Source organism: Rattus rattus, chromosome 2 (genome assembly GCF_011064425.1).
Source record: "Rattus rattus isolate New Zealand chromosome 2, Rrattus_CSIRO_v1, whole genome shotgun sequence".
NCBI lineage: Eukaryota > Metazoa > Chordata > Mammalia > Rodentia > Muridae > Rattus > Rattus rattus.
Genome location: NC_046155.1, coordinates 115,206,268 through 115,350,446, shown reverse-complemented (window position 1 = coordinate 115,350,446; position 144,179 = coordinate 115,206,268). Strand labels below are relative to the sequence as shown.

Below are 144,179 nucleotides of genomic sequence, written 5' to 3'. Positions count from 1 at the left end.
TTGTGTAGGTGTACCACATTTTCTGTATCCATTCCTCAGTTGAAGGGCATCTGGGTTCTTTCCAACTTCTGGCTATTAAAAATAAGGCTGGTATGAACATAGTGGAGCACGTGTCTTTGTTATATGTTGGGGCATCTTTTGGGTATATGCCCAAGAGAGGTATAGCGGGTCCTCAGGTAATTCAATGTCCAATTTTCTGAGGAACCTCCAGACTGATTTCCAGAATGGTTGTACCAGTCTGCAATCCCACCAACAATGGAAGACTGTTCCTCTTTCTCCACATCCTCGCCAGCACATGCTGTCGCCGGAGTTTTTGATCTTACCTATTCTGACCAGTGTGAGGTGGAATCTCAGGGTTGTTTTAATTTGCATTTCCCTTATGACTAAAGATGTTGAACATTTCTTTAGGTGCTTCTCAGCCATTCAGCATTTCTTAGCTGTGAATTCTTTGTTTAGCTCTGAACCCAATTTTTAATAGGGTTATTTGTCTTCCTGCAGTCTACTATCATGAGTTCTGTGTATATTATGGATATAAGCCCTCTATCAGTTGTAGGATTAGTAAAGTACTTTTCCAAATCTATTGGTTGCCATTTTGTCCTAACAACAGTGTCCTTTGCCTTACAAAAGCTTTGCAGTTTTATGAGATCCCATTTGTGGATTCTTGATCTTAGAGCACAAGTCATTGGTGTTCTGAAATTTTTTTGCAGTGCACATGTGTTTGATATTCTTCCCAACTTTTTCTTCTATTAGTTTGAGTGTATCTGGTTTCATGTGGATGTCCTTAATCCACTTTGACTTTAGCTATGTACAGTGTGATAAGAATGAATTGATCTGCATTCTTCTAAATGCTGACCTCCAGTTGAACCAGACGATTTTGCAAATTATTCTGTCTAACTCTATGAAGAATTGGGTTGGAATTTTGATGGGGATTGCATTGAATCTATAGATAGCTTTTGGTAAAATGGCCATTTTTACTATATTAATCTTGCCAATCCATGAGCATGGGAGATCTTTCCATCTTCTGAGGTCTTCTTCAATTTCATTCATCATAGGCTTGAAGTTTTTATCATACAGACATTTCACTTGCTTTGTTAAAGTCACACCGAGATATTTTATATTATTTGGGACTGTCATGAAGGGTGTCATTTCCCTAATTTCTTTCTCAGCTTGTTTCTCTTTTGTGTAGAGGAAGGCTACTGATTTATTTGAGTTAATTTTATACCCAGCCACCTTGCTGAAGTTGTTTATCAGGTTTAGTATTTCTCTGGTGGAACTTTTGGGATTACTTAAATATGCAATCATATCATCTGCAAATAGTGATATTTTGATCTCTTCCTTTCCAATATGTATCTCTTTGATCTCCTTTTGTTGTCTAATTGCTCTGACTAGGATTTTGAGAACTATACTGACTAAGTAGGGAGAGAGTGGGCAGCCTGGTATAATCCCTAATTTTAGTAGGATTGCTTCAAGTTTCTCTCCATTTAGTTTAATGTTAGCTACTGGTTTGCTGTATATGGCTTTTGCTATGTTTAGGTATGGGGCTTGAATTACTGTTCTTTCCAGGACTTTTATCAGGAAGGGGTGTTGAATTTTGTCAAACGCTTTCTCATCATCTACTAAAATAATTGTGTTGTTTTTATCTTTCAGTTTGTTTATATAGTGGATTACATTGATGGTTTTCCATATATTAAACGATCCCTGCATCCCTGGGATGAAGCCTCCTGTATCATGATGGATGATTATTTTGTTATACACTTAGATTTGTTTTGCAAGAATTTTATTGAGTACCTTTGCATTGATATTCATAAGGGAAATTGGTCTGAAGTTCTCTTTTTTTGTTTGGTCTTTTTGTGGTTAAGGTAGAAGTGTAATTGTGGCTTTATAGAAAGAATTCGGGTAGCGCTCCATATGTTTCAATTTTGTGGAATCGTTTGGATAGTATTGGTATGAGGTCTTCTACGAAGGGCTGATAGAATTCTGCACTGAACCCATCTGGACCTGGGCTTTTTTTGGTTGGGAGACCTTTAGTGACAGCTTCTTTTCCTTTACAATTATGGTGTTGTTTAAATGGTTTATTTGTTCCATATTTAACTTCGGTACCTGGTATCTGTCTAGGAAATTGTCCTTTTCTTCCACATTTTCAAGTTTTGTTAAATGTAGGCTGTTGTAGTAGGATCTGATGATTTTTTTTTAATTTCCTCTGACTCTGTTGTTATGTCTCCCTTTTCATTTCTGATTTTGTTAATGTGGACACACTCTCTGTTTCCTCTGGTTAGTCTGGCTAAGGGTTTATCTATCTTGTTGATTTACTCAAAGAGCCAATTTTTGGTTCTGTTGATTCTCTGTATAGCTCTTTTTGTTTCTACGTGGTTAATTTCAGCTCTGAGTTTAATATTTCCTGCCTTCTACTCCTCCTGCGTGTGTTTGCTTCTTTTTGTTCTAGAGCTTTTAGGTGTGCTGTCAAGCTGCTGATATATGCTCTCTCTTATTTCTTTTCTTTCTTATTTTTTTTTTTGGTTCTTTTTTTTGGACCTGGGGACCGAACCCAGGGCCTTGCGCTTCCTAGGCAAGGGCTCTACCACTGAGCTAAATCCCCAACCCAACTCTCTCTTATTTCTTTCTGCGGGCACTCAGAGCTATGAGTTTTCCTCTTAGCACAGCTTTCATTTTGTAACATAAGTTTGGGTATGCTGTACCTTCATTTTCATTAAATTCTAAGAAGTCTTTAATTTCTTTCTTTATTTCTTCCTTGATCAGGATATCATTGAGTAGAGCATTGTTCAACTTCCATGTACATGGAAGCATTCTTTCCTTACTGTTATTGAAGACCAGCTTTAGCCTGTAATGGTCTGATAGGCCTCATGGTATTAATTGTTTCATTCTGTATCTGTTGAGGCCTGTTTTATGACTTATTATATCGTCAATTTTGGAGACAATAAAATGAGGTGGAGAGAAGAATGTATTTCCTTTTGTTTTAGGATAGAATATTCCATAAATATCTGTTAAATTCATTTGGTTAGTGACTTCTCTTAGTTTGTTTATGTCTCTATTTAATTTCTGTTTCCATGATCTGATCTTTGATGAGAATGGGGTGTTGAAATCTCGTACTATTATCGCGTGAGGAGCAATGTGTGCTTTAAGCTTTAGTAAGGTTTCTTTTACGTATGTAGGTGCCCTTGTATTTGGGGCATATATATTTAGAATTGAGAGTTCATCTTGGTGGATTTTTCCTTTGATGAATATGAAGTGTCCTTCCTTATCTTTTTTGATGACTTTTAGTTGAAAATTGATTTTATTTGATATTAGAATGGATACTCCAGCTTTCTTCTTCAGACCATTTGCTTGGAAATTTGTTTTCCAGCCTTTACTATGAGGTAGTGTCTGTCTCTGTCTCTGAGGTGTGTTTCCTGTAGGCAGCAAAGTGTTGGGTCCTCATTGCATAGTCAGTTTGTTAATTTGTGTCTCTTTATTGGGATATTGAGTCCATTTAGGTTGAGAGATATTAAGCAATAGTGATTGTTGCTTCAGGTTATATTTGTGTTTGGATGTGAGATTATGTTTGTGAGTTTGTCTTCTCGGTGTTTTTTTGTTTTTTTTTTTTTGCAAAATGATTAGTTTATTGCTTTTTCTAGGGTGTAGCTTGCCTCCGTGTTGGGATTTAGCATTTTTTATCCTTTGTTTGTGTTGGATTTGTAGAATGATATTGTGGAAATTTGGTTTTGTCATAAAATATCTTGGTTTCTCCACCTATGTTAATTGAGAGTTTTGCTGGATACAGTTACCTGGGCTGACATTTGTTTTCTCTTAGGGTCTGTATGACATCTGTCCAGGAACTTCTGGCTTTCATAGTCTCTGGTGAGAAGTCTGGTGTGATTCTGATAGGTCTGCCTTTATATGTTACTTGACCTATTTCCCTTACTGCTTTTAAAATTCTTTCTTTGTATTGTGCATTTGGAATTTTGACTATTATGTGACGAGAGGAGTTTCTTTTCTGGTCCAATCTTTTGGAGTTCTGTAGGCTTCTTGTATGTTTATGGGCATCTCTTTTTTAGGTTAGGGAAGCTTTCGTCTATGATTTTGTTGAAGATATTTACTGGTCCTTTGAGTTAGGAGTCTTCACTCTCTTCTATACCTATTATCCTTAGGACTGATCTCATTGTGTCCTAGGTTTCCTGTATGTTTTAGGCCAGTATCTTTTTCCATCTTACATTATCTTTGACAGTTGTGTTAATGATTTCTATGGAATCTTCTGCTCCTGAGATTCTCTCTTCTATCTCTTGTATTCTGTTGGTGATGCTTGTATCTACTGCTCCTTGTCTCTTCCATTGGTTTATTATATCCAGGATTGTCTCCCTTTGTGCTTTCTTTATTGCTTCTATTTCCATTTTTTATTCCTTCACCTGTTTTGCTGTGTTTTCCTGGAATTCTTTCAGGGATTTTTGCATTTCCTCTTTATAGACTTCTGTAAATGTTTAGCGCCATCTGGGACCCCTGTGCACATGGTCCTGAGCAAAGGTGGGTCAGGCCCTTCTGATTGCTGCCCTCATGGAGAGCTGAAACCCAGCTCTGAGGAGCGACTCCAGGCCCGAGACCAGACTTTTCTTCTCCAAGTGACCTGCCTGGTGGACTCAGGACACACGCGCACAAGAACACCTGAAGACCAGTAGACAGGAGCGACTACACGGCTGAAAGCAGAACACTCTGTTCCCATAAGTGGCTGAAAGAGAACAGGAAAATAGGACTACAGCACTTCTGACACACAAGCCTATAGGTCAATCTAACCACTGTCAGAAATATCAGAACAAGGTAACACCAGAGACAATGTGATGGCAAGAGGCAAGCACAGGAACCCAAGAAACAGACACTAAGATTACATGGCATAATCGTAGCCCAATTCTCCCACCAAAGCAAACACTGAATATCCAAACACACCAGAAAAGCAAGATCTAGATCTAAAATCACATTTGATCATGATGATGGAGGACTTCAAGAAAGACATAAACAACACCCTTAGAGAAATGCAGGAAAACACAGATAAATAAGCAGAAGCCTATAGATAGGAAATGTATTTCTGAAGTACTGAAAGCTATGAGCTTTCCTCTTAGCACTTTTCTTTCATTTTGTCTCATAAATTTGGTTATGTTGTACCTTCATTTTCATTAAATTCAGGAAGTATTTAATTTATTTCTTTATTTCTTCCTTGTCCAATTTTTCTTTGAGTACATCAATGTCTATTGTCCATGTGTATGTGGGATTAATGCCACTTTTTGTTATTGAAATCAGCCTTTATTCATGGTGATCTGATAGCAAGCACAGGATTATTTCAATCTTCCTGTGTCTGTTCAGTCCTGTTTTGTGACTGATTATATTTTCAGTTTTGAAGACGATACCATGAGGTGCTGAGAAGTAGGTATATTCTTTTGTTGTGTGATGAAATGCTCTATAAATATCTGTTAAACCCATTTGATTTATGACTTCTGTTATTCTGACTGTGTCTCTGTTTAGTTTCTGTTTCCATGATCTGTCCGTTGCTGAGAGTTGGGGGTTGAAGTCTCCCACTCTCATTTTGTGAGGTGCAACATGTGCTTTAAGCTTTATTAAGGTTTCTTTTATGAATGTAGGTGCCCTTACATTTGGAGAATAGATATTCAGGACTATGAGTTGATCTTATCAGATTTTTCCTTTGATGAATATGAGGTTTCCATCCTTATCTTTTTTGATAAGTTTTGGTTGAAAGTTGATTTTATTGAATAGTCTAATGGCTACTCCTTCCTATTTCTTGGAAGCATTTTCTTGTAAATTTATTTTTCAGACTTTTAAACTGAGGTAGTGTCTGTCTTAGCCCAATGAAGAGTTTTTCCTGTATGCAGACAAACATGGTGCCTGCTTTATATATCCAGTACATTAGTCTATGTCTGTTTATTGTGGAACTGAGTCCATTGATGTTAAGAATATTAAGGAATAGTTATAGGTTTCTCCTGTTATTTTTGTTGTTAGAGGTGGAATTATGTGGGACTCCTCTTTTTGGGTTTGATGCAAAGAAGACTATTTCTTGCCTCTCCTTGTATGTGGTTTTCCTCCTTGTATAGGAGTTTTACATCTAATATCCTTTGTAGGGCTGGAATAGTAAAAAGATGTATAAATTTGGTTTTCCCATACAATATCTTAGTTTCTCCATCTAAGTTAATTGAACGTTTTGTTGTATATAGTAGCCTAAGTGGACATTTTTTTCTCTTAGGGTCTTCATGACATCTGCCCAGGATCTTCTGGCTTTCATAGTCTCTGTTGAAAAATCTGATGTAATTCTGATAGGTCTTCCTTTATATGTTACTTCGCGTTTTTCTCTTGCTGCTTTTAGTAGTCTTTCTTTGTTTTGTGCATTTGGTATTTTGACTATTATTTGAAGGAGAAATTTCCTTCCTGGTTCAATGTATTTGGAGTTCTGTGGCTTCTTTTTTATGTTTCTGGGCATCTCTAACATTATGTTAGGGAAATTTTCTTCTATAATTTTGTTGAAAATATTTACTGACCCTTTAAGTTAGGAATTTTTGCTCTCTTCTACATGTATTACCATTAGATTTAATCTACTCATTATGTCCTGGATTTCCTGAAGGTTTTGTGTTAGGAGTTTTTTTTTTTTTTTGCATTTTACATTTTCTTGGACAGTTCTGTCAAGGTTTTCTATGGAATCTTCTGCCGTGAGTTGGCTCTTTTATTTCTTGTATTCTGTTGGTGATACTTGTGTCTATGACTACTGATCTCTTTTCTGTTTTCTAACTCCAAAGTTATTTCCCTTTGTAATTTCTTTATTGCATCTTATTCCACTTTTAGACTATGCATGGTTTTGTTCAATTCTTTCACCTGTTTGACTGTGTTAATCTGTAATTCTTTAAGGGATTTTTGTGTTTCCATTTTAAGATCTTCTATTTTTTTTACATGTTTTTCCCTGTATTTCTTTAAGGGAGTTCTTTATGCCCTACTTAAAGTGCTCTATCATCATCATGAGATGTGATAAAATCTGCTGTGATTAAATCCAAATTCTGCATTTCCAGTGTGTTGGGATATGTAGCATATGATTTAGTTTAATGGGAGAACTGGGCTCTGATTATGCCAAGTAGTCTTGGTTTTTGTTGTCTAGTTTCTTATGCTTGCCTTTTGCCATCTTGTTGTCTGTGGTGTTAGCTGGTCTTCTGTCTCTGACAGTAGCTTGATTTCCAATAACCCTGTGTGCTAGTATTTCTGGAGGTTGTCTTTGTTCCTTTGGGATCTGGGTACAAAAGCTGTGGGACTGGCTCAGGTCAGTGCGCCCAAGCAGAAAACAGAAGGATAATGCCCAGATGTTTCCTTGGTTCTTGTGTCCTGAGAACTTCAGACTGGTCCCTCAGAGCAGAAGTATTGATCTTACCTCTGCTCTCAGGTGTGTCAGAAGCTCCTGGAAACTTGATTTCATCTGTAGGCACAGGCAGAGACCATAAGGATCCTGCCATGACTGTTCCTAAGTTTCTCTGTCAGAATAATCTAGGGGGTTCCTATTGGGCCAAGAATATGAGCAGAGTGGTGGTCTCCCTGAGGTCTCAGGATTGTCTGCATTTCTGAAAGTTGAGCTCACTACCCCATGGGATTGGGGTCAGGGCTCTGTGGAACTGGGTCAACTCCAGGCACAGGCACAGTCTATATCAAGTTTCCTTTATCCATTCTTCAGTTTAGGGTAATACAGGTTGTTTCCAGTTTCTGACAGTTACAAATAAAGCTTCTATTATCAGAGTTGAGCAAATATTCTTGTGATATAGCTGGGTTTCTTATGGGTACATGCCAATGAGTAGTATAGCTGTGTCTCGTGCTAACTTCATTTTTCAACCCAATTGATTTCAAAAGTGGTTGTACAAGTTTGATCTACCACCAACAATGGAGGAATGTTTCCCTTTCTCTGTATCTTACCCAGTATGTGCCATCATTTGAGTAATTGATTTTAGTTTTGATCTGCCCTTCTGAGAGATGTAAGATGGTAACTCACAGTTGTTTTGATTTTCTTTTTTCTGATAACTGAGGACATTGAACATTTCTTTAAGTGCTTCTAGTCATTTGTGATTCCACTCTTGAAAATTATTTTTCATTCTGTTCCCATTATTTCACTAGGTTATTGGAGTGTTGTTTCTACTTTCATGAATTCTTTATGAAGTGGATATTAGCCCTTTGTCAGATGTAGGGCTGGCAAAGAATCTTTACCAAAAAAGTAGGCTGACATTTTGCCCTATTGTTAGTGTCTTTTTTTGCTTTACAAAACTTTATAGTTTCAGGAGGTCCCATCCATCAATTATTGATCTTATAGGATGAGACATTGTTCTGTTCAGGAAGTTGTCTCCTGTGCCAATGAATTAAAGGCTACTCCCCAATTTCTGCTCTATTAGATTTAGTGTGTCTTTAATTTGAGGTCTTTGGTCTACTTTACGTTAAGTTTTCTACAGGGTGAGATATACATATATTACATAATATACTACTGGTATGAACAGACATTATGCCCAAGGAAACTCTTTTAAGGACAAAATTTAATTGGGGCTTGCTTACATGTTCAGAGATGCAGTTCATTATCATCAAAGTAAGATCATAGCAGCATTCAGAAATTCTATCAGACCTTCATAGAAGAACACATACAAATACTGTTCAAATTATTCCACAAAATAGAATCAGACAGATCACTACCCAATTCCTTCCATGAAGCCACAATTACTTTTATACCTAAACCACACAAAGAACCAACAAAAAAAAGAATACTTCATATCAAATTCCCTTATGAATATCGATGTAAAAATACTCAATAAAATTCTCACAAACCAAATCAAGGAACACATCAAAATGATCATCCAGCATGATCAAATAGGCTTCATCCCAGGGATGCAGGGATGGTTCAATATACAGAAAACCAGCAACTTAATCAACTCTGTAAACAAAAAAAAAAAAAAAACAAAAAAAAAACAACCGCCCACATGATCGTGCTGAGAGAATGCATTTGATAAAATTCAATATCCCTTTATAATAAAAAGTCCTGGAGAGATCAGAATTCAAGGCCCATACCTAAACATAGTAAAAAGGAATGTATTGAAAACCAGTAGCTTATATTAAACTAAATGGAGAGAAATTAAAGTCTATCCCACTAAATTCAGAGATGAGACAAGGCTGCCCTCTATTCCTACTTATTCAATATAGTACTGTAATTCCTAACCAGAGCCATTGTACAACCAAAGGAGGTCAAAGGGATACAAATTTGAAAGGTAGAAGTCAAATATCACTATTTGCAGATGATATGGAAGTATACATAAGTGAGACCAAAATTTCTACCAGAGAACTACTAAGCCTGATAAACAACTTTATCAAAGTGGCTGGTATAAAATCAAAACAAACAAATCAGTAACCCTTTTCTACTCCAGAAGGATAAACAGGCTGAGAAAAGAAATTAGGGAAATGACATCCTTCACAATAGTTCCAAATAATATAAAATACCTCAGTGTGACTTTAACCAAGGAAATGTAATATCTGTATAACAAGAACTTCAAGTGTCTGAAGAAAGAAATTTGTCAACGAGGGTGCTGAGCGTACCTGGAAGAGAATGCACAAGAGGCGTGAAGAAGGGCGTCAAGACAAGAATAGGATCAAGCGACAATTTTATTTTTTTCCCAAGGCTGAATTTAGACCATAACAGAGGTAACAGAGAGTGGGGGGAAGTGGGAAACATTTATGCAGGTCAAGGACACAGTACTCGTGTGGTCAGCTGATGGCAATAGGATGGTGGTTTTTCAGAAAGCTTACAGGTCATCACATTGTACAACTTGACATCAGATGTATTTCTCAGCAAGATCAGAACTTTATCATATCATTATTCATCCTGACCACCAGATTGTATTAGTCTTCTGCAGCTGACTGGGGATTTTTTCATGAACCCAGTCATACTTAATTCTAACCATAATATTAACATCAATAATGAAGAGTTTCAAAGGGCATTGCTCCCAACAGAAATTGAAGATCTCAGAAGTTGGAAATACCTCCCATGATCATGGTTGGCAGGATTACTATAGTAAAAATGGTAATTTCCGAAATCAATCTAGAAATTCAATGCAAACTCTATCAACCTACCAACCCAATTCTTCATAGAACTATAAAGAGCAATCTGCAATACCCAGGACAGTGAAAATTATACTCAACAATAAAAGAAATTCTGAGGGAATCACAAACCTTGACCTCTATCAGTATTACAGAAAACTGGATGGTATTGGCACAGAGACAGGCAGGTAGATTAGTGGAATAGGATTGAGGAACTAGAAATTAAACCATAAACCTATGGTCACTTGATTTTTGACAAAGAAGCTAAAACCAACCAATGGAAAAAAAGATAGCATTTTCAACAAATTGTGTCAGTTCAACTGGAGGTCAGAATGTACAAGAATTCAAATCTATCCATTTTTATCACACTGTACAAAGTTTAAATTCAATTGGATCAAGGACCTCCACATCAACCACATACAATCAAACTAGTAGAAGAAATAGTGGGGCAGTGTCACCGATCACATGGGCACTCTGGAAATTTTGTTAATGAAACAATAGCTTACGCTCTAAGATCAAGAATCGACAAATGGGATCTCATAAAACTGCAAAGCTTCTGTAATTAAGACAAAATGGCAACCATCAGATTGGGAAATGATCTTTATCAATCCTACATCTGATAGAAGGCTAATATCTAAAATATACAACAAACTCAATAATTTATATTCCAGAGAGCCAAATGACTCTATTAAAAATGGGGCATAGAGCTAAACAAAGAATTCTCAGCTGATGCATATCAAATGGCCAAGAAGCACCTAAATAAATGCTCAACATCTTTGGATCTTTAGTCATCAGGGAAATGCAAATCAAAACATCCCTGAGATGAGGTGTAAATCTCAAACCAGTCAGAATGAGTACAAAAAAAAAGAAAAAAGAAAGAAAAAAAAAAAAACCTCAGATGATATCAAATGCTGAGGAGCATGTGGAGAAAGAGGGACACTCTTCCATTGTTGGTGGGATTGCAAACTGGTAAAACCATTCTGTAATTCAGCCTGGAGGTTCCTCAGAAAATTGGACATTGAACTACCTGAGGACAAAGCTATACCTCTCTTGGGCATATACCCAAAAAAATGATCCAATATACAACATAGTGGCACATGCTCTACTACGTTCAGTGTAGCCTTATTTGTAATATACAGAAACTGGAAAGAACCCAGATGCCCTTCAGTAGACAAATAGATCCAAAAAAATGTGGTACATCTACACAATGGACTATGACCCAGCTATCAAAATGATGATTTCATGAAATTCATAGGCAACCGGAATAAACTAGAAAATATCATCCTGGTGAGATAACTCAATCCCAGAAGAACACACATGGTGTGCACTCACTGATAAGTGGGTATTAGCCCAAAAGCTTGAATTACCCAAGATACAGTACACCAAACACATGGAGCTCAAGAAGAAGGATGACCAAAGTGCAGATGCTTCACTCCTTCTTAAAAGGGAACACAAATATTCATAGTAGGGGATATGGAAGCAGGCGTTGGAGCACAGACTGAATAAATGGCTATTCAGAGCTTGCCTACATGTGCTCATATTTATACAGCCACCAAGACTAGATAAATTCATGAAGTTAAGAAAGGCATGCTGACAGGAATTGGATATAGATGTCTCTTGGGGAGACACAGCCAGAGCATGCGAATACAGAGGTGAATGCCAGCAGCAAATCACGGAACTGAGAACAGGACCACTGTTGGAGAAAATAGAGTTAGGATTGAAAGAGCATAAGGGACTTACAACCCCATAAGAACAACAATGCCAACCCAGAGTTTCATGGGACTAAACCACTACCTAAAAACTGTATATGAACTGACTCATGGCTCCAACTTCATATGTAGGAAAGGATGACCTTGTTGGGCAGCAATGGAAGGAGAAGCCCTTGGTTCTGCCAAGCTTGTACCCCCAGTGTAGTGTAATATTTTGAATCAGGCATAGATGGGGAGTGAAACACCTTATAGTAGAAGGGGATAGAGATGGGAAAGGGGTTTGGGAAACCAGAAAAGGTAATAACATTTGAAATGTAAATAAAAATATCCAAAAAAATGACATCCTAAGTTTTGCAGGCAAATGGATGCATCTAGAAAATGTCGTCCTGAGTGAGGTGCTCATAGCCAAAAACAAAAACAAAAACAAAAACAAAAACATGCATGGTATGTTCTCATTAATAAGTGGTTATTAGCAAAAAATAAAAAAAAAAATAGAAATATCCAAGATAGAGTCCACAGAATTCAAAAAGGTCCACAAAGCTGAAGGGCACAAATGAATATGTCTCAGTTCCACTTGGGGGTTGGTGAAGAATGAAGAAATCACAAGCAGCGGGGAGGAATGGACAGGGAATGAAAAGGGATAGGTGTTGGGGGCAAGGAGAACATGATCTTTTATTGGGTGGGGAAAAATACTTAATCCCTGAGGGTCTACAGAAAGAATGGAAACAAGAGTCCTCTGGAGGAAGGGCATTGATAAAGACCCTCTAGAATGTACCAGAAACCTGTGAAGAGAGAAACTCTTAGGACTCAAAGGTGGGGACCTAGATAAATGGTCCTACTGTGGGAGAGGAAACTTATCGAATCCATCTCAGCAGAAAGTCATGGCATCAAATGAAGGATGGGGTTGCCATCCTACAGTCAAAGCTCTAACCCATAATTCTTCCTGTCTGAAATAAATGCAAGGATGGATTGGAGAAGAGCCACATGAAAAGAAGGTCCAGTGACAGACCCAAAGTGGGATCCAGCTCAAAAGGAGGCCCCAGGACCTGACACCATTACTAAAAAGGACCAAACATGACAGTTCTCCAAAAGACCCAACAAGCAGCTGAAAGAGTCAGATGAAGATATAGACCCAACCAATGAACAGAAGCTGCTACCACTCTTGATGAATTAGGGAAAAGCTGGAGGAAGCTAAGAAGGATGGAAATCCTGTAGGAGGACCAGCCATCTCAATTAACCTGGAACCCTGAGATCTCTTTGACATTGGATCACCAACCAGGCAATACAGCAGCTGAGATGAGGTCTCAACACATATACAACAGAGGACACCTGGGTCTGGATTCAGTCAGAGAAGTTGCAGCTAAACCTCAAAGACTGGAGGCCCCAGGAGTTTAGAGGTCTGCTGGGGTGGGTCAGGTGGAGACATCCTAGTGGAGATGAGGGAGGGAGTTCAGGGGACAGGGAGGAAGTATGGGATTTGCAAACTCTGTGGTGGATTGTTGGATAAGGAGGAGAAGAAAATTCCAATAAAATCAAGAATAAGACAATTTTGTCTACTCTCTCATACCTGTTCAATATAGTATTTGACCTCTTAGCTAGAGCAATAAGACAAAAGAGATGTAAGGGATACAGGCTGAAAGTTAGGATGGTTTGAATAAATGTAGTATCAGAAGATCAAGCCAAGCCAAGGTCTCTCTCTTCCTAGTGCCACAACAGTCATGTTGTGTTTTTGAATCAATAGAACTCTAAGAGAAAATTGGTACCAGGGACTATGCTATTACTGTGATAAGCTAGACTGTGCTTTTGTTTTGAGAAATGTGAACTTTGGGACTTTTGTAGAGAAAAGCAATTGAATTTTCAAGCTGACCATAAGGGGCCATAGTAATATGAACATGGAAGACAATTGTGCTGAAAGTGACATGAACTATGACACGCTGACACATGAGGTTCAGAGAAGAATATTAAAATACAGCTTAGAAACATTTCTTGATATATTTTGATGAAGAATGTGACTGTTTCTGGCCCTTGGCTAAAATAAATCTTCCTGAAGCTAAATTGAAGAATTTTGGATTAAAAGCATTAGTAATATAACATAATCCTAGTATTGACTGTGTTGTGTTCTTATTAGTGGACAGTCTGATAAATATGTATAATGAAAAAGAACAATCTAATAAAATATACACAGTTTGTGAAGAAAATGAATACTAGGAAAATGTTTGAAGAAAAGCCTGATCCTGAATGGAAAAAATAAATGAATGGTGATTTCATGATAAGACTCCACTCAACCAAGCTTACAAATTATGGAAAGAAAATAAAAGCTTGGGGCTAAGTATAATGATGCACACTATTAATACCAGCACTTGGGGGGAACAGATGTAAGCATATATCTCACTTCAAAAACAGTCTGGATTCTAGAGAAATTTCCAGGACCACCAAATATAGGCAGTTAACAAAGCCATTGTTAGTTGACTTATATTTTATTAATTTTTTTATTAACTTGAATATTTCTTATTTACATTTCGATTGTTATTCCCTTTCCCGGTTTCTGGGCCAACATCCCCATAACCCTCCCCCTCCCCTTCTTTATGCGTGTTCCCCTCCCCACCCTCCCCCCATTGCTGCCCTCCCCTCAACAATCACATTCACTGGCGGTTCAGTCTTAGCAGGACCAAGGGTTTCCCCTTCCACTGGTGCTCTTACTAGGATATTCATTGCTACCTATGAGGTCAGAGTCCAGGTTCAGTCCATGTATAGTCTTTAGGTAGTGGCTTAGTCCCTGGAAGCTCTGGTTGCTTGGCATTGTTGTGCATATGGGGTCTCGAGCCCTTCAAGCTCTCCCCAGTTCTTTCTCTGATTCCTTCAACGGGGTCCTGTTCTCAGGTAAGTGGTTTGCTGCTGTCATTCGCCTCTGTATTTGCTATATTCTGGCTGTGTCTCTCAGGAGCGATCTACATCCGGCTCCTGTTGGCCTGCACTTCTTTGCTTCATCCATCTTGTCTAATTGGGTGGCTGTATATGTATGGGCCACATGTGGGGCAGGCTCTGAATGGGTGTTCCTTCTGTCTCTGTTTTAATCTTTGCCTCTCTATTCGCTGCCAAGGGTAGTCTTGTTCCCCTTTTAAAGAAAGAGTGAAGCATTCACATTTGATCATCTGTCTTGAGTTTCATGTGTTCTATGCATCTAGGGTAATTCAAGCATTTGGGCTAATAGCCACTTATCAATGAGTGCATACCATGTGTGTTTTTCTGTGATTGTGTTACCTCATTCAGGATGATATTTTCCCGTTCCCTCCATTTGCCTATGAATTTCATAAAGTCAGTGTTTTTGATAGCTGAGAAATATTCCATTGTGTAGATGTACCACATTTTCTGTATCCATTCCTCTGTTGAAGGGCATCTGAGTTCTTTCCAGCTTCTGGCTATTGTAAATAAGGCTGCGATGAACATAGTGGAGCACATGTCTTTTTTATATGTTGGGGCATCTTTTGGGTATATGCCCAAGAGAGGTATAGCTGGGTCCTCGGGTAGTTCAATGTCCAGTTTTCTGAGGAAACTCCAGACTGATTTCCAGAATGTTTATACCAGTCTGCAATCCCACAAACAATGGAAGAGTGTTCCTCTTTCTCCACATCCTCGCCAGCATTCGCTGTCACCTGAGTTTTTGATCTTAGCCATTCTCACTGGTGTGAGGTGAAATCTCAGGGTTGTTTTGACTTGCATTTCCCTGATGACTAAAGATGTTGAACATTTCTTTAGGTGTTTCTCAACCATTCGGCATTCCTCAGCTGTGAATTTTTTGTTTAGCTCTGAACCCCATTTTTTAATAGGGTTATTTGTCTCCTTGTAGTCTAACTTCTTGAGTTCTTTGTATATTTAGGATATAAGCCCTCTATCCATTGTAGGATTGGTAAAGATCTTTTCCCAATCTGTTGGATGCCATTTTGTCCTAACCACAATGTCCTTTGCCTTACAGAAGCTTTGCAGTTTTATGAGATCCCATTTGTCAATTCTTGATCTTAGAGCATAAGCATTTGGTGTTTTGTTCAGGAAATTTTCTCCAGTGCTCATGTGTTCGAGATACTTCCCCACTTTTTCTTCTATTAGTTTAAGTGTATCCGGTTTAATGTGGAGGTCTTTGATCCACTTGGACTTAAGCTTTGTAGGGATGATAAGCATGGATCGATCTGCATTCTTCTACATGTTGTCCTCCAGTTGAACTAGCACCATTTGCTGAAAATGCTGTCTTTTTTCCATTGGATAGTTTTGGCTCCTTTGTCAAAAATCAAGTGACCATAAGTGTGTGGGTTCATTTCTGGGTCTTCAATTCTATTCCATTGGTCTATCTGTCTGTCTCTATACCAATACCATACAGTTTTTATCACTATTGCTCTGTAATACTGCTTGAGTTCAGGGATAGTGATTCCCCCTGAAGTCCTTTTATTGTTGAGGATAGTTTTAGCTATTATCCTGTGTTTTTTGTTATTCCAGATGAATTTGCAAATTTTTCTGTCTAACTCTTTGAAGAAATGGATTGGTATTTTGATGGGGATTGCATTGAATCTGTAGATCACTTTTGGTAAAATGGCCATTTTTACTATAATAATCCTGCCAATCCATGAGCATGGGAGATCTTTCCATCTTCTGAGGTCTTCTTCAATTTCTTTCTTCAGAGTCTTGAAGTTCTTATTGTGCAGATCTTTTACTTGCTTGGTTAAAGTCACACCAAGGTACTTTGTATTATTTGGGACTATTATGAATGGTGTCGTTTCCCTAATTTCTTTCTCGGCTTGTTTCTCTGTTGTGTAGAGGAAGGCTACTGATTTATTTGAGTAAATTTTATACCAACCACTTTGCTGATGTTGTTTATCAGCTTCAGTAGTTCTCTGGTAGAACTTTTGTGATAACTTAAATATACTTTCATATCATCTGCAAATACTGATATTTTGACTTCTTCTTTTCCAATCTGTATCCCTTTGATCTCCTTTTGTTGTCTGATTGCTCTGGCTAGAAATTCAAGAACTATATTGAATAAGTAGGGAGAGAGTGGGCACCCTTGTCTAGTCCCTGATTTTAGTGGGATTGCTTTAAGTTTCTCTCCATTTAGTTTAATGTTAGCAACTGGTTTGCTACATATGGCTTTTACTATGTTTAGGTATGGGCCTTGAATTCCTATTCTTTCCAGGACTTTTACCATGAAGGGGTCTTGAATTTTGTCAAATGCTATCTCATCATCTAATGAAATGATCATGTGGTTTTGTTCTTTCAGTTTGTTTATATACTGGATCACGTTGATGGTTTTCCATATATTAAACCATCCCTGTGTGCCTGGGATGAAGCCTACTTGATCATGGTGGATTATTGTTTTGATGTGCTCTTGGATTCGGTTTGCCAGAATTTTATTGAGTATTTTTGCGTTGATATTCATAAGGGAAATTGGTCTGAAGTTCTCTTTCTTTGTTGGGTCTTTGTGTGGTTTAGGTATAAGTGTAATTGTGGCTTCGTAGAAGGTATTCGGTAGTGATCCATCTGTTTCAATTTTTTGGAATAGTTTGGATATTAGGTCTTCTATGAAGGTCTGATAGAATTCTGCACTAAACCCTTCTGTATCTGGGCTCTTTTTGGTTGGGAGACCTTTAATGACTGCTTCTATTTCATTAGGAGTTATGCGGTTGTTTAAATGGTTTATTTGTTCCTGATTTAACTTTGGTACCTAGTATCTGTCTAGGAAATTGTCCATTTCGTGCAGATTTACAAGTTTTGTTGAATATAGAATTTGTAGTAAGATTTGATGATTTTTTGAATTTCCTCTGATTCTGTAGTTATGTCTCCCTTTTCATTTCTGATTTTGTTAATTTGGACACAGTCTCTGTGTCCTCTCGTTAGTCAGGCTAAGGGTTTATAGATCTTGTTGATTTTCTCAAAGAACCAACTTTTGGTTGTCTTCATTCTTTCTATGGTCCTTTTTGTTTCTACTTGGTTGATTTCAGCTCTGAGTTTGATTATTTCCTGCCTTCTACTCCTCCTGGGTGTAATTGCTTCTTTTTGTTCTAGAGCTTTTAGGTGTGCTGTCAAGCTGGTGACATATGCTCTCTACTGTTTCTTTCTGTAGGCACTCAGAGCTATGAGTTTTCCTCTTAGCACAGCTTTCATTTTGTCCCATAAGTTTGGGTATGTTGTACCTTCATTTTCATTAAATTCTAAGAAGTCTTTAATTTCTTTATTTATTTCTTCCTTGACCAGGTTATCGTTGAGTAGAGCATTGTTCAACTTCCACGTATATGTGGGTGTTCTTCCCTTATTGTTATTGAAGACCAGCTTTAGGCCGTGGTGTTCTGATAGCACGCATGGGATTATTTCTATCTTTCTGTATCTCTTGAGGCCCATTTTTTGACCAATTATATTGTCAATTTTGGAGAAAGTACCATGAGGAGCAGAGAAGAATGTATATACTTTTGCATTAGGATAGAATGTTCTATAGATATCTGTTAAGTCCATTTGGTCCATGACTTCTCTTAGTCTGTCTATGTCTCTGTTTAATTTCTCTTTCCATGATCTGTCCATTGATGAGAGTGGGGTCTTGAAATCTCCTACTATTCTTGTGTGAGGTGCAATGTGTGTTTTAAGCTTTAGTAAGGTTTCTTTTACATATGTAGGTGCCCTTGTATTTGGGGCATAGATATTTAGGATTGAGAGTTCATCTTGGTGGATTTTTCCTTTGATGAATATGAAGTGTTCTTCCTTATCTTTTTTGAAGACTTTTAGTTGAAAATTGATTTTATTTGATATTAGAATGGCTACTCCAGCTTGCTTCTACCGACCATTTGCTTGGAAAGTTGTTTTCCAGCAAATGAGGTAGTGTCTGTCTTTCACTCTGAGGTAGTGTCTGTCTTTGTCTCTGAGGTGTGTTTCCTGTAGGCAGCAGAGTGCAGGGTCCTCATTGCATATCCAGTTTGTTAATCTATGTCTTTTTATTGGGGAGTTGAGACAATTGATGTTGAGAGATATTAAAGAATAGTGATTATTGTTTCCTGTTATATTCATATTTGGATTGCTCAGAACTCCAAATGGATTGGACCAGAAAAGAAACTCCTCCTGTCACATAATAGTCAAAACACCAAATGCACAAAATAAAGAAAGAATATTAAAAGCAGTAAGGAAAAAAGGTCAAGTAACATATAAAGGCACACCTATCATGATCACACCAGACTTTTCGCCAGAGACTATGAAGGCCAGAAGATCCTGGACAGATGTCATACATACCATAAGGTTATGTATGGAGGTTATGTTTGTGTTCTTCTCTTCTCTTTTTTTTGTTGCCAAGACAATTAGTTTCTTTCTTATTCTAGGGTGTAGCTTGCCTCCTTATGTTGGGCTTTACCATTTATTATCCTTTGTCGGGCTAGATTTGTAGAAAGATATTGGGTAAATTTGGTTTTGTCATGGAATATTTTGGTTTCTCCATCTATGTTAATTGAGAGTTTTGCAGGATACAGTAACCTGGGCTGGCATTTGTGTTCTCTTAGGGTCTGTATGACATCTGTCCAGGATCTTCTGGCTTTCATAGTCTCTGGCGAAAAGTCTGGTGTGATTCTGATAGGTCTGCCTTTATATGTTACTTGACCTTTTTCCCTTACTGCTTTTAATATTCTTTCTTTATTTTGTGCATTTGGTGTTTTTGACTATTATGTGACAGGAGGAGTTTCTTTTCTGGTCCAATCCATTTGGAGTTCTGTAGGCTTCTTGTATGCTTATGTGTATCTCTTTCTTTAGGTTAGGGAAGTTTTCTTCTATGATTTTGTTGAAGATATTTACTGGTCCTTTGAGCTGGGAGTCTTCACTCTCTTCTATACCTATTATCCTTAGGTTTGATCTTGTCATTGAGTCCTGGATTTCCTGTATGTTTTGGACCAGTAGCTTTTTCTGCTTTACATTATCTTTGACAGTTGAGTCGATGATTTCTATGGAATCTTCTGCTCCTGAGATTCTCTCTTCTATCTCTTGTATTCTGTTGGTGATGTTTGTCTATGGCTCCTTGTCTCTTCCTTTGGTTTTCTATATCCAGGGTTGTTTCCATGTGTTCTTTCTTGATTGCTTCTACTTCCATTTTTAATTCCTTCAACTGTTTGTGTTTTTCTGGAATTCTCTCAGGGATTTTTGTGATTCCTCCCTATAGGCTTCTCCTTTTTTATTTATGTTTTCCTGCGTTTTTGTAAGGGAGTTCTTCATGTCTTTTTTGAAGTCCTCCAGCATCATGATCAAATATGATTTTGAAACTAGATCTTGCTTTTCTGGTGTGTTTGGATATTCTGTGTTTGCTTTGGTGGGAGAATTGGGGTCCGATGATGCCATGTAGTCTTGGTTTCTGTTGCTTGGTTTCCTGCGCTTGCCCCTCACCATCAGATTATCTCTAGTGTTACTTTGTTCTGATATTTCTGACAGTGGCTAGACCGTCCTATAAGCCTGTGTGTCAGGAGTGCTGTAGACCTGTTTTCCTTTTTTCCTTCAGCCAGTTATTGCGAAAGAGTGTTCTGCTTTGGGGTGTGTAGTTTTTCCTATCTACAGGTCTTCAGCTGTTCCTGTGGGCCTGTGTCCTGAGTTCACCAGGCAGTTCACTTGGAGCAGAAAATTTGGTCTTACCTGTAGTCCCGAGGCTCAAATTTGCTCGTGGGGTGTTGCTTATGAGCTCTCTTCATGGGCCGCAACCAGGAGGACCTGCGCCGCCCTTTCCGGGAGCCCCCATGCACCAGGGTGTAGTCTCTTCTGGTTTCCCAGGTGCGTCTGCCTCTCTGAAGGTTTAGCTCTCCCTCCCATGGGATTTGGGTGCAGAGAACTGTTTATCCAGTCGGTCCCTTCAGGTTCCAGTGGTGTCTCAGGGGACCTGCTGCTCCTGTGGGCTTATTTCCAGGAACCCAGAGGCTGTATACAGTTTCCTTTTGTGCCAGGGTTGTGGGCAGGGGTGGGCAGTGTTGGTGGTCTCTTGCGCTCTGCAGTCTCAGGAGTGCCCACCTGTCCGGGCGGTGAGCTCTCTCTCTCACGGGGTTTGGGAGCAGTGAGCTGCGGGCAGGGATCCGTGAGGTTGTTAGTTAACTTATAAATGAATCGAGAAGGACAGGTTCAAGCCCCAGAACGTAGCAGATATTGATAGCTTTGGGAATGTAGTCCTGGTTTAAGATTTAAGGATACAAGAAAGTAGATTTGGAATATCCCATTGTGAGTAAGGAACACTGTTGAAACCAGGTGTTCAACAATGGTGTCCTGGAATGGATAGGTCTGCTGCCTACAAATTATGCTAATTCTATGGCATCAGAGGACAGAGAGAAAAAGAAGGAGAGAGAGAGAGAGTGAAAGAGAGAGAGACAGGGAGAGAGACAGACAAGGGAAAATGAGGGAGGGAGGAAGGGAGGGATGGAGGGATGGAGGGAGAGAGAGATGACAGAGACCAACACAGAGAAACAGAGAGACAGACAGAGACAGAGACAGCCAGAGAGAAAGATAGAAAAATGCAGAGAGTGACAGAGCAAAGCAAAGAATCAATAAACTGACTCCTTCACTATATTCAGGATTAGTACCTTGTTTAGAAAATGTCAGAGTTTTCTCGTGCAGCAGATGGGTATAAATACAGCATAGCAAGACATTATGCAGAATGAGAGACCTTATAATAATCCTTGGCCTTAAATTGAATATCACTATCAAATTCTTCTACTCAGGGCTCAGAGAAATCTGAAGAAGAGTAGGCAGAGTATAAGAGCCAAATAAGATGGAAGATCCTCTAAATCAACCTGATATATGTCCATATGGACATAGAGAAACTGCGCACCACGTACAAGACTTTCATTGGTCTTCATCAGATAGGTGCCCAAAGCTAAAAAAAAAAAAAAAAAAAAGTGAACATACATTCCTATTCCTATGACAAAAGCAATCACCAATTGATAAGTACTTTTAAATGATAATTTGGCTTATTCAAAATGAGACATACCAGGTTTGATATGAGGGAACAATTATACTGAGGATAGACTTCATGCCAGTATTAGATTGTAAATAGAAAGTAAACTCAAGTGTATTTTTTGGAGTATCTTATTTCATAATGTAATGTACAATGTTTTCTTTATATTTGGTAATGTTTTCATTATGGACTAATTTTATTTATTTTAGTATATTTTCCATTCTCTCTTCTACCGTGCAAATCCTTTACATATACAATATGGCTTACAAGTTACTATTTTTTATGGGGTTTCTGAGTCTCAAAACAAGTAACTCTGTGATTCCCGTGTGCTCCTGTGGATTCTCTTCCTAATGTTTATAAGTTTCTCCCAATTACCAGGGATTAGTTATTGATTATGTAATGTTTTATTTTGTTTTATCTTAATTATCCCTAAGACCTTAGATATCTGTTTATTTTCTGAGAAACTGAAAGTTGATGAATAACAATAGGAGGTTTTGTAGGGAGGAAAGGAGAAAAGTAATAAAGGGAAAATGTGATCAAAATATATGATTTGAGAAAACATGCTATTTCCAACAAGAGAAAACCATAAACTCAGAAATAATATTTCCTAAAAAGAAAAGGGAAAGAAACTCAGATGTATTCTTTTATGACCAGAAAGAACTTATTCTAAAACTACTGATTCCATTCTAGGTAGTACTCTGTTCATATAAAAAAGAATAAATAATTAGTAAAGGTACTATTTCAGTTAGGGAAATGTCAGATCTTAAGATATCAATTCATGGGAAATGAGACCCATATTATGCACAGAAGTCAAACTGCATTTTAGATTCTGGCTTGATATTGAAAACCTGCTAGATATTTCTGATTTCAGGAGGATGATTGGTTCTCTAATATCTCCCATTTTGTGAGATTTAGTTCAGTATAATGACAATCAAGTATGAGTGAATGTGTGTGTATGCATATGCATGTACATGCTGTGCATATGTGTGTGTGTGTGTGTGTGTGTATACTGTGGGTGTATAAATGTATGAACACAAACTATATGACAACACATTCCATATCACAGGTATTCTAGGGCATGGTACCTCTTTGTCTATAGTACAGTCTGTCTAGGAATGGTGGTTTCTTAAGTTCCATCTCAAACTTCCTTAGTATGTCTAATATAATCTGCATTGAGTACTTAAAATTGTGATTTTATAATTTACCCAGGAGGATACTTGCCTGGAGACTTCAAGTTGACTGATAGGTACAGAATCATAAATAATATTGAAGAATGATCCTTAAACAAAATTACTGAATGTTGCTTGCTCCTGGGCATAAGAACACAGATGCAGAGGCCAAGGCCTGAGAATGCTGATGAGTTCTCCAGAGAGCAAGCTAAGAAGAAAGAATTCAAATAAATGCAGTGACTAGTCACTACAATAGTAAAAATAGGCAGACATATGTATTTGCTTATCTGGCAGGTGCTTTTCTGTGTAACTTGCTTTGCTGCATGTTTACAAATTATTTTTTCTTGGTGAAATTACAAAGATGTTCACTTTTCTGTTTGCATTTCTTGTCCTGGAGCTTTCCTTTCTTTTGTGCAGTCCAATTGACAACCGTTGTTTTTGGAGATTAAAAACCAAGAAATTTTGGGATGGAGACAAAGATATTGATTGCTTTTTTTTTATTTATACAAAGTTTGGACATGTAAAGAACGAACAGTTCAGTGGGGATCTAGACAAGCGGTAAGAGTGTTTAATATATTTGTCTTTAGCTGTATAGCAATGCAAATAATACATAGTATGGTAATACTTTGCCAGATCTTAATACACCATACTCCATGTTTTCTCTCTTATTTGCTCTCCCTCACTATCTAAGACATAACTAAGATTTATTTTGTTTTATTCCTGATGATCTCCCTATTTATCATGCTTTTAGTGAATCTGTTCCATCATTTCAGAGGCATATTTTTAATGCAAGGGCCTAGCTGACATATACTGCCTACTATTTTGTATATTCATACACTTAATAGGGGCAATGCCATTGCATAGTGTAAAGTGATGTCCCTGATCAAAAATCATCAGCGTCGAATGGCAATTCATGGGAAGTGAAGTATTAATATTTCCTTTTGGCTTTATGTGCACATTTCTTTTTCTTAATTGGATATTTTTTATTTATGTTTTCTTTTCCATAACCCCCCTAACTCAACACCCTACCCCTTCTTCTGGGATGTGTTCTCCCACCCAACCTTGCATCCCTTCCTGCCTCCTCACCCTGACGGTCCCCTACATTGGGGTGTCCAGCTTTGGCAGGGCCAAGGGTTTCTCCTCCTATTGGTGCCCAACAAGGCCATCATCACCTACGTATACAACTGGAGGCATAGGTCTGTCCATGTATATTCTTTGGGTAGTGGATTAGTCCCTGGGAGCTCTGGTAGTTGGTATTGTTAATCTTTTGGGGTTTCAAGCTCCTTCAGCTCCTTCAATCCTTTCTCCAACTTCTCCAATGAGGACCCCTTTCTCAGTTCAACCGTTGGCTGGTAGCATTCTCCCCTGCATTTGTTACATTCTGGCTCAGCTTCTCAGGAGACAGCTATATCAGGCTACTGTCAGCATGTACTTACTGGCATCAGCAATATTGTCTGGGTTTAGTGGCTGTATGTATATGGACTGGATCCAGACAGGGTAAGCTCTGATTGGCCATTCCTTCAGTCTCTGCTCCAATTTTTTTCCTTATCTTCTTCTATGAATATTTTTGTTCCCCCTTTTAAGAAGGAGTGAAACATCTGCACTTTGGTTGTCATTCTTGAGCTTCATGTGGTCTGTGGATTTTATTTTGGGTAATCTGAGCTTTTAGGCTAATATCCACTTATCAGTGAGTGCATACTATGTGAGATTTTTTTTGCGGGGCGGGGATTGAGTTATCTCACTCAGGATAATATTTTCTAGTTCCATCCATTTGCCTATAAACTTATTAATATTGCATTTTTATTTAAAAAATGGTGTTGTACATCACACTTACCAGCACTTGAAAGAGAATTAATAAGTAATAACATCACAAATATGGTATATTTACTACGATTAATTTTAAATTTCCAAGTATTGACTCTATCCTGATTCCCTCTTCCTTGTTTCTCATTTATCAAAAATGTTTTTGCTTATTGTGAGTATATATACACAATGCATTCTATATCTGCATATATATGGTATATTTTACCATAATTTTTCTTTATTAATGAAGTATACTGGCTTTGAGATCTATGTTTTGCAGCCATAGCAATGCCTCCCATAGCATGGTAGGGACATTGCATGTACATCATAAAGGATATTGCACAAAAATCACTATAAATATTTGGCAGTGAACTCTGCAAATGTGAAACAGTGCTTCATCTCTGAGGAAAATCACAGTAAGGTTTTAAATTTTTGGACAAATTCACATTAATATTTATAGCATATGGATAAATAAAAATTAACAGCAAAGAGGATGTTTGGGACTGTGGAGTAGATGCAAGAAAGTTTCATTAAAGAAGTGAAAACAAGAAAAAAAACTGCAGTGATCTAGTCTAGAGATATAAAACATATTCACAGAGATAATGAAAAATGAGAAGTGATACTAAATGTCATCAGACATTAATTAAACAGGCAAAATAATGATCACGAATAAATGGAAAAGCAAAGAAATATTTCAGAAAAACAAAATATCAGAGAAATATTAGAAATATTTGAGGTAACAATCAAAAACTATCTTAAGAATTCTGGAAGGATATTTGCAGTTCCTCACAGCTGATGGATTAGCATACATCAGTGATGTGATCTTCCCTGTGTTCAAGCATTGCTAGAATACTTTTCTATCCAATAGTGAATTATATAGGCATAGATTTCACGAACTACAAAAGTTGCTGTAATAGTATTGATCATTTCCTAAACTTTGCAAAGAAAAGCACAAATTTATTCAAAATTGAGGTTATTATATATAATCCTCTGTCAAATATCCACTTGTAATATAAATTATCATAGAAGCATATTTCTATACCTGAAATTCGTCTCTGTTCATATATTTTCCAACACATTTGAATGATGCTTTATAACTATTCAGATTCTTCTATTATGGTTAATAACATGAAAAAAAAGTTAACAAGACTGACACTGTACAAAAAATATTGAAGCACATATTACCTATATGTTCTTTTGTCAAATTTTGTAAGATATAATTTATGGAGTCAGTGGAGTAAATTATGATTTTGTAAACACAGCTACATTACAAATTATTTAGCTGAAATATACATATATATATGTATATATTCATTATTTCAGATGTATGCTTGTACTCCTAATATTTTGAATTCTGAATAGCTATTCTGCCCAATTATTTAATTTTAACATTTTTATGGTATTTCATTTTATTTATATAGACTATGAATGTATAATATATACATGATTATATACATAAATTAGCAATCCAATTATTTTTAAACATGTCTCCCTAAATAAAAATAAGTAGTTAAAATATTAATCTATAATATTTCATATATTTATACATATATAACAGTTTTCTGAAATCACAATTAAAAATAATAAAACAAATAAACAAATTTTAAAATAATATTTTCTACTAATATTTAAAAACACATATATGCAGTAGATTTTAATTATATGGATATGCTACTTCCTACTTCTCTCTTACAACAACTACTACCTACCAGAACATCTCCTTCTCAAATTTATGTTTTCCTTTTTGTTTTAAAATCAGTAACTCCTAAGTCCAGTTAATCTTACTCATATGGACAAGTATATAAAACCATCCACTTGTGAATGGGCTACCTACCAGTGGCCACAAGGTAGTGACTCTCCCTCCCTCTACAGTTACCAATGGCCATTAGCAACTCTGCGAAAGATGAGGCCTGAGAGGTCCCTTCCCATTGAACAATGGAACTTTCCTCTGCTTGACCTTGTATAAGTTTCATGCAGGAGACTGTTGTGAGTGGATGAAATGTAACAGTCACATCATTTGTGTAAGCTAGTATTTATTTTACAGATTTACTTTCTGTTCCGTAGGTATTGCATTTTTCTGTCTCCTTATACTCCATTTTCTGAACTTCACATAGGGATAAGTTAATACAGATGACTCACCTGCAACTCAGCACTCAGTGTTATTTATTTTCGATACATTGAATAGCCATAAGTTTCTACAGTAGTTACTACTCACTGAAATAAGAAGCATCTCTGACGAAAGCAGTAAGCAATACAAACTGCTGTAGAAGCATCAATGCTTAAAAAGCAATTTGACAGTATGACCACTTGGCAAAATAGCTACCTCCCCAGTCAAGAACATTTGGCCATATTTACAGTGTCTTTCAGGAACAAGAAATTGCAAGGTGCTTGGAAAGTCCCACGTGTATACCACCACTATGTGACCAAAAGACACATAACAGACGGGTCAATATTTTGATATGCTGAGCACAGTGTTGGGTAAGAACTTTGTTGTCTTTCTTTCTAGATGCCTACAGACAACCTTCTCGAACTGTTTAAGCTAGTTATTAGGGAAATCTTTCCTGAATCATCAAGGTTGATTTATCTACATCCTACACTCAAAGTGAGTAGGTGAAATTAGCAATAGGTACACATCTAGTTATGGTGAAGAGCAAAGAGTAAAAGCAATGGTCTATGTTTTAAGAAAAGAGTTTTGTTTTATTCACAATTCAGGAGAAATGATCTAGAACTATCAGAGTCTTGATGTTACTGTGGATATCATGGCATATAGTATCACAGTGATGAGAGCAAATGTAGAGATATTGAAATGAAAAACAAGTATCCAGAGACAAAACAGAAGATCTCAAAAGAAATATGTTAATCTTTTATGAACACAAACCAATATCCTCACATCTTAATGTGTCCATTACTACTCCCTTTCATCAACTTGTAGAATACTCCATCATTTGATGGGTCTCTTGAATAAATTCAAGACTAAACTATAAGATAATGAACATAAGAATTGTACAGTATTGATATTAAAGCAACTTTATATATAGTTTTCAACTATTTTTCTCCATTAATTAATTAATTCATTCATTCATTCATTCATCTATTCATTCATTTGACATCCCAGTCACTGCAGTTTTCTGGTCCTCCATCATAGATTCTTCTCTCCATCTCCCCTTTCTCTTCTCTTCAGAGAGGGTTGGGACCACCTGGCCATTCCACCCATCCTGGCACATCAAGTTTCTGCAAAATCAGATTCATCACCTCACACTGAAGCTAGAGAAGTTAGCCCTGTTAGGGAACAAATTTCAGAGAGGCATCAGTTCTGGGATATTTTTTCTTCAGTTGTTGGTGTATTCAAATGAACACCATGCTGAACATCTCCTGTCTATGTGCCAAGGACCTTGGTCCAACTTGTAAATGCTCTTTGGTTGGTGGCTAACCTTCAGAGAGTCCCCAAGGGTCCATGTGGATTAACTCTGTTGGTCATCCTGGGAGTTCATATCCAATATAGGGCCTGTAATTCTTCCCTGAAATGTTCCAAGAAAGTCTCAAATTTAGGGTGTGGGTATGTGCATCTGTTTCAGTCAGCTGTTGAGGGAAGCCTCTCAGAGGACACACATAGTAGGGTCCTGTCTTCAAGCTTAACAGAGTTTCATATAGACACAGATATTGGTGCTTGCCCATGGGATGGGTCTCATGTTGAACCTGTTATTGCTTGGCAATTCCTTCTGTCACTGTTCGGCCTTTGTCCATGCATTTCCTGTAAACAGGATAAATTTTAAGTCAAAAGTTTTTTGAGTGGGTTGGTATCCTTATCCCTCCACTAGAGTTTTTGCCTGGCTACAGGAGGTGACCTCTTTGGGTTCCATTTCCCCACTGATTTGCATATAGTCTCAGGTCACCTGCATTGAATCCTGGGAGCTTCCCACACCCCAGGTCTCTGGCACTTCCTAGAGATTCCCCCAGTCTCCACCACTGCCAGCAGAAGATTTCCATTTTTTCTCCTGGCACTCTGGCCCTGTGTCTCTCCACACACTTGATCCTGAATGCCCTCCCCTCTCCCCATCTCCTCTTTCAACCGTTGTCTCTAGTCTTCTGCATTACATGACGATTTTGTTCATTGATCTAAGTGAGATTCAAACATTCTTTCATAACACTTCCATCCAGTTTACCTTCTTTGGATCAGTAGAGTGTATGGTGGATATCTTGCACTTTATGGCTAATATCCATTTATCAGTGAGTTCATAACATGCACATAATTTAGGGTTTGGGTTTTCTTGTTCTGGTTGATATTTTCTAGTTCAGTCCATTTCCTGGCAAAATTTATGTACTTCTTGTTTCTAATAGCTCGTATTCCATTTTGAATGTGAACTTCATTCTTGATATCCATTCTTCAGCAGAGGGACATCTGGGTAGTTTCCAATTTTTAGATATTACAAATAAAACTGCTATGAATATAGTGATACATGCGTCCCTGTGCAAAGGTGGAGCATTTTGGGACGTATATGCCCTGGAGCATTATAGATAGATAGTATATAAAACTATTTCCTTTTTTATGATAAATTTCTAGATTGCTGTGCAAGTGTGCAAACCCACCAACAATGGAGGAGTGTTCGCCATTCTTTGAATCTTTGCTAGCATAGGATGAGATTTGAGTTTTTGCTCTTAGGTATTCCAACTGGTATAAGATGGAATCTCAGGGTTCTTTTGATTTGCAATAACCTGAGGACTAAGGACTTGAACATTTCTCTAAGTGTTTATCAGCAATTTGATATTCCTCTGTTGAGTATTCTATTTAGCTCTGTTCCACATTTTTAATTGAGTTATTCAGTTTGTTGCAGACTACCTTTTTGAGTTCCTTATATATTTTGAGTATTAACCCTCTGTCAATTATAGGATTAGTGAAGATTTTTTTCCCACTCTGTAGACTGCTATTTTTACCTATAGACTGTGTCCCTTGTCCTACAGAAGCTTTTCCGTTTCATGAGGTTCTATTTATCAACTGTTGATCTTCAAGTATGAACCATTAGCATTCTTTGCAAGAAATTGAGCCCTGTTCCAATGTGTTCACAACTATTTACAAATTTCTCTTCTATTACACACAGTGTATCTGATTTTAAGTTGGTGTCCTTGATCCACTTGAACTTGAGCTTTGTGCTGGATGATAAATATTGCTCTATTTGTATTGTCTACATTTTGACCAAGAGTTAGACCAGCAATATTTGCTTTTAAAAAACTATTAAGTTTTTTTTTCTTTTTATACTTTTGATTTCTTTGTCAAAAAATGAAGTGTTCATAGGTGTGAGGGTTTATTCCAAGGTCTTCAATTATATTCCATTGATAAACATGTCTGTGTCTATACCAATACCATCCAGTTTTTATTACTATTGTTGTGTAGTGTAGCTTGAGATCAGGGATGTTGATTCCTCCAGAATTTTTTTCTGTTCAGTGTTATTTTTTCTAGTCTAGGTTTTTTTCATTTTCCATATGAAGTTGCTTTCTCAAATTCTTTAAGACTGTCTTGGAGTTTTGGTAAGAATTGCATGAAATCTGTCCATTGCTTTTGGTATGATGGTCATTTTCCTTATGTTAGTTCTAATATATTAACATGGAAGATTTTTTTCCACGTTCTAATATCTTCTTCAATTTATTTCTCCAGAGACTTGACAATTCTTTTCAAACAGGTGTTTCATTTTCTTGGTTACAGTTAAACCTTGATACTTTATAAAATTTGTTCCTACTGTGAAGGGTGTCACTTCCCTAATATCTTTCTCATTGCATTTATCATTTGTATAAAGGAGGGATATCACTTTGTTTGAATTAATTTTGTATTCTGCCACTTTGGTGAATGTGTTTATCCACAGGTAGGAGGTCTTTGGTAGAATTTGAGGGTTGCTTATGTATATTTTCATATCGTCTCCAAATAGGAATGCTTTGGCTTCTTTTCCAATTTCTACCCATTTGATCTGTTTTAGGTGTTTTATTGCTCAGGCTTGAATTTCAATTACTAAAATGAATAGATAGGGAGACAATGGGCAGCATTATCTTGTCCCTGATTTTAGTGAGATTGCTTTAAGTTTGTTGGCCATTGTCTTGCTTTCTGTTGATTTTTTAGGTTTAGGAATTTGCCTTGTGTCCATGGTCTCCCAGAGACTTTTTTTAATGAATGACTTATTTTTTAACAAAAATGAGATATCAAAAATTAGATGCATTTAATGAGATAATCATCTGATTTCTTTTATCTTTCAGTTTATTTATGTGGTGGATTATATTGAACTGTCCCATATCCCTATAATGAAACCTATTTGATCATACTGAATGATGTTTTTGATGTGTCCTTAGAATTAGTATGTGAGAATTTTATTGTTTGTTTTTTCATAGTTGTTCATAGGAGATAAATGTCTGAGATTCTCTTTCTCTGTTGAGTCCTTTTGTGGTTTAGGTATCAGGATGACTGTGGCCTTATAGAATATATTTATATGGCAGTGTTCCTTCTGGTTCTATTTTGTAGAAGAATAACTTGATGTGTATTATTATTAAACCTTCATTTAAAGTCCAGTAGAATTCTGTGCTAAAACCATCTGTCTGACACTGTGATTCTTTTCATTGGGAGACTTGTAATTACTGCTTGAATTTTTTTGCGGACTATAGGATTGTTTAAGTTGTTTGTTTGATCTTGATTTAATTTTGGTGTTATCTGTCTAGAATATCATTCACTTTGTTTACATTTTCCAATTTTGTTAAGTATAAGCTTTGGAAGTAAGACCTAATTTTTTTTTTAATTTCCCTTGTATCTCTCCCTTTTCACTTCTGAGTTTGTTACTTTGGATGCTTTCTCTCTGGCTTTTGGGTAGTTTTGCTCATGGTTTGTTGATTTCTTAATGTTTTCAAAGAACCAGTTCTTGCTATTGTTAATTATTTGTATTGTTTTCTTGTTTATAATTGATTGATTTTTATCCCAGAGTTTGACTAGTTCCGGTACATTGACTATGACATATCCATTAGTGAGAGTGGGATACTGAAGTACTCAGTATTGTGTAATGTACACTGTGTGGTAGGACCTATAGTAGTTTTTCTTCTATGAATGTTGGTTTTGTTGCATTTGGGATATAGATGTTCAGAATTGAGATGTTGTCTTGGTATATTTTTCTTTGATGTAAATGAATTGCCTTTCCCCAAGTGTTTGGATTAATTTTGGTTTAAAGTCTATTTTATCAGATACTAGACTAGATACCACAGCTTGCTTCTTTCATCCATTTTCTCAGAATACCGTTTTACAACCTTTATTCTGAGGTAGTGTCTGTCTTTTTTCTGAGGTATGTTTTATCATATGCAGCAGGATAATGGGTCCTATTTATGTATTCAGTCTGATAATCTGCATTGTTTTATTGGTGATTTGAGTCCAATGATATTGAGGGATATTAATATCCAATGACTGTAAGTTCCTGTTATTTTGATGTTGGTGATGGCTCTCTCTCTCTCTCTCTCTCTCTCTCTCTCTCTCTCTCTCTCTCTCTCTCTCTGTGTGTGTGTGTGTGTGTGTGTGTGTGTATCTCCTCTTTTGGCTTTTTTGTGAAATGATTAATTTCCTTTGTTTTCTTCAGTGTGGTTATCCTCATTGCCATGTCGTTTTCCTCCTAGTATTCTCGGTAAGGATGGATTAGGAGAAATATATTATTCAAATTTGGTTTTGTCATGTAATATCTTGGTTTCTCCTTTTATGGTGATTGGAAGTTTTACTGAGTATAGGAGTCTGAGCTAGAACACCTGGCTTTTATGGTCTCTGTTGAAAAACCAGGTGCATTTATCATGGTTCTGTATTTTTAGGTTACTTGACCATTTTCCCTTGCAGCTTCTAATATGTTTCTTTGTTCTGTACATCTCATGTTTTGATTATTATGAAGTAGGAGGATTTTATTTTCAGGTCCAATATATTTGGTGTTCTATAAGCTTCTTATACTTTTGTAACCATCTGTTTTCTTTATTTTCAATCTTTGTCAGATAACCATATTACCATCACATTTAATTTAAAACATTTTGATCATTTGTACAAAGTTAAGAACTTGTTAGTATTATAAATGCCATCTTTTATATTATTTAGAATTTGCTAAATATTGTGTGGAAGTTTTGTGTTTGTCGACTCATTTTAAGAGTTAACAGCATATAAAATACATTTTAATATTCTCTTTGTTTTATTATATACCTGCCAAGTCGCTTATCAGTGGATTTCTTACACAGGCAAGTAGAGCACCACTATCATCTCAAACTCAGTTAAGAGAGTGCATTTACCTACCCCTCAATACCATCCCACTCAGTAAGTTTTATATAATTCATGACCCTATGTAATAAAGGCCATAAGCTAATTCAACAAGAATTGTCTTACACTGACTGTTTTTAACTGAACTGTACTTAATAGAAGGCTTTCCTTCCTCAAGCACTCATCATTGTCCCTTTGGACTTACCTGCTTAGCCAGTATTACATCACATTACAGAGCTCACACATCATAATGTGTGCCCTTTGACATTGCCAACACTGCAATGGAAGCCAAGACCCTAGCACTATCTGTCTGTATTACTCTACTCCTCTTCTAAGAGTGGTAACAATCGTTTGGTCTTGCTAGCTGGACCTGAGTTCTGAGAATGCTATTCATCTTCCATTGTGCCTCATATCACCGGCCTGCTATACATTGGTATTTCACACTTTGGAAGAAAAGCAGACTACAGAACTCACTATTTCATACTTCCCCCAGTTCTATGCAAGGCATTTGTAACTGCAACACCTAGACATCCTGAATGTTGAGGCAAAAATCAGAAGCACATATGTCTTTTATTTTCAAAGACTATTTACTAACTGGTAAAATGTCATTTGAGATTGAAGACTTCATAATATTCTTTGACAATTATTTGTGATACACATTTGAGTATATCATTTTATGGCAATAGTAATATGAAATTTTAGGAAGCACAAAGTATCACGTTTTGTCAGACAATTCATATGAACATCCTGTGCTATTATAGTGTACCTGAAAAAGTAGTCATAAAATTCATTGCTTGCTATTAAGAGACCAAGTAGAACATCAGGATTTTACCCTGAGACAAACTAGAGTATTTGGAAGAAAAGTCACTAGACTTTCCTTTCCTCAGGCTATTCTCAATTTCCATCCCTGCAGGGCAACCCCATCCCAAATTTAATGCCCTGTCTTTCTGCTGGAGATGGGATTTACAATTCTCTCTCCCCACTGTAGGCCATATCATCTAGAGTCCTTCTCTTTGATTCCTGAGAATCTCTCAACTCCTGGGTTTCTGGTACATTCTGAAGGGTCCACTCAAACTCCTACCTCCTGAAGTTGCCTGTTTCCATTCTTAATGCTGGCCTGGGCTTCTGTGCTTCCCCCCACCCAATACAAGATGATGTTCTTTTCTCTACCAACACTCATCCCCTTTCCTTCCTCTGTACCTTGCTCCCCGCAACACACTTGTGATTGCTTTCTTCTCCTCCCAAGTGCGACTGAGGTGTCCTAACTTTAGCCCTTCAGCTTGTTGACGTTTTTGAGTTCTGTGGACTATATTTCGGGTATTGCAATTTTTTTGCCAATATCCACATATTAGTGAGTACATATCGTGTATGCCATTTTGTGTCTGAGTTACCTCACTCACAAAGACATTTTCTAGTTCTATCCATTTGTCTACAAAACTCAGGATGTCCTAATTCTTAATAGCTGAGTGATATTCCACTCTGTAAATGAACATCAGTTTCTGTTCCCATTCTTCTGTCATAAGAAATCTGGGTTGTTTCCAGCTTCTGGCTATCACAAATAAGACTGCTGTGAACACAGTGAAACATGTACCCCCATGGCATGGTTGGGTATCTTTTGGGTATAATCCCAAGAGTGGTATTGCTGGGTCTTTTCTGAGGAAACTCCAAATTGATTTCCAATGTGGTTGTACAAGTTTGCAATCCCACCAGCAATGGGGGTGGGGGTGTATCTTGTTCTCCACATCCTTTCCAACTTGTGTTGTCACCTGAGGTTTTGAACATAGCTATTTTAGTTGGTGAAAGTTGGAATTTCAAGGTACTTTTGATTCACATTTCTCTGATCACTAAAGACTGTGAACCTTTGTTGTGGTGCTTCTCAGCCATTCAAGATTCCTCTGTTATGAATTTCAGTTTTGTTCTATATCCCATTTTTTTTTGTTTTGTTTTGTTTTATCTTTATTAACTTGAGTATTTCTTATTTACATTTCTTTTTTTTTTAATCTTTTTTTTTATTAACTTGAGTATTTCTTATGTACATTTGGCAAACATCCCCTTCCCCCCCTTCCTTATGGGTGTTCCCTCCCCACCCTCCCCCATTGCCGCCCTCCCCCGACAGTCTAGTTCACTGGGGGTTCAGTCTTAGCAGGACCAGGGCTTCTCCTTCCACTGGTGCTCTTACTAGGATATTCATTGCTACCTATGAGGTCAGAGTCCAGGGTCAGTCCATGTATAGTCTTTAGGTAGTGGCTTAGTCCTGGAAGCTCTGGTTGCTTGGCATTGTTGTACATATGGAGTCTCAAGCCCTTCAAGCTCTTCCAGTTCATTCTCTGATTCCTTCAACGGGGGTCCCGTTCTCAGTTCAGTGGTTTGCTGCTGGCATTCGCCTCTGTATTTGCTGTATTCTGCTGTGTCTCAGGTTGATCTACATCCTGCCCTGTCGGTCTGCACTTCTTTGCTTCATCCATCTTGTCTAATTGGGTGGCTCTATATGTATGGGGCCACATGTGGGGCAGGCTCTGAATGGGTGTTCCTTCAGTCTCTGTTTTAATCTTTTGCCTCTCTCTCTTCCCTGCCAAGGGTATTCTTGTTCCCCTTTTTAAAGAAGGAGTGAAGCCTTCACATTTTGATCATCCGTCTTGAGTTTTCATTTGTTCTAGGCCACTAGGGTAATTCAAGCATTTGGGCTAATAGCCACTTATCAGTGAGTGCATACCATGTATGTCTTTCTGTGATTGGGTTAGCTCACTCAGAATGATATTTTCCAGTTCCAACCATTTTGCCTACGAATTTCATAAAAAGTCGTTGTTTTTGATAGCTGAGTAATATTCCATTGTGTAGATGTACCACATTTTCTGTATCCATTCCTCTGTTGAAGGGCATCTGGGTTCTTTCCAGCTTCTGGCTATTATAAATAAGGCTGCGATGAACATAGTGGAGCACGTGTCTTTTTATATGTTGGGGCATCTTTTGGGTATATGCCCAAGAGAGGTATAGCTGATCCTCAGGCAGTTCAATGTCCAATTTTCTGAAAACCTCCAGACTGATTTCCAGAATGGTTGTACCAGTCTGCAACCCCACCAACAATGGAGGAGTGTTCCTTTTCTCGCATCCTAGCCAGCATTTGCTGTCACCTGAGTTTTTTGATCTTAGCCATTCTCACTGGTGTGAGGTGAAATCTCAGGGTTGTTTTGATTTGCATTTCCCTGATGACTAAAGATGTTGAACATTTCTTTAGGTGTTTCTCAGCCATTCAGCATTCCTCAGCTGTGAATTCTTTGTTTAGCTCTGAACCCCATTTTTTAATAGGGTTATTTGTCTCCCTGAGGTCTAACTTTTTGAGTTCTTTGTATATTTTGGATATAAGGCCTCTATCTGTTGTAGGATTGGTAAAGATCTTTTCCCAATCTGTTGGTTGCCGTTTTGTCCTGACCACAGTGTCCTTTGCCTTACAGAAGCTTTGTAGTTTTATGAGATCCCATTTGTCGATTCTTGATCTTAGAGCATAAGCCATTGGTGTTTTGTTCAGGAAATTTTTTCCAGTGCCCATATGTTCCAGATGCTTCCCTAGTTTTTCTTCTATTAGTTTGAGTGTGTCTGGTTTGATGTGGAGGTCCTTGATCCACTTGGACTTAAGCTTTGTACAGGGTGATAAGCATGGATCGATCTGCATTCTTCTACATGTTGACCTCCAGTTGAACCAGCACCATTTGCTGAAAATGCTATCTTTTTCCATTGGATGGATTTGGCTCCTTTGTCAAAAATCAAGTGACCATAGGTGTGTGGGTTCATTTCTGGGTCTTCAATTCTATTCCATTGGTCTATCTGTCTGTCTCTGTACCAATACCATGCAGTTTTTATCACAATTGCTCTGTAATACTGCTTGAGTTCAGGGATAGCGATTCCCCAGAAGTCCTTTTATTGTTGAGCATAGTTTTAGCTATCCTGGGTTTTTTGTTATTCCAGATGAATTTGCAAATTGTTCTGTCTAACTCTTTGAAGAATTGGATTGGTATTTTGATGGGATTGCATTGAATCTGTAGATCGCTTTTTGGCAGAATGGCCATTTTACTATATTAATCCTGCCAATCCATGAGCATGGGAGATCTTTCCATCTTCTGAGGTCTTCTTCAATTTCTTTCTTCAGAGTCTTGAAGTTCTTGTTGTACAAATCTTTTTACTTGCTTGGTTAAAGTCACACCGAGGTACTTTATATTATTTGGGTCTATTATGAAGGGAATCGTTTCCTAATTTCTTTCTCGCTTGTTTCTCTTTTGTGTAGAGGAAGGCTACTGATTTATTTGAGTTAATTTTATACCAGCCACTTTGCTGAAGTTGTTTATCAGCTTTAGTAGTTCTCTGGTGGAACTTTTTGGGATCATAAATATACTATCATATCATCTGCAAATAGTGATATTTTGACTTCTTCTTTTCCGATCTGTATACCCTTGACCTCCTTTTGTTGTCTGATTGCTCTGGCTAGAACTTCAAGAACTATATTGAATAAGTAGGGAGAGAGTGGGCAGCCTTGTCTAGTCCCTGATTTTAGTGGGATTGCTTCAAGTTTCTCTCCATTTAGTTTAATGTTAGCCACTGGTTTGCTGTATATGGCTTTTACTATGTTTAGGTATGGGCCTTGGATTCCTATTCTTTCCAGGACTTTTATCATGAAGGGGTGTTGAATTTTGTCAAATGCTTTCTCAGCATCTAATGAAATGATCATGTGGTTTTGTTCTTTCAGTTTGTTTATATAATGGATCACGTTGATGGTTTTCCATATATTAAACCATCCCTGCATGCCTGGGATGAAGCCTACTTGATCATGGTGGATGATTGTTTTGATGTGCTCTTGGATTCGGTTTGCCAGAATTTTATTGAGTATTTTTGCATCGATATTCATAAGGGAAATTGGTCTGAAGTTGTCTTTCTTTGTTGGGTCTTTGTGTGGTTTAGGTATAAGAGTAATTGTGGCTTCATAGAAGGAGTTCGGTAGTGCTCCATCTGTTTCAATTTTGTGGAATAGTTTGTATATCCCATTTTTTAATTGGGTTGTTTTGCTTTTTGGTGATTAGCTTCTTGAGTTCTTTATATAGATTAGATATTAGCCCTCTATCAGATGTGAGGTTAGTGAAGGTTTTTTTCCCCAATTGGTAGTTTGCTAATTTGTCGAATTGACTGTGTCCTTTGCCTTACAGAAGTTTTCCAGTTTCATGAGGTCTCATTTATCAATTCTTGATCTTAGAGCATGAGACATTGGATTTCTCTTTAGAAAATTTCTACCTATGTCAAAGAGATCAAGGCTTTTCCCCCCTTTCTCTTCTTTTAGATTGAGAGTATCTGGCTTTATTTTGGGCCGTTGATCTACCTGGACTTGAGATTTGTGCAAGCTGACAATTATGGGTCTATTTTCTTTTTTCTACACACAGACAGAAAGTTAGACAAGCGCCCTTCATTGAAGACACTCTTCTTTCCATTGTATATTTTTGGATTCTTTATGAAAGATCAAGTGAATGTGTCTGGTGTTATATCTGGATCTTCAATTCTATTTAGTTGATTAACCTTTCATGATTCTGTACCAATACTATGCAACTTTATCACTATTGCTCTGTAGTAGAGTTTGAGGTCAGAGATAGTGTTTTCCTTAGCCATTCACCCTTTCTTCCTGGTCTTTTCTACTGGGACAGACTGCCAACTAGTCTGCTCACCCAGAAGACACCACATCCTTAGGCATTCTAGAAATTCCCTTGAGCTCAGAGCATTTGGTAAGAAAATTCCCTAAGTCCCAAAGGTGCAGCTGAGAGCCCAATGGACTAAGGAACATACCATCCCCCAGAATCCGACCCAATAAATACTGCCCCCATTTTCCCTGGTCTTTTCTGCTGGGACAGACTGTTAGCTACTCTGCTCCCTGGAAGAGGCTATATCTTCAAACATACTGAAGGATTAGCTGCACTCAGCATTTGGTAAGAACAACCCCCCACCAAGTCCCAAAGCAGCTGCTGGAGTCCAGTGGAGTCAGGGACATCTTCCCAAACCCCCAACCTGCCAAATACTAATCTCCTACTGACTGGTCCTTTATGCTGGGACAGAATGCAAACTTGACTGCTCCCTGGAAGAGTCTATATCCTCAGACATACCAGAAGACCCACTGTATTCAGAACATTTTGACATCATATCCTGAAGTATACCAGAAGAACCACTGTACTCAAAACATTCTATATCACATCCTGAGGCATTCCAGAAGATGTGCTGCACCCGGGGCATCTGATACAATTACTGGAGACATCCCAGGAGATCTACTGCACTTGGATACCACACCTTGAAAGCATTCCTAGGAAAACTCAAATGTTTGCCCAGATTACTATATCCACCAAAACTCTCAATCAGCATGGATAGGGAAACTAAAATATTCCAGGACAAAGCCAAATTCAAACAGTATCTATCTGCAAATCCAGACCTGCAGAGGATCTTAGAATAAAAACTGCAGCACAAGGAAGGTATCTACAACATAGATAAGACAAAATATTAAGCATCTCACAACAAAGCCGATAGGAGAGAACCAGAAGCACATACAGCCTCTTACAAAAATAAAATATAACAGGAATCAACAGTCATCTGTCTTTAAAATCTGTCAATATTAATGGAATCAACTCACCTATAAAGAGAAATAAGGTAATAGACTGGATATGCAAACAAGATCCTGTATTTTGCTGCATAAAAGAAGCATACTTCATGGGGGCTGGGGATATAGCTCAGGGGTAGAGCACTTGCCTAGCAAGTGCAAGGCCCTGGGTTCAGTCCTCAGTCCTGGGGAATAAAACAAGGTAAGAAGCTACTTCAATAACAAAGACAGACACTATCTCAAAGTAGTTATCAAGTGTGATGAGGAAGGACACTTCATATTATTCAAAAGGAAAAGCAATAATAGAATGTCTGAATTCTGAATATTATGCTCCAAATGCAAGGGCATCCATATTTATAAAAGAAACTTTACTAAAGCTCAAAACCTGTATTGAACCCTACACAATAATAGCGGAAACTTTCAACACCCCACTCTCACCAATAGCCAGGTTAATGAAACATAAACTATCTAAACAGGTGCATATCCCATAAGGAAATAGAAGAGGCCATTTAAAAAATTCCACCCAACAAAAGCACAGGATAAGATTGCTTCCCTGTAGAATTCTACCAGACCTCCAAAGAAGACCTGATACCAATATTCTTCAAAATATTTCATAAAATAAAAACAGAAGGAAAAATACCTAATTCTTTCTATGAAGTCAAATTTCTCAGATACCTAGACCACACAAAGACCCAACCCCCCCAAAAAAGAGAATTTCAGATCAATCTTGCTTTATTACTGTTGATGCAAAAATACCCAAAAATTCTTGCAACCAAATAGAAAAAATATCAAAACCATTAATCACTGTGATCTTGTAGGCTTCATCCCATGGCTTCATGATTAGTTCAATATATTAAAATCCATTAATGTAATCCATCATATAATCAAATTCAAAGAAAAAAATTACATGATCATCTCCTTAGATGTAGAAAACGCATTTGACCAAATACAGCACCCCTCATGTTAAAGATATTAGAGAGATCAGGAAATCAAGGCCCAAAATTCAAAATAATAAAAGCAATTTACTGCAAACCAACAGCCAATAACAAATTAAATGAAGAGATACTTGAAGCAATCCCACTAATATCGTAGACAGGACACAGATGCCTACAGTTCCATATCTATTCAGTATAGTACTCAAAGTGCTAGAACAATAAGACAACAACAACAAGAACAAAAAGACCAAGCGGATACAAATTGGCAAAGATGAGATAAAGGTATGATTATTTACAGATGATAGTATAGTATACATAAGCGGCTCCAAAATTTCAAGCTGAGAACTTTTCCAACTGATAAACAACTTCAGTAAAGTGGACAGACACAAAATTAACTCAAATCAATAGTCTTTTATACAAATGATAAACAGGCTGAGAAAGAAAGTAGGGAAACAACTCTCTTCATAATAGCCATAGATAATATGAAATATTTTGGGATAACTCTAACCAAGCAAGTAAAAGATCTGTATGACAATAACTTCAAGTCTCTCAAGAAAGAAATCCAAGATCTCAAAAAATGGAGAGATCACCTAGGCTCACAGACTGGCAGACTTAACATAGTAAAAATGGCCATCCTATCAAAGGCAATCTACAGATTCATTGCAATCATGGTCAAAATCCCAATACAATTATTGAAAGATGTAAGAAAATCAATTCTCAAATTCTCCTGGAAGACAAAAATACCAAAATAGCAAAAACATGTAATTTGTTGATAAATGGAAGCAGGAGAGATTTCTTTCACTATATATAGTTTTATTTAATGATCTCAGAGTCTCAGAATGCTTGTAAATTGAATGATAGAATTTCGTTTCACTTTGGCAATATCTGTATCTTATATGAATATTAAATAATTCATAGTGTGCATCCTATATTGTGATTGAAGATACTTTTGTTTTATATATAAAAGATTATATGAATGCTTTTGAAAATCACTCTCTCCCATATAGTACAAAGTGTTATCAGGGACAAATTTTTTTATATTCTGTTTTCACAGTACTTACTTTCCTCCTGAAAATACCCATTTAGTGTAATTCATGCTGCTGACATTCTTTTGCCTATGGGACCTCAAAGTTGTAATTTTTCCACTAGAAACCATGTCCTTCTAGAAAACTGACTCCTAGCACTTATCATTTACAAATATTCATCAATTTTTATTTATTTACTAAGATAGAGAGGGATATATGAGTCTACATATTTCTGCTATTAACACATACTGTATTTTCAGAGCAGAGCAAATTTGTTAAATAAAATAAAGCCAAAAAAATCTAAAAGAAATGCAGATAATGCAAGAAAATAAGAAATTAGGATTGTCACTATTAGTAATGAGCTATATTTATCCTAAAAACTTAGGATTTTCATAAGATTATAAACAAATGATGACCCCAAAATTTGGGACTAAAAATTAACAGTGAATGCAAGATTTAAAATACCATGCCATTTTCATGTTTGGGAGCAGAAAAAATATGTGATATGTTAAAGAGATATTCTCCAGCTAAACACCATTAGCCATAGTTCAAACACCAGAACTAGTGAGTAAATGGTCCTCAAACAAATAAGGAAGTGTGAAAAGATTAGTTACATCACCAAATTTTTTTTTAATTTTCAATTAGATATTTTTATTTACATTTCAAATGCTATTCACTTTCCCATCCATAAAAACCTTATCCCAACTCCCAGACCCCTTATTCTATGGGGAGGTTCCTCTTTCCAACCACTCACTCCTTCTTTACTCCCAGCTCTGGCATTCCCCTACACTGGGGCATCAAGCCTTAGGAGGACCAAGGGATTCTCTTCCCAATAGTGACCAGCAAGGGCAACATCTGCTACATATGCAGCTGTAGCCATGAGTCTTTCCATTTGTACTCTTTGGGTAGTGGTTTAGTCCCTGGGAGCTCTGGTTGGTTTGTATTGTTGTTCTTATGGGGTTGGAAGCCCTTTAGCCCCTTCAGTCCTTTCTTTAACTCCTCCAATGGGGACTCCATTCACAGTTCAAAGGTTTGCTGCTAGTGTTTCGCTCTGAATTCATCATATTCCGGCTAAGCCTCTCAGGAGACAGCTATATCAGGGTCCTGTCAATATGCATTTCATGACTTCATCAATATTGTCTAGGTTTGGTGGATATATATATATATATATATATATATATATATATATATATATATATATATATATATATATATATATATCTCAGTGTCTCCAAGTGAGACAGGTTCTGAATGGGCATTCCTTCTGTCTTTGCTCTGAAATTTGTCTCCATAGCTTCTTCTATGAATATTTTTGTTCTGTCTTTTAAGAAGGACTGAAGTATCTGGACTTAGTCATCCTTCTTGATCTTCATTTGGTCTGTGGATTGTATCTTGGGAAATCCAAGCTTTAGGGTTAATATCCACTTATCAGTGAGTGCGTACTCTCTCTCTCTCTCTCTCTCTCTCTCTCTCTCTCTCTCTCTCTCTCTCTGTGTGTGTGTGTGTGTGTGTGTGTGTGTTTTTTTGTTTTGTGATTGGTTTACCTCACTCAGAAAAATGTTTTCTAGTTCAATCCATTTCCCAATGAATTTCATAAAGTCATTGCTTTCAAAATCCGAGTCATATTCCATTGTGTAAATGTACCACATTTTCTGTATCCATTCTTCTTTGGAAGGACATCTGGGTTCTTTCCACCTTAGGGCTATTATGAATAAGACTGCTATGAAAATAGTGGAGCAGATCTTGGTATATGTTTGAGCATTTTTGGGTATATATCTAGAGTGGTACAGCTGGGTCCTCAGGTAGTACTATGATCAATTTTCTGAAGAACCTGCAGAATGATTTCCAAAGTGGTTTTACAAGTGTGCAGTCACACCAAAAATTGAGTAGTGTTCCTCTACCTCCACATCATCACCAGCATCTGTTGTCACCTGCGGTTTTGATCATAGCCATTCTGACTACTGCATGTTAGAAACTCAGTCTCATTTTGATTTGCATTTCTCTCATGAGTAAGGATATTGAATATTCCTTTAAATACTTCTTAGTCATTCAAAATTCCTCAGCTGAGAAATCTTTGTTTAGCTCTGTACCCAATTGTTTTTTTTTTTTTTTTCAGGGCTAAGGACCGAATCCAGGACTTTATGCTTACTAGGCAAGCGCTCCACTGAGCTAAAACCGCAACCTCACTGTACCCAATTTAATAGGTTTATTTTTTCCTCTGGTATTTAAATTCTTGAAATCTTTGTATATATAAAATATTAGCCCTCTCTCTGATGTAGAATTGTTAAAGAAGTTTTCCTAATCTGTTAGTTGCCTTTTTGTCCTAATAACAGTATATTTGGCCTTGCAGAATTTTACATTATTATGAGGTCCTATTTGTCAATTCTTGATCTTAGAGCATAAGCCATTGATGTTCTGTTCAGGAATTTTTCCACAGTGTCCATGTGTTCGAGGTTCTTCGCAATTCTTTCTTCTATTAGTTTAGTTGTATCTGGTTTTATGTGGAGGTCCTTGATCCACTTGGACTTGAGATTTTCACTAGGTGAGAAGAATAGAACCAGTGGAACAATTTGCATTCTTCTACATGCTGACCTCCAGTTGAACCAGCATCATTGGTTGAAAATGCTATCTTTTTTTCCACTGGATGGTTTTAGCTCCATTGTCAAAGATCAACTGACCATAATTTTGTGGGTTCATTTCTTTGTCAATTCTATTCCACTGATCTACCTGTCTGTCTCTGTACCAACACCATACAGTATTTATCACTATTGCTTTGTAATACAGTTTGAGGTCAGAGACAGTGATTTCTCCAGAAGTTATTTTATTGTTGACGATAGTTTTTACTATCCTGGGTTTTTTTGTTATTCCAAATAGATTAGCAAATTGCTCTTTCTAAGTCTATGAAAAATTGAGTCGAAATTTTGATGGGGATTGCATGGAATCTGTAAATTGCTTTTGGCAAAATGGCCATTTTTTACAATATTAATCCTGCCAATGCATGAACATGGGAGATCTTTTCTTCTTCTGAGGTCTTCAATTTCTTTCTTCAGATATTTGAAGTTCTTGTCATACAGTTCTCTCACTTGCTTGGTTAGAGCCCTACCAAGGTATTTTATGTTATTTGTGACTATTGTGATGGGTGTCGTTTCCCTACTTTCTTTCTCAGCCTATTTAGAGGAAGTAGAGGAAGACTACTGATCTATTTGAGTTTGTTTTATATCCAACCACTTTGCTGAAGTTGTTTTTTCAGGCTTAGTAGTTCAATGGTTGAACTTTTGTGGTTACTTAAGCATATCATCACATCATCTGCAAATAGTGATGTTTTGACTTCTTTTTCTTTCCAATTTGTATTCCTTGGACCTCCTTTTGTTGTCTGATTGCACTGGTTAGGTCTTCAAGTACTATATTGAATACATAGGGAGAGAGTTGTCAGCCTGTCTAGCCCCTGATTTTAGTGGGATTGCTTTAAGTTTCTCTCCATTTAGTTTGATGTTAGCTACTGGTTTGCTGTATATTGCTTTTGCTATGTTTTGATATGGGCCTTGAGTTCCTGATTTTTCCAAGTCTTTTAATATGAAGCAGTGTTGAATTTTGTCAAATGACTTCTCACCATCTTCCCATCTAATGAGATGTTTATGTGTTTTTTTCCCTTTGAGTGTGTTTATATAGTAGATTACATTTATAGATGTATATATTTTGAAACCATCCTTGCGTCCCTAGGATGAAGCATACTTTATCATGATGGATGATTGTTTTACTGTGTTCTTGGACTCAGTTTGCAAGAATTTTATTGAGTATTTTTACATTGATATTCATAAGGGAAATTGCTCTGAATTTCTTTTTTTTTCTTGAGCATTTTTTGATTGAGGTATAAGTGTATTTGTGGCTTCATAGAAGGAATTGGGTAAGGTACCTTCTGTTTCTATTTTGTGGAATAGTTTGGACAGTATTAGTATAACGTCTTCCTAAAATCTGATAGACTTCTCCACTAAACCCGTATGGTCCTGGGCTTTTATTGAATGGGAGACTTTTAATAACTGTTTATATTTCTTTAGGAGTTATGGGACTGCTTAGATGACTTATCTGATTCTGATTTTACTATGGTACCTGGTAGCTGTCTAGAAAATTGTCCATTTCATCCAGATTTTCTAGTTTGGTTGAATATGTAAAGTACTTTGAAAAGATTTGATATCAAAACTTTAAGCACTAAAGAAATAAATATGAGTTCACAGAAGCTGATGGTTTGACTTCATAAGTAAAACAAGTTCAAATTCTAAAACTATACTTGGAAGACAAAGATCTATGCAATTTAAGATGTTAATATCATGAAAAAGTAATATCACTGGGTAAATTAAAGAATTCAAATATAATATTGAAGACAACATACATCAATAACATCCAATATAATATGGAAAGGCACTAGAAAACATTTCGTGTTTGAGTATTTATTACTAAGACAGAAATGTTTAAGAAATAAAACACTCCAAAAATCCTTTTAGTCAAACATGAGGATCACAAAATTATAAAGCACATGTATTTTCTTTTCATTTTGATATTAGCCATCCATCTACAAAGTGGGGTAATATATTTTATTGTATAACATTCTTACAAAGCAATAAAAATATTACACAAGATAAAGGAAAAACTGGAACATTACAAAAATCAATAAAGTGATACACATTATTAGACATGACTATGAAAATGAATAAGAAATTTATATCAAATTATGTATATCATATTATAATGTATAGGATTAAAATGTACACATTAGAGCTGAGTGACTAAAGAAGAAACATACCTTTACTTATCAAAAGAAAGCAACAATAACCACAGCCAAATCTGTGTTCATACGATTGAATAAAGGCAAAATACATCATTATAAATGTAGAGATCCATGGGAAGATATAAAAGCTCACTACTTATAAGAAAATGTTATTGTTATTATCAACAGTATACCACCAGACAGTGAAAATATCAACTAGAATAAGAAGAGGAAAAATCTACATATAATAGAAAGACTAAAAAGCTATTTGCCTAAACCCAAAAGAATTTTCTTAGCTAGTGACAAAGGTAGACATATTTGTCTATCTATTTAATTTACCCATAAATAAACCATGTTTTGGTCGGTCCTGCTTCTGAGTAAAAGAAATATCATAGTTTAGGTAGCAGATTTATAGCCCTGCATTTTTTACATATGGTAAGCGTTACAGTTCCAAAGTAAAGAAATGAGCAGATTCACTGTCTTTGGGGACATGCTTCCTACCATGCTAACAGATATGGTAATAAAATTGTATAAAAGTACAAAATTACAGAATCTCACTTGAATAATAATCTACTAAAACAGGTTTTTAAAATCCTTACATAATTACAGAGAAATAATATTCTAATACATCACAGTAACAATGCTTGTATCACCATAGCATTAGTTCAAGCAAGCAAGCATTGAATACATAAACAATATTAATGTTATTTAATATTATGCTGAGTCTAATCTATAATCATCCATCCTTTCCTTCTGCTTTCAGGTTGACAACTAAGAATATCCATTTGATTTTGACTCTTTATTTTGCCCTTGAAGAAATAAACATGAACCCCCATATTCTACCTAACATTTCACTGCTAGTTAAAATTGAATGTAGTCTGCTGGATGATTGGAGAATAAACAGCTTATCTTCTAAACGAGAAGAATATCTTCCTAACTACTACTGTAAAAATCAGAGAAGATATTTAATTGTACTTACAGGACCAATGTGGTTACCATCTGTCATAGTTGGGCCACTCCTATACATTTCTAAGAGGCCAGAGGTAAGTTTGAAGAAGATGATGTTAATGAAGCATTGATTATTTTCTTTTTGTAAAAATAATATTTATTTGCCTGATCTAATTGTATTCTTGTAAGCTTACCACTAAATAGGCTCACATTTTCAAGTTCATTCTGACCATGCCTAGGTGGATCAATTCAACTATTCTGACTCAAACTCTTACCTAAAGTCACTGATTGTATATGGCTTTTCTCAGCTTCTCACTGATTTCCTTTGCTTGAACTATCACTGTCAATTTGTTTTAATCTTCTGTCTCCATAATAGTTTGTCTGCAGTTCCCTCTACTGACACACATAGAACTGCATAAACTCACAAAATAACTCCATTGCACTGCATTCTTTGCATTGAGTCTCAAAAGACTGGCTTAACTCTACTGAATTGAATGCAATTGACTTACTAGAACTCAGAAATATGCATTCCTCTGTCTCCTGAGTTCTGGGATTAAAGGTGTGTATTATCACACCTGCACCTAAACTTTCCTATACTAGAAAATTTCTTTATACTAGACTGACCTTGAACTAAGTGATCTGCTTACCTCTGTCTCCTGCCTTTAAAGGAATGGATATATCCCAGCAGGATATTATAGGACTACAAGTCTTCAGATGTCATCCCTTAAGTGTAAACATGTTGCTGGATTAAAATTCCTCTACACTTTTAACTTTCTGATCCTGAGGCTAGTTGAGAGTAAGCAAATGAATTTTTCTATTTTGATGCATAGAATTAAAACCATAAATACACAGACATTTAGAGGCACATGCCATTTCTTTAGCATGAATTGGACTTAAGTGCAATAGAAATTTGATGTGCTTCACTATCAGACTTAGCCTTTTCTGTACTCTATAAAACTTAAGAAATTATGTACAATTATCATAATGGTACAGTTCCTAACATTCCCAAGTTCTGTTTATCACACTTTTTTTAGACTAGCACTTTGTTATTTTTATTGATAGTTTTATTTACATTTCAAATGTTACTGTTCTTTGAGAAAATCTACAAAATCTGTAAACCCTTAGCCAGATTAAGCAGAGTGCACAGAAAGAATATCCAAATTAACAAAATCAGAAATGAAAAGGGAGACATAACAGCAGAATCTGAGGAAATTAAAAAAAAAACATATTAGACCATACTATAAAAGCCGATATTCAACAAAACTGGAAAATCTGGAGGAAATCAACAGTTCTCTAGACAGTTACAAGGTACCAAAGTTAAATCAGCATCAGATAAAAGATCTAAACAGTCCCATAACTCCTAAATAAATAGAAGCAGTCATTAAAAGTCTCCCAATCAAAATAAACCCCAGGATCAGATGGGTTCAGTGGAGAATTCTATCAGACCATCATAGAAGACCTAATGCCAATACTGTCCAAACTATTCCTCAAAATAGAAACAGACAGACCACTACCCAATTCCTTCTATGAAGTCACAAGTATGCTTATACCTAAACCACACAAAGACCTAAAAATGAAACAGATGTTCAGAACAATTTTCCTTATGACTATCAATGCAAAAATACTCAATAAAATTCTTGCAAATTGAATACAAGAAAGAACACATCAAAATAATCATCCATCATGATCAAGTAGTCTTCATCCCAGGGATGCAGGCATCAGTTCACCATAAGGAAATGTGTCAACCTGAACCACTTTATAAACAAACTCAAAGAACAAAAAAACATGAACAACTCATTAGATGCTGAGAAAGCATTTGACAAAACTCCACACTCCTTCATGTTAAAAGCCTTAGAAAGGTCAGGAATTCAAGACTCATGTCTAAACCTAATAAAAGCAATGTACATCAAACCACTAGACAATATTAAACTAAATGGAGAGAAACTTGAAGCAATCCCTCTAAAATCAGGAGTTGCCCACAATCTTCCTATTTCTTCAATATAGTACTTAAAGTCCTAGACAGAGCAATTAGACAACAAAAGGAGGTCAAAGGGATAAAAATTGGAAAAAAATGTCAAAATAACACTATTTGCAGATGATATGATAGTATAATTAAGTAACTCAAAACTTCCACCAGAGAATTTCTACAGTGGATCAACAATTTCAGCCAAGTGGCTGGATAAAAAAATAACTAAAAAAAAAAAAAAATCAGTAGCCACCCTCTACTCAAAGGATAAACTGACTGAGAAAGAAATTAAGGAAACAACAAAATTTACAATAGTCACAGATAACATAAAATACTTCAGTGAGACTAGCACTTTGTATTCCAGCTTTTTCATGTTATTTCTCATATTCTATGGCTTTTAGCTTTACTTCGGGCCATTTCACCCTCTCTTGAGCAGCCAAGAACTGTATCCGTATCTTTATCAGATGACTCCTAAGGACACATCTCTGGCACTGGCCATGGTTTCTTTGATTGTCCATTTCAACTGGAACTGGGTGGGAGCAGTTGTTTCAGATGATGAGCCAGGTTATGAATTTATCTTGGAATTGAGAAGAGAAATGCAAATGAACAGTGTGTGTTTAGCCTTTGTGAGTGTCATTGTTAGCGATGACATATTATTTGTGAAAATGAATAATATCTATTACAACCAGATCATGATGTCATCAGCAAAAGTTGTTATCATTTATGGAGACAAAGAGTCTCCTCTACAGTTGAACTTAAGACTATGGAATTTAATAGATATCCAAAGAATCTGGGTCACTACCTCACAGTGGGATATGATCATAAATAATGGAAAATTCCTCCTTACTTCCTCCTATGGGACTCTCACTTTTTCACATCACTATTCTGAATTGTCTGGTTTTAAAACATTTATCCAGACAGCATACCCTTCAAACTACAGTGATGACATTTCCCTTGCTAGATTATGGTGGATATATTTTAATTGTTCTTTGTCATTTTCTAATTGTAAGAATCTTCAAACTTGTTCAAAGGAAAAAATATTTAGATGGTTATACAGGCACCACTTTGAAATGTCTTTGAGTGATACTACTTATGACCTATATAATTCTGTGTATGCTGTGGCTCACACACTCCAACAGATGCTTCTGCAACAGGCAGATAGACTGCAAATAGATGATGGAAAAGAACTGCAATTTGACCCTTGGCAGGTAATATCTATTCCACTACATATCACACAGAGTCATAGATGTAATTTTTCCAATGAATATTGTTGCTTTTAAGATTCTAAGTTCTTTTCTTTCAAATACACCAATTGTTTTATTCTTTCACTGCATATCATTGTAAATTCTTTTGTTTCCTTAACTCTAGTGCAGCCAACACTGAAATATTCATAGTTTCATAATCCATTAATTCTAGATTCCATAATATTTCTACCATAAATGAATTTTATGTCTTTAATATTTGAAACAAAATATGTTGCTTTCTCATGAAATTCTTATTGGCAACAAGAAGGTGACTGGCATTTTTACATGATCAAGAAATTGATAATATGTGTAATGAATATGTCCCAAATAATAGAAAAATTCTGGCAGTTTCTTCTTCATTGAGGACCTCGATTTCCTACTTTTTTATCAGATAATAATATACAGAAAATGAGGTGAAGTATGTTTAACTACTCCCACTCATATTTCATCTGTGCATATTTTAGAAGAATACCTTCACTGAGAAAGAAGTATTTAGGAATTTTGATGTTATTGTACCTATATTTGGTATTTTCCCCCTCTGATATCAGACTACTTGTCATTAAGACACATTATTAGGACAAGTTAAAAATCAGAGACAGATTAAACTTTGTTTTCTTTCCTAATCTGTAGGCACAGTTAAAACTAAAATAATAAATGTTTCAGATGATCTCCTTCCTGAAAAATGTCCAATTTATAAACCCTGCTGGAGACAAAGTGAACCTGAATCACAAGGAAAAACTGGATACAGAGTATGACATTCACCAGACTATGGATTTTTTGCCAAATCCTGTATTTAAGCTGAAAATTGGAACATTTTCCCAAAATCTGCCACATAGTCCACAATTATATATGTTGAAAGAAATAATAGAGTGGAACACAGGCCATCAACAGGTTTATTGGATTTACTTGTTAAACTCTACATGCAATATAAGTACCCAAAATCTCAAGGTTGACTTGATCATTTTCAAAGGATAGAGCATTTTAAAATTTATTTACAAACTCATTCCCTATATTCCTAGACTTGCTTTCAGGACATGTATCTACCTTTCTCTCTCTCTCTCTCTCTCTCTCTCTCTCTCTCTCTCTCTCTCTCTCTCTCTCTCTCTCTCTCTCTGTCCATCAGTCTGTATGTCCATCCATACATCCATCCATCCATCCATACATACATCTCTATATCCATCTTTCTATCTATCTATCTATCTATCTATCTATCTATCTATCTATCTATCTATCTTTTTCTTTCTTTCTTTCTTTCTTTCTTTCTTTCTTTCTATCTATCTATCTATCTACCTATCTATCTATCTATCTATCTATCTATCTATCTATCTATCTATCTTTCTATCACCTATCTATCTTTCTATCTATCATCTATCTATCTATCATCTATCTACGTATTTGTCTATCTAGGATATATAGATGTAGATTAAAAATTTATATAAATCACAATACAACTATAATTTTTAATCACAAACTTCAATGAAGTATTTCTTCTCAATTTAATGCATTATGAAAACATTTTTTCAGTTTTTCATTTCAACTTTTTCATTGTTTATGTCATTATAATTACTTCCAGTTAGATAAATATTTTTATTTATAATTCATTTGTGATTTTTCTCAGTCTCCAACCTCAATTTGCAGTATTCCTTGCAGTCCAGGATTCAGAAAATCCCCTCAGCAGGGAAAGCCTGTGTGCTGTTTTGATTGTACACCCTGCCCCGAGAATGAAATTTCCAACATGACAAGTAAGCATTTAACTTACCAAAGGTTTAATTAGATTAACTAATTTCTCTCATTTATACATGGTTCACAGTGAGGAATTACCACAACTGTGAAGTCTCAACATAAAATAAAAGAATCAGGAACTTAAAACTCTCCCAGGTTCTTTCAGTCCTATCTCTAACAAAGATGGAGAAAAAAAAACTCTCCCAAATCCTGAACTACATTATGATTCATTATTCTCAATACATTGTACTGAATAGTTTCTTTTGGAAATTGCTTTAGAGTTCTAACAATCACTATAGCACTTCTTTTAAGCCTCAAATTCAGCAGGATGTAAAATAGCACTATGTAATACACCTAAATTTCATCCTCTCTGAGATATGTCAGTTGCATATTCTTATTTATCAGGCATACTATAAGCTTAAGGAAAAGGTGTAGATACTCAGAGATGCTGAAGTTTGTTTGAAAAGCATGTATATTGTAGTGTGCCCTATCATAGAGCCTGCTGTCCTTTCATGAATTGTATTTTCATTTGTACTCAATCCATAAATGAATTTGAAAGGCAGAGTAGAATTTGAAATCAAAATTTTAGAATAATTTTGAGCAGTATGAAATAAACATTTCATATTTAGAAGGATATATCTTCTTTGTGACAATGATCCTATGATACATTAATACTGATGCCATTTTTACTGCATCAAGTTATTGAAAGATGGAAGTAATTTTTTGCATTTATGGTACATATGTAAATAATAAATGTACACCTTAATTTAATCTACAGACCAACATCCTTTTGTTTCATATAATTTAAAGTTAAGATTCATATAGAATTCAGGGACACAGCATTGAAATGATAACCACACAAGTGAATAGTAGGCTAAAACCAGCTTCATGGAATACTATCTAGAAAATACTGAAGAAAATTATGTTTTAAATATAGTGAATTTTGAGTAATTGAAAACAACGTTGCCTCAGAAATTTTAAAATTTGCTTGTTACTATTTGTATATTAAAATCTTGAAAATAAAGCATTTTATAACAAGTAATATTTATAAATTACTTGAAAAATAAAATATTTGAATATTTTTCTTAAAAAGTTAAATATCACTGCTTAGAAAATATAAGAAAACATTATTAATTATAAAGGAATATAATTCCTGAAATTAATTAACAATAACATTGCTGTTAAGTTTGTGCTATTGTCTATCCATAATTGAAAGAGATTTGAAGATGTCATATTATATGTTACATAATATATGTCAACTATCTCTTCTGTTAATTGGCATATTTACATCTTCAAGAGATAGAAAAGCTTCTTTCCAGGCTGTTTAGGAATATGTTTTTATTTTTTGAAACATGTGAAGACTAACATCATAATAACATTTAGAAATATTTTAACTTTTAAATTCTCATTTCTCCCACTTCTTTAGGCCCTCCCACTGTTCCTCTCCCCTTTTCTTCTGAGAAGGTGTACTACCTCCCATATCCCCTCACCCTAGCACACCAAGTCTCTGCAGTGCTAGCCATATCCTCTCCCACTGAGGCCAGACAATGCAACTCAGGTAGACAAACCTATTCCAAAGATTTGCAACAGCATTAGGAATACCCCCTGTTTCAGTACTTCAGGACCTACAGGAAGACCAAGTTCCAAATCTGCTATTTATGTGCTGGGGTCCTAAGTCTAGTCTATGTATGCCCTTTGGTTGGTGGTTCAGACTCTTAGAGACCCCAACGGTCCAGGTCAGCTGACAGTGTAGGTCTTCCTGTGGAGTTCACATTCTCTTCAGGAGCCTCTATCTTTCCCACCACACTCCTATACAAGTCCAGAACCTTAAGCCTATGTTTGGACATGGGTATCTAAATCTGTCTGAGCCAGCTTTTGGGAGGAATCCCTCAGAGGACAGATATACTAGGTTCCTTCATGCAAACATAATATCTTCATTGATAGAATCAGGAATTAGTGCTTGCACACAGAATGGCTCTGCAGTTGGGCATGTTATTAATTGGACATTCTCTTAGTCTCTGCTCCATCTTTGTTCCTATATGTCTTGTAGACAGGATAAATTTTGGATCACAGTTTTGGATGGGTTGGTGTACTTATCCCTCCACTGGGATTCCTGCCTGGCTGCAGAAAGTGGCCTCTTCAGGTTCATACTCCACTTCTGCAAATCTCATGTAAGTCACCACCATTGATTCTTGGGTGCCTCCTTTAGGCCAGGTCTCTGGCACATTCTCCACCTCCCCACTACTTCCAACTACAGAATTCAGTCTTTCTTATGGCCATCTGGCCACCTTCCCTGTCTCCTATCATACCTGGTCCTGTACCCCTCCCACCACTTTCCTATACCCTCTTTCACCCAGTGCCTTCCATGAATCTGCTTCTGGAACTATTTTATTTCCCCTTCTAAGTGATATTCAAGCACCGTCATGTGAGCTTTCCTTTATTGTTTAGTGTCTTTGGATCTGTGAATGTAGCATGACTGTCCTTTTTTTATGGCTATATTCACTTATAAGTGAGTACTTACTACGCATGTCCTTTTGAATCTGGGTTACCTCACTGAGGATGATATTCTTAAGTTCCATATCTTTTATTTTAGTGAAGTCTATTTTGCAGATGTACTTTAAACTTTTTTCCATTTGTAAGTTGAGGGACTTCAAGGTTTTTACAGTTCCCAGCTAATTTTAATAAAAATGCTATGAACATAGTTGAGCAAGTATCTCCATAGTATGCAGGATCAACTTTTAGGTGCAGGCATAGGAGTGGTGTACCTTGGTTTTAAGGTAGAACTATTTGCATTTTTGGGATCAAACATAGAATTAATTTCCGAAGTGGTCATACAAGTTTGCACTCCCACCAGCAATGAAGAAGTGTTTTCCTTGTTCCATACACTTGCCATGCGATATCAGTTGAGATTTTGGATCTTAGATATTCTGATCAGTATAAGATAGAACATTAAAGACATTTTAATCTGCATTTTCATGATTACTAAGGACTTTGAACATTTCTTTAAGTGCTTCTCAGTCATTTGAGATTCGTGAATTGAAAATTGTTTCCCTCTGCACCCCATTTTTTACTTTGCTTTGGGATGTCAGAATCTAACTTCTTGTGTTCTTTATAAATTTTGGATAGTAGGCCTCTGTCAGATGGAAGACAGGTAAAGATCTTTTCCCAATTTGGAGGATGCCATTTTTTTCTATTGATATTCTACTTTGCCCTACTGAAGATTTTAATTTTCACGAGATCCCATTTATCAATTGTAGATCTTAGAGCCTGGGCCATTGGCGTTCTATTCAGGATGTTGTCTCTTATAACAGTGAATTCAAAGCTATTCACAACTTTCTTTTCTATTAGACTTAGTATATTTGGTTTTACATTGAGGTCTTTGATCCACTTGAACTTGAGGGTTTTTTGGTTGTTGATTTTTTCTCAGGGTGTTAGATGTGGATTTATTTCATTATTGTATATGCACTATTTGAAATGCATCCTTTCTTTTTGCATTGTCAAAATTCCAAAGTCCATAGGTGTATCATGTTATTTCTGGGACTTCAATTCATTTTCACTGATAAACCTATCTGGTTCTATATCAACATCATGCAGATTTTTTTTTTTACTATTGCTTTGTAGTACAACTTGAAATAAGGAATGGGAATACCTCCAGGTGTCCTTTTATTGTTCAGGATTGTTTAGATATCCTGTTTTCAATGTTTGCTTGTTTTAACACATGGAGTTGAGAATTTCACTATCAAGATCTGAAAGAGTTGTGTTGGAAATTTGATGGCATTGAACTGAAACTGTATATTGCTTTCAGAAAGATAGAAATTTTTACTATGTTAATCCTACTGATACGTGAGCATGGAACATATATTGGATTATTTGTAGATGCTGTGAGGACTGTTGTTTCCCTAATTTCTTTTTTAGTCTACTTATCATTAGTAATAAGGAAGGCAATTATTTTTTTTAGTTAATTTGTATCCATCCATTTTACTGAAGTTGTTTATCAGCTCCTGGAGTTCTTTAGAAGAACTTTTGTTGTTGCTTATGCTTATGCATACTGTTCTATCATCCACAAATAATGAGAATTTGACTCCTTCTTTTCCAATTTTTATTCCATTGATTTCCATTACTTGTCTTATTGCTCTATCTAGAATTTAAGTACTATATTATTAGATAGGGAGAGAAGGGATAGCCAGGCCTTGTCTCTGATCTTAGTGGAATTGCTTTAGTATTTCTTCATTTAATTTGATGTTGTCTCATGTCCTGTTGTATATTTCTGGTTATGTTTAGGTATGTGCCATGTATTCTGATCTCTCTAATACTTTCATAGTGAAATAATAAATGTTGGATTTTGCTAAAGCCTCTTTCAACATGTAATGAGATGTTCATATGATTTTTCATATCAGTTTGCGTTTATGGTATATTATGCTTTTCATATGGAACCATCCATGCATCCTTTGGATGAAACCAAATTGATCATGGTGGATGGTGTTTTTTGATGTGTTCCTATGATTTAGTTTACAAGCATTTTTTTAAATTATTTTTGCATCGATGTTTATAAGAAAAATGTTTCTGAAATTCTTTTTGTGTGGTCTTTGTATGGTTTAAGCTTCAGGAGGACTGTGGCTTCATAGAATAAGTTTGGCAGTCTTCCTTCTCTTTCTGTTTAGTTCAGCAGTTTCAGGGGTGTTGGTGTTAGCTCTTTTTTCAAACTCTGATAAAAGTCTGCACTAAAAACAATTGGTCTTGGGCTTGTTTTCTCTCAGGTGCCTTTTACGGACTTCTATTTCTTTAGGGTTTATAGGACTGTTTTAATAGTTTGCCTGATCTTCATTTAACTTTGTTAATTCCTACTTGTATGGAAAATCTTACATTTAGATAAGACTTTTGTTGTATTTTTTTTATTTTGCTGCACACAGGCTTTTGAAATAAAATCAATGAATTTCCTAGTTGTCTGTTGTTATGTTTCTATTTTCCTTTCTGTTTTTGATTATTTGGATACTGTCTCTATGTCTTTGGACTAAATTGGCTAAAGGTTTATTCATCTTCGTTTTTCTCAATGAACTAGCTCTTGTTTTCCTTGATTCTTTGTATTATTTCTAGTTGATTGACTTCATCTATGCTCTTGCTTATTTTCTGTCTTTATTCTTTTAAAAAATGAAATCTTATTTTATTATATTAAGTATTGTGTAAGAAACAACTGCTTATTCTGTAATATTTGTGAGACTGCAATAACAAGTTACAATAATTTAAAGTTATAAAATACATAAATTATAAAAAGATACTTATGTAACAAACAGGTTTTATATTTGCCCTCGTCAGGAAAATCATTCATGTGGATTCTCATATGACTCACAAGGAAATTATGCAGTCATGCTTGAATTCACACTTAATATTTTCATATCTTATTTAAAACAGAACATTTTTATTTTATTTTTCTTGGATATTTTATGTATTTACATTTCAAATATTATTCCCTTCCCACCTCTCCTGTATTCCCTCCCCCCCCATTCCCATCCATCCATTCCTACCTCAATGCCCTAGCATTCTTTTACATTGAGGAAAAGAACCTTCACAGGATCAAGGTCATTTCTTCCTATTGATTCTGGACAATGCTATCCTCTGCTACATATGTGGCTGCAGTCATCGGTCCCTCCATGTATACTCTTGGTTGGTGGTTTAGTCCCTTGTAGCTTTGGGTGTGGGTGGGGTGCTGGGGTTTATTTGGTTGATACTATTCTTACTATGGTGTTGAAAACTCCTTCAGCTACTTCAGTCACTTCTCTAACTCCTCCATTGTTGTCCCCTTGTTCGGTCCAAGGGTTAATTGCAAGCATTCTCATCTGTATCAGTAGGGCTCTAGCAGAGCCTCTTATGGGACACCCATGTCTGACACTTGTCAGCAAGCACTTCTTGGCATCAGCAATAATGACTGGGTTTGGTATCTGTATATGAGATGGACTCCCATATGGGGCAGTCGATAGATGACCATTTCTGTAGTCCCTGTTTCACTCTTTGTCCCTGTGTCTCCACCCATGAGTACTTTGTTCCCCCTTCTAAGAAAGACTGAAGCATCCACATTTGATCTTCCTTCTTCTTGATGTACATATGATCTGTGATTTTTTTCTTAGGTATTCCAAGTTTATGTTTTTCTTTCCTTTTCTGGAGCTTCCTGTGTATTTTTAAATTCTTGGTATGAGAGCATTCTAATTTCTCTGTGCAGACAGTGCTATGAACATTTCTCTTAGCACTGCTCTCATTGTGTCCCATAAGTTTGAATATGTAGTGCTTCATTGGCATTGAATTCTAGAAAAGTTTTTATTATTTGACTTCTTTGATGTCCTGGAGATCACTGAGTAAACAGTCCTTTATTTCCATACATGTGTAGATTTTCTGGTGCTTCTGTTGCTGTTGAAGTACATCATTATTTCATGGTCATTTTATAAGTTACAATATAGTATTTCAATATTTTGTATATGTTGAGATTTGGTTTGTTACTGATTATATGGTCAGTTTTACAGTAGGATTCATGATGTCCTGAGAAGAAGATATATTCCCTTGTGTTTGGGTGAAATAGTCTGTAGATCTTTGTTAGGGTCATTTGATTTATAATGTCTGGTACATCATTTCTGTGTAGTTTTTTCTGTTGGATATGTCAAGTTTTGTGACTAGGGTGTTAAAGTCTTCCACTATTAGTGATTGGCATTTGATTTACCATTTAATCCTTATCAAATTATCCTTCACAAACATAGTTGCTATTGAGTTTGAGGCATACATGTTTAGAATTAAGATAACATCTGGGTAGAGTCTTCCTTTGATGAGTATGAAGTTTCGTTTCTTTTCTGTTTCAATTAATTTTGGTTGAAAGTCTATTTTATTAGCTATAGAATGGCTACTCTACCTTTTTTCTTGTGACATTTTGCTTGGAAGACATTTCTCCAGCCCTTTAATCTAATGTCTATCTTTATTGCTGAGATATGTTTCTAATATATAGCAGAATAATAGATCCTGTGTCTGCATTCATCCTTTTAGCCTATGCATCTTTATTGGAGAATTGAGTTCATTGATCCATTGATGTTTAAGACTATTAATGAAAAATGATAGTTAATTTCTGTTATTTTAGTGTTGACAGTGTTACTGTGTGTGCATGTGCACATTCTTATGTGTGCCTGTGTGTGCTTTCCTTATTTTTGCTGGTATAGAGTTACCTTTTTGTTTTCTTGGATGTTATTATTCCCTTTGGAGTGGAAATTTTCATTGTAGTATTTTCTATAGGAATGTATTTGAGGATAAATAATATTTCTCTATCTATGATAATTTAAAGTGTTGTTATATATATTAGCATATCTGGGCATCTGTGTATTTTTAGAGGTTGCAAGATATCCATGAAGGCTCTTATAGCTTTTAGAGTATCTGTTGAGAAGTCATGTGATATTCTGCCATTTCTGCCTTTGTATGTTACCTGGCCTTTTTCCTTTGTCTCTTTTATTATACTTTTCTTTGATTGGTAGACTTGTTGGAAGATAACATTTTTCCAGTCCACTCTAATTTATTTTCGGTAAGATTCTTGTATGTTTATAGGCATCTCTTTGATCAGGTTGGAAAAGTTTTCTTTTATAATTTTGATGAAAATATCTCCTAGTCTATCGAACTAGAACTCTACCTTCTTTTTCCATGCCTTATATTCTTAAATTATTTTTTCCTGTTATCCCAGATTTCCTGGATTTTTTGGGGGATGGCATTAGAAAATTTTTAGTTTTAATAGATTCTTTTACTGAGGTATAAATTTGTATTATTGTCTTTTCTATAACTGAGATTCTCTCTCCTATCTATACTGTTAGCAATTCTTGCATCTGTTGTTCCTCTTCTCTTCCCTAGGTTTTTCATCTCCAGGATTCCCTTGGTTTGTCTTTTCTTTATTGCTTCTATTGCCATTTTCAGGTCTTAAACAGTTATATTTATTTCCTTCAACTATTTAATTGTATTTCCCCATACTACTTTAAGGGATTTATTTGTTTCATCTTTAAAAGCCTCTACCTTTTGGCTGTACTTTTATGTATTTCATTAAAGGGCTCATTCATTTCCTCTTTAAAGGCCTCTATTGTATTTACAAGATTGAATTTATAGTGATTTTCTTGGGCATTGGTTATTTTAGGTTCTTCAGTGCTTTATGCAGTAGTGTAGCTGTGCTGTGAAATAGTCATATTGCCCTGTTTTTTTCTTTATTGTGTTGTTTCAAGGCCCTTTAGTTGTCTGAATGTCTTTAGTGCCTGAAAGTTCTGTTGGAAAAGAATACTTGGAGGAGGCCTAACCTCAGTGATCCTTGCTAGGAACCTTCTGGCCTGGAGCAGGTTAAAATGGGATACAAAGTAGAACTCTGGTGTGACTTTAAAGACTGGAAGGTCTCCAAATGTTCAAGCTCTCTAACTATACTAAAATGCTCATGATAATATCTAAAGCATCTTAAACACTTTCTTGCTCTTTCTGAGGGTAAAAAGCTTCTGGCTTAGGTGATGCACACCTGTACCCTAACAGCAGGAGATTAAGTAATGTGACCTTTGTTCTATGTCAGCAGGTACTGCTGTGATGCTCTAACTTTCAGTCTGCTCACAGAAAGAAAAATGGACACTGTGTAAAGTGATTTTAAAGTTTATAGTTAAATTGTCAAAATTTCCTCTCTTAGAAAAAGGAAAAATTTGGATGAATGAAAAGGTAGATAAGAAAAAAATCTTTGCACTCTTCTCTTTGTTCACAGTACTTATGCATCTTTCATAATACATGATCACATGGTAAAAGTTCATCACAAGTTCACTCACTAAAAGAAATCACAAGTGGAATAAGAAGTTTATAATATTGAATTTTACATGAATATACACTAGGAATATTTATATGACTAAACATTCTTTAGCTGTCATGGCTCCACAGGTTCATCTAATGTTAAAAACTATAACTAAGTTATTAGTGAAGTTTTGTATAGATAAAGCCAGTTAATACTTCATCTTCTGTCATAGAACCTATAATAAATCATCAGTTCCCTTTTTATAACCTGTGGTTAATGGTTTTACAATATCTTGGAATGTGTTCTGAGTAGTAAACGTCCGGTTATTTTATAAGAGGCAATTGACTGTTAATAAAATGGGAGACTAACAGAATTGTCATTGCAATTTTAACTATCAGAAAAGAAGCTAAGAGCAGTTCCACTATAAAAGAGCTTCAAAAATACTCATATATTTCTAGGAATTCTTATGAGATCATCGTTAAATATTAATGATAGCATCACTGCCAGAGAGTACATCTTCATAGTTCTGCAGAAATCTGCTCAATAAAATGGGCTAATACCTAGTGATTGCTATATATGTAACAGTAACAAGAAAAGCATAATATTAGCAAGGATCTTTCCTAAAAGGACTTTCTCCTGGGCTTGCCTACCGGAGTTCATCATAGATATCAATCTAAGGCAAAGTTACTTCAGGAAGATCACCTGTCAGTTATTAGCTTGTAGGCTCCTGATAGATCCTGGGGCAGCAGATCTCTGATGGGTATTTTTGAACTATATGATTCCAGCTTAGCTTGTCAGACAACAGTGTGCTCAAAGATGTTTTCAGAATATGGGTCCATTGAGGATACCAAGGTTCTCCAGGGTAGCTGGTGGTACCACAGAGAATTCAGCAGACTTTGCAGGGAAGGTATTTGTGGGATGAGAATATTGCCTTTATGGTTCCAGTTCAGCAGGACTGATGAAGGTGTGTAGAGAGGTGACAAGGAAATGGATACCAATCAGGGATAGCAGGATGCTCAGGGCAGCTGGGCATGCCTAGATGGCTCAGTCGGCAGGGAAAATAAGTGCAGCAAGGGAATCTCTCCTGTATATTTCCAGATCAGTATGTTTGCTTCCTTAGAAATGGTTTTATTTAATTGCAAAACCACTTAGGACACATAAAATGTGAAAGATTTAATTATTCAATATACTTTCAGAGGTGTTGAAGGTGAATAACCATATAAATGTGCTTCACATGATGTTGATAGGGGAATCATTTAGGAGAAAGCACTTTTGATGTCAATGACACTGGAAGAGAGATGCCATTTGGAGACAAAAGTCACAATAACTCTTTTTTTTTCTTTTTCTTTTTCTTTTTCTTTTTTTTTTTTTCGGAGCTGGGGACCAAACCCAGGGCCTTGTGCTTGCTAGGCAAGCACTCTACTACTGAGCTAAATGCCCAAGCCCACAATAACTCTTGAAAGGCTTTGATCCAAGGTCTAGTTTGCTTCTCTCTCTTTTTTTTTTAATTTATTATTTTTTCATTATTTTAAAACTGGGTATTTCTTGTTTACATTTCAAACATTCCCTTTCCTGGTTTCCTGTAAATCAGCCCCCTAATCCCTCCTGCTCCCCTTACATAAGGGTGTTCTCCACACCCACCCCACTTACCGCCCTTCCCCCAGCAATCCTTTACACTGGTGGTCCAACCTTTGAAGGACGAAGGGCTTCTCCTTCCTTTAGTGCCCAACAAGGCAATCCTTTGTTACATATGCAGTTGGAGCCATGAGTCAGTTCATGTATACTTTTGGGGCTGTTATTTAGTCCCTGGGAGCTCTAGTTGGTTGGTATTGTTGTTCTTATGGAGTTGCAAGACCCTTCAGCTCTTTCAGTCCTTTCTCTAATTCCTCCAACGGGGGTCCGCTCTCACTTCAGAGGTTTGCTGTTAGTATTCACCTCTGTATTTGACATGTTCTGGATGTGTTTCTGAGGAGAGATCTATATCTAGTTCCTGTCAGAATGCACTTCCTAGCTTCATCAATCTTATCTAGTTTGGTGGCTGTATATGTATGGCCACAAGTGGGGCTGTCTCTGAATGGCTATTTCTTCAGTGTCTGCTCTAAACTTTGCCTCTATATCCCCTCCTATGTATATATTTATTTCCCATTTTAAGAAGGATTGAAGCATCCACATTTTGGTCATCCTTTTTGAGCTTCCTGTGGTCGGTGGATTGAATCTTGTGTAATTTGAACTATTGGGCTAATATCCACTTATCAGTGAGTGCATACCCTGTGTGTTTTCCTGTGATTGGGTTACCTCACTCAGGATGATATTTTCTATTTCGATTCATTTGCCTATGAATTTCATGAAGTCATTGTTTTTGAAGGCTGAGTAGTTCTCCATTGAGTAGATGTACCATATTTTCTGTATCCATTCCTATGTTGAAGGGCATCTGACTTCTTTCCAGCTTCTGGCTATTATAAATAAGGCTGCTATGAACATAGTGGACCATGTGTCTTTGTTGCATGTTGGAGGATCTTTTGGGTATATGCCCTGGAGAGTTATAGCTGGGTCCTCAGATAGCGCAATGTCCAATTTTCTGAGGAACCTTCAGACTGATTTCCAGAGAGACTGTACCAGTTTGCAAATCCACAAATAATGGAGCAATGTTCCTCTCTATAAATATCCTCACCAGCATCTGCTGTCACCTGAGCTTTGATCTTAGCCATTCTGACTGGTATAGGTGGAATTTCAAGGTTGTTTTGATTTGCATTTCTCTGATGACTAAGGATGTTGAACATTTCTATAGGTGCTTTTCAGCCATTTGATATTCGTAGGCTATGAATTCTTTGTTTAGCTCTGTACCCCATTTTTAATAGGATTATTTGTCTCTCTGGAGTCTAACTTCTTGAGTTCCTTTTTTATTTTGGATATTAGTCCTCTATTGGATGTAGAATTGGTAAAGATCATTTCCCAATGTGTTCATTCGCATTTGGTCCTAATAATAGTGTCCTTTTCCTTACAGAAGCTTTGCAATTATATGATGTCCCATTTTGTTGATTATTCATCTTAGAGCATAAGCCATTGATGTTCTGTTCAGGATATTTTTTCCAGTGCCCATGTGTTCCAAATGCTTCCCTAGTTTTTCTTCTATTAGTTTGAGTGTATCTGGTTTGATGTGGAGGTCCTTTATCCACTTGGACCTAAGCTTTGTACAGGGTGATAAGCATGGATCGATCTGCATTCTTCTACATGTTGACCTCCAGTTGTACCAGCACCATTTGCTGAAAATGCTATGTTTTTTTTTCCATTGAATGGTTTTGGAACCTTTGTCAAAAATCAAGTGACCAAAGATGTGAAGGTTCATTTCTAGGTGTTCAATTCTATTCCACTGATCTAGATGCCTGCCACTGTAACAATACCATATAATTTCTATCACTATTTTTCTGTAATACTGCTTGAGGTCAGGGATGGTGATTACTCCAGAAGTCTTTTATTGTTGAAGGTAGTTTTAGCCGTTCTGCGTTTTTTGTTATTCCAAATGAATTTGCAAAGTTTTCTTTCTAAATGTATGAAGAATTGAATTGGAATTTTGATGGGGATTGCATTGAATCTGTAGGTTGCTTTTGGCAAAATGGCTGTTTTTACTTTATTAGTCCTCCCAATCCATGAGCATGTGAAGTCTTTCCATCTTCTGAGATCTTCAATTTCTTTCTTCAGAGACTTATAGTTCTTATACAGATCTTTCATTTGCTTGGTTCACATAACACCAAATTATTATATATTATTAGTGACTATTATGAAGTGTGTAGTTTCCCTAATTTCTTTTCAGCCTGTTTATCCTGTGAGTAGAGGAACACTACTGATTTGTTTGAGTTAATGTTATACCCCGCCACTTTGTTGAAGTTGTTTATCAGGCTAGTAGTTCTCTAGTGGAACTTTTGAGGTCACTTAAGTATATTATCATATCATCTGCAAATAGTGATATTTTGATTTCTTCCTTTCCAAATTGTATCCCTTTGACCTCTTTTTGATGTCTATTGCTCTGGCTAGGATGTAGAGAACTATATTGAATAAGTAGGGGGAGAGTGGTCAGTCTTGTCTAGTCACTGATTTCAGTGAGATTACTTCAAATTTTCCTCCATTTAGTTTAATGTTAGTTATTGTATTTCTGTACATGTCTTATGCTATGTTTAGGTATGGACCTTGACTTCCTGATCTTTCCAGGGCTTTTATCATGAAGGGGTGTTGAATTTTGTCAAATGCTTTCTTAGTATCTAATGAAATGATCATGTGGTTTTTATCTTTGAGTTTGTTTATATGCTGGAGTTCATTGATGAATTTCTGTATACTGAATAATCCTTGCATACCTGGGATGAAGCCTACTTGATCATGATGGATGATCATTTTGATATGTTCTTGGTTTTGGTTTACAGGAATTTTATTGACTATTTTTGTGTCAATATTCATAAGGGAAATTGGTCTAAAGTTCTGTTTCTTTGTTGGGTCTTTCTGTGGTTTAGGTAGAAGAGTAATTCTGGTTTCATAGAAGGAATTTGGTAGTTCTCCACCTGTTTCTATTCTTTGGAATAGTTAGGATAATACTGGTATGAGATCTTCTTTGAAGGTCTGATAGAACTCTGCACTGAACCCATCTAGTCCTAGGTTCTTTTGGTTTGGGAGTTTTTTAATGTCTACTTCTACTTTTTTAGAAGTTATAAGGCTTATCTGTTCCTGATTTATCTTTGGTACCTGGTATTTGTCTAGAAAATTGTCCATTTCATCCAGATATTCAAGGTTTGTTGGATACAGGCTTTTGTAGTAGGATCTGATGAATTTTTTTAATTTCCTCAGATTCAATTGCATTGTCTCCCTTTTCATTTCTTGTTTAGTTAATTTGGACATGCTTGCTCTGCCCTCTCATTAGTCTGGCTAAAGTTTATCTATCTTGTTGATTCTCTCAAAGAATCAGCTCCTGCTTTCATTGATTCTTTGTATATCCCTCTTCATTTCTACTTGGTTGATTTCAGCTCTGAGTTTGATTATTTCCTGCCTTCTACTCCTCCTGGGTGAATTTGCTTTCTTTTGTTCTAGAGCTTTTAGGTGTGCTGTCAAGTTGCTGATATATGCTCTCTCCTGCTTCTTTCTGCAGGCACCCAGAGCTATGAGTATTCCTCTTAGCACAGTTCTCATTGTTTCCCATAAGTTTGGGTATGTTGTACGTTCATTTTCATTAAATTCTAAGAAGTCTTTAATTTCTTTCTTTATTTATTCCTTGACTGAGTTATCATTGAGTAAAGCACTTTTCAACTTCTACGTATATGTGGGAGTTCTTTCCTTATTGTTGTTATTGAAGACCAGCCTTAGTCTATGGTGATCTGCTAGGATGCATGGGATTATTTCTATCTTCCTGTATCTGTTGAGGCCTGTTTTGTGACCGATTATATTGCCAATTTTGGAGACTGTACAATGAGGTCCTGAGAAGACAGTGTATCCTTTTGTTTTAGGATGGAATCTTCTATAAATATCTGTTAAGTATATTTGGTTGATAACTTCTGCTACTTTCTCCGTGTCTCTGTTTAATTTCTGTTTCCATGATCTGTCCATTAATGAGATTGCGGTATTTAAATCTTCTACTATTGTTGTGTGAAGTGCAATGTGTGCTTTGACCTCCAGTAACTTTTTTTTTTTTGAATGTAGGTGCCCTTGTATTTGGAGCATAGATATTTAGGATTGAGAGTTCGTCTTGGTGGATTTTTCCTTTGAAGAATATAAAGTGTCCTTCCTTATCTTTTTTGATGACTTTTGGTCGAAAACAAATTTTTTTAAATATTAGATTGGCTGTTCCAGCTTGCTACTTTGGACCATATGACTGGAAATTGGTTTTCCAGTCTTTTACTCTATGGTAATATCTGTCTTTGTCTCTGAGGTGTTTTTTCCTGTATGCAGCATATTACTGGGTCCTCTTTACATATTCAGACTGATAATCTATGTCTATTTCTTGGGGAAATGAGTTCATTGATGTTGAGAGATATTAAGGAATAGTGATTGTTGTCTCCTGTTATTTTCATATTTAGAGTGGTATTATGTTTGTGTGTTTTCTCTTCTTTTGGTTTTGTTGCAAGGAGTTTACTTTCTTGTTTTTTCTATGGTATAGTTTCCCTCCTTGTGTTGGGCTTTTCCATCTATTACCTTTCATAGGGTTGGATTTGTAGAATGATACTATGTAAATTTGGTTTTATCACGGAATATCTTGGTTTCTCCCTCAACGTTAATTGAGAGTTTTGCTGAATATAAGTACCCTGGGCTGGCATTTGTGTTCTCTTAAGGTCTATATGACATCTGTCCAGGATCTTCTTGCTTTCAGAGTGCCTAGTGAGAAGTCTGGTGTAATTCTTAAGGTCTGTCTTTATATGTCACTTGATCTGTTCCCTTACTGCTTTTAATATTCTTTGTTTTGTGCCTTTGTTGTTTTGACTATTATGTGACACAAGGAATTTCTTTACTTGTCCAACCTTTTTGAAGTTCTGTAGGCTTTTTGTATGTTTATGGGCATCCCTTTCTTTAGATTAGGGATGTTTTCCTTTATAATTTGGTTGAAGATATTTACTGTCCTTTTAAGTTTGGAATCTTCACCTATTTCTATACCTATTATCTTTAGGTTTGCTCTTTTCATTGTGTCCTGGATTTCCTGTATGTTCTGGGCTAGGAGCTTTTTCTGTTTTACATTATCTTTGAGGATTGTGTCAATATTTTATGTAGTATCTTTTGCTCCTGAGGTTCTCTCTTCTATCTCTTGTATTCTTTTGGTCATGCTTGTGTTTATTTCTCCTGATTTTGTCCCTAGGTTTTCTGTCTCTAGAGTTGTCTCCCTTTGTGCTTTCTTTTTCTTTTTTTTTTTCCATTTCCATTTTTGCTTCTGGATGATTTTGTTCAATTCATTCCGCTGTTTGATTGTGTTTTCCTGTAGTTCTTTAAAGGATTTTTGTGTTTCCTCGTCAAGGGCTTCTACTTATTTACTGGTGTTGTCCTGTATTTCCTCAAGGAAGTTATTTATGACCTTCTGAAAGTCCTCCATCATCATGATACAATGTGGTTTTGAGTCTAAATCTTGCTTTTCCGGTGTGTTTGGATATCCAGTGTTTACTTTGGAGGGAGAACTGGCCTCTGATGATGTCAAGTAGTCTTGGTTTCTATTGCTTGGATTCTTGTGCTTCCTCTTGCCATCCGGTTGTCTCTGGTGTTAGCTTGTCTTGCTGTTTCTGACGGTGGCTTAACCCTCCTGTAGGAATGTATGCCAGCACTCTTGCAGAGCTGTTTTATTTCAGCCAGTTATGGCAACATATTGTTCTGCTCTCAGGCATGTAGTGGCTCCTGGTGACTGGCTTTCAACTCTCAGCAAGGGCAGCAACCGGAAGGGTCCTGACCCTATTGCTCCTAGGTCCCTGTGTGCAGGGGGTGGGTGGGCACAGATGGCACTAGGCGTTTTCCTCTTAGGTCGGGAATGTGGGCAGAGAGTAGTATCATTTGGTTTCTTAGGAGTGTCCTCACTTCTGAGGGTCTAGCATTCCACTCCGTACCCCATGGGAGTTGCCTGACTGGTTTGGTTCAGTTCAGTTCTAGGCACAGACCAGAACCAGAGGTGTGGGCTGCTGACTGCTCCTATATTTCTGTGTCTAGAGGCAATATGCAGTTTCCTCTTCATCCACAGATGTGGGAAAAGGTGGGCAGAAGTGGATGTCTGTCCTGCAGTCTCAGGATTGTTTGTACTTTTGGTGTTCAGCTCTCTCCCACAGGATTTGGTAGCAGGGAGGTATGGGATAGGAAGTGAAAAGTTCCATGCACAGCCAGAAACCAGAAATGCCCGGTCCCAGAGGACTTCTGCCTTTGTGTGTTCTGAGTCCACCAGGCAGGTCACTTGGAGCAGAAAAGTTGTTCTTACCTCTGTTCTCATATGTCTTGGCACTCCTGGTAGGGCTAGCTTTCAACTCTGGGTGAGGGATGCAACCAGAAAGGTCCTGCCCCCCACTGCTCCTAGGTCCCTGTGGGCAGGGGGCACAGATGGCACTAGACATTTTCCTCTTGTGTTAGGAATGTGGGAACAGAGTAGTCTCCTCTGGTTTCTCAGGAGTATCTGCACTTCAGAGTGTCTAGAGATTCCCGATTCTCATTTTATACTTAAAAACTGCATTGTAGACTGGGCAAACAAGAAAGATTTTACACAATTTTACTGGTAATCAACAGGATAATGAGGACAAAGACTCACCATTTCAGCTATTTCCCCACGTCATTTACTTCCAAGTATCTCATGAAGTCATGCTTGATTAACAAGATTACAAGCAGTACTTCAAATAAATCACTAATGAAATCAGTAAGTCAATTTATAATAATTAGTCTTTTATTTCTTATTCTACTTTAATGTGAGAAAGTTTCCCTCCTTCAAATAGTGAGTTAGAAGTACCTGGATATCTAATCCTTAGTGCTCAATGGATTCTTGACATCATTTTTTAATTTGATTAAATAACTTAAACCTTTTATTTTGAGGAAAACTCTAATTTTGAATTTTAGTTGTCATATGTAAGGCTTATATAATACAATATATTGTTTTTTCAAAATGAACAAATTTTTTATGAACATAATTAAATAATTTTGCATCAAAATGTTTGTAAATATTGTTGGAGAGCAAAGAAAGACAAATAATTATAAATTGGTAAAACTGGTATGTACAATTTCTTACTAAAATTCATACATTGAATCCTAGTAGTGTTATTTTAACATATAGAAATTTTAACTACAAAATGTTTTATGCACTTTTTGATTGGTTTTAATCCCTATTCCTGAACTGTTTTCTGACATATGTGGTGTTTGCCTACTCAATCGATTACAGAAAGATTTTACTATATGGTTTTTACCTTATGTCTGATAGATGTATCAAAATGTACAGGGAAAAAGCTGATTTTCTGTTTTTGTATTTTAGAGTTTACAGAAATGTTAAAAATAAATATGTGCCTCTGTGATTTTCAGTCAAAAATATATTTAGTTATAAAAATATCAATAGTCTATCTTATTCTATTATTTTACAACAAGCTGCTGAAATTTTCTTGAATATGCAAGATAAATACAGTCAAGAGGTTTGCATAATTGTACAATGAACATAGATTTTGAAAATGCTCCTAATTCTTTTTTCTTTGTTTTTTACCCTTTGGTTTTATTTTGTTTCTTTTAATCAATCATTGTATTAATTTACATTTAAAATGATACCCCTATGTCCAGTCTCCCTTCCACAATCCCCATCCCACAACCCCTCTCCCCGCCTCTGTTTTGCCTCTTTGAGGGTGCTCCTCCACCCCTTCAACAACTCTCACTTCACCCCTCTTGCATCCTGCTATGCTGGAGCTTCAAGCCTCTCTCCTCACACATATATGTAAAGTTGGAGTCCTTTGTCCCTCCATGAATACACTTTGATTGGTGATTTAGTATCTTGGGGCTCTGGGTCATTCACTTAGAAGATATTATTCATCTTATGGAGTTGCAATCCCCTTCAGCAGGGGATGGGGAATTGCTAGTAACTACTAGAAAATCATAGACTCCAAGGATTGAAAGATTTCCAGGAGCCCATGTCAAATGCCTTTAGCCAAAATATACAACAAAGGGAACATAAAACCTGTACAGATCACTTCCATTAGATAGGCATGGACCCAAGTTAAGGGATGAGGCCAGTCACGCTTCTCACAATTTTTAATCTGGAAATATTTCTGTCCTAAGGAAGTACAGGAACAAAATATGGAACAGAGACTAAAAGAAAGGGGTTGGGGATTTAGCTCAGTGGTAGAGCGCTTGCCTGGCAAGCATAAAGCACTGGGTTCCGTCCTCAGCTCTGAGAAAAGAAAAGAAAAAAAAAAAAAGAAAGGCTATCCAGATACCATGCCTCCACCTAGGGATCTATGCCATCTGAAGAAACCAAAACCCCATAATATTGCTGATGCTAAGAAATTCTTGCTGATTAGAACTTAATATGGCTATGTCCTGAGATGTTCTATGAGCACTTGACCAATACAGACGTAGATACTCACAACCAACCATAGGACTGAGCCTAAATCAGTTTTGTTTGTTTGTTTGGTTTGGTTTGGTTTCTTTTTATCAATCATTATATTAATTTACATTTAAAATGATACCCCCATGTCCAGTCTACCCTCCACCACTTCCCATCCCACAATCCCTCTCCCTGCCTCTGCTTTGCCTCTTTGAGGGTGCTCCTCCACCCATTTAATCACTCCCACATCCCAATGGAAAAGTTAGGGAAAGGGCTGAAGAAGCTACTAATTCTTAAACAGCAACCAAATATAATGTTCTATTTATCACAATAGCTAAAGCCATAATGACCATAAAATTCTGATTCATTAATATGTCTTGTGAATAATTAAGAATTATTAAATCTGATGATATTTTTTTCTGTCCCAGACATGAATCAATGTATCAAGTGTCTAAATGATCAGTATGCCAATCCTGGAGGAACTCACTGCTTCAACAAAGTTATTGCATTCCTGGGTTATGAAGATCCATTGGGAATGTCTATGGCTATCTTGGCTCTGTGCTTCTCTGTTCTCACAGCTTTTGTACTTGGTATCTTTTTGAAGCACCAAGGAACACCCATTGTCAAGGCCAATAACAGAACTCTCAGCTATGTTCTACTCACCTCCCTCATCTCTTGTTTTCTCTGTCCCTTGCTCTTCATTGGTCATCCCAACTTTGCCACATGTGTCATGCAGCAGGCCACATTTGCTGTTGTGTTCACTGTAGCTGCATCTACTGTCTTGGCAAAGACAATTATTGTAGTATTGGCCTTCAAGATTACTAATTCAAGTAGAAAAATGAGGTGGCTGCTGGTATCAGGGGCACCTAAATTCATCATTCCAATTTGCACAATGATTCAACTGATTCTCTGTGGAATTTGGCTGGGTACTTCTCCTCCATTTGTTGATGCTGATGTACATGTTGAAAAAGGCCACATTTTGATTTTCTGCAACAAAGGTTCAATTCTTGCTTTCTATTGTGTCCTGGGATACTTAGGCTCCATTGCCATTGGAAGTTTCACCCTTGCATTCTTAGCCAGGAATCTGCCTGACACATTCAATGAAGCCAAGTTCCTGACATTCAGCATGCTAGTATTTTGCAGTGTCTGGATCACCTTTCTTCCTGTCTATCACAGCACCAAGGGCAAGTCTATGGTGGCTGTGGAAGTTTTCTGTATATTGGCCTCTAGTGCAGGGCTTCTTATTTGCATCTTTGCACCAAAGTGTTTCATTATTTTGTTAAGGCCTGAGAAAAAATCTTTTCAGAAGTTTCAGAATATACATTCTAAACTTTAAAACACTCATTAAATTTTTCTGACACATTTGCTATACCAAACTTATTCACAAGACTCCACTGACACTCCTAGTTGTAATCAAATTTTAGGTAAAAACATGTAATTTGTTCCCAATAAAAAAAGAAAAGGAGCGCTATATATTAGAATTTAAAAACATGGCTTAAACCTCAGTTCTCATGAATCAAACTGTATGATCAGTCATTTTGAATAGTGTAATGCTGTATTTCTTTATTTTATGCTTATAGTTGAAGAATGTACATGCTGGAAATGGGTTCTGGGTTTATTAATTAATTTCTAATTTCACTTTACTTGGGAAAAATGTCTATAGTGTGTTATTGCTGTGCTCCATAATAAAGAATTGTGAGATAAATGTTTACAGATATTTGATAATGAAGGAATGCTTTATTTTGATATGAGACAGATATACTACAGAACTATGGATGATACAAAGAAAGATGTTTTAAAATAAGAAATTTCATCCTCTTTCAGTTTAAATCCTGGCAGTATGACAATGCTCTACCAAATCATCCCCCATATGTGCAAATATTAGCAGCATTAAAAGGACATTGTGAATAATTAAAAAAGCAACATTAAAAAGTTGAAAATATGGGGTTTGGGATTGATAACAGTTAACTTGTATGGGTTAACAAATAGTACATTTAATCACATACCATTTTCTAAAAGTTTCACCCAGAAATATAACCAGTAACATAGTAGAACAAGAAAGAAATAAGTAAAACAAAAGATATATAGTACAAAGTTTAAAAATGGAGTAAATTTTGAGTTGTTGGAGGACCACTACAAATATTAAGGAACACATTGCACACAATAACATAGAAACAGAGCAGGTAAGTTACAAAATGAAAATGATCTGATGGAGGTAATGAATGTAATTTTGATTACTTTCACACACTATTTAGTTACTATAGTCTCAATAATAAAGATAAAGAATGTAGAATCATAAAATTTTAAAGTTTAATTAGCCTTTATGAGAAGAACTTTGTTACTTCTTTGTCTTTCTATATTTTAGAAATAGTGTCTGATGGAGTTCTCCTCTACCAGGATTGAAGTGAGCATGATTTTGTTACTTTAGTATATATCATTTCCAAAGGAAACAGAGACATCCTTATTACCATTAGATTTTTTTTTATTTATTCACTTTAATCTTGCCTTCTGCCACTCTCCCATTCAAATATTCCTACAATCTTTCCCCTATATTCCCTTCCTCTTCTCTGATGAAGTACTGGGCCCCCCTGAGTATGCCATACCCTAGCACATCATGTCCTTTTGGGTCTGAGTTAAAACACTCAGGATATTTTCTAGTTTTCTGCATTTGCCTGCAAAACTCACAATGTCCTTTTTCTTAATAGCTGAGTAGTATTGTGTTGTGTAAATGAACAACATTTTCTGTATCCATTCTACACTCATGGGTGATCTGTTTTGGGGGACTCATATCACCTGATATACATTACCAGAATGGTGATCCAGTGTCTGTGAGATCTCCAGAATCCAGGTAAAATTGAGAATGCTGATCTTCCTACAAAACTGCTCTACTTCTCAGCATCTTCCAGCTTTTTCCTCATTCAACAACAGAGGTCAGCACCTTCTGTTAATTGGTTGGGTGAAAATATCTGCATGTGACACTTTCAGCTGTTTGTTGTGTCTTTCTAAAGGCAGTCATGATAGTTCCCTTCTTGTTAGATCGTCATACCCTCAGTAAGTGTCAGGCCTTGGGGTCTCCCCTTGATTTGGATCCCATTTTGGTCCTCTTGCTGGACCTTCTTTTCCTCAGGATCTTCACCATTTCCATCCCTGCAATTCTTTCATACAGGAACAATTATGGTTCAGAATTGTGACTGTGGGATAGAGACCTCATCCCATACTTAATATCCTGTCTTTCTGCTGGAGATGGGCTGTACAAATTCCCTCTCCCCACTGTAGGGCATTTCATCTAGGGTCTCTTCATTTGATATCTGAGAGTTTCTCACCTTCCAGGTCTCGGATACACTCTGGAGGGTCTTCAGAAAGCCCTACCTACTGAGGTTGCCTGTTTCTATTCTTAATGTGGTCCCTCGGGACTTTTGTCCTTTCCTCCACCCAATACCAGATCATGTTCCCCTCTTTTCCCTGTACCCTTTCCCCCTTTCCCAACTGTGGTTGTTTTCTTCTCTCTCCCAAGTGGAACTGAGGTGTCCTCACATGGACCCTTGAGCTTGTTGAATTTTTGAGTACTATGGACTGTATCTTGTGTAACTTCTATATATTTTTGGCTAATATCCACTTATTAGTGAGTACATAACATGCCTGCCTTTTGGGTCTGAGTTACCTCACTCAGGAAGGTATTTTCTAGTTCCATCTATTTGCCTGCAAAATTCAGGATCTCCTTGTTCTGTTCAGATGATTAGCATTCTGTTGTGTAAATGAACCACATTTTCTGTATCCATTCTACTCACATGAGACATCTGGGTTGTTTCCACTTTCCAGATAGTATAAGTAAAACAACTATGAACATAATGAAACACTTGACCCAGTGCAAGGTGGGGCATCTATTGGGTGTATTCCCAAGAATGGCATTGTTAAGTCTTCAGGTAAATCTATTTCCAATATTCTGTGTAATCTCCAGATTGATTTCCAGAGTGTTTGTACAATCCCACCAGCAATTGAGGAGTGTTCCTCTTTCTCCACATCCTAGCCAACATGTGCTGTCTCCTCAGGTTTTGATCTTAGCAATTCTGGTTGGTGAAAGGTAGAATCTCAGGATCATTTTGATTTGAATTTCTCAGATCACTAAGGACTTTAAACATTTCTTTTATTGCTTCTCCTCCATTGGAGATTTCTCTGTTGTGAATACTCAGTTTAGTTCTATTACCCCATGTTTTGATTGGGTTGTTTGGTTTTGTGGTGGTTAGTTTCTTGAGTTCTTTATGTATTTTGGATAATAACCCTCTATAGGATCTGAAGTTAGTGAAGATAGTTTTCCCAGTCTGTACTTTTCCGGTTTATCTTATTGACTATGTGTTTCATCATACAGAGGCTTCGCAGTTTCATGAGGTTCCATTTATCAATTTTTGAGCAGAGAGCATGAGCCATTCAAGTTCTATTTAGGAAATTTCCCCAGAGTCAATGAGTTCAAGGTTCTTTCCTACTTTCTTTTCTATTAGGGTCAGTGTATCTGATTTTATTTCGATGTCCTTGATTGACTTGGACTTGAGCTTTTTACAAAGTGAGAAATATGAGTCTATTTTCATTTTTGTACATAGAGACAGTCTGGTAAACAATCACCACTTATTTAAGATTATTTATTTTATCCATTGTATATTTTTGGCTTCTTTGTCAAGATCATGTGTGTAAATGTGGAGTTTTATTTGTGGGTCTTCAATTCTATTCCATTAATCAACCTGTCTGTTTCTGTACCAATACTATGTAATTTTTAATATTATTGATCTGTCGTATAGCTTGAGGTCAGGGATTTTGATTCCCCCAGTTGTTCTTATGTTCTTAAGAAATATTTTCACTATTCTCTTGGTTTGTTTGTTTGTTTTAGGATTTTGGGTTTTGTTTTTTTTGTTTTTTTGGTTTTTGTTGTTTTTTTTGTTTTTTTGTTTTGTTTTGTTTTGTTTTGTTTTTTTTTGTTTTTTTTGCATTTTCAGATCATTTTGAGAATTGGTTTTTCCATATCTTTGAAGAATTGTGTTGGGATTTTGTTGGTGATTGCACTGAATCTGTAGATTGCCTTTGGTAGGATGGCCATTTTTACAATGTTATCTCTGCGAATCCATGAAGATGGGAAATCTCTCAATTATCTGAGATCTTCTTCATTTTCTTTGCTAAGATACTTGTAGTGATTGTCATGCAGATTTTTCATGTTTGTTTAGAGTTACTCCAAGGTATTTTATATTATTTGTGACTATTGTGACGGGAAATGTTTTCCTAATTTCTTTCTCATTCTGTTTATCATTTGTATAAAGGAAGGCTACTGATTTATTTGAATTAATTTTCTATCTTGCCACTTTGTTGAAGTGGTTAATAAGTTCGAGAAGTTCTCTGGTAGAATTTTTGCAGTCACTTATGTATTCTATCATATCATCTGCCAATTTTTATCCCCTTGATCTCTGCTTGTTGTCTTACTGCTCTAGCTAGCATTTCAAGTACTATATTGAATAGTCATAGAGAGAATTGGCATCCTTTTCTCGTCCCCAATATTAGTGGTATTACTTCAAATACCTTTCCATTTAATTTGGTATTGGCAGTTTGTTTGCAAAAAATTCCTTTTCCTATGTTTTGGCATGGGTATGGAATTCCTGATCTGTTCAATACTTTTTTTTTTTTTTAGGTTGAAAATAAATGTTTATTTCCCAGCATGTAAAATTATACTCTGTCTATATATTCGTAAGACTTTCACACCTACAGTCCTCTGTACTTCAACATTTGCCTTTATTTTTTTTTCTTAAAGTATTGTTAAAAAAATATGGTCAAATGCTTTTTATGCAACTAAGGAGATGGTCATGTGATTTTTTTCTTTGAGCATGTTTATATGGTGGATTACAATAATGGATTTTGGTATATTGAACCAACCTTAAAACCCTGGGATGAAGCCTACTTGTTTGTGGTGAGTGATTGTTTTGATCTGTTCTGGAATTAAGTTTTCAAGAATATCACTGAGAATATCAATATCAATATCCATATCCATAAGCATGTTTGTTCTGAAGTTCTCTTTTATGTTTGGGTTCTTCTGTGGTATAAGTGTCAGAGTAATTTTGGCTTCATAGAATGGATTAAGTAGTCTTTTCCTCCTATTTCTCTTTTATGGAGTAGTTTGAGTAATTTTGGTATCAGGTCTTCTTAAAGGACTGGTAGAATTCTGGACTAAATCCTTCTGGTGCTAAGCTTTTTTTTTTTTTTTTTTTTTTTTTTTTTTTTTTTTTTTTTTTTTTTGGTTGGGAGATTTCTAATGATTTCTTCTCTTTCCTTACAGGATATGGATTGTATCTGTCTAGAAAGTCATGCATTTCATTTAGATTTTCCAGTTTTGTTGTGTATAGGCTTTTGTAGTAAGATCTGATGATTTTTTTAAATTTTCTCCAATTCTGTTGCTATGTCTTTTTTTGTTGTCACTTCTAATTTTGTTAATTTGGATTTTGCCTCTAGGTCCTTTGTTAGTTTGACTGGTGGTTCATCTATCTTGTTGATTCTCACAAAAAAACAGTTTTTGTTTTTGTTTTATTTTTTTGTTTTTTTTTATTCTTTTTATTTCTCTCTTTGTTTCTATTTGGTTATTTTATTTATGATTTTGGCTATTTCCAGCTACTTATTCCTCTTGGGAGAGTTTGCTTCTTTTGTTCTAGAATGTCTCAGGTGTGCTGTTTATTCACTAGTGTAATATCTCTGCAGTCTCTTTATTTGTGCCCTTAGTGCTATGAATTTTCCTGTTATCACTGCTTTCATTGTGTCCCATAAGCTTGGGTATGATGTGTCCACATTTTCATTAACGTGCAGGAAGTTTCTAGTTTCTTTGTTTCTTCCATGACCAAGCTATAATTGATAGAGAGTTGGTCAGTTTCCATACGTATGTTGGATTCCTGGTGCTTTTACTGTTATTGAAGACCAGCCTGATGCCATGGTTGTCTGATAGGGTGCACGGAATAATTTCAATCTTCTTGTATCAGTTGAGGGAGGTTTTGTCATCAGTTATAAGTTCAATTTTGGAGAAGGTTGCATGAGATGCTGAGTAGAAGGTGTATTCTTTTGTTTTAGGGTGAAGTATTCTGGAGATTTTTGTTAAATCCATTTGGTTCATAACTTTATTAGTTTCACTATGTCTCTGTTTACTTTCTGTTTTATTTACCTGTCTATTGGTGAGAGTGGACTTTTGAAATATCCCCCTCTTATTGTGTGGGGTTCAATGTGTGTTTTGAGCTTTAAGTAAGGTTCATTTAAGAATGTGTGGGCTCTAGCTTTTGGGGCATATATATTCAGAATTGAAACTTTTTCTTGGTGGATTTTCCCTTTGTTTAATATGAAGTCTCTTATTCATCTTGTTTGATAACTTTTGGTTGAAAGTCTATTTTATTGGATAATAAAATGTCAACACCAGCTTGTTTCTTTGGACAATTTGCTTGGAAAAACTTTTTCCATCCTTTTACTCTGAGATAGATCTGTCTTTGTTAATGAGGTGTGTTTCTTGTATGGAACAAATTGCTGGACTTGTTTCCATATCCAGTTTGTTTGTTTATATGTTTTTATAGGTGAGATGAGTCCATTAATATTGAGAGATATTAAAGTCAAATGACTGTTGGCTCCCATTATATTTGTTATTTTAGGTGGCTTTATGTGTTTAGGGTTCTCTCCCTTTTGCTTTGTTGTGAGATGCTTAATATTTTTTCTTTGGTATAGGTACCTTCATTTTGTTGCAGTTTTCTTTCTAGGATGCTCTGTAGGGCTGGATTCCAGAGAGATACTGTTTGAATTTGCTTTTGTCCTGGAATACTTTGGATTCTCCATTTAAGTTGATAGACAATTTTCCTGGGTATAGCAGCCTGGGCTGGCATTTGGGCTCTTTTAGTGTCTGTATGACTTCTGACCAGGCTTTTCTGATTTTCATAGACTCTGCTGAGAAATCTGGTATAATCTGATAGGTCTAGCTTTGACCATTTTCCTTGCATCTTTTAATATTCTTTATTTATTCTCCATGAAGAAGATTTACATTTCTGGTCTCATTTGTTTGGTGTTCTATAGGCTTCATGTACCTTTATGGCCATCTCTTTCTTTAGGTTGGGGCAGGTTTTTTTCTATGATTTTGTTGACAACATTTTCCAATACTTAGAGCTGCAAATCTTCATTTTCCTTTATTCCAATTATTATTAGATTTGGTCTTTTCAGTGTATCCTGAATTTCTGGATATTTTGGGGTAGGAGTTTTATGTTTTGAATTTTATTTGACAATTTGTCAATTTCTTTTATGGTATTTCTACACCTGAGATTATTCCTTCTTTCTCTTGTATTCTGTTGGTGATACTTACATCTGTAATTCCTGACCTCTTTCCTAGGTTTTACATTTCCAGATTTGTCTCCATCAGTGTTTCTTTATTGCTTATACCTCCACTTTTAAGTCTTGGACTGCTTTATACAGTTCTTTTGCCTGTTTGTGTTTTCCTGTATTTCTATAAGGGATTTATTTGTTTCATCTTTTAGGGATTCTGCCTGTCTATCTGTGTTTTCTTGTATTTCTTTCAGTGATTTACTTATATCCTCCTTGAAGTAGTGCATTATCTTTTTGTGACAGGATTTTAGGTCAACTTTTTTAATTTTCAGGTGTGTTGGTGTATTTAGGACTTCCTGTTGTGGGAGAACTGGGTTCTAGTGATGTAAAAATATATTGGCTTCTGCTGCTTATGGACTTGTATTTGCCCTGGCTATAATAGATCTGGAGGCATTCAGACTCTTGAATCTTCTTAGGAGCAATCAAGGTATTGACCCGTGTGAAGCTTTCCTCCAGGGGGGACTACAGACAGTGGTTTCTGTTTCTCTGTGTGCAACATAACTCCATGGAGACATTCAGTCTTTTGTGTCAGTTTCCTTGAAATGACCCAGAGAATCCAGAATTTCTTCAGACTGTGGTGCCAATTGCACAGTTGCTTTGTGTAAAAAGGAACTCCCGGAATGCCTTCAAGCTGGTGTGCCCTGCGTGCAATGGTTCTTCTAGGATGTCTTTGGCTGTGCTCTCAGATGACCTGAGTGCAGCAGATATCTTAGGATGCCTCAGGTTGTGGTATCATTCTCTCAGTACAACACATCTTTGGGATGCCTCAGGATTTGGAGTCTTCTGAGGAGCACAGTAACTAGCAGTCAGTCCTAGTAGAAAGGCATGGGCATATGAGGAATCATATTCTGTAGGTAGGGACTCTAAGCTGTGATGTGTCCCAGAGACCACTGTGTTCCCAGTGGCAGCTTTGAGACTTTAGGAGAGTTCTTAACAAATGTTCTGCATGTAGTATATCTTCTGTTATACCTCAGGACATGCTAGTCTTCCAGTGAGTAGCATATTTATGAATGCTTAATCTTAGAGCTGGGACATTGGAGTTCTCTTAGGAAAACACTGCCCCCACCACCCATGCCTTTGACAATGAGTTCAAGGCTCTTTCCACTTTCTCCTATTAGATTCAGTGTATCTGATTCAATGATAAAGTACTTGATCCACTTGGACTGGAGCTTTGTGCAGGGTCACAGATATGAGTCTATCTTCATGTTTTTACATACTGATTTCCAGTTATACCAGCACCATTTATTAAAGATTCTTTCTTTTTTCCATTTTATACTTTTGTCATTTTTGTGAAAGATCAAGAATGTGTAGATGTGTGGTTTTATTTCTGGGTTTTCTATTATATCCATTGATCACCCTGTCTGTCTCTGTACCAGTATGATGCAGTATTTAAGCACTATTTCTCTGTCAGAGATGATGATACCCCCTGTAGTTCTTTTATTGTTAAGAATGGTTTTCTCCGTCATTGTTTTTGTCATCTTTGTTGCCATCCTCATCTAGTCATCCTCATCATCCTCATCATCATTGTCATTGTTGTCATCGTTGTTGTTTTTGTGTTTGTTTTACCATAGAAATTTGGGGGGGGGGTTGATGGATATTGCATTGAATCTGTAGATTGCCTCTGGTACTATGGCCACTTTTACTATGCTAATTCTACTAATCCATGGGCATGGGAGATCTCTCAATTTTCTGATGTCTTCTTTGAGTTCTTTTTTGAGAGGCTGGACGTTATTTTCATAAAGATCTTTCATTTCTTTGTTTAGAGTTACCCCAGGAAATTTATATTATTTGTGACCATTGTGAAGGGTGTTTTTTCCTAATTACCTTAAAAGTTCGTATCCCCTTGATCTCCATTTGTTCTCTTTTTGCTCTAGCTAGAACTTCATGTACTATATTAAATATGTATGGGGAGAGTGGGCATCCTTTTCTTGTCCCAGATTTAGTGAGAATGCTTCAAGTATTTCTCCATTTAAGCTGATATTGGCTGTTAGATTGCTATATGCTCTTTTTTATGTTTAGGTATGGACCTTGAATTCATGATCTGTCCAATACTTTTAACATGAAGGGGTGTTCTATTTTGACAAAAGCTTATTCATCATCTAAGGAGATGATTATGTGATTATTCTTTGAGTTTCTTTATATACTGTAGTGAAATGTAGTTTTTTCCCCATCTTTATTAACTTGAGTATTTCTTATTTACATTTTGATTGTTATTCCCCCTCCCAGTTTCCAGGCCAACATCCCCCTAACCCCTAAGTCTCACTTTCTATATGGTTATTCATCTCCCAATCCTCCCCCCATTACTACCCTCTCCCAAACAATCACATACATTAGGGGTTCAGTCTTGGCAGGACCAAGGGATTCCCCTTCCACTGGTGCTCTTACTAGGCTATTCATTGCTACCTATGCAGTTGGAGACCAGGGTCAGTCCATGTATAGTCTTTGGGTAGTGGCTTAGTCCTGGAAGCTCTGGTCGGTACGCATTGTTGTTCATATGGAGTGTCAAGCCCCTTCAAGCTCTTTCAGTCCTTTCTAAGGTTCCTTCAATGGGGATCACGTTCTCAGTTCAGGGGCTGCTGCCATTCGCCTATGTATTTGCTGTGTTCTGGCTGTGTCTCTAAGGAGAGATCTACATCCGGTTCCTGTCGACCTGCACTTATTTGCGTCATCCATCTTTTCTAATTGGGTGGCTGCATATGTATGGACCACATGTGGGGCAGACTCTGAATGGGTGTTCCTTCTGCCTCTGTTCTAAATTTTGCCTCCCTATTCCCTCCCAAGTGTATTCTTGTAACCCTTTTAAAGAAGGAGTGAAGCATTCACATTTTGGTCATCCTTCCTGAGTTTCATGTATTCTGTGCATCTAGGGTAATTCAAGCATTTGGGCTAATAATCACTTACAAGGAGTGCATACCATGTGTGTTTTTCTGTGATTGGGTTACCTCACTCAGGATGATGTTTTCCAGTTCCAACCATTTGCCTACGAATTTCATAAAGTCGTTGTTTTTGATAGCTGAGTAATATTCCATTGTGTAGATGTACCACATTTTCTGTATCCATTCCTCTCTTGAAGGGCATCTGGGTTCTTTCCAGCTTCTGGCTATTATAAATAAGGCTGCTAGGAACATAGTGGAGCACATGTCTTTTTTATATGTTGGGGCATCTTTTGGGTATATGCCTAAGAGAGGTATAGCTGGATCCTCACGCAGTTCAATGTCCAATTTTCTGAGGAACCTCCAGACTGATTTCCAGAATGGTTGTACCAGTCTGCAATCCCACCGACAATGAAGGAGTGTTCCTCTTTCTCCACGTCCTTGCCAGCATTTGCTGGCTCCTGAGCTTTTGATCTTAGCCATTCTCACTGGTGTGAGGTGAAATCTAAGGGTTGTTTTGATTTGCATTTCCCATATGACTAAAGATGTTGAACATTTCTTTGGGTGATTCTCAGCCATTCGGCATTCCTCAGCTGTGAATTCTTTGTTTTGCACTGAACCCCATTTTCTAATAGTGTTATTTGTCTCCCTGTGGTCTAACTTCTTGAGTTTTTGTATATTTTGGATATAAGCCCTCTATCAGTTGTAGGATTGGTAAAGATCTTTTCTCAATCTGTTGGTTGTTGTTTTGTTCTAGCAACAGTGTCCTTTGCCTTACAGAAACTTTGGAGTTTTATGAGATCCCATTTGTCATATCTTGATCTTAGAGCATAAGCCATTGGTGTTTACTTCAGGAAATTTTCTCCAGTGCCCATGTGTTCAAGATGCTTCCCCAATTTTTGTTCTATTAATTTCAGTGTATCTGGTTTGATGTGGAGGTCCTAGATCCACTTGGACTCAAGCTTTGTACAGGGTGATAAGCATGGATTGATCTGCATTCTTCTTCATGCTGACCTCCAGTTGCACGAGCACCATTTGCTGAAAATGCTATCTATTTTCCATTGGATGATTTTGGCTCCTTTGTCAAAAATCAAGTGACCATAGGTGTGTGGGTTCATTTCTGGGTCTTCAATTCTATTCCATTGGTCAATCTGTCTGTCTCTGTACCAATACCATGCAGTTTTTTATCACTATTGCTCTGTAATACTGCTTGAGTTCAGGGATAGTGATTCCCCCAGAAGTACTTTTATTGTTGAGTACAGTTTTAGCTATTCTGTGTTTTGTTATTCCACATGAATTTGCAAATTTTACTGCCTAACACTCTGAAGAATGGGATTGGTATTTTGACGGGGATTGCATTGAATCTGAAGATCGCTTTTGGTAAAATAGCCATTTTTACTATATTAATCCTGCCTATCCATGAGCATGGGAGATCTTTCCATCTTCTGAGGTCTTCTTCAATTCTTTCTTCAAAGCCTTGAAGTTCTTATCATACAGATCTTTTACTTGTTTGGTTAAAGTCACACCGAGGTATTTTATAATATTTGGGACTATTACGAAGGGTGTCCTTTCCCTAATTTCTTTCTCGGCTTGTTTCTCTTTTGTGCAGAGGAAGGCTACTGATTTATTTGAGTAAATTTTATACCCAGCCACTTTGCTGAAGGTGTTTATCAGGTTTAGTAGTTCTCTGGTGGAACTTTTGGGATAACTTAAATATACGATCATATTATCTGCAAATAGTGATATTTTGACTTTTTTTTCCAATCTGTATCCCTTTGATCTCCTTTTGTTATCTGATTGCTCTGGCTAGAACTTCAAGAACTATATTGAATAAGTAGGGAGAGAGTGGGCAGCCTTGTCTAGTCACTGTTTTTAGTGGGATTGCTTCAAGTTTCTCTCCATTTAGTTTAATGTTAACAACTGGTTTGCTGTATATGGCTTTTACTATATTTAGGTATGGGCCTTGAATTCTTGTTCTTTCCAGGACTTTTATCATGAAGGGGTGTTGAATTTTGTCAAATGTTTCTAGCATCTAATAAAATGATCATGTGATTTTGTTCTTTCAGTTTGTTTATATAATGGTTCACGTTGATGGTTTTCCGTATATTAAACCATCCCTGCATGCCTGGGATGAAGCCTACTTGATCATGGTGGATGATTGTTTTGATGTGCTCTTGGATTCGGTTTGGCAGAATTTTATTGAGTATTTTTTGCGTTGATATTCATAAGGGAAATTGGTCTGAAGTTCTCTTTCTGTGTTGGGTCCTTGCGTGGCTCAGGTATAAGAGTAATTGTGGCTTCACAGAAGGAATTCGGTAGCACTCTGTCTGTTTCAATTTTGTGGAATAGTTTGGATAGTATTGGTATGAGATCTTCTATGAAGGTCTGATAGACTTCTACACTGAACCCGTCTGGACCTGGGCTCTTTTTGGTTGGGAGACCTTTAATAACTGCTTCTATTTCTTTAGGAGATATGGGGTTGTTTAAAGGGTTTATCAGTTCCTGATTTAACTTCGGTACCTGGTATCTGTCTAGGAAATTGTCCATTTCTTGCAGATTTTCAAGTTTTGTTTTTATACACTTCTGTAGCAGGATCTGATGATTTTTTTAAATTTCTTCTGATTCTATAGTTATGTCTCCCTTTTCATTTCTGATTTTGTTAATTTGGGCAGACTCTCTGTCTCTTCTCATTAGTCTGCCTAATAGTTTATCTATCTTGTTTATTTTCTCAAAAAAAACAACTTTTGGTCCTGTTGATTCTTTGTATGGTCCTTTTTGTTTCCACTTGGTTGATTTCAGCTCTGAGTTTTATTATTTTCTGCTTTCTACTCCTCCTCGGTGAATTTGCCTTTTTTGTGTGTACTAGATCTTTTACGTGTGCTGTCAAGTTGCTGATATATGCTCTCTCCTGTTTCTTTCTGCAGGCACTCAGAGCTATGAGTTTTTCTCTTAGCATAGTTTTTGTTGTGCCCATAAGTTTTGGTATGTTGTACCTTCATTTTCATTAAATTCTAAGAAGTCTTTAATTTCTTTATTTATTTCTTCTTTGTCAAAGATATCATTGAGTAGAACATTGTTCAACTTCCATGTATATGTGAGCGTTCTTCCCTTATTGTTATTGAAGACCAGCTTTAGCCCTTGGTGGTCTGATAAGACACATGGGATTATTTCTACCTTTCTGAATCTGTTGAGGCCTGTTTTAAGACCAATTATATGGTCAATTTTGGAGAAAGTGCCATGAGGTGGTGAGAAGAAGGTATATCCTATTGTGTTAGAATAGAATGTTCTATAAATATCTGTTAAGTCCATTTGGTTCATGGCTTCTCTTAGTCTGTCTATGTCTCTGTTTAATTTTTGTTTCCATTATCTGTCCATTCATAAGAGTGGGGTGTTGAGATCTACTACTATTTTTGTGTGAGGTGCAGTGTGCGCTTTGAGCTTTAGTAAGGTTTCTTTTATGTATGTAGGTGCCCTTGATTTTGGAGCATAGATATTTAGGATTGAGAGTTCATCTTGGTGGATTTTTCCTTTGATGAATATGAAGTGTCCTTCCTTATCTTTTTTGATGACTTTTAGTTGAAAATTGATTTTATTCGATATTAGAATGGCTACTCCAGTTTGCTTCTTCTGACCATTTGCTTGGAAAGTTGTTTTCCAGACTTTCAATCTGAGGCAGTGTCTGTCTTTTTCTCTGAGGTGTGTTTACTGTAGGCAGCAGAATGCAGGGTACTCACTGTGTGTCCAGTTTATTAATCTATGTCTTTTTATTGGGGAGTTGAGACAATTGATGTTGAGAGATATTAAGGAATAGTGATTATTGCTTGCTGTTATATTCATATTTGGATGTGAGAATATGTTTGTGTGCTTTTCCTCTCTTTGTTTTGTTGCCAAGACGATTAGTTTCTTGCTTTTCCTAGGGGGTAGCTTGCCTCATTATGTTGGGCTTTACCATTTAATATCTTTTGTAGTGCTGGACTTGTAAAAAGATATTGTGTAAATTTGGTTTTGTCATGGAATATCTTGGTTTCTCCATCTATTTTAATTGAGAGTTTTGCAGGATACAGTAACCTGGGCTGGCATTTGTGTTCTCCTAGGGTCTGTTTGACATCTGTCCAGGATCTTCTGGCTTTCAAAGTCTCTGGTGAGATGACTATTGTGATTCTGATAGGTCTGCCTTTATGTGTGACTTGACGTTTTTCCCTTGCTGCTTTTAATATTCTTGCTTTATTTTGTGCATTTGGTGTTTTGACTATTATGTGACAGGAGGAGTTCTTTTCTGGTCCACTCCATTTGGAGTTCTGTAGGCTTCGTGTATATTTATGGGCATCTCTTTCTTTAGGTTAGGGAAGTTTTCTTCTATGATTTTGTTGAAGATATTTACTGTTCCTTTGTTCCGGGGGTCTTCACTCTCTTCTATACCTATTATCCTTAGGTTTGATCTTCTCATTGAGTCCTAGATTTCCTGTATGTTTTGAGCCAGTATCTTTTTCCGTTTTACATTACCTTTGACCATTGTGTCAATGATTTATATGGAAACTTCTGCTCCTGAGATTCTCTCTTCTAACTCTTGTATTCTGTTGGTGATGCTCGTATCTATGTCTCCTTGTCTCTTCCTTTGGTTTTCTATATCCAGGGTTGTTTCCCGTTGTGCTTTTTTTTATTGCTTCTATTTCCATTTTTAATTCCTTGTCCTGTTTGATTGTGTTTTCCTGTAATTCTTTCAGGGATTTTTTGATTTCTCTCTATAGGCTTCTGCTTGTTTACTTGTGTTTTCCTGCTTTTCTCAGGAATTCTTCATGTCTTTTCTTGAAGTCCTCCAGCATCATGATCAAATGTGATTTTAAATCTAGATCTTGCTTTTCTGGTGTGTTTGGATATTCAGTGTTTGCTTTGGTGGGAGAATTGGGCTCTGATGATGCCATATAGTCTTGGTTTCTGTTGCTTGGGTTCCTGCCCTTGCCTCTTGCCATCAGGTTGTCTGTGGTCTTACCTTGTTCTGCTATTTCTGACAGTGGCTAGAGTGTCCTATATGCCTGTGTGTCAGGAGTGCTGTAGACCTGTTTTTCTGTTTTCTTTCAGCCAGTTATGGGAACAGAGTGTTCTGCTTTCAAGCGTGTAGTCTTTCCTGTCTACTGGTCTTCAGCTGTTCCTGTGGGCCTATGTCCTGAGTCCACCAGGCAGGTCTCTTGGAGCAGAAAAGTTGGTCTTACCTGTGGTCCTGTGGCTCAAGTTGCTCGTGGGGGGCTGCTTTTGAGCTCTCTGTGAGGGCGGCAACCAGGAGGGCCTGTGCTGCCTTTTCCCTGGGAGCCACCAGTGCACCAGAGTCCCAGATGGCGTTAGGTGTTTTCCTCTGGAGTCAGAAATGTGGGCAGAGTGTAGTCTCTTCTGGCTTCCCAGGCATGTCTGACCCTCTGATGGTTTAGCTCTCCCTCTCACGGGATTTGGGTGCAGAGAACTGTTGACCAGGTCCCTTCAGGTCCAGGCGGTGTCTGGAATGCAGAGGACCTGCTGCTCAAGTGCCCCTATCTTCTGGTTCCCAGAGGCCTTATGCAGTTTATTCTTGGGCCAGGGATGTGGGTAGAGGTGGGCAGTCTTTGTGTTCTCTCCTGCTCTGCAGTCTCAGGAGTGCCTACCTCTCAGGGTGTGAGCTCTCTCTCCCAAGGGGTTTGGAAGCAGTGAGCTGTGTGCTGGGGTCAGTGAAGTTCTAGATTTTTTACTATTGGACCAACCTTGAATACCTAAGAGAAAGTTTACTTGATCATGTTAAATGATAATTTTGATGTGTTTTTGGATTCAGTTGGAGAGAATTTTTCTGAGTACTTTTGAATTGATAGTTATAAGAGAAATTGGTCTCAAATTTTCTTTTCTGGTTGGGATCTTGTGTGGTTTATGTGTCAGAGTAATTGTGGCTTCATAGATTGAATTAGGCAGTGTTCCTTCTGTTTCTGTTTTCTGGAATAGTTTGTAGAGTGTGAGTGTTATCTCTTCTTTGGATGTATGATATAGTTCTTCACTAAAGCCATCTGTCCTTAGGCCTTTCTTGGTTGAGAGGTTTTTAATGAGATTTCTATTTACTGAGGAGATGTGGTCATGTTTTGATCCTTTATCTACTATTGATTTAACTTTGGTTTGTGTTAACTGTCTAGGAAATCATCCATTCCCCCTATCTTTTCCAATTTTTGTTCAGTATATATTTTTGTGGTATTTTTTTTTTGGATTCCATCTGCTTCTGCTATGTTTCCCCTTTCATTTCTTTCTCTTTTTGATTCTTTTATTGAATATGGTTTTATTTACATTTTAAATGTATTCCACTTTCCTGGTTTCCCATCCAGAATCTCACTATCCCATACTCCCTCACCCCTACCTCTATGAGGTTGCTCCCTCACCCACCCATCCACTCCCTCCCACCTCCCTGCCCTGCCCTGACATTTCTCTACACTGGGGCATCAAGCCCTGACAGGACCAAGAACCTCTCCTCCCACTGATGCCCAACAAGTCAATTCTGTGCTACATATTCAAATGGAGCCTTAAGTCCATCCATCCCTGTGTTCTCTTGTGATGGTGGTTTAGTCCCCGGGAGCTCTAGGGGTCTGGTTGGTTGATACTGTTTTTCTTCTCCTGAGGTTGAAAGCCATTAAGCTACTTCAGTCATTTCTCTAACTCCTTCATTGCGGACTCCATTCTCAGTTCAGTAATTAGCTACAAGCATCTGCCTCTGCATTTGTCAAGTTCTGGCAGAACATCTCAGAAGACAGCTATATCAGGTTCCTGTCAGCATGCACTTCTTGGCAACTGTAATATTGTCTGGGTTTGGTAGCTCTATATGGTATGAATGCCCCAGTTAGGGCAGTCTCTGGATTTTGTTCTTTTGGATACTGTATCTATACCCTTTATTTAGATTGTCTAGGGTTTTACCTAGTTTGGTAATTTTCTCAAAGAACCAGCTTTTAGTTTTATTGGTTCTTTGTATCATTCTCTTTGACTCTGTTTGGTTGATTTCATTTATGAATTTTGGCTATTTCCTGCCTTCTTCTCTTGAGTGTGTTTGCTTCTTTTTGTTCTCAAGCTTTCAGTTGTGCAGTTAAGTTGCTAATATTAGAAATCTCTAAATTCTTTACCAGGGCACTTAGTGTTATTAACATTCCTCCCTAAACTGCTTTGTGACCCATAAGATAGGTTATGCTGTGTAATTATTTTCAGTGAATTCTAGGAGTGTTTAATATTTTTCTTTTTATCTCCAGATCAAGTTATCATTGAGAAGAACTTACCATTTGTATGTGGGTTTTCTTATTTGTTGTTGTTGTTGCTGTTCTTGTTATTGTATGTGGTGATCTGATAGGATGTGTGGGATTATTTCAATTTTCTTGAATCATTTAAGCCTTGCTTTGTGACCAATTATATGGTCAATTTTGGAGAAGGTTCCATGCGTTATTTTGTTTTAGAATGAAATGTCATATATATATATATATATATACATTAAATCATAAATCAATTTGGTTCATAACCTCTATTCATTTCACTGTGTCTCTGTTAATTTCTGTTTCAATGACCTGTCCATTGGTAAGAGTCTGGCATTGAAATCTCCCACTATAGTATGATGTTGGATGTGTGTTTTGAGGATTGAACTGACTAGTTTTGTGTGTCAACTTGACACAAGCAAGGAGCATCAGTTGTGGAAATGCCTTCCTGAGATCCATCTGTAAGGCATTTTCTCAATTGTTTATCAAGGGTGGATGACCCAGCCCATTGTAGGTGGAGTCATCTCTGGGCTGGTGGTCTTGGGTTCTATAAGAGGGCAAGTTGAACAAGCCTGGGGAAGCAAGTGAGTAAGAAACATACCTCCATGGCCTCTGCATCAGCTAATGCTTCCTGGCCTACTTGAGTTCCCGTCCTGGTCCTGACTTCCTTTTTGTGATGAAACAGCAACGCAGAAGTAAGCTGAGTAAATCCTTTCCTTCAGTGTGCTTCTTGCCCATGATGTTTTGCAGGAATAGAAACCCTGACTAAGACAAGTATTAATAAACATTATTTTATGAATGTGGGTGACTTTACATTTGGGACATGGATGTTCAGAATTGAGATTTACCATTGCTGGATTTTTTCCTTTAATCTTGCTTGACAGCTCTTGGCTGAAAATCTATTTTATTGGATATTAGGATGGAATCTCCAGCTTCTTTTTTGGAACCATATACTTGGAAACATTTTTCCAGCCTTTTACACTAAGGTAGTGTCTGTTTGTTTGTTTGTTTGTTTGTTTGTTTGTTTTATTGAGGTGTGTATCTTGTATGTAAGGAAAGGCTGGATCCTATTAGCATATCTGGTCTGTTAACTTAAGTCTTGTTATTGGGGAATTGAGTCTGTTGATGTTGGAGATACTGAAGACAGATGATTGTATGTTTATTGCTGTAGGTGCATTATTTGCATGTGATTCTATTCTTTATGCTTTATGTGAGATGATTAATATCTTGTTTTTCTTTGATGCATGTATCCTGCTTTCTTGGAGTTTTTTTTTTTTTTCTAGAACCCTCTGTAGGGCAGGATTAGTAGAAAGATATTGTTTAAATTTGGTTTTGTCCTGAAATATTTTGGTTTCTCCATCATGTATATTTATTAAGAGTTTTTCTGAGTATATTAGCATTGGCTGGAATTTTGTATACTGTCAGGAGCTGCATGATCTCTGTCCTTAATATTATGGTTTAGGGTTCCTGTTGAGAAGTCTTGTGTATCATTGTGACAGGTCTACCTTTAAATATTACTCACCTTTATTCTCTTGCAGCTTTAAATATTCTTTCTTTATACTGTGCATTTAGTGTTTGATATAATGTGATATGAGTATTTCCTTTCCTGGCTCAATCTATTTGATCCTTTATAAGCTTCTTGTACATTTATGGCCATCTCTGTCTTTAGATTAGGGAAATTATCTTCTATGATTTTTGTTGAAGACAGTCCTTTGACCTGACAATATTTGCTCTCTTCTATTCCTCTTTCTTAGATTTGGTCTTCTCATTCTGTCCCTGATTTCCAGGATATTTTGGGTTAGAAGCTTTTTATGTTTTGAATTTTCTTTGACCATTGTGTCAGTATCTTCTAAGCTATCTTCTGTACATAATATTCTCTCTTTTTTATTGGATAGTTTATGTATTTACATTTCAATGTTATCCCCTTTCCAGGCTCCCTTCTCTCTCATCTGTCCTCCCCCTGCTTCTAGGAGGATGCTCCCCCACACACACATGTAGTCCCACCTAAACACGCTGGGATTCCCATACAGAAGGAAAAATAGCCTTCAAAGGTCAAAGGGTTTCTATTCCTATTGATGCTAGACAATGCTATTCTCTGCTACATATGCAGCTGGAACCATGCCCCACGCCAAGTGTAATCTTTAGTGGGTGGTTTAGTCCCTAAATGCTCTGGAGGGTCACGCTAGCTGATATTGTTGTTGACTTTGGAGTTTGGACTTTTAACTTGAGACTACTATAAACTGTGGGAACTTTTGAGGTTGGTTTAAGTATATTTTGCATGATTCTATGCTTAGACAGATCCCCCATAGATTCATACATTTGGCCAAGCCTATGGGGGCCAGATAATATAATGTGGTGGTTTGAATATGCTTGGCCCAGCGATTGGCACTAATTGGAGATATGGCCTTGTTAGGTGAAGTGTGTCACTGTTAGCATGAGATTTAAGATCCCTGTCCTAGCCACCTATAAGGCAGTCAGTCTTCTCCTGTTTACATTTGGAACAAGATGTTGAACTCTCAGCTCCCCATACACCATCTGGATGCTGCTATATCCCCACCTTGACGATAATGGACTGAGCTTCTTAACCTGTAAGCCAGACCCAACTATATGTCCTTATAAGAATTTCTTTGGCAATGGTATCTCCTCTCATCAGTAAAACCCTAATTGAGATACCTTTTCCTCTGAGAAAGGGAGGCCCATTATCCTAAGTATCCTTCCCATCCTGGAATATCAAGTCACTGCAAGAGTAAGTACATAAGGCAGGCCATATAGGGGAACAGGAAACATAGGCAGGCAAAACAGGATAGCCCTTGCTTCAACTGTTGGGAGACCTCCATGAAGACTATGTTGGACTACTGCTTCCTATGTGGGCAGGAGAGTTCTCAACACATACCTGGAAAGTTTCTATTTTTTTGTATATGATAATTAACAGAGAGAAATGATTTAACTGAAGGGGTGAATATTAAAACTATATAATGTTCAAGGTTGAGGATATCATAGTTAATCCATGTTCTTCAGGATACAGGAATTACTGCAGTAATCTGAGCAGATTAAATATAAATTACAGAGGGGTGGTAAATGTCTATAATAAAACATTTTTTTAGACACACCAGGGCAAGTACAAAATCCGAGGGACTGTACTGGGGGAGTACAAAACCTTGCAAATCCAAAAAAGACCACATCCAAATATAAAGGTGAGAACTGTATACACAATTTCATCATTTGTATTAATGAATAAAAAATTTACACCATGGAAGGAAAAATAGATTTTTTATTTTTTTATAAAAGTTCATACCATAATAAAGTGAGTGACAATATTTCATTGAAAAATCAGTTATTTAAAATAATTTTCCAGCAAGTAGTAGACTTAATGGCTATAAAAAATAAAGGACACACTTGTGTGGATAATATATGTGGAAACAGAAAGAAATAGAGAAAAAGATGAATATAATCAAAGCATCTTACAAAAATAATGAAACCAAAAAACTAAAAGGGAAAGTATTAAATTTTTTAAAGATATGACAGTCAGACCAGTAAAATATAATATAGCAACTAGAAAATAATCTAAAGCAACTGAATGGCAAAAACATTTTTTGAAATGGTATTCTAAACAAATTATAATAAGAAGAACAATGTTCAATGGGTAATACGCATAGCCACACACACTGAGTTCTTTATCTGTCTTTTATAGTGAGACTTTTCACTCCTTTATACGGAAAATTCTTGCTACCTCTTGCTTATACATATCCCTGAGGACATCTTCCATAAAGGAACTTACCAAGACGAGGAAAAACTAAAAATGTCTAGAATTAACTTTCAATGTTAATTCAAACTAAATATAAGCTAGGACTTATGCATATTGTAATAATGAATCATTATAGAAATAGCTCTTATATTATAATAGACTGGAATTCTTATTCAACATAACAGTAAAGGTTATTACACCTTGCAATCATTTAAGAATGATATTAAGTGAACTCAATCTGTTGTTTAACCTGCCAGGAAGAAAAATGAAATTTAAAACTTACTATTCTAAGATTTCCTAGGTAATCAGCTTGCAAACTAAGATTATGAAAAGTTTAAATTCAAATTATACTTTCTAATAGAAAATGTTCCATGTCTTTTATTCTTCAAAAGTATTTGTGGCTACTCAAATAACAAAAAAATAAAAGGAAGAAAGAAAGAAAGAAAGAAAGAAAGAAAGAAAGAAAGAAAGGAAGAAAGGAAAGAAGGAAGAAAGAAAATAAAAAAAACAGAGATCAAAGAGACCATCTCTTTCATATCTACCCGAGAAAATATGCAGCATATAGAGTCAGATAGGGAAAATCTCATGTTTTAATTTTGTGTGAACTCATCTAGGTGTCACTTTTTTTTTACTCTAGTTATTACTAAAGGACACATATAGTTCTCTTAGCAATTTACTTTTTGTTCCTTGTTTGCCTCTGGATTTGTTTGTTTCAGATATTTTATGTACTTACATTTCAAATGTTATCCAATTTATCACTCTCCCATCCCCCCTCCCTCTCCCTCTGCTTCTATGAAGATGCTCCTACTGCCACACACACACACACTCCCGCCTCAATGCCTTGGCATTCCACTACACTGGTGAAATAAGCCTTTACATGATCAAGGGTTTCTCAAGCACTCTCTCTCCTTGGCCTTGAAATCTGAGTTCATATGTTCAGGTAACAAATAAGGGACAATAACGTTTACATGACTAACCTATTCCTTCATATCCCTAATAATTACATCCATGTCAGTAGACGTGAATATCGGGCGGGATTTCTCTTGGACAATTTTTTTAATGTATGTTTATTGGATATTTTTTATTTACATTTCAAATGTTATTCCCTTTCCCGGGGTTTCCCAACCATAAGCTCCCTATCCCATCCCCCTTCCCCTTCTACTATAAGGGTGTTCCCCTCCCCAACCACCCCCTCTTCTGTCACTCCACCCTAACAATCCCCTACACTGTGGGATTCTCCAAGGCCTTCTCCTCCCATTGGTGCCCAAGAATACCATCCTCTGGTACATATGCAGCTGAAGCCATGGGTCTGCCCATGTGAACTCTTTGGGTAGTGGTTTAATCCCTGGGAGCTCTGGTTGGTTGGTATTGTTTTTTTCTTATGGGGTTGCAAGCCCCTTTAGCTCCTTCAATCCTTTCTCCTACTGCTCTAATGGGGAACCCATTCTCAGTTCAATGGTTTGCTGTATTTGCATCTTTATTTTTCATGCTCTGGCTGAGCCTCCCAGGAGACAACTATATCATGCTCCTGTCCTCATGTACTGGGCTTCATCAATATTGTCTAGGTTTGGTGGCTGGATCCCCAGGAGGCACAAGCTCTGAATATCCATTTCTTCATTCTCTTCTCCAAAATTTGTGTCCATATTCCTTCTTCTGAATATTTTTGTTCCCTCTTTTAAGAAGGACATATTTGATGTGTGTTCATAGGCCGTATAAAACACCAGGAATTTATTTTGTAGGTATTTAGAAAATGTAAAGTAAACTTATGTTATATTCCCTTTCCTGTCAGATAAAACATGTACAAAACTATGGGATTTTTTGTTAATTTCCTCTCTGTATGCTAGATTTTTTTCTGGCTGGAGATTTTATAGTTTTAGAAAATATACTCTCCACTGTTCTGTTCTCATAGTGACACATAAGACCAACCATTTGATTTTCTCTGTTTATTTTGCCATGGAAGAAATAAATAAGAACCTATATATTTTACCCAATATTTCTCTGCTAGTAAAGACTGAATGTGGCCCATAAAATCATGATAAAAAAAAAAAGTGGTCTGGTCTTGAAACAGGAACTTATTCCTAATTACTGTGGGGAGCGGGTGTGGCGGCAGTCCCAAGATGGCGCCCGGGACTGCAACTAAGCCTCATGACTAGCACCTGACTTCCTCACACACCTGAAAATAGCCACGTCCAGTGTGAGAGCTGCGCAGGCGCACCATGATGCAAAATCAGGCCATGTGACATGGACCTATGAACTGAGATTACGCAGTCTGAACTGAGGAGGCAGAGTTGAGGGAGGATATATGGGAGTGTGCTTGGGGGTGAAGGGGAGGAGGAGAGAAGAAAGGGAAAAGAGAGATTGCTGCTTGCATGCAGAAAGAAAGGTTCCTGAATAAACTGCTTTGAGAAGAACGTCATGGTGTCACTCCTTTCTGTGGGATGGAGACGGAGATGACAAATTACTACTGCACAAATCAAAAAAAAAGATGTTTAATTGTACTTACAGCACCTATATGGGCAGTATATACAAAACTTGGACCATTTCTGTAAGTCTCCAAAATTCCAGAAATAAGTCATGATGGATTAATTTTAAAGAAATTCTGTCTCACCTCAGTCTGACTTTTTGAGTACAAAGGCAGGTTAAAGGGCAGAGAAAGGGCTTATCTGGTCTGTCAAGCATAAATACAGAAATATGTTTTGTGGCAAACAAAACAACTTTATTGTAAATATCCATGGGAGACAGCAGTAATGTGAAATGTTATACCAGTAGATTTAGTTTATTTGTACTTGTTTAGAGGAACACAAGAAGTTGGATATAATTGTAATAATGAGATGAAGAATAAACACTTTCTAACATGACTAGCCTTTGTTCAAACACACACAGATTTAGGGAGATCCTTGTGCATTCTATCATATTCATATTGTTGACTTTGTTCTATATCTTTCAGCTTTCCAGTGGTAATTTTCATCTTCTTCTGAGTGATAAAGAACAATATCCTCATCTCTCCCAGATAGCTCCCAAGGAAACATCTCTACTACTAGCCATGGTGTCCCTAGCTGTTCACTTCAGATGGAACTGGAAATGAGTAATCATTACAAATGTTGACTATGGAATTCAATTACTTTCTGAATTAAGAGCAAAAATTGAAAGAAACACTGTCAGCTTTATAATTTATAATTATTATCCAAAATGTTAAGGAGATATTCTTTAAAGTATGTGTATGTATTATAAACAAATTACAATGTAATCAGCAAAAGTTGTGATAGTTTATGGAAACAAAATTTCTACTGTACAGTTTAACTTCATCATGAGGAAATTCGAAAACATTTGGAGAATCTATTTTATTTTGTCACAGTTCGATGTGATCACAATTAAAAGAGATTTCTTGATAAATTCCTCCCCTGAGACTTTAATTTTATCACACCAGCATCCTCATGTATCTGGTTCTAAACAATTTATCCAAACAATACGCCTTTCAAGCTACAGTAGTAAATTTTCCTTTGCCAAACTATGGTGGAATTATTTTAGATATTCTTTGCAACCAACTAATTGTAAGAAGATGAAGAATTGCCCAACCCAAATTGTATTTAAATGGATTCTCAGGCCACCATTTCTAATGCCCATGGGTGAAAAATGTTATAACTTATACAATGATGTGTATGCTGTGGCCCACTCACTCCATGAGATGCTTGTACAACAAGTAGACACGTGGTCAGAGAATGCAGGGAAAGAACTGGAATTTGACTCTTGGAAGGTAATGATTCTTCACTAAATGGCATGTACATAATAGAGTTTTAATTCTTAATAAAACCACATGGTCTAAAACCATATAAATAAGTAATTTGTCCCATAAATGTATATAGTTCTCTACTCTAACATAGCATAGGCTCAGATCATGTTAGTGTCATAAATTATGGCACAGCCAACACTGGTATGTAAGTAAGCATTCATAATCTAAACTCATGAAATTTTGTCCAGATATTTAAATCACACATGTGTCTCATGTTTTAATTTTTCTCATGAAATTATTAAATAGCAATGATAAAATAACTAGTCTTTTATATTATTGAAAAGTTGCTGATCAACTTACTAAGTAGATCGCAAATAGTATCAAGTACTTTTTCAATATTTTCACCTATTAAGAATTTCAATTCCATTGCTTGTGATCAAATAACATTATCACAGAAAAAATAGAGAATGTGTTATTAATCTCCAAACATAAAATTCAGGAGTGTTCATTTTAGAGCATCAAATCCACCAATAAAGTTGTATTGGTAAACATAGTGGAAATTTACTCTAAATGAAATTTATTTTTTTAGTACTGAATACTTCTGGTAAAGTTAGATTTTGTAAAGGATACTAAAAATTGGAGATATTCTGAACTTAGTACTTTCTGTTCTGTAGGTAAGCAGAGTTAAAACTAAAATAACAAATATGCTTTTGATGTTCTCTTTTCTGAAGAACTTACAATTTGTAAATCCTTCTGGAGACCTAGTCAACGTGAACCAGAATTTAAAACAGAATACAGAGTATGACATGTTTTATATCATGGATTTTTCTCAATGATTATGGACTGAAAATGAAAATAGGAAGATTTTCAGGCCATTTTCCAAGTCGAGAACAGCTGTACATGTCTGAGGAAATGATAGATTGGGCTACAGATACGGATCTGGCAATTTAAGACTAAAATGTGATCTTAATTTTAATGCTTAACATGTAGCACAATTACTTAAAGTATCACCTACTTTTGCTTTGCCATGAAATAAATGTTTGATATTTCTTCTTTTATTGACTTACATTACACAGTGATAGATATTCTCTCTTTCCTTACACTTTTTTGATGTTTCTTAATAAAAAACATCATACATTCATACATTTTATCTGTACAAAACAAAATAGTAAAATTTAATATGGAACATGTGTGTTAAATGAGGTCTTGCCATGGATTTTTTTTTGTGTGAATCACTGGATGTTTTATCATTATGATATTGTCCTTATTTATATAACACATATTATTTTCCTCAGATTATACCCTCAATATGTAGAATACCTTGTAGTCCAGGACTCTGAAATTCTCCTCAGGAAGGGAAGGCTGTCTATTGTTTGGATTATAACTCCTGCCTAGAAAATGAAATTTCTACCATGAAAAGGATATATTTTATCAAAATAATCAGATTGGTTTTCTCCTATATTTATATAGTTTTTCAAAGTTCTTTGGGGATAGGAAAAGATATATCGTGCCATGAAGTAAAAATTATCAGAAATACTATTATTTAAAAAAAAACTCTCGGGGTTGGGGATTTAGCTCAGTTGTAGAGCACTTGCCTAGCAAGCGCAAGGCCCTGGTTTGGTCCCCAGCTCTGAAAAAAAAAAAGAAAAAAGAAAAAAATCTCTCTCTCTCTCTCTCTCTCTCTCTCTCTCTCTCTCTCTCTCTCATATATTTTTGTCTCATCATTCAAGAACCTGGAAACACAATATTCTTTCCTCGATTTTTCCTTAGGATACTAAAGATTGCAGCATCATCACGTTTGTACTTTTCAATTTTATTAAAATTTATTAAACTATAGATGCTATGCATTTTTCAATACTTTAATTTTATTAACTTTACATTCTTATCACAGCCCCCATCCCTCCTCTTCTCCCAGTCCCATTCACACAAGTTCCTTTCCTTAATAACCCTCCCCTTTCCACCAAAGAAGGGCAACAGCCCCTTGGATACTTCTCTACCTTGTGTCACCTGGTCCCAGCAGGACTAGCACTGAGGCCCAGTGAGGGACCTAAACAGGGAAAAGAAATCCAATGGCAGGACACAACGATGGAGAAAGATGCTCCTTCACTTATGATAGGACCCGGATGAAGACCAAGCTATACATTTCCTATAAAGAAAGCCTAGTTCTAGCCTCAGCATGCTCCATCGTTTGTGATCTAGTCTCCACGAGTCCCTAGGGACCCTGGTTTTTTGACTGTGTAGGCTTTCTTATAGCATCTGTGACACTTCTAGCTCCCACATTTCAATTCCAAATTCTCTCCAATATTCCCTAAACTCAATCTGATATTTGGCCGTAGGTTTCTGCATCTATTTCCATCTGCTGCTGTCTGAAGGATCTCAGGAGACAGTTATGCTATGTTCCTGTGTGCAAGCATAACAGAGTATTATTAATAGTGGCAAGGTTTGGCTCTATCACAGAAGTTGGGAAAGTCATTAGTTGGTTCTTCCCATAGTCTCTGTTCCATCTTTATCCCTATGCATAATTGTAAGCAATAAAAATATTTGGTTAAATTTTTCTTAGGTGGATTGATGTCCCTTTCCTTCCTCTGGAAGTTGGGCCTAGCTACAGCAGGTGGCCAATTAAGTTTCTGTAATCCCACTACTTGGAATATCAGCCAAATCAACACTGTACATTCCCTGTATCCTCAACCTTACCAGGCCTACATCTAGTCCCAGAAAAACTACTCCCCAATTTCCATTCTCACTCCCAGGCCTCTCCAACCCCATCTCCCGATATTGGCCCAAAATCCCTGTCCCCCACTTACTCTCCCTACACAATTCTATCTCAATGGACTCCCTAAGACTATTTAGTTGCATCATCTGTGTAATATTGGTACATTCTCCCTTGAGCACTCCTTATTACCCAGTTTCTTTGTGTATGTTTACTGTAGCATGGATATGCTGAACTTTATGGCTAATATCCACTTATAAATGAGTACATAAGACGCATGTCTTTTTACTCTGTCCTATCTCACTCAAGAGGAGATACTCAAATTCCAAACATTTGCTTGAAATTTTCAAGATGTGATTTTTTTTTGCTAGCTGAATAGTATTCCATTGTGCAGGTGTACCATAATTTCTTCATCCATTCTTCATTTGAGGGAAGCCTAGGTTATTTCCAGTTTTGGGGTATTATGAATAAAGCTTATATGAACATAGTTGAACAAGTGTCCCTGTGGTAGAGTGGGGCATCTTTTTGGTATATTACCAAAAGATGTATAGCTGGGTCATGAGGTAGAACTATTCCTAGTTTTCTGAGAAAACAGCAACCAAAGGTTGCAAACCAAGGTGGTTGTACAAGTTTGCATTCTCACCAGCAATGGAGAAGTGTTTTCTTGCTATAATTCTTTGACAGCATTTGCTACCACTTGAGCTTTTGGGTTTCTTTTTTTTTTAATTTTACCCATTCTGGCAGATGTAAGATGGTGTCTCAGGACTCTTTGATTTGCATTTCACTGAAAACTTTGGATATTAACATTTATTTAAGTGCTACTCAGCCACTAAAAATTCCTCTGTGGTAAATTCTCTTTTGAGCTTGCTGTATCATTTGTAATTGGGTAAAGTAGTTTATTGTTTTTTAACTTTGTAAGGTATTTATATATTTGTATATTAACCTTGTGTTGGTAATAATGCCTTGGAGACATTAACAGTTTAGGAAAATTTTGTTAGGCAATGTATATCTATTTTGCACATTATGAGAAAGACCCATCTGTTTACTTCTGCTACATTAAAAAATAGAATAGATAATGTGAAGAATGTGATAGGGGCTTAAAATTTCAAAATATTCACATATAGCCTTGAACTTTGTTGTATTAAAGAATATTACTTGGGTACTGCAACCATATATAACTCTTAAGCCCTGAACACACCAGAACACACACACACACACACACACACACACACACACACACACACACACACACACACACACGCCACACACACACACACACACACACACACACACACACACACACACCCCAGAGTGCAATTTGGCAACCAATGAATTTTATTTGGATTTTATACCAGAATATGGGTGAGGAATTATTTATAAGAGCAAATACAACTCACTAAAGCACACCACAGTACAGGTAAAACCACACAAAGTTGGGAATGTGGACCATACTGAACAACTTTCAGGACACTCAAAAGGTTGAATACTTCTTCCATGATGTTTTGTATTTTTGTCATTCTTCTAAGCAGCTGATCTCAGGAGTCTTTTTTGCAACTCTTGTTCACTGAGATTTTTTTCCTCTAAGGATTTTTTTCTCTGAGAAAAAAACTCTCAGCTAATTTAATAATTATTTTATTTATTTACATTCCAGCCATTGCCTCCCAAATTAGGTCCCCCATTTCACAGTTCCCCATCTTACTCTTCCTCCCCCTTGCTTCCTAGAGGGTGCTCCCCATGCCCAATAAGTCTTCCCCTTCCCTAGGGCTTCAGGTCCCTGGACCATTAGGCACATCTTCTGCCACTGAGGCTACATCAGGCAGTCCTCTGCTGTTTAAGTACCAGGGGTCTGAGAGCAGCCTGTGTATCCTTCCTGATTGATGACTCAGTCTCTGGGAGTTTCTTGGAGTCCAGATCAGTAGAGATGGCTGGTTTTCCCACAGGGTTGAGCTCCTCATCAACTTCTTCAATCCTTCCCCTAATTCAACCAGAGGAGTGCTGGACTTCAGCCCAATGGTTATGTACATCTGTCTCAGTCAGCTGCTGGTAGACCCTCTCAGACAGCAGCAATGCTAGACTCTTGTCTTCAGTCTCTTCTTCATTTTTGTCCCTGCATTTCTTTTAGACAAGAATAGTTCTGTATTGGAAGTGTTGACTGTGGGTTAGTAACCCTGTCCCTGCACTTAAAGCCCTTTCTAGCTACTGGAGGTAGAGTCTTCCAGTTCCTTCTCCCAATTTTTGGGCATTTTTGGTAAGGTAGCCCCATTGAATCCTGAGAGTATCTCACCCCCGGGGTCTTTGGTATTTTTTAGAGGGTCACTCTACCTTTCATTCCTTCTCCGATTACTCTGGGCTTCTATCCTGTCCCCTAACCCCCATAATTTATCATGTTTCCCTATTCCCTGTTTCTCCCTCCCTCTGCCACTCACAATTATTTTATTTCACCTTCTAAGTGGAATTGAAGCATCCTTACGTGGGCATTACTTCTTGTTAAACTTCATGCAGTCTGAGGGTTGTATAAGGGTATTCTGGGCTTTCCGGCTAATATACACTTATAGGTGAGTACAGACCATGGGTGGTATTTTGGTTCTAGGTTACCTCACACAGGATATATTTCCATACAATATTCTGGTAAATTCGTTACATAATCATATTAACAGCTAAACAGTATTCCGTTGTGAAAATGAACCACATTTTCTGCATCCATTCTTCAGTTGGGGGACATCTGGGTTGTTTCCAGCTTCTGACTGTTACAAATAAAGCTTCTATAAACATAGTGTAGCACATGTCATGGTATGGTGGAGCATCTTTGGATATATTTCCAGGGGTGATATAACTGGATCTTTAGGTAGAACTATTTCCAACTTTCCAAAGAAATTTAGTTCCAGAGCGGTTGTTCCAGTAAACAATTTCAGCAGGACTGGAGGGGTGTAACTCTTTCTCTACATCCTCTCTAGCATTTACTATAATTTAAAGATTATATCTTAGTCATTCTGATTGGTGTGAGGTAGAATCACATGGCCATTTAAATTTTCATTTCATTCATAACTAAGGATTTGAACATTTCTTTAGCTGCTTCTCTGCCATTTGAAATTCTTCTGTTGTGAATTCTCCTTTTAGCTCTGTACTCCATTTTTTAATTAGATTATTTGGGTTTTTGGAGGTAAACTTCTTGAGTTCTTTATATATTTTGAATGTTAACCCTCTAATAGATGTAGGATTATTGGAGGTTTTTTAAGTAATGTGCAGATTGCTGACTTGTTCTAATGACTGTGTCTTTTGCCTCACAAAATCTTTTCAATCTCCTCAGGTCCTATATATCAATTGTTGATCTTAGAGCCTAAGCCATTGCTGTTCTACTTAGGAAATTTCCCCTTGTGCCAGTGAGTTTGAGGCTCTTTCTCATTTTCTCTTTTGTTGGATTAATTGTATCTGTGTCAGGAGTCATAATGGGACAAGATAATAACTAGCACTTGATATGCCTGAGATGGCCTGCTTCAGATTATTTTATAATATGAGACAGGTTCACCCTTATGAAGAAAGAATGTAAAGGAATTAATTTTTGGAAAGATTCCTGCTATTAATATGCTTTTCCTGTTATTATTAAACATATGTAACAAACATTAAGTAATAGCCCACCCCTTTGGAACAGATCTCTGCAGATCTACAAAGATGTACTGTCTTGTAATGATGCTATATGACAAATAAATCATGTCTTGAATCTTAATGATGATCCTATAAGAATTCCTATAGGATATAAAATTATATCAGTGATTATTAAACTATTTTATAGTAGGATTGCTATCAAGTCCTTTTCTGTTAGTCAAACCTGCAATGAGAACTCTGCCTGTCTTCCAAGTGTGACCAGTTAATTTTTCTTCAATAATAACCAGACTTTCTCCTACTCAGAACACATTCCAAAATGTTGTAAAACAATTAACCAAAGGTCATAAAAAATGAACTAACCATTTGTTATAGGTGCTATAACAGAAGACAAAATATTGCCTGACTTTGTCTGTACAAAACTTCACTAATAACTGAGTTGTGGTGTTAAACCTTCTGGGAACCAGCAGAGCTGTAACAGGTGATGAATTTTTAGCCAGATAATTATTCCTAATGGATATGCATTTGAGTATTCTCTGTTGTAAACATCTATTTCAATTTATGGTTTGATTGTGTGTGTGTGTGTGTGTGTGTGTGTGTGTGTGTGTGTGTGTGTGTGCGCGCGTGTGTGTGTGTCAACTTATGGTGAACTTTGAAACATGTGATCATGTATTTTGAAAGAGTGTAAGTATTCATACAAAGGAAAGATAGAAAAGAAATTTTTTGCTTAGAATTTTTTTCCTTTACCTTTCCTGGAAGAATTTTTCCCTTACTTGAATTTTTTGCCTTTCCCCACTTACAGAAGAATATTTTCCCTTTTTCCTGCTTAGGATCTTTCTGCATTCCCTCTGAGACAGCTTTCATAAGAGACTTTTAACAACTTAGTAATAAACACTATAATTACTTTTTAAAGTGTCCCTTTTCCTTTCTGTGACTTGCAACTAGCAAGCTGAAAGTCAGCCCAGCAATTCCTGCTGACATAGTACAACGGCTATTTATTTAATCCTTTGCTGTTTTAGGAAGAGATGCTATTGCCCGAGACTGCAGTTTCTGGACTCAGAGGAACACAGAAGGCAGGTCAGCTACCATAGTATAGTAATTTAGACTGATACAAGAAAACATTTTATTATATAGCAACTTTAAATATCTCTTCAGACACAGTTTTAACCTCTGCCAACACTCTTCCCCCTCTGCTGCCTCAAGAAGAACAAATAGGAAAGAAAACCCTGGCAGGGCTGGGTCCAGACATATCTGGTTTTATGTTGATGTTCTAGATCCACTAGGACGTGAGCTTTGTGCAAGCTAATAAATTTGGATCTTCTTTCATTGTTCTACATACAAACCACCAGGTAGTCAAGCACCATTTACTGCAGATGCCTTTTTTTCTCCACTGTATGTTTTTGGCCTCTTTGTCAAAATTCAAGTGGCCATAGATGAGTGGGTAAATTTCTGAGTATTACATTCTTTTCCATTTATTGAACTGTCTGTCTCTGTGCCAATACCATGCAATCTTTATCACTTTTTCTTTTTAGTACCACTAGAGGTCAGAGATAATGATTCCAACAAAAAAATCTTTTATTGTTGAGATTTTTTGGCTCTCATGAATTTTTTGTTTGCCCAGATGAAGTTGAGAATTGCTCTTTCCATGTCTTTGAAGAATTGGGGTGGCATTTTAATTGGAATTCCACTGAATCTGTAGATTGCTTTTTGCAAGATGGCCATTTTCACTATGTAATCATAGCAATCCATTAGTATTCAGATCTTTCCATTTTCTGAGGGTCTTTTTCCAATTTCTTTCATCAAAGGTTTGAAGTTCTTGTCATATGATCTTTTACTTTCTGGGTAAGGATTACAGTATGATATTTTATACTATTTGCGGCTATTATAAACGGTGTTGTTTCTACAATTTCTTTCTCAGCCTTTTTACCATTTACATAAAGGAAAGCTGGTGAGAGAATATTAAAATCTGCCACTTTACTGAAATGGATTATTAGCTGTAGAAGTTTCTCTGGTGGAATTTGGAGGTTTGGTTTTGTGTACTATCATATTATCTGCAAATACTGATACTATAACTTTTTCCCTTTCAATTGGTAACCCATTAATATCTTTTTGTTGTCTCATACCTCTACCTTGAACTTTGGGTACTATATTGAATAGATGCAAAGAGAGTGGGCAGCTTTGTCTTGTCTCTGGTTTTAGTGGAATTCCTACTAGTTCTTTTATGTTGGATGTTGGTGTGCTATATATTAATTTTATTATGCCTTGAATTCCTGATCTCTCCAAACTTTTAATATAAAGGGGTGTTGGATTTTGTCAAAGGCTTTTTCAGCATTTAATCAGATCATTATGTGGTTTTTCCCCTTGAGTTTGTTTTTATAGTGTATTATGTGGATGGACTTTCTTATATTGAATAAACCCAGCATCCCTGGGACTAAGCCTACTTGATAATTATGAGTGATGATTTTGATGTGTTCTTGGATTTGGTTTGTGAGAATTTTATTTAGGATTTTTGCATTGATATTCATAAGCAAAATTGATCTGAAGTTCTCTTTCTTTGTCAGGTCTCTGTAGTGTTTAGGTATCAGAATACCTGCAGCCTCATAGAATGAATTACAGTTCCTTCTGTTTCTATTTTGTGGAATAGTTTCAGGAATATTGTTATTAGGACTTCTTTGAAGGTCTGATAGAAAAATCAGCCTTATGCTGTTGGGAATTTTTTATTAGATATATTTCTTTACTTACATTTCAATTGTTATTCTCTTTCCCAGTTTCCTGTCCAAAATTCCCCAAAACCTAACCCTAAACCATATGGATATTACAAACATCCATCCACTATATTATTGCCCCTCCATATTCCCCTGAACTAGGGGTCCAACCTTGGCAGAACCAAGGACTTCCTCTTCCACTGATGCCACAACAAGGCTATTCTCTGCTACATATGCAGTTGGAGACCTGGGTCAGTCATGTACAGTCTTTTGGTACTGGTTTAGTTCCTGGGAGCTCTGGCTGTTTGGTATTGTTGTTCTTATTGGGTTGCAAGATGTTCAACTCTTTAAATCCATCCTCTAATTCCCCTAAAAGGGGTCCTGTTTTCAGGTCCACTGCCAGCATTGACCTCTGTATACAACATGTTCTGGATGTGTCTCTCAGGAGAGATCTATATATCTGGTCTCTTTCAGCATGCATTTTTTTTAGCTTCATTAATCTTATCTAGATTTTAGTGGAGATATATATGTATATATGTGTATTTAGAGCCACATGTAGGGCAGGCTCGGAATGGCCATTCCTTCAGTCACTACTCTAAACGTTGCTTCCTTATCTCCTCCTGTGGATATTATTTACCCTTTTAAGATAGAGGGGGAGCACCCGCATTTTGGTCATCCTTCTTCTTGAGCTTCCTGTGGTCTGCGGATTGCAACTTGGGTAATTCAAGCTTTTTTACTAATATCCAGTTATCAATGAGTGCATTCCAATTGTGGGGTTTTTTGTGGGTTACCTCACTTAGGATGATATTTTCTAGTTCCTTCCATTTGTCAATGAATTTCATGAAGTCATGGCTTTTGATAGCTGAGTAGTACTCCACTGTGTAGGTGTACCACATTTTTGAATCCATTCCTTTGTTGAAGGGCATCTGGGTTCTTTCCAGCATCTGGCTATTATAAATAAGGCTGCTATGAACACAGTGGAGCATGTGTCTTTGTTGTATGTTGGAGAATCTTTTAGGTATATGCCCAGGAGAGGTATAGCTGGGTACACAGGTAAAGGAATGTCCAATTTTCTGAGAAACCTCCAGACTGATATCCAGAGTGGTTGTACCACTTTGCAATCCCACCAACAATGGAGGTGTGTTCCTCTTTCTCGACATCCTTGCCAGCGTCTGCTGTCTCCTGAGTTTTTTTATCTTAGCCATTCTGACTGGTGTGAGGTTGAATCTCAGGTTGTTTTGATTTGCATTTCCCTGATGACTAAGGATGTTGAACATTCTTTAGGTGCTTTTTGGACATTTGATAATCCTCAGCTGAGAATGTTTTGTTTAACTCTGTACACCATTTTTAATAGGGTTATTTGACTCTCTGGAGTCTAACTTGTTGAGTTCTTTGTATATTTTGTATATCAGCCCTGTATCAGATGTAGGATTGCCATTTTGTCATAATGACTGTGTCTTTTGCCTTACACAAGATTTGCAGTTTTATGAGGTCCCATTTGTCGATTCTTGATCTTAGAGCATAGGCCATTGGTGTTTTGATCAGGAAATTTGCCCCAGTGCCCATGTGTTTGAGACACTTCACCATTTTTTCTTCTATTAATTGGAGTGTATCTGGTTTGATGTGAAGGTCCTTGATCCACTTGGACTTAAACATTGTACAGGGTGATATGAATGGATCAATTTGCATTCTTCTACATGCTGACCTCCAGTAGAACTAGCACCATTGTTCAAAATGCTATCTTTCTTCCATTGTACAGTTTTAGCTCCTTTGTCAAGGATCAAGTAACCATAGGTGTGTGCGTTCATTTCTGGGTCTTCAGTTCTGTTCCACTGATCTATCTACCTGTCTCTGTACCAATACCATACAGTTTTTTATGACCATTGCTCTGTTATGCTGCTTGAAGTCAGGGATGGTTATTCCCACAGAAGTTCTTGTATTGTTGAGTGTAGTTTTTTTTTTTTTTTTTTTTTTTCTTCCAAATGAATTTGCAAATTGCTCTTTCTATCTCTATAAGGAATTGGGTAGGAATTTGATGAGGATTGCATTGAATCAGTAGATTGCTTTTGGCAAAATGGCCATCTTTACTATATAAATCCTTGAGCTTGGGAGATCTTTCCATCTTCTGAGATCTTGCTCAATTTCTTTCTTCAGAGCCTTCAAGTTCTTGTTATACAGATCTTTCACTTGTTTTGTTAATGTCACACAAAGATATTTTATATTATTTGGGACTACTGTGAAGGGTGTAATTTCCCTAATTTCTCTCTCAGCCTGTCTATCTTTTGAGTAGACAAAGGTTACAGATTTGTTTGAGTTAATATCATACTCCGACATTTTTGCTGAAGTTCTTTATCAGGTTAAGTAGTTTTCTGGTGGAACTTTTGGTGTCACTTAATTACACTATTATATCATCTGCAAAAAGTGATATTTTGTTTTCTTCCCTTCAAATTTGTGTGCCTTAGACTTCCTTTCATTGTCTGATTGCTCTTGCTAGGATTTTGAGTACTATATTTAATAAGTAGGGAGAGAGTGGGCAGCCTTGTCTAGTCCCTGATTTTACTGGGATTTCTTAAAGATTCTCTCCGTTTAGTTTGATGTTAGCAACTATGTTACTGTATATTGCTTTTACTATGTTTAGATATGTGTCTTGAATTCCTGTTCTTTCCAGGACTTTTATCACAAAGGGGGGTGTTGAATTTTGTTAAATGCTTTCTCCACATCTAATGAAATGTTCATGTGCTTCTTATTTTATGTTTGTTTATATAGCAGGTTACATTGATGAGTTTCTGTATATTAAACCATCCCTGCATCCCTGAGATGAAGCCTACTTGATCATGATGGATGATCATTTTGATGTGATCTTGCATTTTGTTTGTAAGAATTTTATTGAGTTTATTTTATTTGTGTCAATATTCATAAGGGAAATTGGTCTGAAGTTCTCTTTCTTTGTTAGGTCTTTGTGTGGTTTCAGTGTAAGACTAATTGTGGCTTCATAGAATGAATTTGGTAGTGCTCCATCTGTTTCAATTTTGTAGAATAGTTTGGACAGTACTGCTATGAACTCTTTATGAAGGTTTGATAGAATTCTGCACTAAAGCCATCTGGTCCTGGGCTCTTTTTGGTTGGGAGACTCTTAATAACTGCTTCTATTTCTTTAGTTGTTATTGATTTGTTGAAATGGTTTATTTGTTCCTGATTTAACTTTGGTACTTTTTATCTGTCTAGAAAATTGTCCATTTCCTCCAGATTTTTCAGTTTTGTTGAATGTAGGCTGTTGTAGTAGGATCTGATGATTTTTTTTTTAATTTCTTCATATTCTGTTGTTATGCCTCCCTTTTCATTTCTGATTTTGTTAATTTGGATATACTCTCTGTGACCTCTGGTTAGTCTGGCTAAGGGTTTATCTATCTTCTTGATTTTCTCAAAGAACAAGCTCCTGATTTTTTTGAATCTTTGTATAGTCCTTTTCATTTCTACTTGGTTGATTTCTGCCGTGAGTTTGACTATTTCCTGCTTTATACTCTTCTTCAGTTTATTTATTTCTTTTTGTTCTAGAGCCTTTAAGTGTTCTGTCAAGCTGCTCTCCTGTTTCTTTTGCAGGCACTCTGAGCTATGGCTTTTCCTCTTAGCACTGCTTTCATTGTGTCCCATACATTTGGGTATGTTTTACCTTCATTTTTATTAAGTTCTAAGAAGTTTTTTTAATTACTGCTTCCATTTCCTTAGTGTTTATGAGACTGTTTTAATATTTTACCTGATCCTGATTTGATTGTGGTACATGGTATCTGTTTAGAAAATCATCAATTCCCTTTAGGTTTTCCAGTTATGTTGAGTATAGTCATGTGTAGTAAGATGATTTTTTTTTTAATTTCTTTGATTCTGTTGTTATGTCTCCATTTTCATTTCTTATTATATAAATCTGGATACATTCTCTGTGTCCTTTATTTATTTTGCCTAAAGATGTATCTATCCTGTTGATTTTCTCAAACAACCAATTCTTAGTTTTCTCGATTCTTTGTATTTCTTTCTCTTTTTTTGGTTCTAATTGGTTGGTTTCAGCTGTGAGATTGATTTCTTGCCATTTACTTCTCTTGAGTGTGCTTGCATCTTTTGGTTCCAGAGCCTTCAAATATGTGATTAATTTGCTAGTGTAGGATCTCTTCAGTTTCCTAATAAAGACCCTTAGTGCAATGAGTTTTCGTCCTAGCACTGATTTCATTGTGTCCCATAAGTTTGGGGAAGGTGTCCCTTCATTTTCACTAAATACTAGAAAACCATTAATTGTCCTTTTTTATTTCTTCCCTGATCATTTGGTGCCATGAAGTGCTGAGAAGAAGGTATACTCTTCAGCGGTGGCTAAAGAACCATTTTGGAGGCACAGATGCCATTGAGGGAAATAGGAATCAGAAATTTTGTGTTAGAACCACAGTTTACTGCTCAATGTGAAACTATGTTCACAAAAGAGTTAAAGAAATGGATATTCCAGAAGAAACCATGAGACCAGTATGGAATTATAATGGCTTTTCTAAGCCCTTTCATGCATCAACTTCTCTTTAATGTAGGAAAGACATTGGCTGGTCTAAGTGATCATAGAAAATGGGTAAATATATTTGTATGGAGTGCTGGAAGACTAATGTGAAAAGATTTGTTTCAATCTGCAGTTCCTAAGGAGAAAAATGATTTAAAAAATGTCGAATTCTGTGCTATGGAGATTCTGAGGAGCATTTTAAATCCTGGGGAACAAATCTCATTTGACATCAATAATAAAATAAGTGAAGTAAATTTAATAAAGTCTCTTCAGGAGTTGGGTAATTACCTCCCTTCTAGTATAAAACAAGTACATTTCCTTCCAACAAAAAGTTATATGAGCCATGCAGATACTTTGTCCAGCTATCCTGCAGTGAAAAGATTAGTAATAGATACAGGTACAATGCTATCCCAGAGCCAATTTGATCCAGATAATCATCAAGTACAGCAAGGTAGATTATGGCCATATTGATCATTGTTGCTTACTAGGTCTGAATTGATTAAATGAGGCTTCCTGAGTTGATTGGGTGGTGATGTGTAGGAAGACTTTATATAACAAATCACAGATTACATTAAATGTAATGCCTCAGGCAGAAAGACTGAAGATTACAGAGTAGTTAGGTTAGAACTGCTTACCAATGCTTTGTAACAAAACTTCATCTTTGAAGCAAAGCAATTGATACAGCCCATTCTAATTTAGTATCTTATGAGTTCTAACTTTCTGGGATCACTTGACCTTCGCTGAAAATTGAGTAAAATGGATTATCACAATGCTAAATGAAGGTTGTTTTTGTTACCCTAGTATTTGTTATGCAGAGGTGGATTGGGATATTTTCGTGTCCTGCCTATCTGCTGAAAATGACATAATTTTATAGATGACATAATGTAAACCACTTATTGATTTGCAGATTGGGAAAGCCATTGGAGAAACATCCAAGTATATTCGTTCTTCCAAATAACTTGTAAGAATATTGGTGCTAGTTTAAATATTGTGTGCTATTTGGTGGAAATGAAATACTAATGAAGACCATCAGGCTATAAACTAAAAATACCTGTGCTTTGAGTAGACTAGCTTCCTATGAACTGTTTGCCAAGGAATCACCTGAAACAATACATATTATAAAAAGCTGTTCTTTGTTTTTTGCCAGGACTATATAGATGGTAAAACACTATGGATAAGAGTAATGCACCCACAGATTTTGACTGAAGAACATGAAGAAATTAATCTTGCTCTAGACTGAAAATGTCTATTATCATGGCTTACTTTTTACATTGTCAAGAAAGACCATGACATCCCTTGTGAAATGCCACCAACATTGCTCCTAGAATATTGACAGTGCATATTAAACTAAAGTACCAACATAACAAGCTTGCCCTTCCTTCTTGTGCAATAGTGTCTCAGTTATCAAAGAAAAGACCAACTCTTTCCACAGAATTCAATGTGCACTCAACCAGAAGGAGTTTAAGTCTGGTGCTGTAACCCAAAGCAAAAACCTGAGGCTAAGTAAGCTACTTCTGTGGCTTTTTTCAGGTGAGGTGATATGCCTGTGAAACTCTTTTTTATGTAAGTGTGCATATACTTATTCTTGAGTATTATTGTCAGCCTCAAGAAATCAATGGTGAAAATCATGAAAACAAGTATTTGTTCTTATGACACTGTGACCTCAATTTTAGCTATTTGTGGGCATATATAGTAATTTCCTCTAAGGCACAGGGATGACTAATGAAGAGGAGTCAAAAAATGTAAAATAAGAGGAAGAACTGGGGTAATTTTAACAGTGCCATTGGATATTAAAACTTTTCAATGAGCAGGAAGTTACTAGGCAGGGAAGTAAATAAAAAGCAATATCTTCAGGAAGTTCCTGAAACTCAGCAGACCCACTAGGCACCTCCTTGTGAAAGGAAACTTTAAAAGCTGAGTCCTTCTTAAAGAAAAAAGAAACTTTAGATGAAAAGAAACCTCTTAATGAAGAAAAGTTGCAAATAAAAATCTTGAGATCATACCATTCTGCCTGTCTCTCAGGAGGTCCACAATAACCAAGGACACACATGAGACTCCCATCCCAATTCCCATACCAGCTGGAACACACAAAGGCACCAGCTGACTCCGGACCCACCCGCCATTCTGCAGAGCTCCACCTTCCTTGTGGTCTGATTCCCCACCCATGGACTCTGTGCCTCCCATGAGGTCTGCAGTAACCAGGGTCACAGGAGGTTACTTTAACAAGAGGCTCAATAATTTAGGCTTTCACCTCCATCTACACCTGTGGCATATCCTGCCCCTCATCCTCAGAGGAATCCCAGGAGGTTCACATGGAAAGGAACATAGGAAATCTGCCCTAAACAGGAACTCAGAAGGCCTTCTCTAACCATAGCTCCTGGGTCTCCCCATCTCCAACCAGAGACAACATTGACTATCTAACAGGAGACCAGCTCTCAGCTATCTCACAGAGCATTAACTGTCTCCTAGTAGGCAAGTTCTAGTCACAGGCATTCAGGCCAGATAACACCAGAGATAACCAAATGAAGTCAGGCAAGTGCAAGAACATGTGACAGAAGCCAAAGCAATTTGGCATCATCAGAACCTAGTTCTCCCACCACAGACAGCCCATGATCCCCTAACAGGGCTGAAAGCAAGTTTCTAACATAAAATCCCATCTCATCGAAACAACAGAGGCCTTTAAGGAGGAAATAAATAACCCACTATGTTAAAGCCAAATTTATACAATATCTTTGTATTAATCCAATTCTATAGAGGATAATGGAATGGAAACCCCAAAACAAGGATTATAACTACACCCAAGGAAAAACAAGATATTAATCACCTCACAACAAATCCCAAAAGAGTACCACACAAACATAATACCGTCTCTAACAAGAAAAATAACATAAACTGACAATAATTGGTCTTTAATATCTCTCAACATCAATAACTCAATTCCTCAATAAAAAGACACAGGCTAATAGACTGGATATAGAAACAGTACCCAGCATTTCACTGCATACAGGAAGCACAAGTCAGTATGAAAGACAAACACTACCTCAGAGGAAAAGCCTGGAAAAAAGATTTTCAAGCAAATGGTTCCAAAAAACAAGCTGGAGTAGCCATTCTAATATCATTAAAATAGACTTTCAACCAAAAGTTATCAAAAGAAATGTAGAAGGACACTCATACTCATCAATAAAAAAAAATCCACCAAGATGAACTCTCGATTCTGAACCTCTATGCCTCAAATGTAAGGACACTCACATTTGTAACAGAAACTTTACGACAGTTCTAAACACACACTAAAACTCACACAACAGTAATTGGAGACTTCAATACTCCATTCTTCAGCTGAGGGGCAATTAGGTAGTTTCCAGTTTCTGGATATCATTTGCACTGGTAGAAAAGAAAACACTGAATAGCTTTCAACTAATTGACACAAGAGAAGACTCTATGAACAGAAGACTTTTAGTGTAGATATGAACAATTAATGATTGGAACCTTATGATACTGAAATGCTTCTGTTTTGCAAAGAAAAAATTGATGTACAAATTGGCAGCATACATAATGGGAGAACATCTTTACCAATTACATATCAAACAGAAATTTTTATTTCAAATTTACAAAGAACTAAAAACTGAATATCAAGAAAATAACCCTATTTGAAAATGGAATACAGATGAATCTCTTGTTCAATAAAATGTTATCATAGTATCTTGTACCCCAGGTAAAACTGTACCAGAATCCAACAACACTCCTTAAATTCTACACAGCTTTGAAAACAGTACACTCTCCCTTTGTCTCCACATTCTGAAAGTTATGGCAGGAATCAGAATCCCAGAGACTATCACCATTCCCAAATAAGAACCTTTTTATAGCTGATGCTACTTCTTAAAAGCCTACCAGATTTCCATAAAACATACCCTCCACTATTCTTTATACAACAAGCTACATTTTATCCAAAAACCTAGAGGTCAGCCAGTTCCCAAAATCCCACCAATCATACTGGCAACCTAGAAGGTAGATCTTATTGTACCTGAGGACTCACTTGTAACCACAAAGGCCACTTGTGACATAAGATCAGAAAACAAAAGAAAAGGAAAAAATCTGTCCAACAGACATAAACTTAGAAATTTATATATAAACTTATAATTATCTCAATCATACCTGGAGAACTAACCAGAAACTGGAAACAGCCCAGATGTCCTTCAACTGAAGAATGGATATAGAAAATATATTTCATTTGCACAGTAGAATCTAAAACAGCTATGTCAAACATGGACATCAAGAATTTTTCATGCATATGGATGCAACTAGAAAATAGTCTGAGTTTGATAATTCAGATCCAAAAGGACATTCATTTTATTTATTCATTTATAAGTGGATAGTAGCCAAAAGTACAGGATTGCAATGCTACAATCAACGGACCCAAAGAAGTTAAAAAGGAAGGAGGGCCCAAGTGTGGATGTTTGAATCTTACATAGAAGTAGGAATAAAATAGCCATAGGAGTTGGAGGAAGGGAGAGAAATGAGTGGAAGAAGGAATGCAGGGGGAGAATGGGAAAGGTCAGGATCAGGTGTGGGGAGAGACAGGAGACAAGAGGCAGGTAGGGACATCTCTGAAACTGGCCAGAGGCCTGGGATGGTAGAGGCTTCCAGGACTCTATGGTAGAGATTTTAGCTGAGACTCCTAGCAGTGGAATATGGAACTGAAAGTAGCCACTCCACTATAGCTAAGCAGGACCCACAGTGGAGGAATTAGGATATCAACCCATCTACAAAAGTTGAAACAAAATCAGTCCTTTCTGTATGCATTGTCAAAGATGGAGGTAATCTGCACATGTATAGGAGATGTGCAGCTAGGTCTTCTTGTTGAACACAATTCGAATGGGTGATATCCCTAATTCTACTTCCTAACTCTGGATCTGTTTCCCTAACTGGGTATTCATGCCTGGCCTCTGTAGGTGAGAAAGAATGCACCTAGCTCTTCAGAGAGTTGATTTGCCAGTGTATGTGTGTGTGTGTGTGTGTGTGTGTGTGTGTGTGTGTGTGTGTGTGTGTGTAACCAAGGGCTTCTCCAAACACTCAGAAAAGAAGAGAAGGGAGACATTGAGAAAGAGACTTTGTGAGGAGTGGACTGAGAGGAGGGGCAACCAGGCATTGGATTATAAAGTGAATAAATAAATACCTTAATGAGAAAATATTCAACAATAGCCAAGAAAATGTCTTATTACTATCCTGGCTAGACATTTCAACACATGTAAAGCACAAGGAAATGACTGTCAATCCAATGTTTTGAAGAGGATAGCAGTCCTTAATAAGGAAGTGAAAAAAAAAACTGAGCATGGAGGAAACTATGTTCAGAAATGAATCCAACAATTATGGAAACACAAGACAAAGCAAAAAATAAAAAAGGCAGACAATTAATTAAGCACTTAAAGATAGCCAAGAAAAAGCAGGAAATAATGTGAAGATAATGAATGAAAAACCTCACGACACAAAAATAGAAATAAAAACATAAAGAAAAATACAAACTGAGAGAATACTAGAGTCAGAAAACTTAGATAGGTGAACAGGAAGTAGTGATGCAAACATCACGATCAGAATACTAGAGGTGGATTAGAAAATCTCCCAGGCATCTCCCAGAAGATGCAGTAGAAACAAAATGAAATAGTAGCCGAAGAAAATGTTAAATCTAAATAATTCCAGACACAAAACATCCAGGATAACTGGGACTATATGGAAAGACCAATCCAGGGAGGGGGAACATCCTTAAAGAAGATGGGAAAGGGGATGGAGTATGAGGGTTATGGATGGGAAACTGGGAAAGGGAATAATATTTGAAATGTAAATAAAAATGTCCAATAAAATATATTTATTCCTCTGAGAAAAAAGTAAGACCAAACCTAAAATTAATACAAATAGAGGAAGGAGAAAAATCACAGGTTAAAGAGCAAGAAATTATTTTCTACAAATTCACAGAAGACAAATTTCCAATCCTAACAAAGAACATGCCTATAAAGGTATAAGAAGCATACGAAACACCAAAATTCACGCAGTATTCAAAATTTTAAACATATAAAACAGGTATGAACATATTAACAGTATTGAAAACTGCAAGAAAAATGTCAAGTAACATTTATGGCTGACCTATTAGAATGACACCTGATTTCTCACTACTGATTCTGAATCCAGAACACCCTGCACAGATGTCCTGCAGACACAGAGACCATAGATAGCAACTAAGCTTACTATAAGCAGAAAAACTTTGAATCACTGTGAATAAAGAAACCAAGGTATTTCATAGAAAACTTAAATTTAAACAATACTTACAAATCCAGCCCTGCAAAAGGTACTAGAGAGAAAATTCCATTCCACAATGACTAACTATACCAATGAAAACGCAAGAAATAAATAATCTTACACAACCAAAGCCAAAAGAAGGAAAGTATACACTCACTCACACTTACACACTCACTCATTTCTAGACACAAACACACTATCACCAGCAACACCAACAACAAAATAATAGGAACTTAAAATCACTAGACTTTATTGTCTCTTAATATTATGGACTCTATTCTGCAAGAAAAAGACTGGCAAGAATGAATGCAAAAAACAGGATCAATCCTTTAGATACATACAAGAAACATACCACAACATTAATATAGACATTTCATCAGAACACAGGGTTAGTAAAACTATTTATCCAGCAAATGGATTAAAGGAGCAAGCTAGAGTAGCCTTTCTAATAATAAACAAAATAAACTTTGAAACAAAATCAATCAAAACAGATGAGGAAGGCAACTTAATATTCATCAAAAGAATAATTTATCATAATGATATTTCAATCCTTAACATCTATGTGTGAAACACAAGAGCACACATATTTGCAAAGAAACATTATTAAACTATAAATCACACATCAAATCAAAAGCATTAAAATTTGAGACTTGTAGTGACGTTGAGAAATATTAGTGACCACTGATATTTTGATGCTGTTTTTGTTGTTGTTATTGGCAATGGAGGTGGTGGTAGTGGTGTGCGTGTGTGTGTGTGTGTGTGTGTGTATGTTTTCTTGTTTTGCTGGGATTATACTATTTATTTCCTATGTTTTCTTAGGTGTAGTTATACTTTTTGGATTGGAGTTTTTCTTATAGTATTTTCTGGAGGCCTGGATTTGTGAAAAGATAATTGTTTCAATTTGGATTTATCTTGAAATATTTAGTTTTCTCAATCTATGGTGATTAAAAGTTTTGCTGGGTATAGTAGTCTATGTTGTCACCTGTGTGTGTGTGTGTGTGTGTGTGTGTGTGTGTGTGTGTGTGTGTGTGTGTGTGTGTGTGTGTGTGTTGTGTGTTTGAGGTTGCAATATATCTCCCCAAGCTCTTCTAGCTTTTAGAATCTCGGCTGAGAAATGAGATATAATTATGATAGGTCTGCCTTTGCATGTTACCTGTTTCTCTGGCAGCTTTCAATATTGTTCATTGTTTTGTAGATTTTGTATTTTGAATAATATATGGTGGGAGAATTTTCTTTTCTACTCCATTGTAGTCAGTATCCTATAAGCATCTTTGTGTATTTATACGCATCTTTTTCTTAAGTTTAGGAAAGTTTTCTTCTATAATTTTGTTGAAAATACTTTCTGGGCCTTTGAGCAGGGACTCTTCACTTTCTTCTATTCCTATTATTCTTAAGTTAGGTCTATTCATGCTATCCTCGAATTTCTGGACTTTTGTGTCAAGAATTCTTTTAGATTTAACATTTACTTTGACTGATATATCATCAATTTCTTCTATTTTATTTCCTTCACCTTAGATTCTTTCTTTTATTTCCTGTATTCATGTGGTGATGCTTGCCTTCCTGTTCTCTTCCCTAGACATTTCATCTCAGGGATTCCATCTTTATGTTTTCTTTATTGCTTCTGTTCCACTTTCAAGTCTTACACAGTTGTACTTATTTCCATCACCTATTTAATTGTATTTTCATGTGTAGTTTAATAGATTTATTTGTTTCACCTTGAAAGACTTCTATTTCTTTATTGTATTTTATTTTCTTTCATTACAGAATACATTAACTTCCTCTTGAAAGGCCTCTGTCATCTTTATAAAAAGGACTTAAGGTCATTTTCTTTGCATCAGTTGTGTTAGGACATCCAAGACTTACTGGAGTAAGGTAGCTGTGCTCTGAAGTTGTCATGTTGCCATGTCTTATGTTGTTTTTCTTTTTCCCAGGGCTTTTAGCCATCTGGGTGATTTTAGTCATTGGATGGTCCTATTGAAGTAGGTATTGTGAAGGAGGATAACCTCCAATGATTCTAGTGTGGCAGGCTTCTGGTGGGTGGCCTTGTGCTATGGAAGCTACCATCTCTGAGCCGACCTCTTGTTCCAACAATGGACAGAAAAGCATGCTCTTTAAATAATGAACCTGCAGTTGACTCTCTATACAACTAACACCAAAGTTGTCTTCTTGACAATGAGCATTATACCTGAGGGCCAACTGCATGGAAATTTCTGCCAATAACAACACTGCCTTCCATAGCAGCCATACCTCCACATCTTTTGCAAGCATGACCATTATAACCAGTTGCCCAGCCACCAGCTCCAGTCCTACCCTTCTCTCTGTTCCAGAAAGAAGCAGATCCCCAAGAATCATTCCTGCCTTGAATCAAAGCTGCCACAACAACCACCAGCAGCCACATGCAGCACCCTAGTCTGTCACTTTAATACATTTTGTGCATGTCCTATTTCTACAGTGGCAGCTGTGGCTTCAGCTGCCTGACAGTCACCTATGCCAATTTATTCCAGAAGCCATACTGTGCTATGTTGACATTTATCTTTCATTTCTTTCCCTTCATTCTCATGTCCAGCAATGGCTATGCCAGTATTCATCATTATGGTGGTGTATCTGCCTTCCCCAACTACTAACTCCTTACAATGGCAATGGAAATACAGACCATGTCCTAAATGGACAATATATATTTGAAGGTTCAACTCTTATATTAAAGATGTCTGTGTGATTGTTTTCATGATTTGGTTACCTCACTCAAGATATTATTGAGTTCCATCCAGATGCTTATGAATTTCATGAAGTCATTGTTTGTGATAGCTGTGAAATATTCTGTTGTGTAGATCTACCGCATTTTCTCTATCTATTCTTCTGTTGAAAGGTATCTGGGTTCTTTCCAGCTTCTGGTAATTATAAATAAGGCTAGTATGAACATAGTGAAACATGTGGCCTTATTGTATGTTAGAACATCATTTGGGTATATACCCAGGAGATGGACAGCTGGGTCCTCAGGTAGTACAATGTCCAATTTTCTTAGCAACCTACAGATTGATTTCCAGAGTGGTTGTATCCCCACCAACAATGAAGGAATGTTGCAATCCCACCAACAATGAAGGAGTGTTCCTCTGTCTACACATCCTCACCAGCATCTGTTGTCATCTGAGGATTTTTTATCTTAGCCATTCTGACCGATATGAGGTAGAATCTCAGGGTTGTTTTAATTTGAATTTCCGGGATGACTAAAGATGTTGAGCATTTCTTTAGGTACTTCTTAAGTATTCAATATTCCTCAGCAGAGAATTTTTTTTAGTTCTGTACCGCAATTTTATAGGGTTATTTGGTTGTGAAATCTAACTTCTTGAGTTCTTTGTATATTTTGGGTATTAGTCCTCTATCAGATGTAGGATTAGAAAAAAACTTTCCCAATCTGTTGGTTGCCATTTTGTCCTAAGGACAGTGTCTTTTGCATTAGAGAAGGTTGGTAGTTTTATGAGGCCCCATTTCTGGATTCTTGATCTTAGAGCATAATTCATTGGTGGTTTGTTCAGGAAATTTTCCCAAGTGCCCATGTGATTGAGACTCTTCCCCACTTTTTCTTCTATTAGTTTGAGTGTATCTGGTTTGATGTGGAAGTGCTTGATCCACTTTGACTTAATCTTTGTACAGGGCAATAAGAATGGATCGATTTACAAAATTCCAATTCAATTCTTCATAGAGTTAGAAAGAGCAATTTGCAAATTCATTTGAAATAAAAAAAAAACCCAGGATAGCAAAATACTATCCTCAACAGTAAAAAGACTTCTGTGGGAATCACCATCCCTGATCACAAGCAGTAGTACAGAGCAATAGTGATAAAATCTGAATGGTATTGGTATAGAAACAGGCAGGTAAATCAGTGGAATAGAATTGAAGAACCAGATATGAACCCACACACCTATGGTTACTTGATCTTTGACAAAGGTTCTAAAACCATCCAGTGGAAAAAAAGATAGCATTTTCAACAAATGGTACTGGTTCAACTAGAGGTTAGTATGTAGAGGGATGCAAATGGGACCTCATCAAATTGGGAAAAGAGAACCATTTTCCTACCTTGATGATAATGGACTGAACCTCTGAACCTGTAAGCCAGCCCCAATTAAATGTTATCTTTTATAAGACTTGCACTGGTCATGTTGTCTATTCACAGCAGTAAGAATCTAAGACAGAAGTTGTTACCAGGAACTGATATATCACTGTAACAGGCCTGACTGTGATTTTGTTTGGAAGTTAGGAAAATGCCAGCATCCACACAGGCATGATGCAGGAGAATCTGGAAGTTCTACATCTTCATCTGAAGGCTACTAGCAGAATAATCAATTCCAGGTCGCTAAGAATTGGGTATGAAAGCCCACATCCACAGTGACACACATAGTGCAACAAGGCTACATCTCATAATAGTCCCATTTCCTGACCCAAGTATATATAAACTATCACACAAAAGAAGCAAACATACTCAAGAGTTGTAGATGACAGGAAATAATCAAACTCAGGGGTGAACTCAATCAATTAGAAATAAAAAGAACACAAAGACTAAACAAAACCAAAAAAAAATGGTTCTTTGAGAAGATTAACAGGATAGACAAATCCTTAACCATACTAACTCAAAGGCAGAGTCATGGTATACAAATTAAGAAAATCAGAAATGAAAGGGGAGACATTACAACAGACACTGAGAAAAAAATCAATAGGTCTTATTTCAAAAGCCTGTAGCCTATGAAATTTGGAAATCTAAATGAAATTGATTTTCTGGACAGATACCACTTACCAAACTTCAATCAAGATCAGGTAAATTAAACAGCCTAAAATGCCTAAGGAAAGAGCAGCAGTTATTAAAATCTCACAACTAAAATTCTAGAACCAGATGATTTTACCACAAAATTATACCAGAGTTTCACAGAAGAGCTTATATCAACACCACTCAAACTATTCTACAAAATAGAAACAGAAAGAGCACTGCCAAACCCATTCTATGAGGCATAGTGACCATAATATATAAACCACAAAAAAACTCAATACAGAAATTTTCTGACCAACTTCCCAAATAAATTTGATGCAAATATACTCACTAAAATTCAAACAACATCCAAAACCACATCAAAAACAGCATTCACTATGAACATGCAGGCTTCACCCCAGATGCAGAAATGGTTCAACATATGAAAAAAATATCAACATAATCCATCATATAAACAAATTGAAAGAAAAAGTCATATGATCATCTCATTACATGGTGAAAAAAACCTTTGCAAAAAAATACAACAAACCTTCACGTTAAATGTCTTGGAGAGATCGGGGTTACAAGGCACATATCTAAACATAATTAAAGCAAGGCACAGAAAGTCAACAGCCAACAGCGATTAAAATGGAGAGAAACTCAAAACAATTCCATGATAATCAGGGACAAGATAAGGCTACTCAGTCTTTCCATAACTATTCAATGTAGTAGTTGAAGTTTTAACTGGAGTAATAAAACAACAAAAGAACAAGGGGATACAAATTGGAAAGAAAGAAGTCAAATTATCACAACAACCACAATTATACCAGAGAACATCTACAGATGAAACACACTTATAGCAATGTGGCTGGACACAATGTTAACTCAGGAACATCAGTAGCCAGCATTTATACAAACAATAATTTGTCTGAGAAATAAATTCTGGAAATAACACCCTTCACACATATAATATACTTTGGTGTACCTCCACTAAACAAGTGTATGAACTGTATGACAAGAACAGCAAGTCTCTGAAAAAAAGAAATGGAAGAAGACATCAGAAGATGGAAAGATCTTCCATGACATGGTATGGTTAGATTAACATAGTGAAAATGGGCATTTTACCAAAAACAATATATAGATTAAATGCTATTTCCATCAAAATTCCAACACATTTTTTACAGACATTGAAAGAACAATTCTCAAATTCATGCAGATAAACAAAAAATGCAGTGTAGCTAAAAACAACCCTGTAAAATAAAAGAAGTTCTTGGATATCACTGTCACTGATCTCAAACTGTATTAAGAAAAATAAATGATATGATAGTATTAAAATATACATGGTATAAAAATAGACAGGTTGAACAATTGAAATTAATCAAGGACGTTTAAATAAACCCACATACCTAGAGAAGCTAGATTTTGGATGAAAGAACATAAAACAATACAATGGAAAAAGATAGCGTCTTCAGCAAATTGATGTTCGCATGTAAAATAATGTGTATACATATATAATCACCCTTCACATAACTCAAGGCCAAGTGGATCAGAGACCTCAACATAAATCCAAATCCACTAAATTTAATAGAAGAGGACTTAAGAAGTAGCCTGAAAAGCATTGTTACAGGTGAAAATTTCCTCAACAGAACACCAATTGCTCAGGCTCTAAGATCAAAAATTGATAAGTGGGATCTCATGAACCTTAAATCTTCAGTAAGGCAAAATGCAGAAGGAACGACTGACTCTGCATAAACATCAGGGTGGCACTCTGCCATGGAGGCAACTCCTGAATTAGGACCTAATTGAGATTAAGGATTGGTGATGCAGACAATGCCAGCCAACCAGGAACTGCTGCTTGAAAAGATGCTTACTTGGGACCAAGGCAACACGGTTAGAGGGTATAAAAGGCACCCTAAAGGCTTAATAAAGGAGGTTGCTTGCTACAGCATCAATACCAGCTTGCTTCAGTGTTCTTATCAGCTCCTAGAATCTGAGTCATTAGTTCTGTGCCACGTCATCTCCAGCCCCCAAGAGCACACTGTACAGCAGCGGGCATTCTAGGGCACAAGTAGCATCTGCCACCTAACGTGGTCTATAGACTACATTATCCTCCATTTGAGGCTACATATAAACCTCCTTTTCTGGGAGTTCTTTTTGCTTGTTGCCACAAGGACTGTGTTCATGGTTAGACCTGATCTGTTGTTTTTTTTTTCTCCTAGAGGCACTGCTGTTGAATTGGTTGCTTGTTCCACCAGTTGGACCATTAGTATTTTATGCTGTGGATCCTGCGAAGGACCTATTTTCTGTCTTCTTAGTCTTTTGTGTCCTTTCATCCTGGTGACTGTCACATTTTCACTTTCAGTTTTGGTTGGAAAGTGAGCATGCAGACACCTTTTCTTTCTTCTTTGACTTTGTCTGGTTCTCCTGGCAACCAACATAGTTTCACTTTTGGTTTCTATTTGAGGGTGAGCAAAAGGACATCTTTCATTTCTTATTTGTCTTCATACACTTATATCTAAGAGCTATTTGCTTTCAATTTTTCTGTGGATTTATACTGGTGCCTCATAGAGAAGTTGTTTTCCTAGATGATGGTACAGGGGTTCAGCTCCTAAATGTCTTTTCTCTCCCAGGGACATCATACAGGCATAAGGCATTGGAGTAACACCCTATGGAGTCTTCTGTTTAGTACAAGAGTCCTCGTCTGTCATATCTGTTGTTGCTTTGGGCTTCTCATCATTATGGTTTCCCTCCCCTCCACCCTCAAGGAACCTCTTTTGGTCACTGAAAACACTTCAAGTGACACATGGTCTCAGGGTTAAAATTCATGACTTGGACCAATTTGGGGAGGAAGCTGCTGTTTTGGCCCCCTGTATGTTTTTGGAGAACATGTGGTACCTTGATCTCTCTTCCTCACCCACAAGGAACAAAGAGGGATTACTCTTTCCTAATTCTTTGTCCCCATCTTCCTTGTAGTCATCAGCAGTCTTAAGAATTCTTCCCTAGAGGAAGTGCTTTCTCTGGGCAAAGAGGATGATCTGAATAATAAGGATGAGGGCATCTCTGCTCTGGCCCTCCAGCTGGCAGGCTTCAAACCATTCTCTAATTCTGCTCTACCAGGTCCCTTGCTCACAACCCCTTCCATCCCTCCCCGATTGGAGGTCTGCCAAGCTTGCCCATGGTGTGATCTAGTGAGATGTTGCCTTCTGGTGGTCACTCCTGTGGATGTCATTTTTTGTGATGCCTGTCCCTCATGCTCAGTTCCCTCTCCCCCAGTATTTTATTCTCCTCGGGTATAACATGAGGCATTTCCCATCAATCTTGGCGCTGATGCTGTAACTAGGTCCTGGATTCCCACTCCTCTGGCAAGCGTGGCACTAATCAGAAAAGCTGCCAACAATTCTGGCCCAGATTCCCCCTATTTTGAACAAGCACTGAAGCAATGGACCATGCACACCAAGACATATTATGATTTGGTATAATCTCTTTAATGCTATGCTTGACCCTCTCATGTTTCCAAATTGAAGGTCTGCATATCATGACTTGGATTAAAATCAGAGTAGAATTAACCTGGAATACAACCTTAATGTTACTTTTACATGCTTATTGAACATGGGTCATAAATTAACATTGTCACACAGGACACTATCAGACTGCATGCTTACGTTAACCAAGCAGATGATCTTCTCTTTAAGGCTCTTAATTCCTGCATCCCTGGAGACCCCTCTGCTTACTTCTGCAACCTTGTCCAGCAGTCTGTGGAGTCCTTTACAAGCTTCCCATGTGACTGAAGCAGTGGAAAAGCAGGTCAATGCTGTCACAACCAGAGATATGATCATTAAGCAGCTCACATGGGAGGCCCTTTAATGCCCCAACTCATGATGCTGTGACAGTCATAAGGAATGATGCTTTCATAAATGTGTTGTTACCAAGAGTGATTTAAAATCTGGCGTGGGCCCCATTTCAGTCCTGACTGCTTCCATTAACACCTTGCTCATGGAACATGTACAAAGTATGCACCCTCTTCCTGAAGGGTCCCCTTATCACACCTATGGGGTTATGGCAAGCTTGGTCACCTCAGATGGAACTGCCCCTTAGTCTAGATGTTTCTGTTGTAACAGATATTACCATTACACTAGGGATTGGCATTCTCAAAAGCAGGAAGACAATTTCAACTTCAAAGGAGCTCCCCTCCGCCCTTCCAGTAAGAAGGAGCCCTGCTTGGCAGGAGCCTTTTGAAACTTGCCTGTGTTTCTTCACTCCTCAATGATGACTGTACATTTAGACTGTATACCCATTAAAGGGTTGGTTGAGAGATGGGAAGATGTCACATAAAAAAACAAAAAAATATTGAGGCTCCCACATTGGAGATTGTGGCCTGGAACTTCCAGTAGAGGAGCCAACTGGCCACCAAAGTGACTACCTCCCCAACTTCACTGAAATCCTCTCCAACTCCCCTTCTATTTGAATCCATAATCTTTGTCTTATAACAAAACAGCCATCTAAACAATAATACTAAAAAAAAGATAAAACTGAAATAAATACTCAGAATAGGGAAAAACAATCAACCAAATATAGGACAAATATAACAAAGAGAAAGCATGGGAACCACATGTAGATAAAGAGACATACACATTATTACACTCTGGGATGACATGAAAATAACAGATAACAAAAATCCAAAGTCATAATAGAAGCACAATGAACCTAAAAAATTAATTCCTGACAAAATATTATGAGACAAAAAATTAAAGTTGCCACTGTATTCATTTATGTTGGTCACCAATGGCTGTTCTCAGGACCTTCCATTAAAAGTGCATGGTGTCTCCAGTTAACTATGTTAGAGGGAAATAATTTTTTTGTTTATCAATTGGAGATAGCTTCTGTGTTAATAAGGTACTTTGTCTACTTCTTTACATGCTGGGACCCCAGCAGATGTAGATTTGAGCAGGCCTTGTGCGTGTTGCCACACCCTCTGTGATCAGTCCTGTGTCAGAGGACTCTGTTTTCTTTGTCTTCTCCATCCACTCTGACTCTTACAATATTTCCAGCACTTTCTATCATGTTCCTTGAGCACTGAAGGAAGGATTTTGATGCAGACATCTCATTTATGACTGCATTGTCAAAGTTCTCTCATTTTTATCTTATTGTTTAGCTGTGTGTGTATTTCTCCCCATCCTCTGCAGGAATATGTTTCTCTGTTGAAGTCTGAACAATACACAATCTATGAATATATCAGACTTTTGCTAGGATTAATTTTGTGGTTGTGTTTCTTTAGCAGAACAATAGTTTCTGATTTTCTCCAAGATGCCTGGCCTATTTCCTTTCAAGTTCTTGTACACGATAGCAGTTTTGGACATGAGTTTGACTCTTGCAGTGGGCCTTAAAACAAATCATATATTATTTGGTTACTACCAAAAGCTTTATGGCATCATTTTATTAGTATATTTTGTAGACAGCTCATTATTGTAGATCTAAGGGTTTGTAGTTAGATTGGTACTTAACTTTCTTTTTTCAGGAGTATTCATAATACCTAAGAGTAATATAATCAGTAGTTAGTGTGCAGGAATAGCTACTTCTTTTATTTAAAATTCTATTAACTGTATGAGTGTCATCTTCATCCCCTTCCCCTCATCTCTCCCTCCCAGTACCTACACAACCTCTACACTTTGTGATTATTTTGGTTCCCCTTCTATGTAGGATTGATTGAACAATCCACTTGTTGGTTTTCCTTTTTCTTAAGCTTTATATGACCTCTGAGCTGTACTGTCAGTTTGTTTAGGTTTTGTGCTAATCTCCACTTGACAATGAATACATATCGTGTGTGTCTTTATGCGTCTGGGTTAGCTCACTGAGGATATTTTCTAGTTCGATCCATTTGCCTGCAAATTTCATGAAGTCATTGTTTTTAATAGCAGAGTAGCACTTCATTGTGTAAATGTACCACATTTTCTGTATCTATTCTTCAGTTGAGGGACATCTGAGTTTTTTCCACCTTCTAGCTCTTAATAAGAAGGCTGCTAGAAACTTAGTGTAGCATGTGTCCTTGTTATATGTTGGAGCATCTTTTGGTTATATAACCAGTAGTAGTATAGCTGGGTCTTCAGACAGAACTATTTCTAATTTTCTGAGGAAACACCAAATTGACTTCCAAAATGGTTGCGCCAGCATGCAGTGCCACTAGCAATGGAGGAGTGTTCCTCTTTCTCCATATCCTCACTAGCACCTACTGTTGTTTGAGTTTTTGACCTTAGCCATTCTGATTGGTATGATGTAGAATATAAGGATCATGCTGATTTGCATTTTCAGATTGCTAAAATTTTTGAACATTTCTGTAGGTGATTCTTGGTTATTCAGTATACCTCAGTTGAGAATTCTTTATTTAGGTCTGTATCCCTTTTTAATAGGGTTATTTTTTCTCTGAACTCTAACTTCTTGAGTTCTTTGCATTATTTTTGATAATAGCCCTCTATTGTATGTAGATCCCAATCTGTAGGTTTCCCTTTGGGCCTATTGACAGAGCCTTTTTGCCTTACAGAAGCTATTAAATTTTATGAGGTCCCATTTGTCAGTTGTTCATCTTAGAGCATGAGATATTGGTGTTCTGTTCTTAAAAATTTCCCTTATGCAGATGTGCTCAAAGCTCCTTCCCTCTTTTTCTTATATTAGATTCAGTGTATCTGATTTTATGAGGAGGTCTTTGATCCACTTGGACTTGAGCTTTCTACAAGGTAAAAAGGAATCAATTTGCAATCTTCTACATGCCAACCACATGTAGTTGAATCATCACCATTTGTTGAAAATGATTTCTTGTCTTCCACTGGATGGTTTCATTTCTTTGTCAATTACTAAGTGACCATAGGTGTGGGGCGTTATTTCTGGGTCTTCAGTTCTATTCCACTGAACTACCTGACTGTCTCTGTACCAATACCATGCAGGTTTTTTGTTTTGTTTTGTTTTTGTTTTTGTTTTTTTAATCACTATTGTTCTGTAGTACAGCTTAGAGTCATGGATGATAATTTTGCCAGAAGCTCTTTTATTGTTGAGAATGTTTTTTTGCTATCCAGGGCTTTTGTTTTTTATTCCACATGAAGTTTAGAGTTGTTCTTTCTCTCTCAGTGAGGAACTGAGCTGAAATTTTGATGGGGACTGTATCGAATCTGTAGATTACTATAATCTGTACTATAGCCATTTTCACTATATTAATTCTACCTATTCATGAGCATAGGGGATCTTTCCATCTTCTGAGATTTTCAATTTCTTTCTTCAGAGTCTTCACATTCTTGTCATACAGATCATCACTTGCTTGGTCAGAGTTACACCAAGATATTTTATATTATTAGTGACTATATTGAAGGGCGTTTTTTCTCTGATATCTTTCTCAGTCCATTTATTTTTCAAATAAAGGAAGCCAACTGATTTGTTTGTGTTAATTTTTTATCCAGCCAGTTGCTAAATGGTTGTACCACCTTGCAATTCCTAAAACAGTGGAGGAGTGTTCTTCTTTCTCCATAACCTTGTCAGCATCTTTTGTCACCTGAGATTTTTATTTTAGCCATTCTGACTAGTATGAGGTATAATCTAGCGGTTGTGTTTATTTGCATTTACCTGATGACAAAGGATGTTGAACATTTCTTTAGGTGCTTTTGAGACATTCAATATTCCTCAGGTGAGAATTCATTGTTTAATTCTGTATACCATTTTTAATATGATTCTTTGATTCTCTGGAATCTAACTTCGTGATTTCTTTATATGTTGGATATTAGCCCTCTATCAGATGTAGGATTGGTAAAGATCTTTTCCCAATCTCTTCCTTGCCATTTTGTCCTAATGACAGGGTACTTTGCCTTACAGAAGTTTTGCAATTCATGAAGTCCCATTTGTCGATTCCTGATCTTAGAGCATAAATGGTTGGTGTTTTGTTCAGGAAATTATCGCCAGTGTCCATGTGTTCAAGGTTCTTCCCCATTTTTTCTCTGCTAGTTTACCTGTATCTGGTTTTATGTGAGGGTTCTTGATCCACAGGGACTTGAGCTTGGTACAAGGCAATAAGAATAGGTCAATTTGCAGACTTCTACATACTGACTGACATGTAAACCAGCACCATTTGTTAAAAATGCTCTTTTTTTCCACTGGATGGTTTTAGCTCCTTTGTCAAATATCAAGTGACCATAGGTATGTGGGTGCATTTCTGGGTCTAGGAATCTAGTCCATTTATCTACCTACCTGTCTCTTTACCAATACCATACAGTTTTCATCACTACTCCTCTGCAATACACCTTTGGGTCAGGAATGATGATTCCCTCAGAAGTTCTTTTTTTATTAAGGATAGTTTTCACCATCTTGTTTTTTGTTTTGTTTGTTTTGCTTTTGAATTTTTATTGTTGTTGTAATTCCAAATAATTTTCCAAGTTGCTTTGTCTATATCTATGAAGAATTGCTTTGGAATTTTGATGAGGATCAGATTGAATCTGTATATTGCTTTCGGCAGGATGGCCATTTTTTTTTTTTACAATATTAATCCTGCCAAACCGTAGGCATGGGAGATCTTTCCATCTTCTGATATTTTCTATTTATTTTTTAACAAACTTGAAGTTCTCGTCATACAAATCTTGCACTTGCTTAGTCATACCAAGGTATTTTATTTTATTTGTGACTACTGTGAAGGTTATCATTTTTCAAATTTTTTCCTTTGAGTAGAGGAAGGTACTAATTTGTATGAGCTAATTTTATAACCAGCCACTTTGCTGAAGTTGTTTATCAGGCTTCATAGTTCTCTGGTGGAACTTTTGGGGTCATCTGCAAATAGTGATATTTTGCTTCTTCCTTTCCAATTTGTATTACCTTGGTCTACTTTTGTTGTCTGGTTAATAGGGCTAGGGTTTCGAGTACTATATTTAATACATAGTGAGAGACTAGGTAGTCTTGTCTACTCTCTGAATATAGTGGGATTGCTTCAAGGTTCTTTCCATTTTGTCTGATGTTGTCAACTGGTCATCTGTTTACTGCTTTTACAATGTTTATGTATGGACCTTGAATTCCGGATCTATTCAAGACTTTTAACATGAAAGGGTGTTGAATTTTGTCAAATGCTTTTTCAACATTGAATATGATGATCATGTGGTTTTCTTCTTTGTTTATACAGAGGATTACATTGATGGATTTCTGTATATTTAACTATCCCTACATCCTTGGGATGAAGCCTACTTGACCATGATGGATGGTCACTTTGATAAGTTTTTTGATTCAGTTTGTAAGAATAACATTGAGTAATTTTGCATTGATATGCAAAAGGGAAATTGGTCTGAAGATTTCATATATTTTTTTGGACTTTGTGTGGCTTGAGTATAAGTATAATTGTGGCTTCATAGAATAAATTGGTTAATGTTGCTTCTGTTTCTATTTTGTGGAATACTTTGGATAGTATTGGTATTAGGTCTTCTATGAAGTTTTTTTTTTTTTAGATTTTACTGAATTTTTATTACGTTATGTTTTCTTTTTTTAATCTTTATTAAGTTGAGTATTTCTTATTTACATTTCGCTTGTTATTCCCTTTCCCGGTTTCCAGGCCAACATTCCCCAACCCTTCTTCCTCCCCTTCTATATGAGTGTTTGCCTCCCCCATCCTGCGCATATTACCATCCTCCCCCCAACAATCACGCTCTATTCTTGATCTTAGAGCATAACCATTGGTGTTTTGTTCAGATAATTTTCTCCAGTACCCATGTGTTCGAGATGCTAACTCAATTTCTTCTCTACTAGTTTGAGTGTATCTGGTTTGATTGACTTGGACTTAAGCTTTATACAGGGTGACAAGCATGGCTTGATCTGCATTCTTCTACATGCTGACCTCCAGTTGAACCAGCACCATTTGGTGAAAATGCTATCTTTTTTCCATTGGATGGTTTTGGCTCCTTTGTCAAAAATCAAGTGACCATAGGTGTGTGGGTTCATTTCTGGGTGTTCAATTCTATTCCACTGGTCTATCTGTCTGTCTCTGTACCAATACCATGCAGTTTTTATGACTATTGCTCTTTAATAATGCTTGAGTTCAGGGATATTGATTCCCACAGAAGTCCTTTTATTGTTGAGGATAGTTTTAGCCATCATGGGTTTTTTGTTATTCCAGATGAATTTGCAAATTGTTCTGTCTAACTCTTTGAAGAATTGGATTGGTATTTTGATGGGGATTGCATTGAATCTGTAGATTGCTTTTGGTAAAATGGCCACTTTTACTATATAATCCTGCCAAACAGTGAGCATGGGAGATCTTTCCATTTTCTGAGGTCTTCTTCAATTTCTTTCTTCAGAGGCTTGAAGTTCTTATTGTACAGATATTTTACTTGCTTGGTTAAAGTCACACCGAAGTATCTTATATTATTTGGGACTATTATGAAGGGTGTCATTTCCCTAATTTCTTTCTCTGCTTGTTTCTCTTTTGTGTAGAGGAAGGCTACTGATTTATTTGAGTTAATTTTATACCCAGCCACTTTGCTGAAGTTGTTTATCAGCTTTAGTAGTTCTCTGGTGGAACTTTTGGGATAACTTAAATATACTATCATATCATCTGCAAATAGTGATATTTTGACTTCTTCTTTTCCAATCTGTATCCCCTTGATCTCCATTTGTTGTCTGATTGCTCTGGCTAGAATTTCAAGAACTATATTGAATAAGTAGGGAGAGAGTGGGCAGCCTTATCTAGTCCCTGATTTTAGTGGGATTGCTTCAAGTTTCTCTCCATTTAGTTTAATGTTAGCGACTGGTTTGCTGTATATGGCTTTTACTATGTTTAGGTATGGTCCTTGAATTCCTATTCTTTCCAGGACTTTTATCATGAAGGGGTGTTAAATTTTGTCAAATGCTTTCTCAGCATTTAATGAAAATTTGTTCTTTCAGTTTGTTTATATAATTGATTACATTGATAGTTTTCTGTATATTATACCATCCCTGCATGCCTGGGATGAAGCCTACTTGATCATGGTGGATGATTGTTTTGATGTGCTCTTGGATTCGGTTTGCCAGAATTTTATTGAGTATTTTTGCATCGATATTCATAAGGAAAATTGGTCTGAAGTTCTCTTTCTTTATTGGGTCTTTGTGTAAGTATAAGAGTAATTGTGGGGTTGGGGATTTAGCTCAGTGGTAGAGCGCTTGCCTAGCGAGCGCAAGGCCCTGGGTTTGGTCCCCAGCTCCAGAAAAAAAAAGAGTAATTGTGGCTTCATAGAAGGAGTTCAGTACTGCTCCATCTGTTTCAATTTTGTGAAATAGTTTGGATAGTATTGGTACGAGGTCTTGTATGAAGAAGGTCTGATAGAATTCTGCACTAAACCCATCTGGACCTGGGCTCTTTTTTGTTGGAAGACCTTTGATGACTGCTTCTATTTTGTTTGGAATTATGGGGTTGTTTAAATGGTTTATCTGTTCCAGTACTTCCATACCTGGTATCTTTCTAGGAAATTGTCTATTTCCTGCAGATTTTCTAGTTTTGTTGAATATAGTCTTTTGTAGTAGGATATGATGATTTTTTGAATTTCATCTGATTCTGTAGTTATGTCTCCCTTTTCATTTCTGATTTTGTTAATTTGGACACACTCTCTGTGTCCTCTCAGTAGTCTGGCTAAGGGTTTATCTATCGGGTTGATTTTCTCAATGAACCAATTTTGGTTCTCTTGATTCTTTCTATGATCCTTTTTGTTTCTACTTGGTTGATTTCAGCTCTGAGTTTGATTATTTCCTGCCTTCTACTCTTCCTGGGTGTATTTGCTTCTTTTTGTTCTACAGCTTCTAGGTGTGCTGTCAAGCTGCTCACATATGCTCTCTCCTGTTTCTTTCTGCAAGCACTCAGAGGTATGAGTTTTTTTCTTAGCACAGCTTTCATTGTGTCCCATAAGTTTCGGTATGTTGTACCTTCATTTTCTTTAAATTCTGAGAAGTCTTTAATTTCTTTCTTTATTTCTTCCTTGACCAGGTTATCATTGAGTAGAGCATTGTTCAACTTCCATATATATGTTACTTTGTTCTGCTATTTCTGACGGTGGTAGACCATCCTATAGGCCTGTGTGTCAGGAGTGCTGTAGATCTGTTTTCCTGTTTTCTTTCCACCATTTATGGGAACAGAGTGTTCTGCTTTCGGGTGTGTAGTCTTTCCTGTCTACTGGTCTTCAGCTGTTCCTGTGGGCCTGTGTCCTGAGTCCACCAGGCAGGTCGTTTGGAGCAGAAAAGTCGGTCTTACCTGTGGTACCACGGCTCAAGTTGCTCATGGGGGGCTCCTTTTGAGCTCTCCATGAGGGCGGCAACCAGGAGGGCCTGCATCACCTTTTCCGGAACCCCCCCTTGCACCGCGGTCCCAGATGGCATTTGGTGTTTTCCTCTGGAGTCAGAAATGTGGGTAGAGTGTAGTCTTTCTGGCTTTCCAGGCGTGTCTCCCCCTCCGAAGTTCTAGCTTTCCCTCCCATGGGATTTGGGTGCAAAGAACGGTTGACTGCTTCCCTCAGGTCCAGGCGGTGTCTGGAACTTGGGGGACCTGCAGCTCCAGTGCCCCTATCTTCCATTTCCCAGAGGACATATATACTTTCCTCTTGGGCCAGGGATGTGGGCAGGGGTGGGCAGCATTGGTGGTCTCTCCTTCTCTGCAGTCTCAGGAGTGCCCACCTGTCCAAGCAGCAAGCTCTCTCTCCCAAGGGCTTTGGGAGCAGTGAGCTGCGGGCTGGGATCTGCGATGTTCATAAAGTTCTGATAGAATTTTCCATTAAACCAATCTGGTCATGGACTTTTTTGTTTGGGAAACTTTTAATGACTTCTTCTATTTCTATAGAAGTTAAGGGATGGTTTACACGATTTATCTGATCCTTATTTAACTTTAGTAGCTGGCATCTGGCAAGAAAATTATCCATTTCATCGAGATTTTCCAGTTTTTTTTTATTATAAGGTGTTTTTTTTTATTTCCTTAGATTCTACTGTTATGTTTCTCTTTTCTTTCTTTTTTTGTCATCTTTTCTCCATCTTTATTAAACTGGGCATTTCTTATTTACATTTCAAATATTATTCCCTTTCCCTGTTTCCAGGCCAACATCCCCTCCCCCTCCTCTTCTATGTGGGTGTTCCCTTCCCCATCTTTCCCCAATTACTGCCCTCCCCCCAACAATCTCATTCACTGGGGCTCCAGCCTTGGCAGGACCAAAGGCTTCCCCTTCCACAAGTGCCCCTAATAGGCTATTCATTACTATCTATGAATTTGGAGCCCAGTGTCAATCCATGTATAGTCTTTGGGTAGTGGCTTAGTCCCTGGAAGCTATCGTTGGATGGATTTGTTGATCATATGGGTTCTCAAAACCCTTCAGCTCTTTCAGTTCTTCCTCTGATTCCTTCAACAGGGGTCCTGTTCCTAGTTCAGTGGATTGTTTCTTGCATTCACATATGTATTTGCCATAGTCTAGCTGTCTCAGGAGAGATATACATCTGGTTCCTGTCAGCCTGCACTACTTTGCTTCATCCGTCTTATCTAATTGGGTGGCTGTATATGTATGGGCCACACATGGGGCAGGCTCTGAATGGGTGTTCCTTCTGCCTCTGTTTGCCTGCCTATTCCCTGCCAAGGGTATTCTTGTTCCCCTATTAAAGAAGGAGTGAAGCATTCACATTTTGATCATCCCTCTTGAGTTTCATGTGTTCTGTGCATCTAGGGCAACTCAAGCATTTGGGTTAATAGCCACTTATCAATGAGTGCATACCATGTGTGTTTTCTGTGATTGGGTTACCTAACTCAGGATAATATTTTCCAGTTCCATCCATTTGCCTATGAATTTCATAAAGTCATTTTTTTGATAGCTGAGTAATATTCCATTGTGTAGATGTATCACTTTTCTGTATCCATTCCTCTGTTGAAGGGTATCTGGGTTCTTCCCAGATACTGGCTATTATAAATAAGTCTGCTATGAACATAGTGGAGCATGTATCTTTGTTATATGTAGGGACATCTTTTGGGTATATGCCAAAGAGAGGTATAGCTGGGTTCTCAGGCAGTTCAATGTCCAATTTTCTGAGGAACCTCCAGACTGATGTTCAGAATGGTTGTACCAGTCTGTAATCCCACCAACAATGGAGGAGTGTTCCTCTTTCTACACATCCTTGCCAGCATCTTCTGTCCCTAGAGTTTTTGATCTTAGCCATTCTGACTGGTGTGAGGTGGAATCTCAGTAATGTTTTGATTTGCATTTCCTGTATGAATAAAGATATTGAACACCTCTTTAGGTGCTTCTCAGCCATTCAGTATTCCTCAGATGTTAATTCTTTCTTTAGCTCTGTACCCCATTTTCAATAGGGTTATTCATCTCCCTTCAGTCTAATGTCATGAGTACTTTGTAAATTTTGGAATACATCCTCTATCAGTTGTAGGATTGGTAAAGATCTTTTCCCAGTCTCTTGGTTGCTGTTTTGTCCTAATGACAGTGTCCTTTGACTTACAGGAACTTGTAGGTTTATTAGATCCCATTTGTCGATTCTTGATGTTAGAGCATAAGCCATTGGTGTTTTGTTCAGGAAATTTTCTCCAGTAACCATTTGTTCAATATTCTTCCCCAACTTTTTTTCTATTAGTTTCAGTACATCTGGTTTAATGTGGAGGTCCTTCATCCACTTGGACTTAAGCTTTGTACAGAGTTATAAGAATGGATTCATCTGCATTCTTCTACATGCTGTACTCCAGTTGAACCAGCACCATTTGCTGAAAATGCTATCTTTTTCCATTGGATGCTTTTGATTCCTTTGTCAAAAATCAAGTGACCATAGATGTGTGGGTTCATTTCTGGTTCTTCAATTCTATTCCACTGGTCAATCTGCCTGCCTCTGTACCAATAGCATACAGTTTTTATCACTACTGCTGTGTAATACTGCTTGAGTTCAGGGATATTGATTCCCCAGGAAGTCCTTTCATTGTTGAGAATAGTTTTAGATATCCTGGGTTTTTGTTATACCAGATGAATTTGCAAATTGTTCTGTCTAACTCTATGAAGAATTCGATTGGAATTTTTATAACGATTGCATTGAATCTGTAGATCACTTTTGGTAAAATGGTCATTTTACTATATTATTCCTGCCAATTCATGAGCATGGGAGATCTTTCAATCCTCTGAGATTTTCTTCAATTTATTTCTCAGAGACTTGAAGTTCTTATCATACAGATCTTTCACTCACTTGGTATTTTATATTATTTGGGACTATTTTGAAGGGTGTTGTTACCCTATTTTTTTTCTCAGCTTGTTTATCTTTTGTGTAGAGGAAGGCTACTTATTTGAGTTAATTTTATACACAGCCACTTTGCTGAAGTTTATCAGGTTCAGTAGTTCTCTGGTGGAACATTTGTGGTCACTAAAATACACTATCATATAATCTGCAAATAGTGATATTTTGACTTCTTCCTTTCCAATCTGTATCCCTTTGATCTCATTTTGCTGTCTAATTGCTCTGACTAGGACTTCGAGAACCATATTGAATGAGTAGGGAGAGAGTGGGCAGCCTTTTTTAGTCCCTGTTTCTAGTGGGATTGCTTCAAGTTTCTCTCCATTTTGTTTAATGTTAGTTACTGATTTGCTGTATGTGGCTTTTACTATCTTTATGGATGGGTCTTGAATTCCTGTTCTTTCCAGGACTTTTTTCATGAAGGGGTGTTGAATTTTGACAAATGCCTTCTCAGCATCTAATGAAATGATGATGTGGTTTTTATCTTTCAGTTTGTTTATATAGTGGATTACGCTGATGGTTTTTCATATATTAAACCATCCCTGCATACCTGGGATGAAGCATACTTGATCAGGATGGATGAATGTTTTGATGTGTTCTTGGATTTGGTTTGCAAGTATTTTATTTAGTATTTTTGCATCAATATTCATGAGGGAAGTTGGTCTGAAGTTCTCTTTCTTTATTGGGTCTTTATGTGGTTTAGGTATAAGAGTAATTGTGGCTTTGTAGATGGAATTCAGTAGCAGTCATCTGTTTCAATTTTGTGGAATAGTTTGGATACTATTGGTATGAGGTCTTCTATGATGATCTGATAGAATTCTGCACTGAACCCATCTAGACGTGGGCTCTTTTTAGTTGGGAGACTTTTAATGACTACTTCTATTTCTTTAGGAGTTGTGTGGTTGTTTAAATGGCTTATCAGTTCATTATTTATCTTCGGTAACTGGACTTTTTCTAGGAAATTGTCCATTTCCTCCAGATTTTCAAGATTTATTGAATATAGGCTTTTCTAGTAGGATCTGATGATGTTTTTGAATTTCCTCTGATTCTGTTGTTCTGTCTCCCTTTTCATTTCTGATTTTGTTAATTTGGGCACACTCTCTGTGTCCTCTGGTTAATCTGGCTAAGTTTCCTCTTTAATGGCTTCTGGCTGTTTACTTGTGTTGTCCTGTATTTCCTTAAGAAAGTTATTTATGACCTTCTCCTCCCTCCATCATCATGATCTAATGTGATTTTAAACCTAGACCTGGCTTTTCTGGTGTGTTTGGATATTCAATGTTTCTCTTGGTGTGAGAATTGGACTCTGATGGTGCCATGTAGTCTTGGTTTCTGTTGCCTGGGTTCCTGGTCTTGCCTCTCGTCACCAGGTTGTCTCTGGCATTACCTTGTTTTCCTATTTCTGATAGTGACTTGACCGTCCTATAGGCCTGTGTGTCAAGAGTGCTGTAGACCTCTTTTCTTGTTTTCTTTCAGCCAGTTATGGGAGCAGAGTGTTCTGCTCTCAGGCAGTCATTCCTGAGACACTGCTTTCAGTGGACACTGGCTTTCAGCTGTCCCTGTGGGCAGGAAACAGAAGGGCCTTCCCCTACTTCTCCTAGGTCCCTGTGAACAGTGGGCCTGGATGACACTAGGCGTTTTCCTTTAGAGTAATAAATGTGGGCAGAGTGTAGTCTCCTTTGTTTTCCCAGGCATTTCTGCTCATCTGAAGGTATAGCTCTCCCTCACATTGATTTGGGTGCAGGGAGCTGTTTGACCAGGTCTATTCAGATCCAGGCGCAGTCTGGAACACAAGGCTCCTGCAGTTTGACTGCTCCTATCTTCCCATGCCCAGAGGCACTACACAGTTTCCTCTTGGGCCAGGGATGTAGGCAATGGTGGGCAGAAGTGACGATCTCTCCTGCCCTGCAGTCTCAGGATTGCCCATGCTTCTGGGCTAACATCTCTCTCTCCCACAGAGTTTGGCAACAGGGAGCTGTGGGCCAGGATCAGCAAGGTTTGGGTGCCAGTTAGAAACCAGAAATATTCGGTCCCAGAGGAATTTTGCCTTAGATTGTCCTGAGTCCACCAGTCAGGTCACTTGGGGCAGAAAAGTTGGTCTTACCTCTGGTCTCAGGCCTGAAGTTACTCCTCTGGGCTAGCTTTCAGCTCTCCATGAGGGAAGCAACCAAAAGGGTCTGCCCCTACTTCTCCTAGGTCCCTGTGCACAGGGCTCCCAGATGGCACTAGGCATTTTCCTCTAGACTCAGAAATGTGGGCAGAGAGTAGTCTCCTTTTGTTTCCCAGGCACGTCTGCCCCTCTGAAGTTCTAGCTGTCCCTCCCACAAGATTTTGGAGCAGGGAGCTGTGGGAGGTCTCCCTTTTCATTTCTGTTTTTGTTAATTTAGATAAACTCTTCTTGCACTCTGTCTAATCTGGCTAAGGGATTATATATCTTGTTGATTTTCTCTAAGAACCAGCTTCTGTTTTTGTTTCGTTTTGTTTTTGTTTTTTCTTTTCTTTTCTTTTCTTTTTTTTTTTTTTTTGGATACTTCTTTTTGTTTCTACTTGGTTGATTTCAGCCCTGAGTTTTATTATGTCCTGCCACCTGCTACTCTTGACTATATTTTTCTTCTTTTCATTATAGAGCTTTCATGTATGCAGTCAAGCTGCTAATGCATGTTCTCTCCAGTTTCTTTTTGGAGACACTCAAAGCCATGAAGTTTCCTCTCAGCACTGCTTTCCCTGTATCCCATAAGCTTGTGTATTTTGTGCCTTTATTGTTATTAAATTCAAAGTCTTTAATTTCTTAATTTCTTCCTTTTCAAATTATCATTGACTAGAACATTCTCTGATTCTATGTGTATGTTGGCTTTCTGTCATTTTTGTTGTTATTTGAGACCAAGCTTATTGCATGGTGATCTGATGGCTTTATTTCAATTTTCTTTTTCTTTTCTTTTTTTTTTTTTCTGTTGAGGCCTGTTTTGAGACTGATTATATGGTCAATTCTAGATAAAATACCTTAAGGTGCTGAGAAGAGGAATATGCTTTTGTTTTAGATTGAGATGTTCTATAGATATGCTAAATCCATTTTGTTCATAAGTGCTTTCAGTTTCACTGTTTCTCTGTACAGTTTCTGTTTCAATGATTTGTACATTTCTGAGAGAGGGGTTTGGAAGTCTGGCTCTATTATTATGTAAGGCACAGTGTGTGCTTTGAGTAAGGTTTCTATTATGAGGGTAGGTACACTTACCTTTGGAACATAGATATTCCAGATTTAGAGTTCATCTCAGTGGATTTTTCCTTTGATGGATTCGAAGTGTCCTTCCTTATCTTTTTTGATAACTTTCAGTAGAATGTTGATTTTATTCGATGTAAGAATGGCTCTATTTCTCTTTCTCTACATCTTTGCCAGTATCTGTTGCCACCTGAGATTTTGAAGTTAGTCATTCTGATTGGCATGAGGTGGAATCTCAGGGTTGCTTTTGATTTGCATTCCCCTGATGACTAAGAATGTTGAACACTTCTTTAGGTACTTCTCAGATATTAGATATTCCTCAACTGAGAATTCTTTGTTTATCCCTGTACCCCATTTTAATAGGGTTATTTGGCTCTCTGGAGTCTACCTTCTTGAGTTCTTTGTGTAATTTGGATATTAGCTAACTCTAAGATATAAGATTTGTAAAGATCTTTTCCCAATCTGTTGATTGCCATTTTGTTCTAGTGACAGAGTCCTTTGAAAGACATAACTTTGCAGTTTTATGAGGTCCCATTTGTCAATATTTGATCTTAGAGCATAATCCATTGGTGTTTTATTTAGCATATTTTCCCCAGTGCCCATGTGTTCAAGGAACTTCCCCACTTTTTCTTCTATTAATTTGAGTGTATCTGGTTTTACATGACATTGCTTCATACATTTGGATGCTTTGTACAGGGCAATAGGAGTGCTTTCATTAGCATTCTTTTACATGCTAACCTCACACTGAACCAGCAACATTTGTTGAAAATGCTACCTTTTTTCCACTGAATGTTTTTAGCTCATTTGTCAAAGATCAAGTTACCATAGTGGCATGGGTTCATTTCTGAGTCATCAATTCTATTCCATTGATCTATCCTCCTATCTCTACCCTGTTATCTAAGGCTATGTTTATGTTAAAGGTTCATGCTGAACCCACACTCTCCTTCCACAAGATGGCAAGCCTGCCTCTAAACAGGGTCTCATGTGAAACCTGGCCTTATGACATGGGTTTGGGAGAACTGGCCTTGCTCTCACCTAGGAAGTGGTAAAATTCTGATATTGATGTCATAGATTTGGAAGAAGTGTCAAGCTGAGAAACTCTACTATTACCTAGGTTACCTGAGGACTTTGACTTGGCCAACCAAATATCTAACTCAGTTGAGTTGCTGGAATACATAAAGGGATGGATCCTGCAGAATCAAAGCTACAGGATCTTCATGAGTTAGGGCAATTGAAAGATATCCGAGAGAAATCTCATTGTGGGCTCAGTATTGTGAGCATAGCAGAAGCCACAGACCTGGAACGAGAACAATTACTCATTGCAATGAACATTTGCTATTTGAAGAAAACGAAATACTGTATAACACACCGAGGCACACCATAGCTTCTACTGGAAGATATTTTATTTTATTTTATTCAAAAAAATTAATCCTTGATTTTTAATATTGGGGTGGTGCTTGCAAAGTTTGAGGGCAGATTTGGAAGGAAGGGAAATGAGTGAGAGTGGGGTGCAAGATATAAAATCCAAAAAAATCAATAAAATTATGAAAATATTCCACAAAACATAGTTGAAACAAATTGACCACTCCATTAAGAAACTGACTTTTCAGATCCCCATTGCTATGAATTACAATTACTCTATTTTGAATTGTTTTATGATTTATTCTCTGTGACAAGATTTTTTATGGCTTCTATTTGGCGATTTGAAGAGATCATGTCAATATGATGATGCAGCTGAAATGAAGAGATAATAGTGTGCCTACTATGGCATTCTATAAAGAGGAGAAAAAAGCACTGAATAATAAATAGTTTAGATAAGTTTACACAAATAGATTGCCAATAGCATCCAGTTCAGTAGCTCCCAGCTATGTTACATGAATCCAGTTAATGTTTCTATGGGACCCTGCCTTCTCTTGCATACTGACTCAACATTCAAATGGATATATTTTTGTCATGTAGTGTTTTGGATTAATACCATCTAAAGTAGGTTCTTATTTGTATAAGACTGTGGCACTCTGGTAATCTAATAAAAAAGAGCAACAATAGCTTAATTCCTTAGTAAAGTTTCTCCTTGACTTTATGGGTACCTTAAGCTATGAATGTCACTTAAAAAGTGAGACATATGAAAAGAATGTTCTCTTAATTTTATGCCCCCGCAATTCAGAAAAACGTTTCTTATCTTCTCAGATATTGTGAGCTAGCACCATGCAGTAAGTAAAGATTCTGACATTCTTGAGGTTAATGTTATGTGAGTGCATCCTCTTTAGATTTTACAATGACACCACAGTGAAATCAGATTCTGTAGCCAAGAACTAGAAGAGGATATCCTCGTTTGGTGATACAAATATTGCCATGGCACAAAAATAAGAATAAACACATCTGCAAAAGACATACATACCAATGCTTGTTGTGAGTACTTGAAGTAAGTTCTCAGAAATATTTACAAAATAAATTTAACAAACTATTATAATGACCATTAATTTAAGTGTTTGTATTCTGAGAGTCATAGATGAAACTTAAGTTGTAATTAGCTCGGAAAATTGAGCACATTAATACTTCTAGGGTAATAATTATATGAACATAGCAAAAGACTGACAATCACAAGAAGCAGTTGAATATACTTTCATTATTAAGTCCTGAAAATACTAGGTAAAGTCTCCTTATGACAAATGTATATCTGAAATTTTCAAAAACTGGAGCATGAAACAAAATTATCTTCAAATCATATGCATCAAGATAGTGTGACAAGTCCCTTTCCTTACTCCTCATAGTGATAAAGAACTGTATAGAACAGAAAAACATAAGAGACATAAAAAGAAGTCAAAGAGAAAAGTGAGGTTTACATTTTCAGTGTTTTCAGTACAGGACCAGAGTCCCTTGAAGACTTTAGATTTTATTACAAAATCTTTAGATTTGATAATTGCATTTGACAATGTCACAGAATTAAAAATAAAATGTTCTTTAGCATTTCTTGATATTAGCTATAAAGGGTATAAGGAAGAACTCATTTATAATATTTTAAACAAAAAAGATCTCTGTATAAATCTAAGAAGAAAAAGAAAGATCATTACATTAAAACTGTAACATCCTTGTCAGGTGAACTGAACCTAACTGATATTCCCAGAACGTGGAATGTGAAATGCACAGGATGAGGGTTCAAGGACAAACTAAGAAACAGCAAGTATAATGGTAGCCTGCATTAAAGGAGATCCTTTCAAGTAGCAACTGAAACATCAATGCACTACAGAAAGAAATGTAAGGTTGTATGAACTGTAATAACTCCCTGTAGTGTTAACTCATCATTCCTAGATTGAAAAATGGTGAGGTTAACAAAGGAGTCTACAGATAAGGAAATTACCATTTAAATTCCAAACAGAAAACACATAAAATGTAAAAATAACTCCAATACACTAAGGGAACCATAAACACCTTACTAGACCATCATTATAATCTTAAAGAAAATTTTATTATTATATTAGCAAGCAGATCACTACAATCTTAGAAAATGCCACATTATTGACAAAAAAGAAATAGGTATTAAATGCAATATAATAGAGAAAAAGTAAAGTAAACACATGCAACTATATATAAGCAAAATATGTCAAGTATTTCAATCAAATTTATTGAAAAGGATTTCCAAAAATTAGTAAAAATCCACCTAACAATTAATATGTAAAAAGGTGCTGACACTAGATTTTTCCATTTTATCTTAGGAAAGAAAACATTTCCCTCCTGTAAATAACAATTCCTACTACCTAGTATGTAGTATATATAGCAAAAGACCTTCAATAAAAAAATCATCACAGAAGAGGAAGATTTACAAAGGTTTAGCATAAACCTTAGATAATATTCCAATCATAGGATCATCCAATATTTCTGAACATCAATGTGGCTCTTTGCACTTGTCAGTTCATGACAAAATCAACTCCTTTGCCTTATTGTAGAAGTCTCATCCATCTCATATTTCTGTGAAGAGCCTCCTCTTTTAAGATGAATCTGTACATCCTGTCCTTGGTAGTTGATAAAGCCATAATTACATATAGTTTCTTAATGAAAACAGAATAGTTCATTTATTAATTTTTGATGCACCCCAGATAACATATGATTTAAATACAAGAATAAAAACTGGAGAAAACCAATGCTATGATGAAAAAGCTGATTAGAAGACTAATTCCTGGCTATTTTAGTAAACATTAATAAGAACACAAGTTTCCATGATCTTACTGAGATACT

The 144,179-nt window shown here is 36.8% G+C and overlaps 1 protein-coding gene and 1 pseudogene across 1 annotated transcript; both read left to right on the top strand.

Moving 5' to 3' along the window:
- Positions 1 to 23,274: 23,274 nt before the first annotated feature.
- On the top strand, positions 23,275 to 72,306 carry LOC116894254 (vomeronasal type-2 receptor 116-like). Its single transcript, XM_032895960.1, has 6 exons — positions 23,275 to 23,474; positions 47,072 to 47,351; positions 49,624 to 50,430; positions 51,130 to 51,357; positions 52,085 to 52,208; positions 71,399 to 72,306. The coding sequence occupies exons 1-6, from the start codon at positions 23,278 to 23,280 to the stop codon at positions 72,304 to 72,306; spliced, it is 2,544 nt and encodes an 847-aa protein (XP_032751851.1). The 5' UTR covers positions 23,275 to 23,277.
- A 23,010-nt stretch (positions 72,307 to 95,316) lies between these two features.
- On the top strand, positions 95,317 to 97,880 carry LOC116893227 (annotated as a pseudogene).
- The last annotated feature ends 46,299 nt before the right edge of the window (positions 97,881 to 144,179 follow it).

Excerpts from the sequence above, each read along its gene's own strand:
- LOC116894254 (XM_032895960.1), top strand. The coding sequence starts at position 23,278 with ATGTTCACTTTTCTGTTTGCATTTCTTGTCCTGGAGCTTTCCTTTCTT. Across the intron at positions 51,358-52,084 it reads GGAACACAGGCCATCAACAG|TCTCCAACCTCAATTTGCAG; the intron begins GTTTATTGGATT and ends GATTTTTCTCAG. Across the intron at positions 52,209-71,398 it reads TGAAATTTCCAACATGACAA|ACATGAATCAATGTATCAAG; the intron begins GTAAGCATTTAA and ends TTTCTGTCCCAG.